The 107,443-nt window shown below is 43.2% G+C and overlaps 3 protein-coding genes across 6 annotated transcripts; 1 reads left to right on the plus strand and 2 right to left on the minus strand.

Annotated features, from left to right (window-relative positions):
* Positions 1-11,816: 11,816 nt before the first annotated feature.
* On the minus strand, positions 11,817-61,746 carry LOC103723184 (cell division cycle 20.2, cofactor of APC complex-like). 4 transcript variants are annotated; one of them, XM_039131069.1, is made up of 8 exons: positions 60,897-61,746; positions 59,874-60,155; positions 59,495-59,764; positions 49,688-50,278; positions 49,339-49,577; positions 49,206-49,239; positions 15,586-15,677; positions 12,194-12,293 (listed from the first exon to the last, which is right to left on the minus strand). In XM_039131069.1, exons 1-5 carry the CDS (start codon positions 61,035-61,037, stop codon positions 49,434-49,436), a joined length of 1,428 nt encoding a protein of 475 aa, XP_038986997.1. In that variant the 5' UTR covers positions 61,038-61,746; the 3' UTR covers positions 12,194-12,293; positions 15,586-15,677; positions 49,206-49,239; positions 49,339-49,433. The 4 variants fall into 4 exon arrangements, with proteins under 4 accessions (XP_038986996.1, XP_038986994.1, XP_038986997.1 ...); XM_039131068.1 differs by lacking the exon at positions 15,586-15,677 and having other exon boundaries at positions 11,817-12,429; XM_039131066.1 differs by lacking the exon at positions 15,586-15,677 and having other exon boundaries at positions 11,817-12,293; positions 60,897-61,745.
* Positions 61,747-71,364: 9,618 nt separating this feature from the next.
* Positions 71,365-72,449, minus strand: LOC103723183 (zinc finger A20 and AN1 domain-containing stress-associated protein 5-like). Its single transcript, XM_008814019.4, has 2 exons — positions 72,294-72,449; positions 71,365-72,124 (listed from the first exon to the last, which is right to left on the minus strand). Exon 2 carries the CDS (start codon positions 72,076-72,078, stop codon positions 71,605-71,607), a length of 474 nt encoding a protein of 157 aa, XP_008812241.2. The 5' UTR covers positions 72,079-72,124; positions 72,294-72,449; the 3' UTR covers positions 71,365-71,604.
* A 6,620-nt stretch (positions 72,450-79,069) lies between these two features.
* On the plus strand, positions 79,070-80,324 carry LOC120112097. Its single transcript, XM_039130665.1, has 2 exons — positions 79,070-79,705; positions 79,776-80,324. Exons 1-2 carry the CDS (start codon positions 79,070-79,072, stop codon positions 80,322-80,324), a joined length of 1,185 nt encoding a protein of 394 aa, XP_038986593.1.
* Positions 80,325-107,443: the final 27,119 nt, after the last annotated feature.

The following is a 107,443-nucleotide window of genomic DNA, read 5'->3' on the forward strand; positions in this document are numbered from 1 at the left end:
ACCCTTAAGTGAAGAGAGATTTAGTGTGCTTAGGAGGGGATTGGGAGTGATTGATCCATCCTAGTGGTATTTTCCACTAGTTCATTGATTTTGATGATTAGATTGTGGCTAATTTAGAGTTTCTTTACAATGATCATCAAATCAGATCATAACTTAGTGATTTTTCCTCATTTGGCACGAACATAGCATGATTTTTAGGTGCGTGCCAGAGTTCGAGACGACTCGAGCAAGTTTCAGAGTCGGCTCGTAACGGGGAGTCGACTCGCACATTTACGGGAGTCGACTCGAGTTCGATGGCAGTAGAGGGGGAGTCGACTCGCATTCAGTCGGGAGTCGACTCGAGGTCAATAGGCGCCTAAGGAGAGTCGACTCGCGCATACTTTGGAGTCGACTCGAGGTCGAGTCGACTCGCGACTCAGAGGAGTCAACTCGCAGTCGGGATCCGATTTTTTAACCCTAACTTCATCGTTTACTCAACACTTCTATTCACCGCCGCCACTGTTCACAAGCCCTAGAGCCGACTCCTAGAGCGTCTCCGGCCGACCTTAAGGTTTTTCTCGTCCATCTTCCTCGCTTCTTTAGGTTCCTTCCTCTTCCCTAGGTCAAAATGCCTCGTAAAGCCGTTGTCCGGAAGAGACCCCAACCCGCGACCGGTGCCGAGCGGCGTTCCAAGGCTCGGAACGATCCCGCGAGGCCACAACCTCCGGCTCGTTCCCCGCCGAGGGAGGTTCCCTCGAGGCCGTGCGCCGGGAAGGCGGTCTCCACCGGGAGATACGTCGATTTCGACTATCTCTCCCGGGAGGGCTTTACTATAGGAGAAAGACTGCGGGCCCAGGGCTTAGAGTATTTTTGTTCCCTAGATCTCCCCACATACCCTGGCCTAGTTAGGGAGTTCTACGGTACTGTACATAGGGGCGATGGGGGTATCGAGGGCATGGTAGCCGGTGTCCCATTGTTCATTTCGGAGGATATCATTGCTCAGGTCCTCCATCTTCCACAAGTAGGGGTGGCTCCCACACACCCCGAGGATAGGACTGAGGCTCTTACGGCCATTCTAGGACATCCACCTCAGTCCCCCTTAGATGAGGTGTCCGCTAGCTCACTTTCAGTTGAGATGCGGCTCCTCTTGAGTATCATCTCTAGGTCCCTCTTCCCGAAGACTGGCCGCTTCGATTTTGTATCTGAGAGAGACCTAGCTCTTATGTTCTACATCCTCCAGGACACCCCAATCAACTTTCCCAAGATGATGTATAGATACCTATGTGTGCCACTAGATAGACCTAGGCTCACCCTCCCCTATGGCATGATGTTCACTCTTCTGTTTAGGGAGGCCAAGATTCCCATTCCTGAGGGGGAACCCTCTCGCGCATTGCGATGGACAGATCGCATGCGTCCGGGAACCCTACACAGGATGGGGTTTCGGAAGGTCGAGGGAACCTGGGTTAGGAAATCATCCACCTCCACACATACCGCCAGACATTCCCCCAGTCCTGACCCAGACTCAGACTATCCTACCTTTCCCTCCACCTCTGCTCCCACCACCTCTGCCGGACCCTCCTCCTCAGCTCCACCTACTCAGCCCATGGAGGTCTGGATCGCTCCTGAGCAGCTCCGGGAGTTGCGGCAGGAGATAGTTAGAGATCTCCGGGACGACCTACTTAGGGAGCTCCGGGGTTCAGTGCCTGCTCCTTCTCCTGCACCTTCTTCAGCGTTGGTCCCTTCCCTGTCAGCCATGGCTGAGATGACGGCCCATGTGCGGGAAGAGATCGACAATGTAAGGTTCCTGATCCAAGCCCAGTTCCACAGCATGAGCGAAGTCACAAGCACCACTCGGAAGATGCGCGATGACATGCGACACGACATGGGCACCACTACCCAGGGGGCCGAACGCTTGGCGAATGTGCTCATCGCCAAGCTTGACACACTTCAGCAGTCGGTGACCGAGCTCGATACGACACATAGCAGGGCCACCTCGGCCATTATCCGACAGCTCGAGCACGTCACCAATGCAGTCACACTACTTGCAGAGCGCATGCCCCGGGGAGCCGCATCCTCCTCGAGGAAGCCTTAGATATCTTTTTGTATTTTGACATGTATTCTTTTTGCTTTGCTTATTGTATTCACAAATGTATTTACATACACATCAATACAATGAGTAGACATATTCTCTTCAATTTTGTGCAATTTGTTCTCTAAATGATTGCGTGTTATACTCACTTCCTTTTTGATACGATGACAAAAAGGGGGAGAAATATTTAATAGATATGTAAATGGAATCAACATAAAAGAAATCAAAAATTAAAACATAATTTGTTCTTAGTGGATTTGGTACCTCGAGGCTCATTATCTCTCTGTTGGGGCTCCTAATGGAGTAATCTCCAGAATCTATTCAAGGAATATTCGGAGATTAGTTGAATCCTACTCAAGAACAAATTGACAGATTTTCCCTCTAAAAACCAAAAATTTCAGTTCAAAAACTTCAATGCATTAAAAGGAAATTTCAGAGAATCAAAACAAAGTAGAATGCATATGTTGAGGGGGAGAATCTAAATTTTTAAGAAAGTCAAATCATTAAATATATATAAGCCAAACAATTGAGTGCATGACATGAAGGCTTATATAATTCCAAATGAAAGGGGGAGCTTTAACTCCAAAATTTATTGTTTCACACCTTTCAAGTTTGGATAAATTAAAAAAACCAGACACTTGAATTCATTTATAGATTTCATTTCCTTGTTTATTGAGCAATTCACTTTACATATACTCAATGTTTTGTCATCATCAAAAAGGGGGAGATTGTGGAGTGATTGATTAAAACCCTATTTGATTTTGATGAGCTCAAAGCATTTGAGTATATCTTTTGTTTACTAATGAATTCAATTGAGTGTTTCAGTGAAAATCTTGTCTAAGTGTTTCTAGACTTCGTTCAAGATATTTTGGATAAGTTAAGAAGTCAGTTTGAACCAAAGTCTGAGACTCGAGTCGACTCCGGGATATTACGAGTCGACTCCAAGCGTATCAGAATCACTGGCACGGGCTCGAGTCGACTCCGGATCATTACGAGTCAACTCCGACTGAGAACTGACAGACGAACAGAAAGACTCAGCTCAAAACCTGTCAGCGAGTCGACTCCTGAAGTGCGCGAGTCGACTCCGATGATTACCGAGTCGACTCCGGAGTAGTATGAGTCGACTCCAAGGAGTTACAGACAGAAAAGTCAGAGAGCGATTTTCGACCCTGAGATTCGAGTCGACTCCTGTGGAACGCGAGTCGACTCCGATGGTTGGCAGGTCGACTCTCAGTGGCACACAAGGCAAAAGTCAGAGAGCAGTTTTCGGACTCTGAGATCCGAGTCGACTCCCGCAATGCGCGAGTCGACTCCGAGACAGCGCGACCCCAAAAAGACAGAAGACCGAATTATTGTCTCTGAGAGCCAAGTCGACTCCCAGACAGCTCGAGTCGACTCCACGGCAGCGCTACATCAAAAAGGCAGAAGACTGTGTTTCGAAAACTGAGAGCCGAGTCGACTCCGGAACAGTTCGAGTCGACTCCAAGACTGGACGAGCCAAAAGACAGAAGATCGGAAGTTCGGGCTCTGAGCGCCGAGTCGACTCCTAGGATTGTCGAGTCGACTCGAGTGGGCCAAGTTGAAAAATTAGCTCCATGGACTCCATGGGATGAGCCGACTCCGAAAATGGCAAGTCAGCTCCAGAAGTTGGCGAGTCGACTCCGGGTTAAGTCGAGTCGACTCCCAGTCGCGGAGGTCACTTTAATTCAAATCCGGAACAGTTGCCGAGCCGACTCCAGAAAAGCATGAGTCGACTCCCGCTACAGCCGAGTCGACTCCAGATCGCGCGAGTCGACTCCGACCCCAACGGACATATTGTCAGGATGTGCAGAGTGTGCAGAACGGGCAGAAAAAGGTGTCTAACGGCTAGTTTCCGTGGGGGATGGCTTAAATAGCCATAGAGGACTGTAGCAAGGCAGAGAAGCACCATTCCACTCAAAAAAATCAAGCATCCTATCTCTGCCAACTGGTTTTCAACAGAAAAGAAGGAAGAGCGCCATTAACTCCATCCAGCTACCTCTTCCCAGCATTTAAAGAAGTCTCCTCCTGCCTTCAAGTCGACCAGACATTCAAGAGGAAACTCACAGTTCAAGAAGCCCTACTCTACTCCAACTCAAACGTGTTTGAGGGCTCTTAACTTCTCTCTAGTTTATATTGCTGTATATCTGCTTTTTTAGAAGCTCTGTTTTTCTGTTTGTCCTTGTTCTTTCCATCTTGTCTTTGCTTGATTCAATCAGGGGATTGAATCAAGAGTGTAGAGGTTGGTTGGTGAGCCGAGGGTAAAACCAACGTGTAAGGGTTCGATTGTGATTCCGGAAAAATAATCGGGGTGGTTCTAGTCGGTGAGCCTGGAAAAACCGACCGAGTTCGTTGTGAGCTTGTAAAACAACAAGTTGGGTTGTGAGCTTGTAAAACAACCGGCTGTAATCCAAGGGGTTATAGTGAATTCCCAAGTGAGACTTGGGGAATGGACGTAGGAGCAAGGGTTAGCTCCGAACCACTATAAACATTGTGTTTGTGATTGCTTGTGTCTCTCTCTCTCACTCTCATTTCACTCACAGCACATAGCAACTAATTAATCATCTTGCAAAAGTATTAATTAGTCATCCACAAACGTTTTAATTGTAAAATTATTTTAAAACCCAATTCACCCCCCCCCCCCCCTCTTGGGTTGTCTATCTGGGCAACAGTATCAAGTACTTATACACCAATAGCAAAAATATAATAACGTCTTCTTTGAAGTAGTTCAAATGAGAATCATTGATAACATTTCCCTTTTTCAGGGAATACATTCCCTGTCATTGAATGAGAAGAACATTACCACTGAATACATTTCTTGTCATTGAGAAAACACAACATTTGAGCTCATTACAACAAATTGATATTGTGAGATACGGGCTGAAGTCGGCAGCCCCAGCCGACTTCAACCGCGTCCTCTTTTGGGAAGAGCCGGAACAGAGGATCACTATTGCGATCCTCTCCGACTCCTTCGGATGCCACCGGGGCGAAGGCGCCGCGGGCATCCCGCGGCACCCCCCTCCAGCCAATCTGCGGCCAATCCGCGGCCACGAATTTCGCTCGGCCGCCGCGATTCACGCGGCGGAGAGCCGTTACAAGGGGGGTGATAAAAACCCCCTTCCTCTTCCTCCTAAAACCACCTTCAAGCCCTCCTCCCTCTCCTCCGTCTTCTCCTCTTCCTTCCTTCCTCCTCCTTTGCCTGGTGACTGGCGTGCTCTCCCGGCCGAGCGCCGTCTGAATCCCCTTCGCGGCCTTCCCCTGTTCCGTGACCCATCCCCTCAGTTCCGAGCGCCGCCGCTGTTGCTAGTTGCCGGACTGAGCCCTCCCCGGTCGAGATCTCCCTTCCGCCGCCTCCGCCACTGCCGGTAAGCCCTCTTCCCTTGTATCTCTTTGATCTAGTCGAATCAAGCATGCTTTCCTCCCTTTGCTTTGGCCTCATGAACCGAGACCGTTCTCGGTTGATTCTCGACCCCGGCCACCGCAACGGCTGCCGATCGCCACTGCGGTCGGCTGGCCATCGACCGGACGACGGCCTCCGCCACCTAGGCTGGCCGCCTAGACCCCCCCCGGTCCTTTCTTCCTCCTTGTCTTCTTCCCTTGTTCGTGGAGGGTTTGGGAAAGAAAAAGGGTCCTGTTCACGGGCCCTATTCACTGCGGGCCCAACTTGAGCCCGGTTCGAACCCAAAACCCGAAACAAAAAAAAAGAAGAAAATTCGAAATCCGAAACCTAGTTCAGACCCGAAACCCAAAATCCGAAACCCAATTCCGATCCGAAACCCGAACCCGTTTGGCCAATAAATGAAATTTTACAGTTAAGCCCTTGATAGTATATTATTGCACAAAAGAGCCTTCTGTAATTTATGTTTCATCCCTATAAGAAATATTTATTACGTAAAGATCCTCAAATATATTAATTAGTCCCTTCACTCAAGTTTTATTATAGAACAGTACCCCGTAATTAAGTATTAGTCCCTGCAATAAATTTTATTGCATGAATAATCCATCTAGAGGCCAACTTTGGGGGCCCTATTAGGCTGGGTCTATGCAGGCCCATTATGTCGTGTCCGATGTGGGCCCTATTTTGGCCATGCCCATCATGGGCCAACTCTGGACCCTGTTGGGCCGTGTCCAATAATATTGATTTTGGTTTTGCTTAGCTCTAAAATTAACAAAGAAATTAATTAAACAGGTGTATCTGATATGTTCGCCTGAAGTGGGATTTAAAGCAAAAAGAGGTAAGTAACTTAATACTTCAAGTGTGATTTTCAAATTATTTGATAAATTCGTTAAATTTTGACATATGTTTTGTATTCAGTAAAAAGGGTCAGGCATGTTAAATTTTATTTGAAAATTATGTTATATGCTCTGAATTTCGTAAAATATGGCTGGATAATTTATGAAATCTATTTTTTTATGTATATGCATTCTCAGCATGGCTATGATCTGTTCTGTTCTGTTCTGGCCCTGCCAATGGAGATCATACGTTGGACCTGTCGACTTGTAATCTGTGAGAAACTGGTTTCGACACCGCGCCACCGGTGATTAGAATAGTGGATTTGGACACCAGCTGCCATTGGTGGGTAAATATAGTGGGTCTGGCACTTTTGTACAACACCGGCTGCCATCGGTGGATAAAAATAGTGAATTTGGCACTTTGTGCAATCCATGCCACTAGGTTACGTGGCCGTAGCCTATTATGCTGAGATTATGATATTATAGTTTTTGTAAAAGTGATAAGTTTTGAAAAGAAAAAAATGATGTTACTTGTGATTTATTTCCAGTCATTATTTTGTATTTTGATCTGATATGCTTTGACCCCACTTTGGGATATTTTGTTGCTTACTGGGCTAGTGTAGCTCATTATTCTATTTTCTCTATTTTTCAGATCCAGAGGCTTGATCGCACGAGATTGGGGAGTGCGTTAGATTTTCCGACGATTCCTTCAGTTATCGGTCCTTTAGTTAGATTAGCTTGGACATTTGAATTATGCTGGCATATGCTATTTTGAAATTTTGTAAGACTGCTTTTGAACAACTTAAAAATTAATGTCATTTTTAAGCATCCATATTTGCTTTGATGTGATTTGCTGCCTTCACGCCTGTGCGGCCTGCTGTGCGAGCGTGCAGCGTCTGCCGCACCTCGGGCTTGGGGCGGGACAAATTTGGTAGTATCAGAGCTTAGGCTTCAGATTTTCAGGGATTGTGTTTGAAATAGTTGGATGGGGATTAAGTTTTAGGATCTTTAGGATTCGTTGGAAAGTTTGAGAGATGGGTAGACATTAGGCCATTAGACAAAGGTATTTTTTTGCTTTTGCTATTGATAAATTTATGTTATTTTATCTGAATTTTGAAATGCTAAAATTAGAATGCAACCTGTAACCAAAGTGTGATAAGCTATTCTGAGAGTTTTCTTGGTGGAACAATTTGTATTTCAAATTATGATTAATCAGATTTTGACTAAACTAAGTGAAGGAATATTAGTCATGAGATATTATCATGCAATGTAATTATTTAAAAAGTTTAACTTGATATCAGGCATTGTGGATATTGCCTCTAGTTCAAGATAATTATTTTGGTGGCAAATTAAGGTTCATTTATAAAAGGTTGTTTAAAGTTTGGACTAGAAAATATTTTGTAATATTCATTGAAATATTCTTCGAGGATTGAAATCTGTATGTGGATCATGATGAAACTCTTGTGTAGATAGAAAACATATTTGGGATGAAATTCTAGAATTTTCCTGTGGCTTTACCTAGAATTTGAAATTTTAGATCTTTTCAAATTACAATGCAGAGTGGTATTTTAATTGGAAGTGATTTAGTAAATTATGAGAATATTGGTTGTTTAAATTATTTTAAGCTGGTCAGCGATATTAACTTTGTGATTTGGAAATAGTTTTTGATGGTTTTTCTTATTAAGGAGAATTTCAATGTCAAAGAAAAGAATAGTGTTTTTGATTTTGACTGATATGGATATCATGGTGTCATTAGTGTAGGGACTTCTATCTACTATGCAAAAAAAAAAAATCATTGGAAAATATAGTATTTTTGATTTTGATCAATATGGATATCATTGTGTTATTAGTAAATTCTCTAAGTCCAGTAGATTTACAAGATCCTGAAATGTTTGCAGTATTGCAAATAAAAATATTTTACTTATTTGAGGAGTTGATCTCAATGTAAAATCATAGAGCTTATATCTTCGTAGAATTTCTTGTAAATCTTTCAACCAGATTATTAGATTCTTGTGAGTTAAATATTTATAAATCAATGCCATGAGTTGATTATGGATTTTGTAGCACCATATGAGAAATGCAAGTGGGATTTCATGAGAGGCCCAAATAAGTTCAGCCTAAAAGAAAGGATTCGGAATCATTGAGTAAGCTCCTAAGTAAGTTAATATAGAATCTTTTAATTATTGAAGCTTAGAATAAATATCAACTTGTATAATGGAATTGTCAAGGGAAACTAGAATTGGCTTAGTTCAAATTTGGATCTAGAATATGATTACTTGATTATATGATGGTACAAATATGACAACTATCTCAAGGTTTAATCATGACCTAGTGTACTTGGGAAGCAAGGAAAAAATTTTGCTTGGATATTATAAAAAAAAAATGTTGATGATCTGGGATCATTAAGAAATTTTAGAGAATATTGATCAAAGTTGTGCAGCGAAAGTATAGTGGACCAAGTCAATTTAAATTGGTCAAAAATATAGACTGTGATGGAAGACTAGATTTTTCAATAATGAAGACTTTTGTTAATAAGAGAAGATGAATACTGTTGATTCTCAGATTAATCATGATATAACTATGTTATCTCGCTGATGGTTTTTGCTATTTTTGCTATGCTAAGAAAATAACAATAATAATAATAATTTGAGTGTATCATGACTCGAGTTAGTTAATTGTTGACCAAATATGGTCTAATTTGTTAAGTATCTAAATAAACCATGCATTATTTGCTCAAATCTAATGATTTATAAGTTTAAGTTAAAAGCTTTGTGGCATATTGAATCATGGTATCAATACTTTATTTTCTCAGACTTGCTCTTGTGATTTGATGCAAATCATTTTTGAGATACACTGTTGCTATCTAATGATCATCAGTACATGTTCATTTTCGTGAATTACATTCCTAGCCATATAATGATTTGACTCTAAGGTTGTTCATTATCCTTTGAGCGATCAGCACACTATCATGATAAGTGTATAAGATCTATTTGAAAGATGATAATTTCAATCCTGTTGTGAATCGATCATGATCCGATCTAGAGTGAACTTACATCAAGATGACGACTTCAATCTTAGATTTTAGTTAGTTGCTTATCTATTGCTAATCTTGCTGGTTTTTGACAACTAATCCAAAGTCATCTATCGCACTGGTTTTGATCGAGAAGAATACGATCTTGAATTTATATTACTCAATGTGTTGAGGATCTTTAAATTTGAAAGGCCTAGATCTCTTAAATTCCGAGGACGAAATTTTTCTAAGGAGGAGAGAATGTGAGATACGGGCTGAAGTCGGCAGCCCCAGCCGACTTCAGCCGCGTCCTTTTTTAGGAAGAACCGGAACAGAGGATCGTGATTGCGATCCTCTCCGACTCCTTCGGGTGCCACCGGGGCGAAGGCGCCGCGGGCATCCCGCGGCACCCCCCTCCAGCCAATCCGCGGCCACGCGGCGGAGAGCCGTTACAAGGGGGTGATAAAAAACCCCTTCCTCTTCCTCCTAAAACCACCTTCAAGCCCTCCTCCCTCTCCTCTGTCTTCTCCTCTTCCTTCCTTCCTTCCTCCTCCTTTGCCTGGTGATCGGCGTGCTCTCCTGGCCAAGCGCCGTCCGAATCCCCTTCGTGGCCTTCCTCTGTTCTGTGACCCATCCCCTTAGTTTCGAGCGCCGCCGCCGTTGCTAGCTGCCGGACCGAGCCCTCCCTGGTCGAGATCTCCCTTCCGCCGCCTCTGCCACTGCCGATAAGCCCTCTTCCCTTGTTTCTCTTTGATCTAGTCGAATCAGGCATGCTTTCCTCCCTTTGTTTTGGCCCCATGAATCGAGACCGTTCTCGGTTGATTCTCGACCCCGGCCACCGCAACGGCCGCCAGCTGGCCGTCGACCAGACGACGGCCTCCGCCACCTAGGCTGGCCGCCTAGACCCCCCCCCCCGGTCCTTTCTTTCTCTTCTTCTTCCTCCCCTGTCCGTGGGGGGTTTGAGGAAGAAGAAGGGTCATGTTCATGGGCCCTATTAACTGCGGGCCCAACTTGGGCCCGATTCGAACCTGAAACCCGAAACAAAAAAAAAGAAGAAAACCCAAAATCCAGTTCAGACCCAAAATCCGAAACCCAGTTCAGATCCGATATCCGAACCCGTTTGGCCAATAAATGAAATTTTACAGTTAAGCCCTTGATAGTATATTATTGCACAAAAGAGCCTTCTGTAATTTATGTTTGATCCCTACAAGAAATATTTATTATGTAAAGGTCCTCAAATATATTAATTAGTCCCGTCACTCAAGTTTTATTATAGAACAGTACCCCGTAATTAAGTATTAGTCCCTGCAATGAATTTTCTTGCATGAATAATCCATCTAGAGGCCAACTTTGGGGGCCCTATTGGGCCGGGTCTATGCGGGCCCATTGGGTCGTATCCGATGTGGGCCCTATCCGGCCATGCCCATCATGGGCCAACTCTGGACCCTGTTGGGCCGTGTCCAATAATATTGATTTTGGTTATACTTAGCTCTGAAATTAACAAAGAAATTAATTAAACAGGTGTATCTGACATGTTTGCCTGAAGTGGGATTTAAAGCAAAAAGAGGTAAGTAACTTAATAATTCAAGTGTAATTTTCAAATTATTTGATAAATTCATTAAATTTTGACATATATTTTGTATTCAGTAAAAGGGTCAGGCATGTTAAATTTTATTTGAAAATTATGTTATATGCTCTGAATTCCGTAAAATATGGTTGGATAATTTATGAAATCTATTTTTTATGTATATGCATTCTCAGCATGGCTATGATCTGTTCTGTTCTGGCCCCGCCAATGGGGATCATACGTTGGACCTGTCGACTTGTAATCTGTGAGGAACCGGTTTCGACACCGCGCCAACGCTGATTAGAATAGTGGATTTGGACACCGGCTGCCATCGATGGGTAAATATAGTAGATTTGGTACTTTTGTGCAACACCGGCTGCCATAGGTGGATAAAAATAGTGGATTTGGCACTTTGTGTAACCCATGCCACTAGGTTACGTGGCTGTAGCCTATTATGTTGAAATTATGATATCAGAATTTTTGTAAAAGTGATAAGTTTTGAAAAAAGAAAAATGATGTTACTTGTGATTTATTGCCAGTCATTATTTTGTATTTTGATCTGATATGCTTTGACCCCACTCTGGGGTATTTTGTTGCTTACTGGGCTAGTGTAGCTCATTATTCTGTTTTCTCTATTTTTCAGATCCAAAGGCTTGATCGCACGGGATTGGGGAGTGCGTTAGATTTTCCGACGATTCCTTCAGTTATCGGTCTTTTAGTTAGATTAGTTTGGACATTTGAATTATGCTGGCATATGCTATTTTGAAATTTTGTAAGACTGCTTTTGAACAAGTTAAAATTTATGTCATTTTTAAGCATCCGTATTTGCCTTGATGTGATCTGCTGCCTTGCACGCCTGTGCGGCCTGCCGTGCAAGCGTGCGGCGTCTGCCGCGCCTCGGGCTCGGGGCGTGACAGATATCATTGTATTACAATATGCAATTACATTCCATACAACTAAGTTCAACATCACTTTCCAAAACCAAAACAAAATTGCATACAACATTACATTCTATACAAAATCATTTACAAGTTCCAAACATTGCATTGCAATCTATAATCACTATGTTTTCTTCCCTTTCCCACCAATTGGTACAAACTTTGGTGGTCTGCCTTCTCCACTGCCTGAAGTAGTGTGCTTAAGCCTCTTCCTGAACTTGTTCCTGAACATTCACTCCCTAAAGCACATCCTAAAGGACCCCCGGCAGAAGCTCTTATGCCTAAAAATAAGCATGCTCCTCTGCTTGAAGAACCTCTTCATGAAAGTCCTCTCCCTGATGCACCCTTGACTGGACCACCTGTGCTTGAACCAAAACCTCTACCAGAGCCTCTTCCTCTACCACTAGCATCACCTCCAACAACTGCAGCAGCTGTTCCTCTACCCACACTTGCAGCAGCCTGCATTGTAGTCATACAAGCTAAACATTAATACAACTTAAACACCAATACAAGTGAAATAGGATTTAAAATCCACTTGAGATCCTTGTGACATATGTGATCTAAGCCAAGCTGTTGTTCCATATATTCTTGGAGGCTGCAACATTAATCAGATTCTTGGTTAGGGCCTTTTCCTAGCTCAAGGCTTTATATCAATAGATTTTTTGTACTGCTGTTAGCTAACAATGATTAGACCTTGAAAGATGTCGTGGCTTTGCCTTTGTTATGGTAAGGGCCACTAATTTTGCTCTATTATAACTTGCAATTGGGATAGAATAAACAACTATTATAATCAGTCTTAATGTAAAATGGCAGTTCAGCAGGATGTAATCTGACTACTTTCTCCTTTTGAATCCTCATCCTCCTTTGCCAAATAGTTTCCCCAATCACTCTAGCTTTACACCCTCTTGAATTGTACTCTTCTTTATGCCATTTTCCATATCTTACAGTCTTATTCTTCTATTTCTCTTCTTAAATTTTTTGGTCTGCCAAGAGGCCTATGTACATGTGAAGGGATAGGAGCAGGCAAGCCAGTTTCAATCCACTTATTTTGGCTTGGCATTGGATGAATTATCTCCTGATATGTGGTTAAGTAAACCTCCTTGGTGTAACAAGAGTGGATATAGCTCTCTGGCTGTTGCAGATCCTTGATAATGGCTGCCACATCATGTTTGCAAGGGATCCTATTGAGATCCCAAATCCTACATGTGCAAGACCTTGTAGTCAAGTCAACTACATATTTTTCATATCCATTATCCACATCATAATTCAACCTTCCTACAAGTGTAGCATAATAATTCCTAGACTTCAATTTTAGGACCTCAAGTTTGTCCTGCATATTAGGACAGATTGGTCCAACGTACCTCTCCATACCAAGTCTTTTGATATTAAATCTTTTCATCAACCCAACTCTAATCCACTCCAACGTAGACAATATAGGCAGGCTTATTCAGGATATTAAATCATGGCATTGAATTACTCATTCAGGTTATTGAGGAAGCAGTCACTCTTGGCCCTACTGCTGAAGTAGGCCTTGGACCGTTGGGGTGGAGGGATCTTCTTAAGCCACTCTTGGCCCTACTGCTGAAGTAGGCCTTGGGTCATCAATAGTTCTGATGTATGCCATCCTCCTTTCAAACTCTCAGGTAAGGTTCGTCGTCTCAGTATCGGACTTCGTACCAGTGTCATACTAGCACAATATCGGTAGGTTATGGTACAAAGTTTTTTTGACATACGGAATATCGATACGCCATCTGTACCGGATACCGGTACCGGACCGATATGCTCTGTACCACCTGGTTGGATGGGTACCGCATACTATGCTCTAAGGTAATGGTTGCACAGGCTGCTTTCTACATTGCATCTTTCAACTCCTCTTTGAAAAATTCCCTGAAATTACTATACATGTGTCTTAGTAGTACTCCTACTTCACCCTAGGAAAAAGCTACTCAATTGCAGGGACTAGACACTGACATGTAATTAATATTGTATGCAGGTAAAACAGAACAAAACTAAGGAATAGCAAAAATATGATGCAACTAATAGAAACATATACTTTCTATCTATCTGATATGAATACTATCCCAATCTCATCAGGCCTGCCTATATCTTCATCGAAGATATGAAGAAACAACTCCAAGAGTCTTTGTTTTCTTGCTCCACAACAGCTGTTGCACCAGAAAAGACATTATCCTTTGATCCTTTCCATCTCTACAGATAGCTAAAAGTAGCCGTCATCCAAATCTTTCCTTAAAGGAAATATCCATCTAGACTTATGATAGGTCTTTATCCACCCAAGAATCCCACCTTCTGGCATGGTATCTGTTGTATATCCTCTTGAAAATAAGTTGTTGATCCTCATCAGAAACTTTATACTGTAAAATCACATGATTGCCAACATTTGTTTTTCTGATACTTTTAGTATAGTCTCTTAGTTTTCAATTCCGAATCTACTAGTTCCTACGATGCTTGATATGGTCTAGTTGGTCCTAGTACTTACTAGCTACACCCTCTGCGCATCATTAATAATCATACTAGATATACCAACTGAAAAAGTTTACATCGGTCAGTACAAAACAAAATATAATCTATCATAAAAAGAAGGAAACTATGTAAAATTTTAAAAGATACGTATAATTTGAAATATTTTTATGTCAATTCAAAATAGTAATTACCGGTGTGAAAATAAAATTTTCTTTCTTACAAGTTGTTATAATCAAAAAGCAATTGCGTAAAACCTAAAAAATAATCATTAATACTAACGCTTTCGTATTAATTCAATCTACATTTAAGAAACGAGAAAAAAATTCTTTTGAGCATTATATTAGTGGCGACAAATGAATCCGCCTCTAGTGTCCTTGGAATTAGTTATGATGATGCACATATATCGCCATAAATGCTAATGGTATTTGTGGTGGTAGAATTTTGCTATCACCAATAACTACAATATTAGTGACGATGCTATCATCGTCACCTTAAGTATGGTATTAGTGGTGATGTATCCATTGCCATCACTATTACGATAAATATTAGCGACACTGAATCAAGCTGCCACTAAAAATATTATTATTAGTGGCGATGTCTCATATTCGCCACTAAAAGTAATTTTGGTGTCAAAATCCTTTTACCCGCCAACAATAATGAGACATTAGTCGCGGCTTTTTTTTAGCTATTTATGCCGTCACCAGTAATATTATATATTTTGTGGCGAGAAGAATCACCGCTACCAAAAGGTTAACATTAGTGACAACTTTGAACACATGTTACAAAAAGCACAGTATTAGTGACAACTCTAGATAGTTGCCATAAAAAAGTTGCCACTAAAATGGTAAAGTCTTGTATTGACTTCTTAATCATTTAAGCTAGTCCAACTTCTACTAAACAGGATTGAACATTGTAATAAACAATTTCACATACACAGGAGCTACTGCATAATCATTTAGACTAATCCAACCACTACTAAATGGGAACGACCACTGTAATAAACAATTTCACATGCAAAGGTAACACTGTATAATCGTTTGAACTAATCCAACCACTGTTAAATGGGACCAACCACTGCAAAAAAAAATTTCAAGCCGTCACTCTCGGAAAGAAAAAAATCATAAACTCATAAAATAGTAATATCCATAGACTAATTTCTAATCCCAAGTTTGATATTTTGAAAACAAGCAACATAATCCCCAAACAACTCTTTTCTAAAAACAAAAAGATTCATCTCATTAAATCTAAAATCAAAAAAATTGCAACGTACCTCTTTGTTGATTTCATGCTCGTTTTTCCACTTCGATTAGGAGAATGGAGGCTTCAATTTGGTGGAAATTTTTTTGATTTGGAGAAACACACCTTCCATTTTGAGATTTGGAGAAGAACAAGGTTTCAAAATTGCGCAAAATCATATGAAAAAGAAACCCTCAATGCTATTTCACTTCAAAGGTGGGTAAGGAAGCACGAAAGAGTCTGACAGAATTGACTTTAGGTGGGTTAAACCATAGGTGGGCTTAGTGAAATCAGGCCTAACCTTAAGTGGCTGAACTGTAATTAGCTCTGAGGATGATAGTGTTATTTTGATGATTAACAAGCAATTCTCTAGAGTATGCTATAAGTTAAAATTGATACTTCATTTATAAGTTCATTGCTCTCAGTATATTTGTTTAATTGAAAATATATATATGGTCTTGTTCATTTGGATGGATCTAATCTTGAGAATGCAGCAAAGTGTGAATTGAGTCGACCCATAGGTTGATTGGGTCGACCCCGGGACTTAAAGGAATCATCTGGCACACTCCTGCAAAAACAGCACAAATGAACAGTGAGTTGGGTCGACCCAAGGTAGGCATGAGTCGACCCAACCTCCAAAGAACCTCAAAATGCAAAGGAAAAATGCTCTCTGGATTTACTGAGAGGGTCGACCCACACAGTGGTTGAGTCGACCCAAGCTTGAGTCGACCCAAACCCTGAGAAGGTCGACCCAAAGACAAGACAGAAAGACAGACAGAAAATGGTTCTCTGAAATTACTGAGAGGGTCGACCCAAGAAGAAGTTGAGTCGACCCAAGTGAACTTTGAGTCGACCCAAACCCTGAGAGGGTCGACCCAAATGGAAGACAGAAAGACAGACAGAAAATGGCTCTCTGGAATTACTGAGAGGGTCGACCCAAGAAGAAGTTGAGTCGACCCAAGTGAACTTTGAGTCGACCCAAAGAATGGTTGGGTCGACCCAAGTGAAGGAAGTTTGAAATTCATGTTTCTGTGTTCTCTGAGAGGGTCGACCCAAGAAATGTTTGAGTCGACCCAAGGCCAAGTTGGGTCGACCCAAGGACAGGTTGAGCCGACCCAAACACGGGCTGAACAGTAACGGCTAGTTCTGCAGATGTACTTTTTGTCCTTCCCAAGGCATGTAACGGCTAGTTTTTCAAATCTGACGAATGGGGCTTGTCCAAGGAAGGTTGAAAACTATTTAAAGGGGCACTATTCATCAGCATAAACAACTTTTGAGTGGGAAATCAAAGAATACACAAGAAAACCAAAGAGCCCTAATCTTCTTCATCAAGAGCTTCATTCAAAAATCAAAGAAAGGGATTGAGCAGATTCAAAGAGGCATCAAGAGCTCCTTCCCCCATTGAAGAGTGAAGCTTCCTTGACAAAGAAGAGCCAAGCGACTTCAAAGCGATAATTTCTTTCTAACTCTTCTTCATTGCTCATATTGTTCTATATGCTCATTTAGGAGTTTAAATCTTTTCTTTTCATTTGTTTGAATACTTTGTAAAGGTTCGTTGGTGAGCCCGCAAAACCAACAAAGGTTTTTGGTAAACCCGGAAAACCAAAGTTGTAAAGGTTCGTTGGTGAGCCCGCAAAACCAACAAAGGTTTTTGGTAAACCCGGAAAACCAAAGTTGTATAGGTTCGTTGGTGATCCCGTAAAACCAACAAGGTTTTTGGATTGTGAGCCCGGAAAACAATCCAACTGTAATCCGCGAGATTATAGTGAATTCCCAAGGGTACGCTTGGGGAGTGGACGTAGGTGCTAAGGAGAGCACCGAACCACTATATATTGTTGTGTTTGGATTGTGTTTGTGCTTTCATTCTCTCTTGCTTTACTTTCTATTCTTGCATTAGTTTAACTCACTCTAATAACCTAAGTAAGCATCCATCGCAGTTAACTAAGAAAGTTTTAAAAGCACTAAAGTAAAGAAGAAACCAATTCACCCCCCCCCTCTTGGCTTGTCACCTTGGGCAACAAGTGGTATCAGAGCAAGGTGCTCTAATAGTACTCATTGATCTAACAATCAAGAGTTAAAGATCATGACAACCCAAGTGGGATGTGCAATGAGTGAGGGACAATCCACAAATAGACCTTCTCTATTTAATGGCACAAACTACACATATTGGAAAGCCAGAATGAGGATATTCATTCAAGCTTCAGATTATGAACTATGGCAAATCATCACTAGAGGACCTCACACACCCACACTTAACATAGAGGGCACTATCATACCCAAACCAGAAATGGATTGGAATGAAAATGATAGAAGATTAGCACAGTTAAATGCAAAAGCTGTAAATATACTTTATTGCTCTTTAGATGTAAATGAATTTAATAGAATATCCACTTGCACCACCGCCAAAGAAATTTGGGATAGACTTGAGGTCACACATGAAGGGACCAATCAAGTTAAGGAGTCTAAGATAAACATATTAGTACACAAGTATGAACTGTTTAAAATGGAATCTACTGAGTCCATAACTGATATGTTTACTCGTTTTACTGATATTATAAATGGGCTTAAGAGTTTAGAAAAGTCTTATTCTAACTCTGATTTGGTGCGTAAAATTCTCAGGTCTCTACCAAGGAATTGGGAGGCCAAGGTAACCGCTATTCAAGAAGCAAAGGACCTCAACACACTGCAGTTAGAGGAGCTTCTAGGATCACTCATGATCTATGAGTTGACAATGAGGCAAAATTCAGAAGATGAGGTCAAGAGGAGAAAGCCTATTGCCCTAAAGACTACCACCCCTAGACAACAAACTGAATCGGAAGATTCAAATGATGATGAAGATATTGATGAAGAAGGGATGGCAGTGCTTGGGAGAAAATTCAGAAAATTCATGAGAGGTAAGAATAGATTCCATAAAAAGAAGCCCTTCATTAAAGGTAACTCAAGCAAAGAAAAGGGTAAGGACAAAGAAAAGGAGAAAAAAACTCCCATTTGCTATGAGTGTAACAAACCCGGGCATTATAAGATAGATTGCCCAGATTTGAAGTGGATGGCAAGAAAATTGAAAAAGAAGAATTTTATGGCCGATTGGAGTGAGAGTGAGGAATCAAGTTCGGAGGACGAAGATCATCAAGACACGGCCCAAATATGTCATATGGCCAATAACGATGAGCTAGATTCTGAACTTAACTGCGATTTTACTGTTGATGAATTACATGATGCATTTTTAGAACTCATGGAAGAACATAAAAAAGTAATTAATAAAAACAAAGCTCTAAAAGAAGAAAATCAATCTCTCATTAAAGATAAGATAAAACTGTCTCATAACTACGAAACATTAAGTAGGAAACTTGAAAATGAAACCAAGAACTTAATTGCTGAAAATATTAAGTTAAAAGAAGATGCTGAAAAATATAAAACTTTGGTAGATAAATTTACTCTTAGTTCTACCAAATTAAATTTGATTCTTGATAGCCAAAAAGCTGTATATGATAAGGCCGGTTTAGGATATAAAACAAATAGGAAACAAAAATTATTAAAGAATATTTTTGTAAAAGCTAAAAATGAAAATATTACTTGTTATTATTGCAATAAGTTAGGACATAGAGCATATGAATGTAACTTTAGAAAGTCTAGTCAAAACAAATCAAGTAATAATCAAAAGATAAAATTCAAAAAAGTTTGGGTTCCAAAAGGAACATGGAGTACTAACCCTAAAGGACCCAACTTAGTTTGGGTACCTAAAGTTTCTTCTTGATTTTGATTGCAGGTGTGTCTTGCAGCTGACAAAGTTGAAAAAAGTTGGTATCTAGATAGCGGGTGTTCAAGACACATGACTGGTGACGAAGATCAATTTGTCACCTTGGAACCAAAGAATGGTGGAGTAGTAACCTATGGAGACAATGGTAAAGGGTATATCATTGGAAAGGGTAAAATTTTCATTGCTCCATCTGTTTTTATAGAAAATATCTTATTAGTTAAAGGTTTGAAACATAATCTTCTTAGCATAAGTCAGTTTTGTGATAAAGGATTTAAAGTTACATTTGAAGCATCTGTATGTATAATCACAAATCCTAAAGATAATAGTATTGTACTTGTAGGACAAAGGCAAAGGAATATTTATTTAGTAGATCTTCAAGAATTAGGCAAGAAAAATGGTTTATGCTTAATTACTAATGAAGAAAAGAAAAATGAAACTAGTTGGCTTTGGCATCGAAGACTAGGACATGCTAGTATGGAATTAATATCAAAACTAGTTAAGAAGGAGTTAATAAAAGATGTGCCAAAATTGACTTTTGAAAAAGACAAAATATGTGGACCATGTTCATTGGGAAAACAAACTAAGTCATCCTTCAAATCGAAAAATGTAGTCTCAACAACTAGACCATTTGAACTCATACATATGGATTTATTTGGACCTACTAGAACTACAAGTCTAGGAGGGAAGAAGTATGGACTAGTTATTGTAGATGATTTTTCAAGGTACACATGGGTTTTATTTTTGGCACATAAGAATGAAGCATTTTCAGAATTTTTGAAACTATACAATAAAATCATAAATGAAAAGAAACTCACATTGGTAGCAATTCGAAGTGATCATGGCACGGAATTTGAAAATCAACACTTCGAGGAATTCTGCACTAAAAATGGAATATCACATCAATTTTCAGCACCTAGAACGCCTCAACAAAATGGGGTTGTTGAAAGGAAAAATAGGACATTGGCAGAAATGGCACGCACAATGTTGTGCGAGTCAAATCTTCCAAAGTACTTTTGGGCTGAAGCTATAAACACTTCTTGCCATATTCTAAATCGAGTCTTAATACGACCTATAACTAAGAAAACTCCTTATGAACTTTGGAACAATAGAAAACCAACTGCAAAATATTTTAAAGTATTTGGATGTAGATGTTTTATCTTAAATAATGGCAAGGAGGATTTAAGTAAATTTGATGCCAAGTCAGATGAAGGTATCTTCTTAGGATACTCCACATCTAGCAAGGCATACAGAGTATTCAACAAAAGAACCTTAGTAGTGGAAGAGTCGGTCAATATTATATTTGATGAGTCTGATAGTGAGTCTGCTAGGAAAGAAAGTATTGTTGATGATGATACAGGAATTATAGACTTTGAAAAGTTGAATATAGATGACGTGCCAAATCAAGATAAGGGAGAAGATTGCCTGCCACCACAACCCCAAGACGTGCCAAAAGAATGGAGGTATGCACATGGACATCCCAAAGACTTAATTATTGGTGATCCATCTCAAGGGGTAAGAACTCGATCTTCTCTTAGGAATTTAAATGATTATCTTGCTTTTGTTTCACAATTAGAACCTAAAACTTATGAAGAAGCTGAAAAAGATACTAACTGGATAAATGCCATGCAAGAGGAATTAAATCAATTTAAAAGAAGTAATGTATGGACATTAACTGAAAGACCAAAGCATAATTCAGTAATTAGAACAAAATGGGTATTTAGAAATAAATTAGATGAAAATGGAGTAGTTATAAGAAATAAGGCTAGACTTGTAGCTAAAGGATACAATCAGGAAGAAGGAATAGATTATGATGAGACGTTTGCTCCTGTAGCTAGATTAGAAGCTATAAGATTACTTCTAGCATTTGCATGCTTTATGGACTTTAAATTATATCAAATGGATGTGAAGAGTGCATTTTTAAATGGTATTATTGAAGGAGAAGTATATGTAGAACAACCTCCAGGATTTGAAAATCATGAATTACCAAATCATGTGTTTAAATTGCATAAGGCATTATATGGATTAAAGCAAGCACCTAGGGCTTGGTATGATAGACTAAGTAAGTTTCTCATTGATAATGACTTTTGTAGAGGAAATGTAGATAAAACTCTATTTCTCAAAAGAAAGGACAAAAATCTACTAGTGGTACAAATATATGTAGATGACATAATCTTTGGTGCCACTAACGATACTCTATGCAAAGAATTTGCTGATTTAATGCATGGAGAATTTGAGATGAGTTTGATGGGAGAATTAAGCTTCTTTTTAGGATTACAAATCAAACAAACCAAAGAAGGTATTTTCATTCATCAAACTAAGTATACAAGGGAAATACTGAAGAAGTTTGGTAATGAAAATCATAAGGGAATTGGCACTCCAATGAATCCCACTAATAAGCTAGACAAGGATGAAAAAGGGAAAAGTGTAGATATTAAGCTCTATAGAGGACTAATTGGATCCTTGCTCTATCTTACGGCTAGTAGACCCGACATTGTATTTAGTGTAGGGATATGTGCTAGATATCAATCGGATCCTAAGGAGTCACATTTAAGTGCAGTTAAGAGGATCCTTAGATATTTAAGAGGAACCACCACCATTGGATTATGGTACTCGAGAGACTCATGTCTAGATTTGCTCGCATACTCAGATGCAGATTTTGCCGGATGCAAATTAGATAGAAAGAGCACAAGTGGCACATGCCAATTCTTAGAAAACAATTTAGTATCATGGTTTAGTAAAAAGCAGAATTCAGTAGCACTATCCACAGCCGAAGCTGAATACATAGCTGCTGGTAGCTGTTGTGCTCAAGTATTATGGCTCAAGCAACAACTAGAGGACTATGGTGTTAAACTAGAAAATATTCCTATTAAGTGTGACAATACGAGTGCTATCAATCTCACTAAAAATCCAGTTCAGCACTCTAAGGCCAAACACATAGAAATAAGGTACCATTTCATTAGGGATCATGTGCAAAATGGAAATGTATGCATTGAGCATATATGCACGGAAAAACAATTGGCCGATATATTCACAAAACCACTGAGTGAAGATAGATTCTGTATGCTCAGAAGGGAATTAGGTATATGTGATCCTTTTATTGAATGAATATGAAAGGAAGTTAGTAGTCTCATGATACATTCTTCTAACTTCAAAAATCCCATGAAACATGAGTCAAATTTGTTGTCTATAAATTTCTTACTCATGTATCAATGTCCCATAAGGAGCTTATAAGGATTAAAAGCGAGGAAAACTTTTTAGAAGCAAAAAGGAAGAGAAAATCAAGTTCTGCACTTGGGTCGACCCAACCCAGAACAAGGGTCGACCCAACGTTGAGTCGACTCAAGAAAATTCTTGAGTCGACCCAACGTCGGGACCCCACTGTTAAAAGGGGGCCCGAGAGCTCATCTAGGGCACTGTTTGCCCTTTGTCTTCTTCCGAAAATCCTTGTCCCCACTCTCCAATCTCCACTAGACTCCTCCAAACAGTAGATTTCTTTAAGATCTTGGAGAAATGGGTCCCAAACGAGCCGTAGCCAAAAGATCCGGAAGAGTGAGCCGAGTCCAACAAGAGGAAAGGCGCCCTACCGAGCCTTCTCCCGTGTCTCCACCGCGTGAGGCACGTGCGGAGGTCCCTCCTCCTCCTTCCCCCTCAGTGCTCCTTGCAAGATTTGCGGGGAGGCCGGTTACTACCGGAAGAAGGATCCATTCGGAGTTTTTCAACCAAGAAGGATTTCGAATTTGGGAATGGATCCAAAGACAAGGATGGGAGTATCTTTGCTCCCTTGATGTGGTGATATACCCCGGGTTAGTCCAAGAATTCTACGCCTTCCTCAAGACTGGTATGGGAGGGCTTGTTTCAGATGTTAGAGGGGTTCGGATCCGTGTATCCGAGAAGAGCTTGAGTGAGCTTCTACACCTACCTTGCACGGGAGCTATTCCGGAAAGATCAGATAACAAAATGAGAGCTCTTCAGCTGATCATGGAAAATGAGAACTTCGATTTCTCTCAGAAGGTAATAGCTAGTTCTCTTTCGGCCGAGATGAGGTTGTTGCTTAATATGATAAATAGAATTTTATTTCCGAAGACCGGGAGATTCGATCTCATCTCAGAACGAGATCTTGCAGTTATGGAGTGCATCATTAGGGGGATTCCCCTAAATCTTCCGGCCATGATATTGAGGCAAATGAGAAAGGTAATAAGCAGCAACAGGGTATCATTGCCTTATGGCATGATACTTACATTGATCTTCCGTCAGCACGGGTTACCTCTCGAGGAGGAAGCATTCAAGAATCTGCAACCCACAGACACGTACACTGCACGGTCACTCATACGCATGGGTTATGAGAAAGTGAACGGGCAGTGGATACATACTGGCGCAGGCATTCAGGGTGAAGCACCAGAGGGAGAGGCACCAGAGGGTGAGGATGAGGAGCCTATGGATCATCCTACTGCACCCTCAGAGGCTGGACCATCGTCATCTGCTCCTCCGACAGATACGGATGACTTCTGGAGCAGGATGACAGAGCTCATGTCAGCTCAGGCGAGGACTATTACTGACGGGCTCACGAGCCGATTAGACGCCCGGTTGGATGTCATGTCTGCTGATATCAGTGATCTGAGGCAGCAGATTGGAGCACTCCGGAGAGAGAGGGAGACACATGGACCATCTGTGCCACAGGCTGCTGAGTCAGAGATATCGGCACAGAGTCATCCAGCTCGACGTGCTCCACGCCAGACTCAGTCTCACCAGGCTCGACCTCCCCTCGCCACGTATACTAGGAGGATGAGGACTAGATCCCAGCCATTAGATTCCCCCTAGGCTGATCTTAGTATCTATGTTTAAAGCCTAGGCTAGAAATCTAGTTCTCATATGTATCTTGCTTTTTCTCATATGTATCTTGCTTTTGCCTTATATCTTTAAATCTTGATTGAGGAACATTGTACTTATCTTTATTTTGGGCATTATTGTATGAAAATGTTCCTATTTTGATCAATGAAGTCTGAAGTTTGTTCTTTATTGCATCTTTTCCCATATATATGTTTTTTTGATGATAACAAAAAGGGGGAGAAGAGAAGGAAAGAGTATATAAAGGAAACGAGAAGAAAAGAGTATATAAAGGGGGAGAAGAAAAGATAGTGTTTTAAAAAAAAAAAAATATTAATTTTGTGAGAAAGAGTGAGTAAAGAAGTTATGAAAAGAAAAGAGAAATAAATGGGCAAACAAATTGAAAATCATATAAGAAAGCTTATATATCTAAGGGGGAGCAATTTGTAACAATGAAAACCATCAAATCAAAAATTTCTATCATAATTCAGAATTTGGCACATATAAATTCAAAATTTGGCACGCTCCTCTCTCACCCCGATACATAAGCTGAAACTCATATTTTATCTCAAATTTTTGAAGTTTCATTGCTAATGAATTATAAATGAAAGGGGGAGCCATTCAAAAAATCAAATTGGCAAATTTTGAATGATATAGGGGGAGATTTCACTTATATATATTAAAAGCTGAAATTCTGAAATTCAATCCCTTTTATAAACTGATTTTAAAGACAAGTATCAATAGGCTTATATTCTTTATTTTGTAATCATCAAAAAGGGGGAGATTGAGGATGATAGTGTTATTTTGATGATTAACAAGCAATTCTCTAGAGTATGCTATAAGTTAAAATTGATACTTCATTTATAAGTTCATTGCTCTCAGTATATTTGTTTAATTGAAAATATATATATGGTCTTGTTCATTTGGATGGATCTAATCTTGAGAATGCAGCAAAGTGTGAATTGAGTCGACCCATAGGTTGATTGGGTCGACCCCGGGACTTAAAGGAATCATCTGGCACACTCCTGCAAAAACAGCACAAATGAACAGTGAGTTGGGTCGACCCAAGGTAGGCATGAGTCGACCCAACCTCCAAAGAACCTCAAAATGCAAAGAAAAAATGCTCTCTGGATTTACTGAGAGGGTCGACCCACACAGTGGTTGAGTCGACCCAAGCTTGAGTCGACCCAAACCCTGAGAAGGTCGACCCAAAGACAAGACAGAAAGACAGACAGAAAATGGTTCTCTGAAATTACTGAGAGGGTCGACCCAAGAAGAAGTTGAGTCGACCCAAGTGAACTTTGAGTCGACCCAAACCCTGAGAGGGTCGACCCAAATGGAAGACAGAAAGACAGACAGAAAATGGCTCTCTGGAATTACTGAGAGGGTCGACCCAAGAAGAAGTTGAGTCGACCCAAGTGAACTTTGAGTCGACCCAAAGAATGGTTGGGTCGACCCAAGTGAAGGAAGTTTGAAATTCATGTTTCTGTGTTCTCTGAGAGGGTCGACCCAAGGAATGTTTGAGTCGACCCAAGGCCAAGTTGGGTCGACCCAAGGACAGGTTGGGTCGACCCAAGGACAGGTTGAGCCGACCCAAACACGGGCTGAACAGTAACGGCTAGTTCTGCAGATGTACTTTTTGTCCTTCCCAAGGCATGTAACGGCTAGTTTTTCAAATCTGACGAATGGGGCTTGTCCAAGGAAGGTTGAAAACTATTTAAAGGGGCACTATTCATCAGCATAAACAACTTTTGAGTGGGAAATCAAAGAATACACAAGAAAACCAAAGAGCCCTAATCTTCTTCATCAAGAGCTTCATTCAAAAATCAAAGAAAGGGATTGAGCAGATTCAAAGAGGCATCAAGAGCTCCTTCCCCCATTGAAGAGTGAAGCTTCCTTGACAAAGAAGAGCCAAGCGACTTCAAAGCGATAATTTCTTTCTAACTCTTCTTCATTGCTCATATTGTTCTATATGCTCATTTAGGAGTTTAAATCTTTTCTTTTCATTTGTTTGAATACTTTGTAAAGGTTCGTTGGTGAGCCCGCAAAACCAACAAAGGTTTTTGGTAAACCCGGAAAACCAAAGTTGTAAAGGTTCGTTGGTGAGCCCGCAAAACCAACAAAGGTTTTTGGTAAACCCGGAAAACCAAAGTTGTATAGATTCGTTGGTGATCCCGTAAAACCAACAAGGTTTTTGGATTGTGAGCCCGGAAAACAATCCAACTGTAATCCGCGAGATTATAGTGAATTCCCAAGGGTACGCTTGGGGAGTGGACGTAGGTGCTAAGGAGAGCACCGAACCACTATATATTGTTGTGTTTGGATTGTGTTTGTGCTTTCATTCTCTCTTGCTTTACTTTCTATTCTTGCATTAGTTTAACTCACTCTAATAACCTAAGTAAGCATCCGTCGCAGTTAACTAAGAAAGTTTTAAAAGCACTAAAGTAAAGAAGAAACCAATTCACCCCCCCCCCCCTCTTGGCTTGTCACCTTGGGCAACAAGCTCTTTATTTTTTTGTTCGTGCCATAAGTTGTTTACATACTCATGCTAACCAGTCAATCTACTTTCTGCTTCACCAAGAAGAAGGGGGGAAGATATTTCACAAGGAAGCTCAATGAATAAGTAGAATTAAATTGAAGAGCGATGCATGTGATTAGTTCAAAAGAACGAAGCACATAGTAGATGATCATCATATGTATCCAACTTTGGCTAATTGTGATGTTGCTTATAAAACTAAATTCAATGATTTCCTCTATTTTCTTTAGATGAAATACCAACAAAACAATATGGTGTTTCCTTTCCGTCATTAATTAATGAAAAAAATAGGATCCAAATCCAATGCTTTCATCTAGTATCATGGCCTCGACAATCGATCATGATCACTAGCCTCAATTTTTAAAATTTTGCAATATTTCTTAAGGTCAAAGATGGAAGGCATTACTATTTACATTCATTAGTTCAATGTTTTTATTCCTTTCCTTTAATTATTCTTTCTTATTTATTCAATAGGATAACTTATAGAAAGCCCAAAAAGATATTTGTTGAAGGTGAGAGCTTCATGATTTTATTTGGATTAAGTTCTAATAAAGTAAGGCATCAAAGTTTTTATAACACAACTTAATTTTTCATCCTAAAGGAAAAAAAATACCCTCCAAATAGAGAACCATCTCAATCTTTCTAAAAATGAATTTATGAAAAATAAAATGCATTTCATATTCAGTTGTACCATCAAGCTTTCTAATACAGGTAATTGCTTAACTCAATTTGTCAAGAAAAATGCTACTATCAACCTTTGCATGAAATTCCCTACATCACATATTATCTGCACATGATATTATCAATCAATATAAAAGTTTGATACAAAAATCAGAACTCTTCGTAGTTGCGCAGGATCCCACTGCTTATTAAGGCCGCTTAGTTGGTCTCCACGCTACCACTGACCAAGTGACCAACCACTCCTTCGCTGACTTCTGTGCACCTTGCTCTCTATTTGCTGCCAAAACTCTTTCCTTCCCACCTCTCAAATAGGCAAAAGTGCAATCCACTTGCTAACCGATTCAAGTGTAGCGGACATTTCCATCCTTATTTCTTTCTATCTTTCTAATCTAATAAGGAGTTTATTATGAAAATAAAAGATTTTATTATGATGACCCAAAGATTGATTTAAAGATTGATTTTGATGCTTACAAAATCTTGAAGTATAAATACTAATGTTTGTGTTGCAAGGAGAAAAATATTTATTTTGCAAAGAACATAGCAAGTTGGAAGAACACAAGAAGGCCTCCAAAGCTCTCAAGAAAAGTTGGAAGAAAGCTACAATTTATTGGCCCAAGTTTCAAGTTCAAAGGATTCAAGTTGGAGGAGCAAATTCAAAGGAAAATTCAAAAGAATAGTCCTCGAGTCGACTCCTGAAGAATTCGAGTCGACTCCGATGCTTGCCGAGTCGACTCCAAAGTAGAACGAGTCGACTCCAGGGAGTAACAGACAGAAAGACAGAGAAGCTATTTTGGACCCTGAGAGCCGAGTCGACTCATTAAGAACTCGAGTCGACTCCGATGGCTGGCAAGTCAACTCCTAAGGAAAACAAGGCAAAAGTCAGAGAGTAAATTTCGGACACTGAGAGGCGAGTCGACTCCAAGACTGCACGAGCCAAAAGACAGAAGATCGGGAGTTCGGCCTCTGAGCGCCGAGTCGACTCCCAGAATTCACGAGTCGACTCGAGTGAGCCAAGTTGAAGAATACATCTATGGATTCCTTGGGATGAGCCGACTCCAAAAGTGCAAGGTCAGCTCCAGATTTTGGCGAGTCGACTCCGGGTTAAGTCGAGTCGACTCCCAGTCGAGAAGACCACTTTAATTCAAATCTAGAACAGTTGCCGAGCCGACTCCAGAAAAGCATGAGTCGACTCCTGCTACAGCCGAGTCGACTCCAGATTGCGCGAGTCGACTCCGAGCCCAACGGATACATTGTCAGAATGTGCAGACGGGTCATAACGGCTCTATTTTTGTCTCTAACGGCTAGTTTTTGTTTCCACGCCATCAAAAGCTATAAAATCAAGAGGAGAGCTAGGGGAGAAGGTATGGAAGTGGGAGAGAACATTTAGGGAAGAGATTTAGAAGAAATTACAAGGGAAATCTCCCAAAAGCACAAAAGGGCCAGTCAAAGCAAAATAGAGAGAAGAAGAGCATCCAAGTGAATCCCAAAGCTTCCTCTTCAACTGTGTGCTGCCTTGTGTGATCCTCTACTTCAGAAGAGGGTCAAGTGAAGAAGAAGCCGAGTTCCTCCATCTACGAATCAGTTTGAGGGCTTCTTCTCTTTACTTTACTTATTTATAGTTGCTATATTTGCTTAAGTGAGAAGCTTGTATTTGATTTAAACTCTTGTTCTAAGATCTTGTAACTTGATTCAATCAAGGGATTGAATCAAAGGGTTAAGGTTTGTTGGTGAGCCAAAGGGAAAACCAACGTTGTAAGGTTGTGGTTGGTGATTCTTTGGAAAAACCAACTGGGTTGATTGTGAACCCGGAAAACAATCGTTGTAAGGTTTTGGTTGGTGAGCCTTTAGAAAAACCAACTGGGTTTGATTGTGAACCCGGGAAAACAATCGGTTGGTTCTAGTCGGTGAGCCTGTGAAAACCGACCGAGTTCGTTGTGATCTCGCAAAACAACAAGTTGGGTTGTGAGCTTGTAAAACAACCCGCTGTAATCTAAAGGATTATAGTGAAAATCCCAAGAGGTCTTGGGGAGTGGATGTAGGTGCTGGGGTGCACCGAACCACTATATGTTTGTTGTGTTTGTGATGCTTTTTGTCATTGTCTAACTTGCTCACTTACTTAGTTAAATTGCTTGCTTAACTCTTATCTACGCATCCCTTAGTTGAAAGCATACTCAATTTACTTAATCAAGTCTCATTCAATAAATCATACTGTTGCTAAGTTTAAATTCCATCTTGCATCTATACAACTTAGCATAATTAATTGAAAAGTCTTAGAAGTAGTATAAAAGTTTTAAAAGACCCAATTCACCCCCCCTCTTGGGTTGTATCTACTGGGCAACAAGTGGTATCAGAGCAGGTGCTCTTTTATTAATTATAGTCTTAACCGACTAGAGCTAAAGATTATGACAACCCCACATAACATATTATTTACCGAGGGACTTTCCATAAACAGACCTCCACTGTTTGATGGAACTTATTATATTCAATGGAAAGCTAGAATGAAAATTTTTGTTCAATCACAAAACTATAAAATATGGAATATCATTATAGATGGACCTCACACACTCTCTCAAAATATCAATGAAAAAGACTTAGCACAATTGAATGCTAACGCTATGAACTTTCTATATTGTGCTATCCATGAATCTATATTTCATAAGATTTCTGCATGCTTATCTGCTAAAGAAATCTGGGATACTTTAACAATTATTTATGATAAATCTCAGATTAGCTCACATGTGCTTCAATTGCGTACTAACAATGAGATTGCAGAATCCTCCACATTAGCCGAGTCGACTCCAACAAGGCCCGAGTCGACTCCGAGGCAGATCAGTTCAAAAGACAAAGAGTTCGGTGATGAAAACAAGGATCCATTCCCAAACACCGAAAGATTCAAAAGCTTCCTAAAGACAAAGAAGAAGAGGAAGCAAGAAGGAAGAAAGAAAGAGATAAAAAGAAAGAAAGTTTTGACCAAGGAAGAGTCAAGCAAGAAAATGAAAGTTAGGAGCAACAATGATGATATTAGCTCCAAAGAACTACAAGAGGTAACTAACTTTTGCTTTATGGCAAAAGAAGATAAGGTAAAATCTGAATCCACTTTTACATCAACTGATTTTCAAGAAGAATATTCTTATGATGAACTTTTAAATGCTTTTCATGATTTGTATGGTGAATGTAGAAAATTAGCTATGAAAAATAAAAATCTTAAAAAGCTAAATTTGAAAATTTCAAAAGAAAGAAATTCTATTGCTGAAATACATGACAAACTAAATTCTGAAAATGAAATTTTAAGGTTAAATTCAGAACAATTGATTCAGAAAAATCAGAATTTAATTAAAGAAAATCAAAACTTAAGTGAAGAAATTAACCAATTGAAGTCTTTTATTAACAAATTTACTGTAAGTTCAGCAAGATTAAAAATGATGTTTGAAAGCCAACATGCTGATTTTGATAAATTCAAATTTGGCTTAACTCCTTCACTTAGCAATGAATCCCTAAAGAAAAAGGTTATCAATTCGCCAAGCAAACCATTAAATAAGATAACTTATTTCAAACATGAAAAGAATGGGCATAACAACTTTACCTATCGTTCTAACATAGTTAAATCAAGTAGTAAAGAAATTATAATTAAACAAATTTGGGTTCCAAAAGGAACTATATGTCGTAACTCTCAAGGACCCAAGCAAGCTTGGGTACCCAAAATAAAAATATGAGGATGTAGATGTAAGTGTGCCAAGATACCCATGGAACAAATAGAACTTTCATACAAATGGGTCTTCTAGACACACGTCAAAAATGAAACTTAAAATATACTTATGAAAAGTAATTAAAAAATAATACTAATGAAATCAGTAACCCTTGCATCTCATCATTATTTTTGCTTTAGGATTTGATTAAAATATGAATTGCAAGTATTGATCAATTTTGTGATATAGAAAATACTTTTGGAAATATAATCAAATCACTTCATTTTATAGTATACTTTACTCACTATTAGATAAGTTGCTAAATGATTAATCAATTTATTAAGAATAACTCTATGAATTCTCTATATGCTTGATTGAGAGTTTTTATCCATGGCATTATTGTTTATCGATCATAGATATGAGAATGTGTACTTGGTATGCCTTTGAATATATGCACTATGAATACCAAGATTAAAGAAACTATCTTTGGCATATAAAATCAACTCATGCTAGTATGTACTTAATCTCAAAAGACCTTGCCATTGGCTTACGTAGAGTATCTTCTGAAAGGTCAAAGTTTACTATGCATGTTAACTAAGGAAACAAACAAAAATCAATTTCTAAATCTAAAGATGTTGTTTCCATCACTAAGTTTTCAAAAGCTTACTTTAGTTTTGTTCTTGGGACTCAAATTGAAATATTTTCTTCATTGGCACAAACTCACAAAAAGGGTTCAAATGAAAAAGGTTTGCAAACTATGAAAATAAAGAAGTATCATGGCATAGTTTTGAAAATCAATTTTGTATTAAGTTGTGCACAGAAAATAATATTGAATACAATTGTTTCTGCACCAAGAACACCATAAGTAAAATAGGATTAATAGAATCCTTGAAGAAATGAAAAAGGCAATGTTATATGATAGTCATCTACTTAATTCTTTTTTGTTAAAAGCTATCATCACTGCTTGTCATATATATGGTTTCTATTAGGTCTATTTTGATGAAAACTCCATTTGATCTTCTGAAAAATAGAAAATGATCTATTGCATATCTTTCATATTTTTCAGTAGTTTATATTATGCTTGATATGGTCTTTTGAAAATAATGCCAAATCTGATACAGATATTTTTATCTTTGGATATCATTCAACAAGCAATGCATATAGAGCATTCAAAGAAAAGATTCTAGTTGTAGAAATATCAATTCATTTTATTCTTTATAAGACTAATGATTTATTATCAAGATACTAAAATCAAATTATATATGTATATGGTTAATCTTTTACATATAACAATCTGAAAACTTGTTAATAATTAGAACCAAATTGAGTTTTTCAGAAATGCACTTAATGATGACTACTAAAAGACTAAATCAAGAAAAGATGAAATAGATCTTGATGAAATTCTTGCATGATTAAAAGTAAAGATCACCATTATCATTTGCTTGCTTCATGAGCTTTATATTCTGTCAAATGAATGTGTAGAAAACACTCATTACAAATATGATAAAGCAATATGTGATTTGGAACAAGCACCAAAAATATGATATAAAAGCTTGAGTAACTTTTTGATAGAAAGTAATAGTGATAAATCTATGCATCAAAAAGAAGAATTTGTGATATCTTATTTGCTCAAAGTATACATCGATGATATCACTTTTGGTTCTACAAACGAGGATTTATATGAAGATTTTACTAAGCTCATGCAAGGTAAGTTTGAAATATGTATGATGAATGAATTAACATCTTCTCTCAAACTCCAAATTAAGACAAACAAGAAAGGGGATCTTCATTGACCAAATTAGTCCACAAGAAAACTCTCATAGAAGATTGGCATGAAGAAGGTATGTCTATGACCCCATCTTGTAGAATTTGAAAAGGATGAGCAAAGTAGATCTATTGTTTTAAAGCTGTATTGAAGCATGATAGAATAATTATTTTATCATACAGCTAGTAGGCCAGATTGTATGCTCATTATGTGACCTTATGAAAGACTTCATTCTAACTTTAATGAATCGTATTTTATTGATAACAAATAAATCATAATCTGAATTTTGATAGAAACAACTGTTTAAGATAAGTTGATTAAAACTTAGCTAGCATGTCTTGTTGATAATTATCTTAAGCAAATAAAATCTAAACTAAATTGATTTAGAAAATAAGAAACTGATTTAACCTTGATAAATCTTCCTAGTACCTCACATGCTTGTCCTTGAACCATCTTGGTTAATGAAACTATCTCTTTAGTTCAAGTGATATGTGCTTGCTTATACTTAGGCAATCCCTTGAGTAAAGTGACTCAATATTCAACTATTGTCATATCTTATATTGAGTCATTTAGTTAAAAATATGTAGGATGAATGGTTTGTATCTTGAAGAAACTGATGACTTTTCTTCAAGAAAGAAAAGAATTTTGTTAATAATGCAGGATCCTTGAGCAAGAAAATGAGAGATTTCAACTTGAAGGATATCTCCATGTAAGATACAATAAACATTCACATGCAAACAAGAGAGAGGACCTTCTTCAGCCAAAAGTTCATACATAAGAAATCTAGTAGGTATTTGACTTGAAGAATGCAGAATGAATCGGTAATTTTAGATACCTCTCTCATAAATTAGCTAAGCAAAGTCAATAACTTAAATCTTATTGTGGCATGATTAAAATTTTTAAATATTAATTTCTAGATATCATGTCTATATATGCATTAATTGACTTATGCTTTTAGAAATTGTTTCATGGTTTGCTCAAACTAAAATATTTCTTTGCCTATATCATAACCATGAAATACACAAGTAAATGCTTAAAATTTTGATTTAAAATAACTTGTGAGAAGTTATGAATCCTTGAGCACAATGAAAATGTTGTTTGCATGATATACATCTATATGATACATAAGATTATTTCTTTATTCTGCTCTTTCATATAAATTACTTGAGAATAACAAAAAGAGAGAGAGATAAAGAAAAGAAAATGGATATTATTCAAGAGAAGTAAAATCTAAGTAAAGGCAAACACTTCAATCTTAAGGAAAAGCAAAACAAGTATAATATATTTGGCATATTTATGAGACTTGTGAAAGGGATAAAATCCGTAATTAATTACACTTAAACAGGGAGAGTTTGAAGTGAACATTTTAACCTTTCTATATTGCTCATCATAGGGATGGTGCCAATGGGGAGGCTAGTGGTAGTACCTGGCACTATTTGACCCAACTATTCGGTGTAGGGTATATCAGGGACGGCACAAGAGGGAGGCTAGTGGTAGTACCTCGTGCCCCTTCCAACTCCACCGGATAGGGAGCAAATAGAGTATAGAGCATAAGAAAGTAAAAATGAAAGACAAAGTAAATGAAAGTATATAAGAAGAATCAAGTCAAATTTTTTAATCACTTGAAAACACACTTTAAGGATGAAATCAATGCAAGATTATATTTAATAGGGGGAGTTTATTTGAAAAGAATTGATTTTGATCCTTGACATGCTTGTTCTTAATATTTCAATGCATGAGTTAACATATAATATATTTTGCATGTGGCATGATGTTTTGAATTATGGGTTCTCAATATGTTGTAATAATCCATGCTTGGATAATTTGATTGAATGTTTGAAATACTGCATAAAATTGTTTTTGGGTATTATTGAAAAGAAATTTCAGATTTGTCATTCACAATCATCTTTAAAAACTGAAAGTTGAATAAATTTGTAAAAAGGAGAAAAGAAAGATATCTCTATTTAGGCAAAATGAATTGATCTTGATCTATCTTTCTACTTGCCTAACTTTGATACATAATATCCTAATACTTGTTAAAATATCCTCCATTTTGTATCAAAACTCAATAATAAATACAAATATTCTAAATATGCTCTTATATGTTTGAAATATGTGTTTTCAATCGTAATGATTTAAGATGAGCTACAATGTGGAAGATACATATCTCAAATTATGACTTTGAAAGCCTCTATTGAAAATCTTTATGAAATTCAGAATATGATTTTGTATAAACGCTTAAACTCAATATGATTTCTAAATAAAATCTTAATTTAAGAAAAACAGAATTAATTTTGATGCCTTGGTTGATTGCTCCGATACGCATCCGAAACATATCATTTCTTATCTTCAAAGTGTACTAATATTGGTCCAAATGATGTGTCTTTCGATGATCTTGATTGCAAACAAAAATTTCTAAATATATGATTTTATTTTGATATTAAAAAGATTTATTGTGTTTCATGTATACATTGCTGAAAAACTATGGTTAAGAAATTGAGTTCTATAAATATATATACCCCAATGATCATCTATATGTTTTTCTCTCCTACATTCTTAAAGACTTCCATCAGAATATATATATAGAGTGAATGATCTTAAAGCTAGAAATATTTCAGCTCACTCAATTGATTATTAAAAGAAAGAAAATGTAAATGCTTTTGAAAGAAACTGAGCTTCAAATGAATCATTTTCTGATTAATAGTCCTATAAAGCATAACTTGTTCTTGAAGGATTAGAAAGAGTAATTGCTACAAATTTTGAATAATGCTAGATTACTCTACACTCTCGATATCATAGAATTTCAGTTTTATTCACGTTTATCATTAAAATCTGAAATTCAACAATAGAAAAGAATGATTAAAGAAGAATGTATCTTTTGAGGGGGAGCTTTAGATATTCAGTATCTTATCCTAAAAATTACTTTAATTTGATGCATACCTTGATTTTTTATGGATTGATTTTGGTGAACCTCCTAATATTGCAAGACTTGCTTTAATTATATAATAAGTTTATACCTTGAGATGAGTTCTATAAAGGTTGTCTTATCTCAAACATTGAGTCTTATGAAAATAAGCTGAAACTTATAGAAAATATATTTTTTTTGAGATTGACAATTTTATTGAACATTATCTTCAAATTCTAAACTCTTAAATGGAATGATCAATTAAGGAGGAGAAAGAAAATTTCAGAAGGAGAGATCTTATGGAACTTAATCGCATAAAACTATAACTAAAGGAGAAAGAAAGAATACTAAATGAAAAGTGATCCTAATACTCTCCAATATGTATCATCTGAAATCTAAATCTGAAAATCTTTATGATACACCTTGAGGCTTGTTATTTGGTTAATATATCTTATGCATAAATCATGAACCAAATTTCAATTCAACAGTTGATCTTAAGAGCCTCTAACTTAATGAAAAAAAGGAGAGATTAATGTGTTGAATGTTCTTGAGTATCTCTTAGAAAACCTATTTTTGGAATTTACTAATGAGTTCTTATTAGCTTGTTCTTTAGAACTTCAATTTTTATGCCAATTCATTATTATATGTACCAAATTGTGCTTATTTTCTAAAGGAATAAAAGAAAGTCTTTAAAAGAGCTCTAAGATGTATCAAAACTGCATGAATCCATATTTTGGTATTTGTGCCCCAATGCTCTTATTATCATAAAAGAACTTTGAAGTCATTAAGAATTAATGATCCAACATGATGATATGTTTTTCAAGTATATAAGTTTTGATCTTATACTCTGAAAATTAATTAAATTACTCTCATGTGGATAAAATACTTAATATATTGGACAAAAGATCTTAAATGAACAAGCTTTCATACTTATTATTAAAGAGAGGTTAGATTTCCATTCGTGCTTTCCTTGAATATCATTTGTGGTACTTCTTGAATTAACTTAAGAAAGATTCCATCTACACTTGAGTTGAAAACTATCCTTGGAATCACATTAGATGTGCTCTCATCATAATTTGCTCTGAAATTATCCAAAATGGCTCTGATCTATGCTCATTTATCTTTTTCTAACATTATTGCCTTGAGCATTCTTATCGTTGTGCTTAATATTTCACTATCTTTTTGATGTTGTCAAAAAGGGGGAGAAATATCTGAGTATATACTCAGAATGATAATGCTTTATGTGTTGACTATGTTAAGATTAAAACTAAAAGCATTATCATGAAGTATATTTTAAAAATATATATTTTCTACTTCAAACAACTTAGCTATGCATTACTTCTAGAACACAATATATTTTATATTGCATATACTCCAAGTTTTGTCATCATCAAAAAGGGGGAGACTGATGACCCAAAAATTGATTTAAAGATTGATTTTGATGATCACAAAACCTTGAAGTATAAATACTAATGTTTGTGTTGCAAGAAGAAAAATATTTATTTTGCAAGGAATATAGCAAGTTGGAAGAACACAAGAAGGCCTCCAAAGCTCTCAAGAAAAGTTGGAAGAAAGCTACAATTTATTGGCCCAAGTTTCAAGTTCAAAGGATTCAAGTTGGAGGAGCAAATTCAAAGGAAAATTCAAAAGAATAGTCCTCGAGTCGACTCCTGAAGAATTCGAGTCGACTCCGATGCTTGCCGAGTCGACTCCAGAGTAGAACGAGTCGACTCCAGGGAGTAACAGACAGAAAGACAGAGAAGCTATTTTGGACCCTGAGAGCCGAGTCGACTCATGAAGAACTCGAGTCGACTCCGATGGCTGGCAAGTCAACTCCTAAGGAAAACAAGGCAAAAGTCAGAGAGCAAATTTCGGACACTGAGAGGCGAGTCGACTCCCGCAAAGTTCGAGTCGACTCCAAGACTGCACGAGCCAAAAGACAGAAGATCGGGAGTTCGGCCTCTGAGCGCCGAGTCGACTCCCAGAATTTACGAGTCGACTCGAGTGAGCCAAGTTGAAGAATACATCTATGGATTCCTTGGGATGAGCCGACTCCAAAAGTGCAAGGTCAGCTCCAGATTTTGGCGAGTCGACTCCGGGTTAAGTCGAGTCGACTCCCAGTCGAGAAGACCACTTTAATTCAAATCTGGAACAGTTGCCGAGCCGACTCCAGAAAAGCATGAGTCGACTCCTGCTACAGCCGAGTCGACTCCAGATCGCGCGAGTCGACTCCGAGCCCAACGGATACATTGTCAGAATGTGCAGACGGGTCATAACAGCTCTATTTTTGTCTCTAACGGCTAGTTTTTGTTTCCACGCCATCAAAAGCTATAAAATCAAGAGGAGAGCTAGGGGAGAAGGTATGGAAGTGGGAGAGAACATTTAGGGAAGAGATTTAGAAGAAATTACAAGAGAAATCTCCTAAAAGCACAAAAGGGCCAGTCAAAGCAAAATAGAGAGAAGAAGAGCATCCAAGTGAATCCCAAAGCTTCCTCTTCAACTGTGTGCTGCCTTGTGTGATCCTCTACTTCAGAAGAGGGTCAAGTGAAGAAGAAGCCGAGTTCCTCCATCTACGAATCAGTTTGAGGGCTTCTTCTCTTTACTTTATTTATTTATAGTTGCTATATTTGCTTAAGTGAGAAGCTTGTATTTGATTTAAACTCTTGTTCTAAGATCTTGTAACTTGATTCAATCAAGGGATTGAATCAAGGGGTTAAGGTTTGTTGGTGAGCCAAAGGGAAAACCAACGTTGTAAGGTTGTGGTTGTGAGCCTTTGGGAAAACCAACTGGGTTGATTGTGAACCCGGAAAACAATCGTTGTAAGGTTTTGGTTGGTGAGCCTTTGGAAAAACCAACTGGGTTTGATTGTGAACCCGGGAAAACAATCGGTTGGTTCTAGTCGGTGAGCCTGTGAAAACCGACCGAGTTCGTTGTGATCTCGCAAAACAACAAGTTGGGTTGTGAGCTTGTAAAACAACCCGCTGTAATCTGAAGGATTATAGTGAAAATCCCAAGAGGTCTTGGGGAGTGGATGTAGGTGCTGGGGTGCACCGAACCACTATATGTTTGTTGTGTTTGTGATGCTTTTTGTCATTGTCTAACTTGCTCACTTACTTACTTAGTTAAATTGCTTGCTTAACTCTTATCTACGCATCCCTTAGTTGAAAGCATACTCAATTTACTTAATCAACTCTCATTCAATAAATCATACTGTTGCTAAGTTTAAATTCCACCTTGCATCTATACAACTTAGCATAATTAATTAAAAAGTCTTAGAAGTAGTATAAAAGTTTTAAAAGACCCAATTCACCCCCCCTCTTGGGTTGTATCTACTAGGCAACATATTAGGAGTTTGTGACTCTAACTAATTCGATCCATCCAACAAACGGGAATTCATAGTAAAAAAATGGGGGTTATCGATAGATATAGAAATAACTTCTATTCTCTATTTTATATTTATTTATCGCAATCAGGCAATTCGTTAAAAGAGATATCTGATCGATCTGTCTTTCAATACTTCCTATCTTCCTGCTTGGGAATCAGTATCTGTTGCAATCGCTCATTTGTTCTGTTCTGTCGCAACTCTCACTAGAATATTAAGTTTGTGGAAGTTGTTATGGTAATCACTTATTTAAGTGTATACTTCTTATTTGTTGAAGGGGAGAGGTTTAACCTTTATCAAGCCATGTGTAGGTGGAACTAGAACCTAGGATGTTAGTACATCTGTAGTGGCTTTAACAATCGACCTAGTTGACACCCACATTAGACACATATCCTCAGATATATTTATATCTAAAATAAAATGCATGTCTACTTGATTTCATCAAATTATTTTTATGTTTTAAAGCTTCCAGCATCAATGGTTGAAAAAGTTTTGCATGGATTGAGAGACATGAGGTGAAAAGGACCATATAACCCTAAAAAGGACTAGTCTTCAAGGATTCAAATGTGGCGCAATGAAGCACTATACTCGAATATTGTAAGTTACATATTCTAAAGTATGATAGATCCATTTTTCAAAGCAGTACTACAAAAGAAACTTTTTATAACTATCTATTAGTATTTAAAAAAAGGGTTGCATTTGATACAACCAAATAAATGGGTCATTTAATAGTTCGTTTTCACAATACTAACAAATAATAGTGATACTAATTTTCCCCAATATTTTCATTCTTGAATTATTTTTCAATATTATTGTGTAGCTCTTAAAAATTGTCAATATTGTAGAAAATTGTTAGAAATTTTATTGAATACAAAGTGCACTATTAGATCAGGTTGTTTGTAAACCATGTTCCTAATGGATTGGTCTATGTAACATATACAAATAATTTCTATCAACTTTTTATAACTAACTAAAATTAATTGCTAGGGTCATGATGATCATTTATCTTTTTTTCTTCTTCAAATAGAATGTCAATAGTTATAACCAAATCTTGTGCTTGGTTTATGGTTGCATAGTTTATAGTGTTAAACAACTTTGAGTAACTCGAAATTGAAAAGAAAATTGAAAATTTTAACAATCAATTGATCATTTAAATGTCTTGCCAATTGAATACGGTAGGTAAATGCTGACACTAATGAGAAACTCTTTCTTTCTTTTATCTATTAGTTGAAATAGCCCATTAAGGTCATTTATATCTACATTTCCATAGATTAATATGAGATATCATGGGCCAAATATATGACCCAACTATAGTGGGATAGCTTCCTTCCAAACATTTGCATAGCCTACATGGCTCTTGTTTGTCATTTTAATTAATAAGCATGCTTGTTTCCTTAAAAGAACATGGGGCCTAGATTTTCCACAATGACTATATAATTTGGAGGGGATCTGTAGTCACCAAAGGTGATCACCCCTCCATCCTTTGTCTGAAGAAAAATGAACTGTGATTCATCTCCCATCATGTGTTTTGAGCACCCGCTATCCAAATATCATCTTCTATTTGCCCCACGGGCTGCTAGACACACATGCATCATAAAAAATTAAGTTTTTAATTTAGGTACCCAAGATTTCTTGTATCCTTGATGGTTAGCAATTATGGTCCCTTTAGGAACCCATATCCTTTTAATTGTTACTTTTACTTATTTTTCTTGTATTTGACCCATGGGCTGATAGACACACCTACATCACAGAAAATCAAGTTTTTGATTTTCGTACCTGAGCTTTCTTGGGTCCTTGATGGTGAGCAATTATCGTCCCCTTAGGAACCCATATACTTTTAATTGCTATTTTACTTATTTTGCCACTTATCTTAGAATTGCAATTGAAGGATTTGTGCCTATTTTTCCACAATTGTACCATACTGTAGGACTTGAGTGATTACTTGATGATTTAACAACATTTTTTTTTAAAAGCTTCTGTTTTTGCAAAGGATTATAGTGAAGTCCTGCATAATATAAAAAGTACGTTGGCCATCTAAGATCATTTTTAGATTTTTAGAACTTAAGGTGAATTTGTCTACAATTGGTTTCAATCTATCTACTTCTTTTCTTAAGTTCTAATTTTCTCCTATTAATAATAGCTTCCCTTTTGAAATTTCATCTTTTTCATATTTGTCAAAAATTGATTTTTCATTTTTTGATCTTTATTCTTCAGTCCTATCTTCTTTAATTCATCTAGTAACTCATAGAAAGCTTCTTGAAGTTTACCAGAAGTAAAATCATTTTAGGTGCAGAATTTACCTCATTCTCATTAGTCATGAGGCAAAGATTTGTTGTTTCTTATTCTTCCTCCTTTGAACTTAGACTCGTCATTGTCGCTCCAAGTTGCAATCATTGCCTTCTTCTTTGGCTTCTTAGGGGCTTTCTTGAACAGTGGGCAATCTGCTATGAAATGGCCAGATTTCTTACACTCGTGGCATATTAGTGGCTGCTACTTTTCTCTCTCTTTGCTTAGCTCCCCATTAGCCATTGGCCTTTTTCTCATCCCTTGCCTTTTCTCCTCATGAATCATCTAAACTTTTTGGTGATTAAGGCTATCTCCTTATCACCCTCAGCATCCTCTGAGTCCTCACTTTCCTCTTCTTCCTGAATTACTGACTTCAAAGCAATCGTCCTCTTCTTCTTTAACTCTTCTTCACTATTGTGCCTCTTGGTAAGTTTATGAGTCATTAGAGAGCCCAGCAACTCTTTCGAGGGAAGTTGTTGAGATCCTTTGTTTCTTGGATCCGACTTTCCTCCTTGCCGACCAATCCAGCACTAATCTCAAAGAGCCATTAGATTGGGTCAGATCTTGGCGGCAACACACTTCATTGCTGACATCGCGACTGACTGATCCAAATTGCGGATCTCTAGCATCACCGCATGAAGCAGCTGACATAAACCCTAAGGGTCTCCTTCTCTTGTTGCTTGATGCATAGCAGCGTGTCTGAATCAGTGCGCCGTCTCCGGCTGGAGGCAAAGTGGGTCAAAAAGAGGCGGGCGAGCTGCTCGATAGTGTAGATGGAATTGGGCCGAAGCCCGGAGAACTAGAACCAAGCCGCCTCTGTGACACCGTCTCCGACTGGAGACAAAGTGGGTCGCGGGGAACGCCTTGCAAAGCACGACATCGGTGGTTCCATGCAGCATTATATGAGCCTTGTAACACTCCAAGTGATCGAGGGGATTGGTGGTCCCGTTATATAGTTCCACTTAGGGGGGCATCTTGAACTGAATTGGGATCGGTTCCTTCATGATATGCCTCTGTGAAAGGAGCTCTGAGGAGAAGTTGAGGTCATTATTCGCCTTCCGAGACTACTCTTTGAGGACCTGAATCTCGCAGCCCATTTCTTCGATTCTCCTATCAATGTCGGAATCTCACTGAGGCAGGTGCTCCATGGGGTGAACAGGTGAGAGGGTCTGGACGGAGTCCCTACCGGAATGGGGCCTTGGAGTGTGTCGTTTCCCATTCTTCGAGACTGCTCTTAAGAGTACGTCGGCTCTGGTGGGAAAGCCTTCTCGAACCTTTCCAACAACATTTTATTAGCGAACCGTCTGGTTCGCACCGAGTTCGAACAGAACCGGCCGATTTCAGGCAGATTTCGGGCTGGTTCTAGACCTTTTTCGGCCAGTTTGGTCAGTTCGAAACTGGTTTCGGGCAATTTGGGGCCGAAACCGACTCTGATGGCCAAACCGACCTGGTATCTCACCAGGTCAGCTCGGTACGAGCCGAACCGAATAGATCGGTCCGCTTTGGCCTTCCTTGTTTAACATAATTTATTTCAAATTAAGTTTGGATTGAATATTTTAGATAATTTTTTATGTTTTAATTTTAAGTAGTCATTTATTTTAGATAATTTTCTTTTTCATCTTCTTTTTATCAGCTTGAGTATTTGTCCCAGATTGTAAAAATTGATTGCCTTTGCAAGCAAAGATTTGTTTTGCAATGAAGATTTCCTGAATAAAATTCTAAAAATGTTTTAGATTTCATCTTTATTTTCAGATCTGAAATTTATTTCAGTTACCTACCTATTGTAAGGTTTGATCTTTTGGATCAGATCTATATCAAACATTAATAGGTGCCTTTTGAGTTGCCGAATTCAAGTGAGGATTGAATATGGGTCTCCCCAAAGAAATAACCTCCATGGTCTTCTTGATGGCTTTAATCAAGGTTCTCAAAAATAACCTAGGAGAATTTGCAAGATTGTGGTGTTTGTTCAGTGGAAACTGATGGCAAAACCTGTTTGAAGGGTATTAATGGTAAAATCCAACTGGTATTAGATTTGTGGATCTATGAAGAGTATTCAAGAATATCATGCTAACATGTGGAGGTAATTGAGCTTGTTTCCCTAGCACCATGTAACCTGAGGAGCATATTTTGGAACAGGAAGGGATAATTCTAGAGTTTTTTGAGTGTATACCCTCTTAAATGTGCAAAATTGCATAAATACGCTTGCAAAGTTGCTATTTGTTTGTATACTCTCATTAAATATTTATTTGCAGTAAGAAAAATACAAAGCAGCAATTATTTAGCTGCTATTTCATTTTAATGAACAAAACTTGATTATTGATTGCCCAGCAAAATAATATATACTTAGAGAAACAATTCAGAAAATATTTCTTTATTTTGCATACATCGCTATGAAACAAGTCAAATAACATTATTGTAGTCCTTTAATTTTTGTTACTGTAAAAGTCACCAGCAACTTTTACAATACCGCTAGTTTTTATTTAGATAATCAAAATTAAGGCTGGACAGGATGAATAAGAGTGATTATTTTCGCGTAAACTATATATAATTAATGGTTTCAGAGGGAACCTTGGTGTTGTTGAAGTCTTTGTAGTTGCCCTCCAAGTTGTTCCAAGATTGATCCTGGATCGTGGAGTACTCTTTAGAAACATGCTGGTATATGGGCTACATAACTCCATGAGTGAAACCATTCAGGAGCATGAATAATTTGACAAGGACCTCTATTCAAGTCTGCACATCATCATGACCTTTTTGATAATTTTACTGGTCATTTGACTCTAATTGGCCCACAAAACTAGAAAATTGCTCTAAAGCATGGAGCTAGACTTTGAATTTTACCTCCCATGCATTGGGTCACATTCCTTACAACTCCTGAGGACCCACAATTACTAATTATTCATGTGTACATGCAAATAAACACCCATACACTAACTTTTCCGGTAAGCAAAAGCACCAAGTACACCTTTCTTTGCCTTCATAAACATTTCATAATAACATTCAACTTAATCTTTCTCTACTTGACACCTCATTGCTGGGATTTAGTGCTTGTGTGTCTTCTTATACTTGGCCATATGGTTTTCTTCATACACTCTCTAATATAATAAGATAATTAGGATGTCTTAGCATCTATTAGCTAAGCATCTCCTATCCATCCAAATATGTACTTTTTCAAGCCAAAGCTTCAATAAGTTAACCCTCATTCTTCGGTAGAATTATGAAGAATAGGTAGAATGAGGAATTATTGGGGTTGACAGGTGCGTACGGTTGTTTGGAACACAAGAGCACACATGGAAGTAACCGTGAGAGGAAAAGGGGTTTGTGGTGTTAGTAAGTAGTGTTCGGTGTCTTGCGAATTAATATAGGGTTCTTTGATGTTTATGGGGCCTCTTGTTGGTCCTTGCAGTAGTCAATCTCAGTGTTCAATGGATTGGAGGAATTGTCCTTCCCCCATGGGACAAAAATCATAGAATTGTGTATATCTGTCTAAATATGCAAAATTGTTTGATTACCCTCACGAAGTTGCTATTTGCATGGATACCCTTATAAATTTTTCTTTTTGCACATTTACCTATTAAGGGTATTTCAGTCTTTCATTTTTTAACTATTCATTTTTTAACAATGTTAGATGGCATGGGTAGTTATGCAAAGAAACAAAAGAAAAAGAAGGTTATACTTGCAAAACAAGCATTTTATGAGATTATACGTGCAAATAATTTTTTTGTAAGAGTATTCATCAATTTCGTATATTTAGGAAGATATACACACAAAAAACTTGATTATTCTGCACTATGTATAATAACGAGAGCCCCGACCACTCATAGGACATGTTTTTATGCTTCATGAATTCTTGAGTAACTAATATGCCTACATACATAATACAGCAATGCAAACAACATCAGCAAACATCATGTATATGACTTCTGTTTATTTTAGCAGCTGCTACTATATTTGGACAATCAATTCATTTTATACATCGCACTTATTTAAGCATCTCCTCCATTGGGTTTGGGTTTGGGCTTTTCTAGATTGACCTGGATAATCAAACGTTGAGGTTGTGGTACAAAACTCAGCTTAAGTATTATAATATACTATATTATTGTTTATTAGTTTTTCTTTAGCTCATGCTATTATTGCACAATTCTGATACAATTGGATAATTGCTATCTGATTGTTTTTTTGTTTTTATCAGTGCCTCCTCATTTCCACCACCTTTATTAGGAAGCAGTTTCCGAGACCACTTTCTGCTCTTTCAAAAGAAAAGACAGGAGCTTGGGTAACCCTCATTTTTGTGGAAATTTGTATTCTTTACTGTCCAGGTAAAGCTCAGAACATAGTAATATACACTGCAATCATAATATCGGCCAATGTGGTAATTGTACTTATTTCCATACGTAATAAACTGGACATTAAATGCAATGACAAATAATATAAATTAAAATGCTAGCGAAGTAACCCGCTAGACTTGAAGTAGTAATGTTTTGGCAATTCCTCAACATTTGATGTTGTATTAAGGTGTTTCTATTTTCTAATTAAATCATAAAACAATGAAAAGGCACATTGTATATATAATTAAGAATTTTACAGCTTCACCTTTTCTCTGTTTCTTAGCTGATGTTGATCCCACATCCAAAGTTAATGAAATTCTTCAATATTCACTGCCAAGTTTCTGACTGAATTGCGCCTAGCAACATTTTGTATGTAAAGAATGACATGGAACTACTGAGAGCCATAGGCTACAGTATGCAGTTATGGCTTCGAGCATGCTTTTTTAGTGCATCCTTTGGAAATTTGTACTGTAATGGTATTAAATGATAGGATTTGAATTTATGTTTTGCAGACAGTCCTACATGTGTACCATAATTTGTAGTTATTATGAGTTAGAATACAGCTGTTGTCGTATTATGTTATCGATCTTTTGTATGTTACCCTTTGTTATGATTTGTGACAATCTTCTCTTCTTTAGTTCTTCTCTTTACTAATTTGTCATAGAATGTTTGTAAACTATTAGAAATTTGTTTCATACTGTTAAAATTGCTATTTTTTTCCTAACTGAACAAATTGGAAAAGTAAAATTTTATAAAAAAAATCGGTGGATTAACACTTCTATTTTACTCGATGAAAGGGAACATTTATAGGAAAAGATATCTATTGTAAAGCATGAATGCGAATTTATCAAAAGAAACGGAAAATTTTCTAGTGCATTCTTTTGACAGGTCCCTAGCTAGTTTTTTTATTGTGGATGACTAGCATTCGGAGGATGTGTCTGGATAGTCACCCTAGGCTTGATAGTGTAAGGACAATAAAAAGCAATTGAGACTTAATATTTCAGCCATCAAGACCTTGCATTAGAGTAGTAAAATTGCCTGGATATTATTCACTTTTGACCATGCTTTTATAATCTGAACCTCTCACAAGGAAGGCAACCAGCATTAGACTTGGCTGACTTAAGTGCAATGTTAGATATTGAATTTAAGACAGGAATTGTTTTACTCTTCATAATAAACCATTCTTGTGCTATCTTACTTGACTATGGATCATGTTTGACTTATTGTCCTTGCGAGAAAGAATAGATGCCATACCACATTGTGACTTTGTATTCACATGTTACACTTATGAACAAATAGATAAAAGAGAATAATGCTTTTAGGATTGACAGTCATTCAAATGTTTATCAAAAACAATTATTAAGTGCTTAGTTGGCCGCTCAAATGGCTACATGGTGCTAAACCACTTAAGCCTTTCCTACATAAATGTCATATGTCTTTTAGTTTGGTTGCTATTGAACTTTGCTCAAACACTTAAATAGCCATTTAATCTGCCTAGGTGCTTCAATGGTTATCTGGCATTTTTCTTTTTCCTTTCTTTTTAATTTGCATGTGCAACGCTTAATACATTCTACCTTAAATAATCAAAATGATACATCATTTATATTAGCTAACTTAATCTAAAAATTAAATTGTGTTTGTAGTTTGTAATGCTACATGTAGCTTCTTTTCAAGGCATTGTGCTTCCTAGAACATGTTCCATGAAGATGCACCAGGGTATGCAAAGATTACAGAAAAGTGAACCTTTTTCCACCATCCAATCTTCATGTTTGTTCTCACAATAAGCACTATTAGTGTAACCCTTCATCGCTGAAGGAAAATTTTCCTTTTGGCCTCATTCACTTGAATTCTCTTTGTGGCCTCATATGGAGCTTATCTCATTTATCATTTTATTTTCAATTATCATAGTTAAAACTTAAAACCCTTGCTACTCTTGGATTTAAGTGCTGATCCATACAGGATCGCTATGTATATGCCAGTGCCTTATGGGCATCTAGCACTGACATGATACTGGCTGTGTGTTTGCACTCGGCATGCTACTATGCCAGTGTCTACCAAGCAAGAGAATAGAAAGGCACAGCATAAAGCAAACCATGTGAGTGCCAGGCTGGTGTCATTATTATGCTGGTCTCTTTATGCCAAATGATATTTGGCTTCCATTGTTTCTATGCCTACAGTTGACAGCAAAGTTGCAACTAGTCACTAAATAAATTCAACTAGGTATCTCATTTCATTTTCATAGTTTAGTAATATATCTAGTACTTTTATATAAATGGTTTATTTTTTATTATTATTTTTTTACCATCTAGCTTCATAGTGGTCCTTTTAAACCGTCGGCGCAACCAACCCGAATCGGCCGGTTCCGCCAGCTTCAAACCGTACCGATGGCTCACCGATATAGTTCCGGCTCAAAAAATGGGATGCATTCTCGAAGCCGGAGAAGGAGAAGGCAGGGAGAGCGAGTGGGGAGATGGAGGGAGAGGGAGAGGGAGAGGATGTCAGTGGAGGGCCAGCGAAGCCCAGCAGAGGCCGCGAGGGGGCCGACGCCGGGGAAGAAGGGCCGCTTAAGCGGCCGACCTCTGAGAGAGGCAGAACGAGAGAGGAAAAGAGAGAGAGAGTGGAGGGAGGGAGGGATATGCTGCTTTAGCGTTCGATACAAGGGTCGGCCGCTTAAAAAATCTGTTGATTCGTAAGTGAAGTCGGCAATCGATATGCCGACTTCACTTATGAAGTTGTAAATGTTTTAAGCGCCCGACTTCTATTTCGAACGAAACAGGGGGTCGGCCGCTAAAGCGGCCTTCTTAGGAAATTTAATCGTGCCTAGTCCCCTCTTAGTCTTTCTTACCAAATTGAGTACACAAAAATGTGAAAAGGCAGTTAAACCCAAAAAAAGAGAAAAAAAAGGAAAAAAAATAAAGCAAAAGTGGGGTGGTTGGGCTCACATTGAACACTGCGGATCGCTTAGCATCGGGGTGATTTACTTCACTGACGAATATTTACAAAAAGTAGCACTAAAATTTTATTTTATTTTCTTTTCTTTTCTAAATTTTTTTATGGGTTGAGAAAAAGGGATTGCACCCAGAGGCCGCTCCCATGGGTTTAAACTTTAGCCACAAAACTTAACCACAATTATTGATCGTTTAAAAAAAAATCAAAATTCTGTGTAAATTTGATGATTACTATTTGTCTATCCTTTCTTAAATTACTATAATTAGATGATTTAGTGGCCAAAACCAAAGAACAAAAGAAAGGATGTTCTTTTTCTTCTTTGCTTTTTATAAAGGGGGTATAAAGTGTATTTTATATTCACTAACACTAAATTCAATCTAAGTTTTATCTAAATTCATGCAGCACTAACACTAAATTCATGCAGCACAAGATTTATACAAATTTGATATCACCAATTTGGAATAAATTTCAAGCCTTGATGAGATCAGGTTTATCTGTTGTATCTTAATTTAAAATCAAAATTGCTTGAGTAAATTATGAGGTTTTGAAATAATTCACCTTTCAAGAGAAGTTGGTCTGCCAGTAATATGATCTGCAACAAAATACATGAGAAAACCAAAGATTAATACATATAAACTACGGCAAAAATTTGATGACATTAAATTTCAAAATGTTTCAAAACTTCAACTACCTTGCAGCAGGCTACGTCTTCCATCCCAATTCTTTCCATCACGCCATGCTTTCAAGGATCAGATGGAGACCCATCCCCTTCCTCCACCTCCTTTTTCACCTAATGTGATTAAAACTGGAGAAGGGTCCTGTACTAGCTGTCTTGGCAGCAGGCTTTGGTGCTTCAAGAGTACCAAATACATTCCAAAATCTCAGCATTTCATCCCCCGCCAAAGATGCCACTATGCACCCATCTGGACTCTGCAAATTCCAATAGAAATAGACCCCATCAACAATCAAATTTATAACATATAAATAAAGTCATCAGAAATCTATGACCATGTTAAGTCTGAAGAAAATATCAAACATACCTGAGCCATGAAGAGAACCTGAGAAGTATGGCCTGTGAGCTCCGCAATCTTCACCATCGAAGGGTACTTCCAAAGAATCAGTTGGTTGTGAGTAGAGCCATGAGAGCTCAACAGTTCGCGCTCGTTCTTATTCCACAACAGGGAGCACACTTGAGAGCCAGTGTCCACTGAATTCAACCGGACCCCGGTACGGGTGTTCCAAAACTTGATGCACCCATCACCGCCGCCACCACCGGATGCGAGCAAGTTGCTCTGGAAGGGACACCAAGCAAGGGCCTTAACCGCAGCCATGTGGTCCTCCAACCTGTGGAGCCACTGATTTTGGCCTGGAGATGGATTTGAAGAGGCCATGGATAGGTCCCATATGTGAAGCAGGTTGTCGTTGCCTCCGCTTGCCAGCTGCTGTCCTGAGCCTGACCACTTCAACCCGCAGACCTCTTGCTGATGTCCTCGGTAGGTTTGCACAATGTGCGACCTTACTCTCACATCATTATTAACGATCTTTCCATCCATCCCCCCTGTTGTGAGTATGTTGTTGTTCCAAGCAAGAGATCCAACTCGAGATCCATGGACTCCTCTCAAAGTTCTCAACTGCAAATTTAGAAGAAACAAGTATTTAGAAACCACAAGAACCATCAGGTTGGATACAACAAGGAATCAAGAACTACTGCATAGTACACTATTTAGAACCACAAGTGCTTCAAGATTCACAATCTGCAAAAGAAAAAGAATCCGGAGAAGTTCTTTCAGCAAGTGAATAAAAGCTTCATATTTGATATTGTTACGGGGGAACTTAGCCACCATGCCCCACGTGACCGGCACGCGCGCCCAGGAAGACTACGGCTGCCCCTTGATCCAGCAATCCGATCTCGGGTCGGATATCTTCGGTTCCGCAGCCCGACCCCGAGTCGGCTGCCCCTTGATCCAGCAATCCGACCTCGGGTCGGATATCTTCGGCTCCGCAGCCCGACCTCGAGTCGGCTGCCCCTTGATCCAGCAATCCGACCTCGGGTCGGATATCTTCGGCTCTGCAGCCCGACCTCGAGTCGGCTGCCCCTTGATCCAGCGATCCGACCCCGAGTCGGCAACCTCTTGACAACAACAGACTGTTCCCCTGAGGCACGCCGCGGCCCCCTGCTCCACTACTCCCTGCAACGGCCGTACCCAGCGCTGCCCCACGACGCCCTGTAACGACCATGTCAGTAGCAACCCCATCGTGCCACACGATGACCAATCCCCAGAAAAACCCCCCAGCCTGATATATATGCGGCTGGGGGGGAAGGGGAGGATAAGCAAGATTTTCCAGAGTATTATCTTACCTGCTACCTCTTCTTCTCCTTCGATCTCCCCTAACTTGATCGTCGGAGGGCCCCCACTACCCCGGTGGTGGTGCGAGGCTTGCTTGCAGGTTTCCCGGCGGAAGGTGGAGCGCAACCGAAGTAATTCCAAGGGAACCCCGTTCATACCGCTGTGCCAATCGTTCTCGGTTTGGACCCCAGCAACAGTTGGCGCTAGAAGGAGGGCCCGGATCTCAGAGCGATCGTAATGGCACGGCGAGGTGGTCGTGGAGCTTCCAATGCTTCCGGTTGCGGAGCCTCTCGCGCCTCTGGCCGGAGGGCCGTTGCATCTCCAACACACTCTCAGCAACACTCCATCTCCCCACCGCCCGTTCAGACGGTCGAAGCCGCCCAGTTCGACCAGCTAACCCAGCAGGTTCGCACCCTCGCGGAGGCAGTGCAGAATCTGCAGGGTGCGATGTCCCGGGCGCCGCAGCGGATTCAGGAGCCGCCGCTGCCTGAGCATTTGCCTGTCCTCCTCAACCCGCGCTCCTTCCTCTCCCATGGGGAGGAGCGCCGGCGCGAGGAGGATTCTCGAGCACGCTCCATTCTGCCGGAACCTTCCCGCCGGAGCTGCGCGGGGTCCGAGAGGCGGGCCCGGGCGCGTTCCCAGACCCCCCAGTCCTCGAGGAACCCGCGCTCCAGTCGGTCCCCCTCTCGCCGCCCCTTGCCTCCCACCCACCGGTCGCGCTCCCTGAACCGGCGGGTGGACGATCTCCACCGACAACTCCAGGTCCTGAAGGGCCATTCCAAAGATCCCTTCGCCGACTTAGAGATCTCCTCCCAGCCGGCGCTTGCCTCGAGGATCCTGCGGACCCCGAATCCGCCGGGGTTCAAAATGCTGGCGATCGAGCCCTATGACGGGGCGGCGGACCCGCGGGATCACGTCGAGAGTTTCAGGACCCTTATGCTCCTCCACGGAGCATCAGATCCCCTTCTCTGCAAAGCTTTCCCGGCAACCCTCCGTGGCCCGGCGAGGGCGTGGTTCGCCGGGCTGGAGGCTGACTCAATCCGGTCCTTCGACCTGTTCACTCGCCTCTTCGTCACTCATTTCGCCGTCAGTAGCCGGCGGCGACTGGTCTCCGACTCCCTCTTCGATGTCCGGCAAAACGAGGGAGAAAGCCTGCGGGATTATCTTACCCGCTTCAACAGGGCTACGCTGGAGGTCCGGAACCTGAGTCAGGAAGTAGCTCTTTCAGCCCTGAAGCGTGGCTTCCGGAAGGGCAGACTCACCTTCTCCCTGGACAAACGCCTGCCGCGGAGCTTTCCAGAGCTGTTGTCCCGGGCGAACCAGTATGCGGACGCCGAGGAGGCGGCCGCCCACCGGAGCAAGGAGGCCGCCGAGATCCCTCCAAAGCTTGAGAAGAAAAGACGGAAAGAGGCACGCCAGAGGAGGAGCCCGACGCCCCAGCATCGGCGCAGAAGCCCGTCGCCGGTGAAGAACCACGGCGCCCCACGCCCTCGTTCTCCGCCCCGACGTTTCAACCGGTACACCCCTCTCCTGACTCCCCGGGCCCAGATCCTTATGGAGATCAAGGGGCGGGAGGACCTCCCGGCCCCGAGACAGATGCGGAAGATCCCTGGGAAGAGGCCCTCCCGGGCGTACTGTGAGTACCACCGAGACCACGGCCACGACACAGAAGACTGCTTCCAGCTTCGGGACGAGATCGAGGCTCTCATCCGCCGGGGGCGTCTCGGTCGATATGTGAGCGACCGACGTCCCCCCGCAGACCCGCGTCCGGCCGACCCGGCTCCTCCGGAGCCTCGGGAGCAGAATCGACCCGTTGCGGGCGTGATCCACACTATCACTGGGGGCTGCCCCCGGCCCGTGAGGAACGCAGGGGGCTCGACGGAGGCGTCAGGTGCGGCCGTCGCAAAGAGGCAGAGGGTCGGCAATGTAATCACCTTTTGTGATGAGGATGTAAAGGGGGTTCAGACCCCCCACGATGACGCCATGGTAATCTCCCTCACTATGGCAAACTATGATGTAAGGCGTGTTCTTGTGGATAGTGGAAGCTCAGCTGATATCTTGTTTTACGAGGCCTTCCAAAAGCTGGGCTTGTCCAGACAATCGTTGCGCAAAATATCCACCCCCCTCATAGGATTCACTGGCGACGCTGTCCCGGTGGAAGGTGTCGTTGAGCTGCCTGTGACTGCGGGCGTCGCACCCGCAGAAGCCACGGTGCGACTCGGGTTCTTGGTCGTCCGTGTTCCCTCGGCCTACAACGCTATCCTCGGACGACCCGGGCTGAACGCCCTTCGCGCGGTGGTCTCCACGTACCACTTGCTCATGCGGTTCTCCACGACGGTCGGGATCGGGGAGGTCCGAGATGACCAACCGACCGCACGGCAATGTTTCCTAGCGACCCTCAAAGGGAAGAAGCCCGCAGAAGCCCTAAGCGTCGAGTCCCTTGATGCCAGAGACGAGGTGGCCTTGCGGCAGGGGGAGCCGGCCGAGGGAGTGATCGAAGTTCCCCTCGAGGAAGGCCGCCGGGACCGGGCGGTCCGGGTCGGCGCCAATCTCGACCCGGGAGCTCGGGCCCGGTTGGTGGAATTCCTCCGAGCCAATGCCGATGTATTTGCCTGGTCGGCGGCCGATGTACCTGGGATCGACCCGGAGGTCATTTCTCACGCCCTCAACGTTGACCCGACCCACCGGCCAGTGAAGCAGAAGAAGAGACACTGTGCCCCGGATCGGATCCGGGTGGTCGACCAGGAGGCAGACCAGCACATCGTGGATCTGGAGGAGACTTTCACCACCTTGCGGAAGTTTCGCATGAAGCTGAACCCAGCGAAGTGCGCCTTTGGCGCTTCGGCCGGGAGGTTCCTCGGTTTCATTGTCAACCAGCGGGGTATCGAAGCCAATCCGGATAAAATCAAGGCCATCCAAGGTATGTCCCCTCCGACCAAAGTGAAGGAGGTTCAGGAGCTCGCTGGAAGGGTCGCCGCGCTCGGACGATTTGTGGCAAAATCGGCCGAACGCTGCCAACCATTCTTCAAAGTGTTAAAACGCCCGAAAGACTTCCTCTGGACGGCCGAATGTCAAGCAGCATTCGACCAGCTCAAGGAATACCTGGCGTCTCCTCCCCTGCTGTCCAAGCCGCAAGAAGGGGAGATGCTCTACCTCTATCTGGCGGTCTCCCCAACCGCGGTCAGTGCGGTGCTGGTTCGGGAAGAGGCAAAGCTCCAGAAGCCCGTGTACTACATCAGCCGGATCCTACGGGATGCCGAGACGCGGTATACGAAGGCTGAAAAGATCGCCTTCGCGCTGCTGACCGCGACCAGGAGGCTCCGCCCCTATTTCCAGGCCCATTCTGTCACCCTCTTAACTGATCGACCACTACGACAGATCCTCAGCAACCCCGAGAATGCGGGACGGCTGGTGAAGTGGGCAGTAGAACTCGGTGAGTTCGACATCCGCTACCAGCCTCGACCCGCCATCAAGGCCCAGGTGCTCGCGGACTTCCTCGCTGAGTGCACGGTGCAGGAGGCGGAGCCTAGACCGTCGGAAACGCCCAGCCTCGACCTCCCGACCTGGACGCTTCACATCGATGGGTCGTCGAACCCCGAGGGTGGAGGAGCCGGGCTGGTCCTTACCAGTCCTGATGGAGTGATAGTCGAGTATGCCTTGAGGTTTGGATTTCCAGTGACCAACAACGAGGCGGAGTACGAGACCCTAGTCGCGGGACTCAAACTCACCGGGGAGCTCGGCATCCGGCGTTTGAAGGTTTTCACCGACTCCCAGCTGGTGGTCGGGCAGGTCCGTGGGGAGTTCGAGGCCCGGAGCCCGACCATGCAGAACTACGTCCGGAAGGTGCAAGCACTCATTCCCGACCTCGGCAGCGTCGACCTCCAGCAGGTCCCCAGAAGCGAAAATGCCAGGGCCGACAGGTTGTCCCGCTTGGTGGGCGCAGAGGCGCACAACTTGTCGAGGGCAATCTACCTGGAGACCCTGGATGCCCCGAGCATCGGCGAGGCTGGAGCGGTGATGGCGATTGATCCGGAGCCGTCTTGGATGGACCCGCTCGTCGCCTACCTCGCCGAAGGGATCCTCCCTGAAGACGAAGATCAAGCTCGGCGACTTGTCAGGAAGTCCGCCCACTACGTATTCTATGAAGGGAGGCTGTATCGGACCTCGTTTACCGCCCCCCTCTTAAGGTGCCTCCGCCCCTCGGAGGCGGCCTACGTCCTCGGCGAAGTCCACGAGGGCGTCTGCGGATCGCACTCGGGGGCTAGGTCCTTGGCGCACAAGATCATGAGGCAAGGCTATTATTGGCCTACCTTGTTGGAGGACTCAAAGGGTCACGTACGGAAATGCGACGCCTGCCAGCGCCACGCCAACGTCCAGAGAGTCCCTTCTGTCCCCTTGGCACCAATCACCGCACCCTGGCCCTTCGCACAATGGGGAATGGATATCCTCGGACCATTCCCCGTCGCTTCCGCCCAGCGGAAATTCTTGATTGTTGCAATCGACTACTTCACCAAGTGGGTGGAGGCAGAGCCGCTGGCCACTATCACGGAGGCGCAAGTCCGGAAGTTCGTGAAGAAAAACATCATTGTCCGATTTGGGGTACCCCGGGTCCTCATCTCGGATAATGGTCGACAGTTCGACAATAAGCATTTCCGTGACTTCTGCGAGGAGTTCGGGATCGAGCATCGGTTCACATCTGTGTCGCATCCCCAAACCAACGGCGAGGCCGAGGTGACAAATCGGACAATCCTCCAAGGAATTAAGGCGCGAATCGGTCGGACGGGGCAAGCTTGGGTCGAAGAACTCGAGAACGTCCTTTGGGCGTATCGGACCACGCATCGAACCCCTACCGGGGAGACGCCTTTCAGCCTAACCTATGGCACGGAAGCGGTTGTCCCCGTGGAGCTCGGACTCCCCTCGCCCCTGGGTGGCCGCGCACCGACCCGAGGCCAATTCGGAGCAACTCCGAGGGAACCTGGACCTCTTGAAAGAAGCGAGGGAAATGGCGCAGGTCCGGATGGCGATGTATCAGCGGAGGGTGGCCCGATATTAAGGCTTATCCCCCCACGATCTCCTAAGCGTCGTTCTCCTTAATTGTATTCTTCGTGCAGGACACTCCGGGCGGCGTGTATCCCGCGGCCCCCGTATCTCCGCATGCGCCCATGCCGCATCCGCCTCGAAGAACGCGCGTATCGCGGCCGCTTAACTGGCACTCCTCGCAAGCAGCAACTGGCCGGTCCGATTTCCCAGGTAACGCCTTAATTAGCATTTAATGGCCTTCTGGTGTTCCCCAGGCGACGCTTCGAGAGGAGGAGAAACACGATCGCAGCTGGCCACGGAGAAACCCCGTCGAGCGGCAAGTGATAGGCGCGCGACCAACGAGCGAAATTCCCCGAGGCTCGGCCCTCGGATGCCAGGCTAACCCGATGATCATCCCGGGAGCAGACTAGCCTGAAGCCCCGACCGGTCGCCTCGGCTTGCGCCAGCCTTGGCCGACCAACGAGCGGAATTCCCCGAGGCTCGGCCCTCGGATGCCAGGCTAACCCGATGATCATCCCGGGAGCAAACTAGCCAGAAGCCCCGACCGGTCGCCTCGGCTTGCGCCAGCCTTGGCCGACCAACGAGCGGAATTCTCCGAGGCTCGGCCCTCGGATGCCAGGCTAACCCGATGATCATCCCGGGAGCAGACTAGCCTGAAGCCCCGACCGGTCGCCTCGGCTTGCGCCAGCCTTGGCCGACCAACGAGCGGAATTCCCCGAGGCTCGGCCCTCGGATGCCAGGCTAACCCGATGATCATCCCGGGAGCAGACTAGCCTGAAGCCCCGACCGGTCGCCTCGGCTTGCGCCAGCCTTGGCCGACCAACGAGCGGAATTCCCCGAGGCTCGACCCTCGGATGCCAGGCTAACCCGATGACCATCCCGGGAGCAGACTAGCCTGAAGCCCCGACCGGTCGCCTCGGCTTGCGCCAGCCTTGGCCGACCAACGAGCGGAATTCTCCGAGGCTCGGCCCTCGGATGCCAGGCTAACCCGATGATCATCCCGGGAGCAGACTAGCCTGAAGCCCCGACCGGTCGCCTCGGCTTGCGCCAGCCTTGGCCGACCAACGAGCGGAATTCCCCGAGGCTCGGCCCTCGGATGCCAGGCTAACCCGATGACCATCCCGGGAGCAGACTAGCCTGAAGCCCCGACCGGTCGCCTCGGCTTGCGCCAGCCTTGGCCGACCAACGAGCGGAATTCCCCGAGGCTCGGCCCTCGGATGCCAGGCTAACCCGATGATCATCCCGGGAGCAGACTAGCCTGAAGCCCCGACCGGTCGCCTCGGCTTGCGCCAGCCTTGGCCGACCAACGAGCGGAATTCCCCGAGGCTCGGCCCTCGGATGCCAGGCTAACCCGATGATCATCCCGGGAGCAGACTAGCCTGAAGCCCCGACCGGTCGCCTCGGCTTGCGCCAGCCTTGACCGACCAACGAGCGGAATTCCCCGAGGCTCGGCCCTCGGATGCCAGGCTAACCCGATGACCATCCCGGGAGCAGACTAGCCTGAAGCCCCGACCGGTCGCCTCGGCTTGCGCCAGCCTTGGCCGACCAACGAGCGGAATTCTCCGAGGCTCGGCCCTCGGATGCCAGGCTAACCCGATGATCATCCCGGAAGCAGACTAGCCTGAAGCCCCGACCGGTCGCCTCGACTTGCGCCAGCCTTGGCCGACCAACGAGCGGAATTCCCCGAGGCTCGGCCCTCGGATGCCAGGCTAACCCGATGATCATCCCGGGAGCAGACTAGCCTGAAGCCCCGACCGGTCGCCTCGGCTTGCACCAGCCTTGGCCGACCAGCGGAAGAATTTCCTGAGGCCTAACCCTCGGATGCCCGGCCTAGCGCCGGAAGAATTTCCTGAGGCCTAACCCTCGGATGCCTGGCCTAGCGCCGGAGGAACTTCAAGAGTCAGGAGTTAAAAAGAGGAAGGACGAAAGTGAAATGAGGAAACACTTTGTTTGCATTAACTTTCGTTGCATCAGGGCCGAGACCCATACAACATGGCAAAACGCCAACATACAAAGAAAAGAACAAAGAAAAGTACAGAGAGTCAGCTTGGAGGAACCCTTGGGTCTAGAACGGCGAGCACGTCCGCGAAGGGAAGGGAGAACGGCTCCGAGAGCGTCAAAGGAGGAGCGAACGAACAGTCCGACGGCAACGGCAGCAGCACAAGGGAGAAACTCGAGGATGCCTGTGAAGAGAAAGGCGGACGGGGGAGGGCCCCCGGTTAAATAGGCGGGAAGGCGGGTGACGCCTCGGTGACGCCAGAGGACGCCTGGCTGCCGAAGGATCGTTCGCGCCCCAAAGGCGAATCGACGCCATTAAGGAAGGATGTCCGCCGAAATCCGCAGACCGCCAGATCAGCGACAACCGCCATACGCCATAAAGAAGGTGGGGAGCTCGGAGCGCGCGCGCCTTTCCGAGGGATGGCGGCAATCTCGAAGCGTCACTCCCTTCACCCGTTCCCCTCCTGGTTCCAGGCTCGGAAGTGGGGGGCTACTGTTACGGGGGAACTTAGCCACCATGCCCCACGTGACCGGCACGCGCGCCCAGGAAGACTACGGCTGCCCCTTGATCCAGTAATCCGACCTCGGGTCGGATATCTTCGGTTCCGCAGCCCGACCCCGAGTCGGCTGCCCCTTGATCCAGCAATCCGACCTCGGGTCGGATATCTTCGGCTCCGCAGCCCGACCTCGAGTCGGCTGCCCCTTGATCCAGCAATCCGACCTCGGGTCGGATATCTTCGGCTCCGCAGCCCGACCTCGAGTCGGCTGCCCCTTGATCCAGCGATCCGACCCCGAGTCGGCAAACTCTTGACAACAACAGACTGTTCCCCTGAGGCACGCCGCGGCCCCCTGCTCCACTACTCCCTGCAACGGCCGTACCCAGCGCTGCCCCACGACGCCCTGTAACGACCATGTCAGTAGCAACCCCATCGTGCCACACGATGACCAATCCCCAGAAAAACCCCCCAGCCTGATATATATGCGGCTGGGGGGGAAGGGGAGGGTAAGCAAGATTTTCCAGAGTATTATCTTACCTGCTACCTCTTCTTCTCCTTCGATCTCCCCTAACTTGATCGTCGGAGGGCCCCCACTACCCCGGTGGTGGTGCGAGGCTTGCTTGCAGGTTTCCCGGCGGAAGGTGGAGCGCAACCGAAGTAATTCCAAGGGAACCCCGTTCATACCGCTGTGCCAATCGTTCTCGGTTTGGACCCCCAGCAACAGATATATAATAATTTTAGTAGTTTCTGAGCAACCGCACCATAGAACTTTTTCGATTGTATTCATCAGCCCAGGTCAACAAGAACAGATAAGAATATTTTCAGAAGTAATGCAAATGCTGGCCAAATAAAAATTATATCTTTGCCTGGATTCATCAATCAACCCAAATCCCACAAATTCAAATTTCACATGAACCCAAAGAATAGGCAAACAAAAATAAGGGGGCAGAGAAATGACACTAACCAGGTTGCTGGAGCTCGAGTCCCACAATTGGATGTCAGAGGAGTTCAAACCAACAGCAATATGCCGCCCATCAGGAGCCCAACTGACACTAGTGACTGGACCCACATCTTCGTCCACGGTGACAAGCTCGGATGTAGAACCATCTGAAGCATCCCAGAGATACACCGCATTCCCAAGGGCGATCGACAGAACATTGCTGCTTCCCCAATCCAGCAGATTCAGATAGTAGTCATCAACAAGGTCTGGTGCATCAAGAGTCCTCTCAGGAGACTGCCAATAATAAAAAAACCCAAGAAAGTTGAGAACAGAAACAACAGCATTTGGCCAAGAAGAACGAAATATAGACAACAAGACGTTGCTGAAGAAGAAGAAAACTCACCTGGGGAATGTATCTCCGTGGCTTTGCCAACCTGGCCAGATGGGAAGAGGCATTGGAGTGGGCTTCTTGGAGGATACCTTCCGCAGGTGCCTGGGGCTTACTCTTGAAAGCAAGAATTCGAGTTCTATTATTCAGAAGATTCTCGTAAAGAAGCCTTCTGTATGTCCCTTTGGATGGGGATGCAGCTGCAGCGTTCTCCTTCTCTGTCCTTCTCTCTGTTAGCAGGTAGTAGGCCAGGTCAAAATCCATGGCAGACCGGTCCGGAATGAATCTATCTCCTCCCTTCAATTGACCAAAAAGGAAAATTAAGCCCAAGAAAGCAGTATTTTCACACAGAAACCAGAAAATGGAACACCTAAAGAAGAGAGTATTAAGAATTCCATAAAGGAATAGAACTTTCAAGAGATTGCAAGAGAAGCACACATCCAAGAGAGGGACGGTGACCAGGAAAAAAGATTTGATCACAGACTGCAAAGAATGTTTAGATGATACGGAGAAGATGAAGCCAAACAAGGAAAGCAACCTTCGAAAGGACCCGTGAAATCAGCAAGCCAAGAAATCAAATGCAGAGCACAGAAACATCAATATAGCCCTAAAAACAAATGTTTTCTCCATGAAGTCAAATATGAACCAGTAATTTTCCACAGAGATCAGGAAAGAGAATGTCTTAGGGACAGAAAAGAGGCAAAAAGAATTCTTTCAAAAGGACTCGTAATATCAAGAAGCCAAGAAATTGAATCCAAAGCACGGAAACATCAGCATAGCCCTGAAATAAATCCAAGCCAAGATGATTACACGAACCAGCAATTTTCCACAAAAATCAGGAAAGAAAACGTCTGAGGAACAGAAAAAGGGGCAAAACAAAAAAATTCTCTTGAAATCACATCGAACTTTTAACAAACATCTGAGTGACAAAAAACATACGCATATAAATCATAGGACAACGAGACAAAACCCATATGTACGGAAAAGAACTAATTCCTGCCGATCACAAATATTCTTTAAGAGAAAGATGATGCTTACGCTCTGCCGGGAAGAAAAATCCTTCGATGAAGAAAGGAGAGAAGGCATGCAAGGCCTTGAACCGACTGCTCGAAGAGGGTGGCGAGATGCAGGCCGGGCCTTCTCGGAAGAGATGCAAGAAGAGAAACTTCCGGCATCCATTGTTAGCAGCAAACAAAAAATCCAAGAAAACAAAGACTAGAACACAAAATAAAAAAATAATTACGCAGATTAAAACTAAGATAAAGAGAAACCCTGCACCAAAGAAAACGTTAGCGAGCAGAACAATTAGAAAACAAAGAAGAAGAACGCAAAACGAGAGCTTTTCTTTCAGGGAGAACTGATTGAGATCGTTGCAGGGCGAGAAAAGAGCTCTTTCTCCTTCTCCTGAGAGTTTTTTCTTTTTGCTGAGACAGATAGGTTTGGGATGTGGTGATCCCTTTTTATTTGAGGGAGGACGGTGTTGGGGTTTCTGGCTTTTCAAACAACCCCCCCCCCCCCCAATCGCTTCGCGGGGAATATAGCCGTTGCTGATGAGCTGAAGCAAGCAATTTTCACAAACATCCTCGAGAACCCTATGTCTTTTGACATTTGAAGCACCTCTGGAGAGCTAGCTAGCCCATGCTTCACCTCTAATATTTTCTTAGCTGAAATAGCAGTCACTTTCATTAACATAATGGCAAATTTATTGCAATGAAATTTTAATAGTAAGAGCTCTCTTACAAACAGCTAAATTTATTAAGTTTACATAGTTAGGGGCCTCTTTGTAGGAGCATCAAGAAGATAAATGTGAATAAAACTTTTTAGAATAATATTTCATCACAGTATTACTATTACATAATTATTATAATAAATGTGAAAATGAATTATGAATCCTTATATAATTAACTACTTATAATTACATATATTATAATATAATCTTATTATATATGTAAAAGTATTGTCAATATATTATTATAATATATTGTAATAGTCTTTTCCATTATATAAAATCATTTGTTCATATACTATTTTTAATTTTATATTTTTATTTATTATATAAAGATATCAATATAATATAATAATCAATACTACAATTAATATATAATATAATATAGAAAATATAAGAAGTATACAAGAAATATATTAATATATGATATGATGATAAATAAAAATTATTATTTTGACTAAATTATATTAGATAAGATATTATATGTCTAATTTGTAGATGTAGATGCCATAATAATATTTTATTTTCTATTACTAAAATTACTAAATCTTATTATTATAATAATTATAATATTATAATGACATTTTTTATATTATAGTAGGATAATATGATTATATTTTATTATTATAGTACTAAAAGAATAACAACATCTTATTATAGCAACATTATATATTATATTATATCATAATTACAATATTGTTTGACATATTATAATATTCATATAATATAACTCATAATATAAAATTAAGATCAAGCATGTCATCTAAAGAGATGAATTGACATAAAGAGTGCATATTGAGCAAACATAAAATAGTCTATGCCCAAAAGAACGAGCATCATATATAACTTATTCTGCATCTTATAAATTTTGTAAATAGAGTTTGGCTGGCAAAATGCTCTATTTTGTTGTAATAGGAAAGCTTTGAAATCCAACATGCATATGCTCTGACATCAGGCTTTCCTATAAGGATTGCATCCAAAAACGAAAGAGTAAAAATACATACTTCTCTTTCTCAAATATTATGGATAAATTAATCTTAAGTCTTCGTGGCCTTCCCAATTGTTGGTATTATGCTCTTTTCCCCCACAAAGAATGAGGACCATATAAATAAGGCTCATTTTTTAAGCAAAAGCACGTTCATGTGGCAAATGCTAGTTTTCCTTATAATATCAAAGGGTTTGCAGCTAGTTGCAATAAACATGCACTATTCTATATTTCTTTGTAATGCGACCTTATGTTATATTATAATGAATAGTTTTGCTTTTATTTTGCAAAAGATTTTTCTATTAGTTTATTTGTGGCTTAATATATGTGTTTCTTTTTTTTTTCTTTCTTTTTTGTAAGAGTTTGATTCATGGAAGACATTAAATGTGAAAGAACGTGGTGGGATTTTTTTCCCCAATAATCACTTTCTTATTGCTTGTAAATAGGCTTCTTTGCATGATCAATCACAAAAACTCTAAAATTATCATACAAGTGACTCATTTTCAGAAAAAGACGTAGCCTAAACTTTCCTAGTTGAAGAATAAAAAGTTGAATTATAGTTGGGTAAGTGGAGTAAATTGGAGGAAGAAATTAAGTAAAAAAATTATTCTTCCTTTTCAAAATAGTAAATTATTCCTAATTCAAAGTCAAACAAATAGATTAGGACTAAAAATAAAACATTTATTTGCACTAAATTTTATAAAATAGTTTTTTATTATAAAAAATAACCAAAGAAAAATGCTTTTGGGCCTACTTTTAGGGTAGTTCTAAATACACCCCCCCGATTGCTCAGGACACCCCCCAAAAACCAAAAAAAAAATACCCAAACTAACCTTTAGTGTAATTACCATATTGCCCTTGAAATTTTCTCAGTACACCCCCCTTCCTCCTCCTCCATCTCCTCCTCCGTTTCGTTTTGAAAAGGAAAAAAAAAACCACCCCTCAAACCCCCCTTAAACCCCTCGATCCATTTACATCGTTTAGGCGATCTTTGAAGGAGATTTAAGCCCCATTCGAAGCATGGACAAGCAACTCGTGATTTGGGACGAAGAATCGGCCGCAAAGGTACGTGTTCCACCTTGTTTCGAAAGTTTTTTTTTTTCACGGTTCGTGCTCCGTTCGGCACTGGATCGCCGAACAAAAGGCTTCTGTTCGGCTGCATAGTGCCGAACAGAAGCCTTCTGTTCGGCAACGCTCTACCGAACAGAAGGCTTCTGTTCGGCTGCACAGTGCCGAACATAAGCTTCTGTCCGGCACACTGCAGCCGAACAGAAGGCTTCTGTTCGGCACTCTGCAGCCGAACAGAAGCCTTCTCGTGCCAAATCGCGTGCCGTGCTGAATTTTGTGCCGAACAGATCCTCTGATTCATTAATTCTTGATGATAAATTATTTTATATGTAGGGCTATGCTACAACCGAATCTAGTATAATTGGATCAGAATTTGTACTGGATTACACAAGCGAATTTACAACTTACGAGGTATTATAATATATTGTGCAATTTTGTATTAGTTTAGCGAGCTATTTTTACAACTGTGTACTTACATAAATTGTTTAATGTATAGATCTTCAAGAGTAGAGAGGACTTGTGTAATTGGTGTCGTGAAGCTGGGAGGCGAAATGGTTTTGTTGTTGTAATCAAATCATCCGATGCAGGTACCATTTCTAAGAAACCCAGAATTACGTTAGGTTGTGAGAGGGGTGGGACGTACCGAACCACAAAAGAAAAGCGAATAAAGACTGCCTGTGGGACAAAGAAGTGTGGATGCCCTTTTGCATTAAGAGGAAAGAAATTGGATACTGCGGATGATTGGATATTACTGGTCGTATGTGGAGTGCACAATCATCCCGCTGCAGAGAATCTGGAGGGGCACTCATATGCAGGGAGATTATCTGAGCAGGAGACGGAATTGTTAGTGGATATGTCGAAGAGTTTGGTTCGTCCAAAGGACATATTATCCACATTGAAGGAAAGAGATGCCCTCAATGTTACGACTATCAAGACTATCTACAATGTACGTCAACGGTTTAAGGTTGCAGAGAAAGCCGGGAGGTCTGAAATGCAACATCTATTAGGTAAATTATCAGAGGCTAAATATATTGAGTGGCATAGGAATTGTACTAATACGGATGTTGTGCATGACTTATTTTGGGCACACCCTGGCAGCATTGATTTGTTCCGTGCATTTCCCCGTGTGTTGATAATGGATTGCACGTACAAGACGAATAGGTATCGTCTTCCGCTCTTAGAGATTGTGGGGGTGACATCTACTGACATGACATTTTCAGTTGCTTTTGTATACTTAAATTCTGAGGGGGAAGAAAGCTATACTTGGGCATTAGAGAGATTGCGCAGTGTCATAGCTGATGATGTTTTGCCTGAGTTGATTGTTACAGATAGAGACTTGGCTTTGATGAATGCAATTCATAGAGTATTTCCTACTGCTAGACATTTATTATGTAGATGGCATATTAGTAGGAATGTTTTGGCCAAGTGCAAAAAAATTTTCGAATTGAAGGAGAAATGGGATAAATTTATTATGAGTTGGAATGTACTAGTGCTGTCCTCCACGGAAGACGAGTATAATGATCGCTGGAGTGCACTGCAGAGAGAGTTCGGTACCTATCCAGATGCACTACAGTATGTGTCAGATACTTGGCTGAGCAAATACAAGGAAAGATTTGTTGCGGCGTGGACGGATACATGCAGGCACTACGGAAATGTGACGACAAATAGGTATCACAAATAAAGACTCATTTAAATTTAATTTGCCTCAATTCTTATATCTAACTTTCATTTGTTTACTAGGGTCGAGAGTGCACATGCAAAGCTCAAAAAGCAGCTTGGATCAAGCCAAGGAAGTTTCGAGTCATCTTGGACTAGAATACATGGATTGATTGAGTTGCAGCACAGCTCCATAAAGCCTCATTGGAGAAGAGTTTATTGGTAGTGCAGCACAACTTCAAGCCAGCTGAATTCAAAGAGTTGCGAGGTTTCATATCTATAAGTGCGTTAAATCATGTCCTCGCCCAATCGAAACGAGCCAATTCAGTTGGGTTTGATGATTCAAATTGTGGGTGCGCTATTCGACGCACACATGGTATACCATGTGCTCACCAGATTGCGCGGTACAGGGTGGAAGGTCGGCCCATTCCTCTCGACTGCATAGATCCTCATTGGAGGAAACTTGATATTCTGCCTACCCCCCCGTGCAGCCAATTCAGTTGAGTTGTGATGCAGAGTTAGATTTGATTGCGCTACGATTCAAGAAGTTAGATGGGGCTTCTCAATTGCAGATGATCAAGAAGTTACGAGAGATTGCAAGTCCAGATAGTACACCTCTTTTAGAGCCTGCAAAATGGAAGACCGGTTCACGTGGGCGCGCTTCACTGAAGGTTGATACGTCTACTCGACGTGACCCGTCTGCGTTTGAGTTGGTTCTATCTGGACAGGATAGTTATTCACCTGGTGTTGAGAAAGTTACCATCCGCAATCCATCTACTCAGATTCAAAAGAGACGGCCCAAGCAAAAGGTAAGTACCAAATATTTATTTCCTTACAATAGGTATCACAACGTCTACGGGACGGTCCGTGCCGTGCCGGTATGTCATGTGCCGATACGGGACATGTCGGGACGTGCCGTGCCGAGATGTGCCGATACGGGACATGTCGGGACGTGCCGTGCCGAGATGTGCCGATACGGGATGTGCCGTGCCGAGATGTGCCGATACGGGATGTGCCGTGTCGAGATGTGCCGATACGGGACATGTTCTGCCATTGTTACATATTTTCTATCATTTGATATTATTTGCAGATTTTTCGTACTAGAGCCCAGTCACATACGCCCATTATCTATATTGATGCTATTCCTTCTGCCTTGAGACCATACATCCAGCATATCAAGGATGTAAAAGCTGATGGAAATTGCGGATTTAGGGCAATAGCTGACTTACTGGGATTTGGAGAAGATGACTGGGTGCGTGTTAGGAAGGATTTATTGCAAGAGTTGCAATGTCATTCGGACCACTATCGCACATTATATGGTGTGGAAGGGACGATTGCTGAGATCACTCATGCATTATCATATTATGATGATTGTCCACCATATGACAGATGGATGACTATGCCGGACATGGGTCATCTTATAGCATCCTGCTATAATGTTGTCCTATACCATCTCTCGTTGCAACAATGTCTGACCTTCCTACCTCTCCGTTCTGTGCCAGTACCTCTTCTATCCCGCAAAGATATCGCTATCGGATTCGTAAATGGAAATCATTTTGTTGAGGTACTACGTTCACAACACTTGCGAATATTTAATTTTGCTTATTTAATTTTGCTTATTTATAATTTTGTAGCTATTAATATTTTCTTATTTCTAATTTTGAAGGTGTTCTTGTTGCCGGGACATCCCGTTCCGCCAGTAGCGACCAACTGGCGAAAATATCATCTTCCTTGTGCTACCGGATGGGAAAATTCATATGAAGCACGGATTCAACAGTTCAAAGAGAGCATCTCACCTAATGTTATAATTAGCGAGACAGTAGAGTTAGATTGATTATTTATATATGTACAATTTTTGAAAGTTGTAAATTTTTTGGGGCTCTTAGAGTCATGTACTGTGAAACTCCATCATCAGCTGGGAATACATATGACGACTGTTGTTTCCGTTGAGATTTCAGATGTAAACAGAAACATACTTAAGAGCTGGTGGGAGCAAACAAATCAAACAGGGGAACTAATAGACCTTTCTGATGTACAAGAACTTAACGGTGACAAGCTTGAGCAGATGATTAACACATTTGTTGGAAAAGAGGGCTCTGTGATGTTCTTGGTTAAGAGGTTAATCGGCTGCCCTCTCCTTGCAAGGCCAGGTCTTGCCACTGGCACCCTCTTAGGCTTTGCTGCCTTTTTTGGAGGGGAACTTTGTCCAGGGTCAGCTTTGATTGGAACAACATTTGGAGGTACCTCAGGGGGAGGTGGAGGCAGAACATCAGTCGTATCAGATTCAGGGTCAAACCCCCCACGGGACTCCATCTCCTCAGGGGGAGGTGGAGGCAAGACAGTAGAGTTAGATTGATTGTTTATATATGTACAATTTTTGAAACTCCATCATCAATATAAATCAAAAAATATCTGTCTTCGCATTGTTAGATTGATTGTTATGTGCACTGTTATATTTATGTAAAATAGAACGGGCCAGGCTTTACAAAGATTACACGTAAATGTACCAAAAATATATATTTTTCATTAATATCAAAGGCTTTACAAAGATTACAAAGGCTCCATCATCAATCCCTATGACGCCATCGTCGACGCGTGTACTGCTGTACGTCCGAATGAGAGGGTCCTGGATCCAAATGAGGGGGTGCTGTACTCGGGCCAGGCTCATCACCCAGAAGTACCTGATGCATCTGAGAAATAGCATCATATAGGTGCCCGGCACCTAGTGACGTAGCCTCTGAGGGACCCATCCGTACAATGTCGGTACTGATACCGAGTGCAGCTGCATTACGCCGCCGGTGCATGTCAGCATCATCATGACCTCCCCTAGCTCCAGAATGAGTACTCGAGCGCAGATGAGGAGGCTGAACTGCAACGTGCGTGATACGGAGATACCACTCCATGTATCCCGGTACGCTGTCTGATGGCCGGGTAACTGGGTGGCTCTTGCTCGCCTGGCTCAGCACGTGGTCCTCCCACCGCTCCCAAAGCTGATCCATATAGGAGTAATGTATCCGGTACGAGCCTGCTGTGGAACCTCTGTTGGCTCGCGTAGGGGCTAGTGGCGCTCGAGGGATGGTCTGAATACGACCAAACTGTCTAAGAACCCTTTCTGGATGATAGGGTTCTACGATATCAAGGCACTTGATGGAGCCACTAAAAAATGCGACGGGTATATATGGGCGATCTCCCCGAAGCCGATGATGGGGATCCCAAATAACCTGTAAAACAAAAGGTCCATTTCAGTTTTATACTATATCGCATATTAAATGTACTGACAAACACAAGCAAATGGTAATATGATACGTACCTCATCGATGCTCAAAAGGTCCAATGACTCACGTAGAACCACTAAATGGTCCATCGTGGTACGGGATGGAGTACCGGGCATCCAGCGGTGCACGCGGGGACTGGCATCAGTATACTCGAGCGACGGGTGAGGACTGAGTGCTGGAAAATGCTCATAAATCCATGCCTGCAGAAGCGTCATATAACCACTGATCTGTCTCACTGATGACCTCGACGCAATCCCCAACTGCCGATACAAATATGCTAAGGCAGCTGTACCCCAGGCATATGTGCTCACCCTATCCAGATCCCGCAGTAAACACAGATACGCTATAGGCACCCTGGTCCCACTCTTATCAGCAAAGAGTGTGCAGCCTAACAAAAATAACAAATAGGCTCGTGCTGCACACTCTATCCTCTGCTGCCTGTCTCTATCAGATACAGAGTGAAACTGAGTCCTCAGCCACTCCATTCTCACAGACTGACCGCGCGATGACAGTACCTCCTGACGCGCGTCTCCAGCTGACACCCCCAACAACTCCACAAGTAGCTCCTCAGCATCCCGATCACTCATCCTCTCAGGAGAAACTGATACTGAGGAACCTGCGACAGGAATCCCTAAAATGGCGGATACATCATCCAATGTGATAGTGATCTCGCCAAATGGTATATGGAAGGTGTTCGTCTCGGGCTGCCATCTCTCTACGAAGCCCGAAATCAGAATCTTATCGATGAATCGATAAGAGCACTGTACTAACTCTACGAGGCCCGACTGCCTCAATAGTGCTCTGAACCTGGTATTTGGTTGGTTTGAAGACCACCACTTCCATTCACCAACCTTGGCAGTATGGTTCATGCACTTTAGTGGAGCTCGTTCCTGTAATATAAATGTATAATTACTACTACTTTATAAAACATCAATAAACAAAATATAATGCTATAACAAATAAACAATACCTGTTGCCTCCAGATGGAAGCTGCTATATGCGTCCTGAAACTGATCAGGACGGACTCATCCTCTGGACCTCCTGGACATGGTCCAACGGACTCATCGTCTTCGCCCCTAGCGGGCATATCATCATGCTCTGACTCAGGAGAGTCCGATGGCATATGAGCAGGCTCGGGAGAAGCAATCCTAGCCCGACGTCTCCTAGCTGACGCCGTAGGTCTAACTCTGGCGGGACGGGGATCCATGTCTGAAAATATAGAAATTCAATGTTAGGCTATATCAAAGAAAATAATTCAATTGCATACATAAATGTTCGGCACAAAATTCAGCACGGCACGCACCAGAACCCTTCTGTTCGGCTGCACAGTGCCGAACAGAAGGCTTCTGTTCGGCTTCACAGAGCCGAACAGAAGGCTTCTGTTCGGCTGCACAGAGCCGAACAGAAGGCTTCTGTTCGGCTGCTCAGAGCCGGACAGAACCATTCTGTTCGGCACCGTGCAGCCGAACAGAAGGCTTCTGTTCGGCACCGTGCAGCCGAACAGAAGGCTTCTGTTCGGTTGAGTGTTGCCGAACAGAGGGCTTCTGTTCGGCACTGTTCAGCCGAACAGAACCCTTCTGTTCGGCGATCCAGTGCCGAACGGAGCACTGGAGGCGGGGGGGCGGGGAGCTACCTCGACGTGGTCGTGGAGGCGCCGGCGAGGTGCTCGTTGCTCGGGAGATGGCCGGGGAGGTGGTTCCGGGAGAATGCCGGCGACGAGAGGGAGAAGGGGAGAATGCCGGCGACGAGAGGGAGAAGGGGGAACGGGGGGGTTTTGGGCGAGGGAGAAGGGGGAGACGGAGGGGGTTTGGCCGCCGGCGAGGTGCTTGAGGTTCTTGAGGCGAAGTTTTTTGGGGGGAAGGGAGAAGCCGGCTGGAGTGGAGTTTTGGAGGGGAAGAGCGGGGTTGGGGGGGGGGTTTGGGGGGTGTAGAGAGCAATTTAGGTGAGGGGGTGGGGAGGGTGAAGGGTAATTTAGGATTTTTTAATTTTTTAGGGGTGTCCTTAGCAAATGGGGGGGTGTAGAGAGTATTTAATTTTTTTTTAATTTTTGGGGGGTGTCCTGAGCAATCGGGGGGGTGTATTTAGAACTACCCCTACTTTTAGGTATGGCATAAAGAAATTAATATTTTTATACCACAATAAGTTTGCGCCAGCGGTAGGAATGGCATCAAATATCCCCTAATGCCAACTGTATGATGTGGAGGTGTAATTTCTTGTTCTTGTGTTTTTTAAATTAATTCCTTTATTTAAATAAGATATGCATCTCTTTCAAAATAGTCTTGACCATACATGGCCCTTTTAAAAATTTTGCTCCAAAACAATAGCCAATCCCCTATGAAATTGTCCAATTAAATCCCACCTTCTCGAGACTTATCTAGTTTCTAATATTATGACTCTGCAATCGTATAAATGCATATATATATTTTTAATTCTTGTCTAACTCTACATAAGGTTGAAATTGAATCGGATACTAATATATCTATAACTATATTTATTTGTTTGATGAATATAGATATGGAACCGATATTAGTGGGATGTAAAAATTTATATCTATATTTGTTCTTAACGAATACTGATACAAATTAGATACTGAAAATAGAGATATAAATACGGATATAAATTGAATAATTAAATTTTATGGCCATAGAATGAAAGGTATTACTAAGTAGATGATAAATCAAGTTAGTAGTATATTAATGTGGCCATTTATTTTTTAAAAAAATTTATGAGTGCTATATAAAATTAAATAGAACTACAAATGAAATCGGATATTTAGATACCGATCGAACAATTGCCTTTTTTTTTTTTTAAACTAATCGGGTGCTCAAATTTTTATTCATATTTAGATAGTTTCAGATACAAAAAGAGATCTAGACAATCCGATAAACTCTCATCCTGGCTTTATCTTGACAAAATATTTTTATAATAAAAATAAAAAATAAATTAACAAAAGAAAAAGAGAGAAACGAAACGAAGAAATAAAAAGCACCGACACCGCCAAAACAAGCGTAAAGTGATGGATTCGCGGCGCCGTCTTCAGATCCGGTGAAGCTTGTCGGCCTTGACGACGGGGTTGGCTCGGGCGATGGCCTCACGACCCACGGCCATGTAGTCGAAGCTGCACCCATGCAGCTCCGGATACCTGTGGGCGCCGCAGTAGGTCGCCCCGCACCGGCACCGGAACCCCGTAAGCCCCACCCTCTTCCGGCACGCCCCGCACCTGTTCGACCGTCGTTCCTGCTGCTGCTGAAGCGGTGGCGCCGCCTGCTCTGCTAGCGTTCCGACGACGGGCTCCGCGGCCACTAAGGCTACCGCAGGAGAAGGAGGGACCGCCACGGTGGCGGAGAGGGACTTCTCGACGGCGATCATGGCAGAGGCGGCCTGGTCCTCCTTGAGGCGGAAATCGCGGTAGCATTTGGAGCAGAGGTTGAGGGTGGCGGGGCTGCCGAAGAAGCCACAGTTGTTGGCGCATAGGCAGTGCCCCTCCTGCCATCTCTGCTCCTCCGCCATCCTTGTTTCCTCCTTAGCAAGAATCGAAAGCCCAGCCAGCCGCGGTCTTCATGATTATAGATCAAAAATTTCAGCAAAAATCCAAGAAAAATTGGAAAGAATACAAGAATTACCCTGGAATTTGCTTCGATTACGCAAAATGAGATCGATCCATTCTTCTCTTATGCACAATCCATTATAGATTAGTTAAAGAAAATATCGGGGAAAAAATATACCTCAAATTACGACAAGGATGTCAGATCGCCCCTCTCTTTCTCCCAATCTCTCTTCTTTCCGAACGAGAAAAAGGAAGAAGAGAGAAAAGGAGGAGGAGAGAAAGGTGTGTTTTTTTTAAGATAAAAGGAGGAGAGACCCCGATGGGGAGAAGAATTTATAGGAGGTGGAGAGTGGTCGTAGTTCGCTTCGCACCCTTTAAATTAATAAAAGACGTTGTTGTACTCAAATGCGAACGCTTTATGGTAATAATTGCCGCTTTTCACAAGACAAGCTTCTGTTAATTATTGTTAATACGAGGTTAAGGGTGGATGGGGATGGCCGGAGATGTTGTCATCGTGAGGCTGGGAAGGTATTGTGTTTGTTTTCTATTTGTCTAACAATTGTTCAATTAGATATTTTCAGCATGTAATCAAACAAGATGTTCCAAATTGGATATATTTTGGTCGGCCACATGCTTGCCGGGCTATATTATCAACATTCCCGGCTAGTTTTGCTGTTTTTAATTTGTTTGTTTTCTTATAGAATATACATATCAATATGAATGTATAATATTTTTTTTTCCACTTATAGTTACTATGTTAATAGAATTTAAACTTATATTTATACGGATAATGAGCTATAATTTCTAAGATGGGGGAGCGCAGTCCCCCCCCCCCCCGCGCAACCCATGAGAACTCTGCCGTCGAAGGACCGACAACGGCCGACCTCGGGCGGCCGAGCTCGGTGCCCGACCTCGGACGGCCAAGCTCGGCGCCCAACCTCGGAACACCCGACCCGGAGAGCTCCCGATCTCGGAAGTCTGCCCTCACCGCCCACTTACCACGGGTACACCCTTCTGAAGCCCGGTCAGGGGCCATACCCTGCCACCGCCCCCAGCATTTAATGCGCACGATCTCTGCAAACTCCCGACTCACTCAACAATTAATATATGTCTCCGGCTCACTCAACAATCAATGCGCATGACTCCTGTTATCTACGGATCCTCAATCCTCCACGGCAAGACGGCTCGGCAGTGTCCAGTCAGCCACGACAACTCTCTGATCCCGACCTCACCTCCGACGCTGAAGCATTAATTCACCTGATCACGCATCAACTTGAGCGACGTGCTGAGTCGTACGGCGACCTCACCCCATCACATCACAGGTAATCCGACTCCCCTATAAAGAGGAATTCCTCCTTTTCAAGGAGGGGGTTGGACTCAGAAAAAGGGCAGCAGAACGCTCTTCTGCTCTTCTCCCCTTCTTCTCTCCCAAATTTAAGCCCCCTCTAACTTAAGCATCGGAGGGCCGGCGCCGGAAACCCCGGCCACCGGCTTATTGCAGATCCCCACCCCACGGAGGACGCCGCTCGCCGTCAGGTCGCCGCCCGCCGGAATCCACCGAAGCTCCTCCTCCTCAGCCGACGGCCGCCCCTGGGTCCAATTTCCAGCAACAAGTTGTTTAAGGAGTTAGCTAATATGAGTCATAGTTTAGGTCTATGAAAGAGGAAACTTAGCTTCAACTTTATTAAAATATAGCAATACAAAAAAACATTTTGAATAATTAAAATATTTAAAATTTCAAAGTATTAATAAATAAGATGTAATTTTATAATAATGAAAACTTTATTACATATGTATGGTCAATATCGTAGGTTTGATAGTACCTACTTAGTGTTAAAAAGAATAAAAAATATATGCATTAATATTATTTACCGAATAAGCTATATAAGTAATTTAGAATGGCAATCACAATTAAGGAGATTTGAACTTGGAGGAACTTTTGTAGTAGATAAAAAGCAAATCTTAACTCTAAAATGTAGATTCATAATTTTTTTTTTTTAATTTCAGCACCTTTAAAGTTGTTGATTTGGAGTGGCTGAAACAGAGAGTCAACTTGAGCAAGTCAATGTTGACCAATCAAGGTCATTAGGCCATATGGGCTTGTATATTTACAAGCGTGGGACTGACGGATCCATTTCAGCCTGGTTGATTTGTTTATACCTTAAAACATTGATCCATATCAGCCTGGTTGATTTGTTTGTACCTTAAAACATTAATTTATCATTTTATATTATAAGAAAACATGTAAACTTTCACAATCTTGTAAAAGGTTATCAACTTCTTTTTTTTTATTATTGCATGCACCTATATCTTGCATTCTAGATTGTTTTTAGTGGAAAATTTCTTGGATAAAATCCTAAATAAAAGTGAATGAAGCAAATTCTAATGATAACACCCCCTTCATTTAATAACTATAGGTTTTAGGTTTAAGTCTTGGATGGTGCATTTCTAATTAACCAGACTTATATTATAATTATAGTGCAGATGGATTCCGTTTCTTTGTCTGTTAAAGAGATTGAATAAAAACCCTTAACTCGTAATAAAGACATCATGTGCTTTTTAATATGTAGAAAGTTTCTTTTAGTCCCATGTACCCAGACGCTAGGAAAGCTAGTTTGAAGTCTAGAAAAAAAAGCCGGATAAAGGTTAAGCCACCCATTAGGGCCTGTTTGGATACTGGGCTGGAAATTCTATTAAATTTCCAAATTAGGCCAGTACAATTATCAAAATCATAGGATGATAGGTTGTTGTAGGTTTATATTCATAAGTATCCAAAAATAGCTTTGGAGTGGGCTGGCCTAAATTCTATAGGAAGAAAAAAAAGACCTATGAATATAGGCCGATTCCAAGCTATTTCTGAATACTTATAAATATAATTTATAAACCTAGCTCAACCTTTTAATCCTATAATTTTGCTGGTTATTATAGCCCCCTTCACGAATGCAATAGAATTTTTAGTCCCATCCATATGAATCCTAGCCCCATGATCATGGTCAGCAATGGCTGCTAATGCTTTCCCTGTTTTAATCTCTACAAATGAATAATTTAAGAAAAATAAACAGAAGCCACCCAATCCGCTGTAAGTTTCCTCTAGATAAAGTGCAAAAATTATTAGTTGATGAAGACATTATTAGGCATTAGCTATTGCAAGTCTCCAGGGAAAAGGACAAACCAAGAGTATGACTGGGACAAACCAAGAGTCTCAAGGAACTATGACAAACTAATCGATCCTAGTGCCCGTTCTAAAGTCAGAAACTATGAGTTGAGAGAGAAAGTGGGGCCTAGTGCTTCCTCTTCCTTATCTTCAGAGGGAAAGGGGGATGAAATGGAGCTAGATCGGGGGGATTCAGAGAATGTTTCTTGTAAACGAATTTTCCCTCGATTTTGTTCAAAGGGAGCTTAAGCTCAGATGAAATTTGCACGGGCATTTCCGTGTGCCCCCCTTGTCAGAAGACTTGCTGCTCTTTTTTTTTTTTTGTTCAAAAATAGGAGGGGAGGGGGAAGGACAAGCCCACCCGTGTAGTAGCTCTCACTAGGCCCCTTCCAACAGAAAATATTCGATGCAGGCCGCAGGTTTGCGTGCCCTCTCCGACTCGTGGGCTCTCCCCATTGAGATCAACAACCACATATGAGTACGTCATCCCAGCGCCATCTCAGTACAGATGGAAGGAAAGCATATCCACACAGAGTCATCCAGGTGTGGGGCTTTCGGTCTTCTGATTTAATCGACATCCGCGCGTTTTGAATCCGGGCAACTTAGGTGGAGTTCAAGCCTCCTTACCACCAGGTTACCATCTTAGTGGCTACTGTTTTGAATATCTGAAGAGGATAAATAGCAAATCCCTCTTAGAGAGCCTCGGTCCTTAGCGGGCAACTACAAGATGACTGTAGTACCTCCTCTCAAACTCCCTCTTTCAGCAACTACAACATAAACTAGGCATCAAAGAAGCACTGAAGGGGCGTTCACACACTGTTGTGTCTAATTCGGTGGAGTCCTCATCTAGTGCCTGCACAAAGGAGCCTAACCTGGGCTCATCAAAGAGGCTGTTGGAGCTAGTAAGGGATTGGTAACTCCAACACCACTATTCTCATGAGAATACTTGCATGGAATTGTAGGGGTGCGGCTAACCTTCCCTTTGTGAATTATCACCAAATCTTTTGTTGTTTTTGGAGACCAGACTTGCTTGTGATGCTTTAGCTAGAATCCGAAGGTTTATGGGTCCGTTGTGGGATGTTCATATGATCTCGTCTATAGGGTTATCAGGGGGAATCGTTGTTGCTTAGGGTCATGTTCATTTCATTCATGTAAACAGACGGGTAGCTTTCCAGGTAATTGCACCACACAATGGGCCACCTTGGGTTTGAGCACAGAATCTTGTGGAAGGAAGTTGTATCTATTTTATCGTTGGGCTTACCTGTGCTCCTTATTGGTGAATTAAACTGTATTCTATAAAAAAGAAGGTAAATCTTTTCTTGTGGGTGGGGATATTAGGAAATTTTTAGATTTTCTTTGTCAAACAGACCTAATTGACTTGGGGTTCTAGGGTCCTCATTGCACCTGGTGTAAATATCGTTATAATTTTGCCAGGGTATGGGAGAGGTTGAATAGAGCATTTGTATAAGATGGATGAGTGGATTTATTACCTGAATCTAGTCACGCATCTCACTAGATTTGCATCCGATTATTGCTCTCTATTGTTGCATGCTTCGGATAGGAGAACAAGTGGATCAATCCCAATAAGATGTGGTGCAACAAGCCTGGACATGTCATGAGAACTGTTGCTCGAAATTGGATCCGGGGGCGACCGTCGGCTGAGAGGGGAGGAGCTCCGCTGCTGGAACGATAGGTGGCGGTGCGTCAGCTGGTAGCGTCCTTCTGGAGAACCTGCAAGAAGCCGGTGGCCGGGATCTCCGGCGCCGGCCCTCCGATGCTTAAGTCAGAGGGGGCTAGTATATGAGTGGAGTAAAAAAAGAGAATGTTTGTTCTTGTCCCCTTCCTCTTTTTCCCCAGGTTCCCTTTTATAGAAGGATATTATATTACCTGGGAGGTGACAGGGAAAATTGTCTTCTTCGTGATAATTGGGCACGATCATGCTCATTAATGGCGTTGTGGAGGATGAGACCGGATCAGACCGGAGTCAGCGAATTGTCATGGTTAACCGGACCTGGTGGAGTGGTTCAACCGCCGGCCGTGGTGGGCCTGGGGTTCGTAGATAGTAAGTGCATTAATTGCTGAGTGAACCGGTGATCAGGGAGAGCCATACGTTTTGATAGTCTAGTGATTCGGAGATTATCTTGAGCCGTGTTCATTAATGGCTGAGTGCACTGGAGGCCTGCAGAGACCACACGCATTAATGATCGGGTGTGCCGGATGCCTGCGAAGGTCACGTGCCTTAATGGCTTGACGACGGTAGCAGAGTACGATGGAGTTGGATATCTAGTTGTCAGATTCTCTCTAAGGAATCAGGCTGGGGTCGAATATTTGGACAAGGCATTTTAGGGCTCCGCACCTGGCCGGGTGCCGAGCCAAGCCAGTTGCTCAGTGGGGTGCCTCTAATTCGAGCGTCGCGAGGTCGGCGCGTTCTAATCGGCGCTTTCTGGTCGGGCGCTTTCTGGTCGGGCGCCTTTCTGGTCGGGCGCCTTTCTGGTCGGGCGCCTTCTAGTCGGCGCCTTCTGGTCGAGCGCCTCCGGACTGGCGCAACTTGGGTTTTCCCCCAACACTACCCCCCGACTTCCGAGCTCCAGCTGGCCACCAGCTCGAGCGCGGGAAGTAGTTTTGGTCGGGCTACCATGGGTTAGGAAAATTTCGAATTATCGCGCGCTTCGAGGCGCTTTTAATGGGCGGCGTCTCTTCTTTCCCGAAGCATTTCATTATTAGGGTGCCTTTCTCGAAGCGTCCTCGCGTCGTGGGCTCATGATAGGGCCACACGATCCGACGAGGCGCTTTTGTGTTCGAAGCGTCAGCCTGAATTAAATGCGGCGCTCCGACTCTCGAGCCAACACGCGTCATGATCTGAACGGGGAGCAGCATTTTTCCTTGCTGATCTGGGCCATTGGAGGGATCTATATAAACCCCCACCTGGCCTCCAGCTACCTTCTTATTGTCTTCTTCTACCTTCAGTTTCTTCTCAGTCTGAAGTTACCGATATCCAGCGAACTTCACTGGTCTCTTTTTTTATCCGCCCGGAACCCTTTCTTCTCTCTTTTTTTTTCTAATGGGTCCAGGTCCGAGTGACATCGAGTCCACCATGAGTGAGTTAGAGGTTGAGATGGTCGAGGAGTGGTTCTTTCCTCGACGAGGGTTCCGTTTGGAGCCCGCCAGACTGGGGGATCGAGTAACGAATCCCCTAGTAGGCCGGATCGGAGTGTACCTGGAGGCACTCTGGGCCGGCCTACGGTTTCCCTTCCATGGGTTCGTGAACGAGTTGCCTGCGGAGTACCAGTTAGTCCCGGCGCAACTTGCTCCGAACGCATGGAGGACGATCGTCGGGTTCTTGTCGCTGTGTTTGGCGTACGGGATTCCGACCTCTGTGAATGTTTTCCGGCGACTTTTTATATTAAAGTCGAACCTAAGAGACGGATGTGGCTCTATGTTGCCCTTCGGGCGGGTCGGCCACTCTTCCAGGGCGCTCCGTTGTCCATTCACGACTGGAAGAAGAAATTTTTCTTTCTGGGCTCCGAGCGGACGTGGGGGTTTGACCCCAGATGGAGGCCGAGCCGACTCAGGACTGTCAACAAAGTCCCTAGGCTTTCTACACGCGAGCAGGGGATCCTTGACGCCGTTCGCAGCCTCGGGGACGGTATTCTGCTGAGTGGCCTCATAAGCGAGGACGCTCTAGTGAATGTAGGCCTGAGCTCGGCGCGTCCTCAGGGTAAGGGTAATAATAGAAAGTCCTCTTTTTTCTGTTAGCATTCTGCATTCTAATCCTGCTCGTCCTTGCAGATATCGCGAAAATGGTGACCAAGAGCGAAGTCCTGTACTCCCGTTTCCAAAAAAGGGCGGCCGAGCTTGTAGGAGAACCACCCGAGCCAAAAAAGAAAGCGAAGGTCTCGGCTGCCGTGGTCACCGAGAAGGGCGCTCCTAGTACCGAGCACTCCGAGGCTGGTCGGGGGGAGGGCCCAGGTTCTAGGGGCGCGAGCTCTGGTGGAGCTACGGTGGCGCTCCCGTGCCCGGCGCCAATTTCACAAGTTCCTGGTCGGCAGGAAGCCCCGAGCACCGACCAAGGAGGGATAAGTTCTATGGCGGATTTGGCGCTTGCGTGCCCCGCTCCAATCTTGCGGCAATCAGATCGGCCGCCTGTCCGACCTCAGTTCCCCAGTCCCGAGCCGGGGAACAGCCAGGGAGCCACGGGGCCGCCTCCACTGAGGCCAGCAGAGCCTAGTCTACCGAGCTCGTCGGGTCGTCAGGGTCACCAAGAGAGGGTGCCCTATGCTCCTGGTTGGGCGGTCTTCGAGGGCGATTCGGCTCTCGATAATCCCCAGACGGCGCATGAGGTTCTTCGGGTCGCACTGCTCCTGGCCGACCAGGCCAAGATCCGGTCCATGAACTACGGCGCTTTCATGGACTCGGCCCTTTGCTCTGCCATCCGGGTAAGTTAACCTCTATATTTGTGCAAGTTTATTTTGAGTTAGATTCGTTTCTCACATCCCTCTCTTACAGCATCTGCACGAGACTGAGACCATGATGCACATAATTCAAGACTATCGGGAGCGAGCCCGAAGGCATCAGCGGGGGCACGAGGAGGCCGAGGCGAGGCGTCTGGTGTCCAAGGCCGAGCGACAGCAGCTCCAGACGAGAATGGGGGCGGCCGAGGACGAGATTCGGGCTCTGACCACCGAGCTCGAAGAGGAGAAGGGCGCACATGCCCTGGCCAGATCCGAAGTGCGCGCCGCAGAGGTGTGTCTGGCCGAGACCGAATCGACGCTCGCTATCCGCGAGCAGAAGGTGAGAGAGGCTCATCTCAAGGCCCAGGAGCTCGAGGCCCGTTTGCTCGACGCGCAGTCCTTGCTCGTCGCTCGGGAACGGGAAATGAAGAACCTAGAACGGAAGGCCGGATATCATGAAGCTCGAGAAAAGGAGGCTCGGGAGCAGGCCCAGAACGCCGTTAAGCTCTTCCGTGAATCGGAAGAGTTTCGTGACCTGCTGGAGGAGGAGGGCGTAAACGGGCTTATCCAGGGCTTTAAGGACTTCCGCAATCAATTACGGTGACTTCTTCCCGACTTCGACCTTAATCTGCTTCAACCAGGAGCGGGGGTCGAAGAATCAGAGGCGGAAGCACTGGCGGTCGACGAGGCCGCCGAGGAGGGCCCGGCTGGGGCGCCCGAGGCTGCTTCCGAGGTCACTGAAGACGTTCACGCGGAGACTTCAGCCGCGGAGGAACCAGCCGTCCCCGAAGTTGCCGAAGACAATAGGTCCGAGCCTTAGGATTTTTCATATTCTTTATCATTTTTGTAAATAGGGATGGCCTTCATATTGTTACAAGGCCGAGCCTAAACTTTGTACTTGGCCTTTGGGCCCCCTTAAATGAATATCGTTTTCTAACTTGTAGGATTGGTTTAAGTTTCGATTTTCAGTAACCCTAGATTTCTTCAAGCGAATCCGCTTTAGGTTCTAAGGACTTGGGCTCTGCAGCCCCAACTTCGTTCGCTACGTAGACCCATGTTTAGGTTCGGCATGCTTGCCGAGTCTGAGCTCAGGTCCTAGGTTTCCATTGCTCGGACTTTCGACCAGCGATGTTGCGGTGTTTAGGTCCAAAGAGATGCTTAGGCTCGGCAAGCCTTCTCGAGCTTGGTTCAGAATTCGGCCGAGCTTTAGGACCAAAGGTCACTAACCCAACTCGAATTTTATTCGGACTCCGCGAGCTCGGACCTTGGGTTGCCGAGGCGGATTGTCGGACCTTCCGACTTAAAACAGGTCCAATATCCCGAAGCTTAGGATGGGAATTCGTCGAGCTGCCGGTGTAAACCAGGCTAGAGTTCGCCGTCGAGCAGTGCATGCGGGACGGGCGAGGCCAGGCAACGATTGGCCCGGCCAAGTACCTCGATGCTGGTCGGGGTTTCATTCAGGCGCTTAATCAGGAACGAAGTAAATGAAATAATGTAAACATCGATTAAAAAAGGGTACCTTGTACCATTGGGGTCGAGCGTCTTACGCCGAGGTCGTCAGCTTTGCTTCTCGGCGAACTTTTGAGGACGCTGTTTTGCTCGGGGTCCGTTCTCTGGGGACGCCGGCATAATAGAAGAAACCAGTTGCCATCAGGGATGTTCATTGCCAATCACGAATGTTTTGCTGATCACGAACATTTATTTCGGAGAAGACCACGAGGGTGCTCCATCATCCCGAAGTATCGGCGCATCCCGACTGTAGTCGAGGTATTGGATGGAGATCGAGCCGAGCTCGATGGCCGATGGAGATCGAGCCGAGCTCGATAGAGGACCGCATCTCGAACTGTTGGATGACCACGAACATTTTTGGGGAGACCACGAGGGTGCTCCATCATCCCGAAGTATCGGAGCATCCCGACCGTAGTCGAGGTATTTGATGGAGATCGAGCCGAGCTCGATGGCCGGTGGAGATCGAGCCGAGCTCGATGGCCGATGGAGATCGAGCCGAGCTCGATAGAGGACCGCATCTCGAACTGTTGGATGACCACGAACATTTTCGGGGAGACCACGAGGGTGCTCCATCATCCCGAAGTATCGGGGCATCCCGACTGTAGTCGAGGTATTTGATGGAGATCGAGCCGAGCTCGATGGCCGGTGGAGATCGAGCCGAGCTCGACATCGGCGCTCCGAAGTTTCGTTAAGGCACCCAGCTTCGCTCAATGCTGATTGACGAGCTGGGCCAAGTCTGGGAGTTATGAGACAATCATTAGGAGAATTTTGGCACATTTGAATAATTGCACATAAGCTGTTGTAGAAAAGTGAGATTTATGATTAAAATGGGGAACCCCTCGGGGTTCTACTGGTAGTACACTCGGAGATTTTCGGAACTCCAACTTCGTGGAATGGGGGTCCCATCGAGAGACTCCAGCTTGTACGCTCCGGGCCGTTGGACATGTGCGACTCGGTAAGGTTCCTCCCAGTTCGGAGCCAGCTTCCCTTGCTCGGTCGGCCGGGAGGCCTCAGCTCTTCTAAGGACGAGGTCCCCTGCTTTGAAGGATCTGACTTTGACTCTAGCATTGTAGTACTGCGCTGTTTTTTGCTGGTACCTCGCCATACGAACTCGGACGGCCTCCCTTGTCTCCTCGATTAGGTCCAGGTTATTTCTGAGCTGTGAGGAGTTGGAGTTGGCGTCATAATGCTCTACCCTCGGAGAAGGGAGTCCGATCTCCAACGGAAAGATGGCTTCCGTTCCATGTGTTAGATTGAAAGGAGTTTCGCCGGTGGGAACACGGAACGTGGTCTGATAGGCCCACAGGACATTATATAGGTCTTCGACCCATTGTCCTTTGGACTTGTCGAGCCTGGCTTTGAGCCCCTGCAAGATAGTACGATTTGTTACCTCGGTTTCTCCGTTCGTCTGAGGGTGCGCGACCGAGGTGAAACAGTGGTCGATGCCAAACTCGGAGCAGAATTCTCTAAAGTGAAGGTTGTCGAACTGGCGGCCGTTGTCTGATATGAGGATGCGGGGGAGTCCGAATCTACAGATTATTGACTTCCAGACAAAATTCCGCATCTTCTGCTCGGTGATCCGGGCGACTGGCTCGGCTTCCACCCACTTAGTAAAATAGTCGATGGAGACGACTAGGAATTTTCTTTGCCCGGTCGCCAGAGGAAATGGTCCCAAGATGTCGATCCCCCACTGGGCAAAAGGCCAAGGAGAGCTGATGGAGGTTAACGAAGCCGAGGGTCGACGTTGGACATTGGCGTTTCTCTAGCATCGGTCGCACCTTCGGACAAAGTCCAAGGCATCCTTCTAGAGTGTCGGCCAGTAGTATCCTTGACGCAAAATCTTATGCGCCAGTGCTCGTCCCCCCAGATGATTTCCACAAATCCTTTCATGGACTTCACGCATTGCATAATCCGCTTCTGTCGGGCGGAGACATCTGAGGAGGGGAGAGGTAAAAGATCTTCGATAAAGCTTTTCCTCGTACAATATGTACCAGGCGGCGGAACGCTTCACTCGGCGAGCCTCACGTTCATCACCGGGGAGGACTTCGTCCCGCAGATAGCTGATGAGCTCGTCCATCCAGCTTGGCTCGAACTCAATGCAAAGGGCCTGCTCGAGCTCCTCCGTGCTGGATTTTTGGAGATACTCTAGCGTCGTCGCTTTGGAAAGCTCGCTCATGCGAGAGGACGCCAACTTTGACAGCTGGTCTGCTCTAAGGTTCTCTGACCTGGCAACATGTTGGATGTGGAAAGAATTCAAGGTCGAGGTGAGGTCCCGTACCTTTCGGAGATATTCCTGCATTGTGGGGTCTCTGGCTTCGAAGTCACCCAGGATTTGGTTTACGACGAGCTGGGAATCGCTGAAGGCCCTCAGGTCCCTCACTTCAAGGTCCTTGGCTAGCTTGAGCCCGGCGATGAGTGCTTCGTATTCCGCCACATTGTTGGAAGCGAAAAACTCGAGGTGTAGAGCTTGTTCGGCAACCACGCCATCCGGGCTGGTAAGGATGAGACCCGCTCTGCTACCCCCCGAGTTTGAAGAACCATCGACGTGCAGAGCCCATGCCGAGCTCGGGGCCTGCTCTATTGGCGCGGGCTCAAGTTCGGGCTCGGCCTCGTCTGGTACAGTACACTCGACTATAAAGTCAGCGAGTGCCTGCGCCTTGATCGCCGGTCTGGGTCGGTACTCGAGGTCGAACTCCCCGAGCTCGACGGCCCACTTAGTAATCCGGCCCGCACGGTCTGATCTTTGCAGGATCTGCTTTACTGGCTGGTCGGTCAGCACGGCCATCGTGTGGGCTTGAAAATAGGGCCGGAGCCCCCGAGCTGAGATGACCAAGGCATAAACAGTCTTCTCCAGCTTGGAGTATCGGGTCTCAGCATCCCTCAAGACCCGGCTGGTGTAATATACCGGTTTTTGGAGCTTGCTCTCCTCCCGAACCAGGACCGAGCTCACCGCTACGGGGGAAACAGCTAAGTAAAGGTAGAGGAGTTCACCCTGCTGAGGCTTTATGAGCAGAGGAGGAGAAGCAAGAAGGTGCTTGAGCTCTTCGAAAGATTGCTGGCACTCGGCCGACCATAGAAAGTCCTTTGGCTTCTTAAGAGCCGCAAAAAATGGAAGGCAGCGCTCGGCCGATCGGGAGACGAATCTCCCGAGGGCTGCGACTCGGCCCGTAAGCCGTTGTACCTCCTTGACTGTCCTCGGAGGCATCATCTCTTGGAGCGGTCGGATCTTTTCAGGATTGGCCTCAATTCCCCGCTGCGTAATTACGAAGCCAAGGAATTTGCCTGAGGTGACTCCGAATGCACATTTGGCCGGGTTGAGCTTCATTTGGTACCTTCGGAGTGTGGAGAATGCTTCACTGAGATCGGTCACATGATCTTGCGCCACTTTGCTTTTCACCAACATGTCATCAACATAGACCTCCATGTTTCGGCCTATTTGTTCTTTGAAGATCCGGCTGACCAGCCTCTGATAAGTTGCTCCAGCATTCTTTAAGCCGAATGGCATTACTTTGTAACAATAGGTACCCCCGTCGGTGATGAAGGCCGTCTTTTCTTCATCTTCTGACGCCATCCGGATCTGGTTGTATCCGGAGAAGGCGTCCATAAATGCCAACAGCTCATGTCCCGAGGTGGAGTCCTCGAGCTGGTCGATGCTGGGGAGTGAAAAGCTGTCCTTTGGGCAGGCCTTATTCAAGTCGGTGTAGTCCACGCACATGCGCCATTTTCCGCTAGCCTTTTTGACGAGGACCACATTGGCGAGCCACTCTAGATAGGATATCTTCCGAATGAAGCCGGCCTTGAGAAGTTTATCAACTTCCTCGGCTGCTGCTCGTTGTCGTTCGGGAGCGGCACCTCGCTTCTTTTGTCGCACAGGCTTGCAGATTGGTTTTACTTGAAGTCGGTGGACCATGACCTCCGGATCTATCCCCGACATATCCGCGGGCGACCAGGCGAAGACGTCCATGTTATTCCGTAAGAAGTTGACGAGGCGATCCCTTTCGCGATCATTGAGGCCGGAACTGACCTGCACGGTTAGCTCGGAAAAGTTTTCGTGCAAAGGAACTTGAATTAGTAGCTCACCGGGCTCTACCCGATCCTTCTGAGGGCCGACCCATGCCTCCAGGGTTTCAGCCGAAAGCTGGTCTGTTGTTGGGACCGGCACCTCGGCCGGTCGCTTCGCCTCATGGGTCGTCATGTAGCATCGTCTCGCTACCGCTTGGTCCCCGCGGACTTCGCCGACTCCTTGGCTGGTGGGGAATCGCATAAGCAGGTGGCGAGTTGAGACCACGGCTCGAAGAGCGTTGAGTCCTGGTCTTCCAAGAATGGCATTATAAGCCGAGGGCATGCGTATCACAAGGAAGCCCATCCTCACGGTACTTTCTCGGGGGGCGAGCCCGATCGTGACTAGGAGATCGACCTCGCCCTCTACTGGGACTGAGTCTCCAGTAAATCCGACCAACAGGGCATTCATCCTCCGTAGTTCCTGTCATCCCCATTCTAGAATAGGCGTCAAAATACAAAACATTCGCCGAGCTTCCATTATCAATTAAGATGCGTTTTATATCAAATCTGTTCATAACCATCGAGATGACCACAGCATCATCGTGGGGAGTTTCGACTCCCTCTAAGTCTTCATCTGAGAATGAGATGGTTTCCGAGGCGCGTAGGCGCTTCGAGGAGGTTCCTTCCTCTGGAGCTTCTCCGACTGAGGCCCCGCCTCGGATGGTGTTGATGGTGCCGACGATGGGCCTGTTGGCATTTGGATCTTCAGGCTGTGTGGCTCTCTCTGCTGGCCTTTTCTCTTCACGCCGGCCTCGTACAAACCGATCGAGCACCCCTCGGCGAATGAGTGCTTCGATCTCGTCTCGGAGCTGGAAGCAGTCCTCCGTATCATGGCCATGATCCTGGTGGAAACGGCAGTACTTCCGGGGATCGCACCGGGCTCCGGGATCTCGTCTCGGGGGCGGGGGCCGGAAATAGTCCCGGCCCTCAATCTCCATGAGAATTTCGGCCCGAGGAGCAGTAAGGAGAGTGTAGTTTTCGTACCTCCCGTCGGGTATGTGAGCCCGTAGTGGAAACCTCGGGCGGAGCGGTGACCTCTGCCGAGGTGGTCCCCATAATCGGGGTGGACTCTTCAGACGAGGCGGATTCTTGGCTCAGCGCGGGGACAGGCTTCTAGGATGGCCGCGCTCCTCGCGTCTTCTTTTCTGCTTCTTGGAAGTCTGCTCGGCCCCGCTCCGTCTAATGGCAACAGCTTTCTCGGCTTTCGCGTACTTCCGTGCCCGAACCAACATTTCAGTGAGGTCAGTAGGGAAGTTCTTCTCAATGGAGAAGAGAAATCTGTAAGACCGGGCTCCAGTCTTTAGTGCTGACATGGCGATTGACTTGTCAAGCTCCCAGACTTCCCATGTCGCGGCGGTAAATCGGTCCAAATATTCCCTAAGGGACTCTCCCTCCTTTTGTTTTATATCAAGGAGGGAGTCCGAGGTCCGCCGCTGGGGTTGGCTGGCAGCAAAGTTGCTGGCGAACTGTCTGCCGAGCTGCTCGAAGGAGGAAACGGTGCTTGGCTTCAGCCCGGTAAACCAAAGCCGGGCTGGTCCTCGGAGTGTTGCCGGGAAGGCTTTGCACAGCATAGCCTCCGAGGCTCCCTGCAGGGCCATTAGGTCCCGATAGCTTTCCAGGTGGTCAAGGGGGTCGGTCCTGCCATTGTAAGGCTCCACCTGGGGCATCTTGAATCTTGGCGGGACCGACTCATCTTCAATCTGTTGGGAGAAGGGGGACCTCGTGGTGAACTCGAAGTCACCATCGCGTCCCGGCCTCCTTCCACGGAGTGCCTCAATCTGGCGCTCCAGCTTCTCGACCTTCTTGTCGAGCTCATCATTCTGGGGGATCGCCGCGGCGGTCCGCTTCGGCGTAGGTTGCCCTGGGACTGACTCGGCTTCTGATGGTTGTGGCCAGCCACCAGGACCTCTCGCCGGGTGTTCTCTCCAGAGGGAGGCCTGAACTTGGGAGTCTTGGCCTCGGAGGGGGAATCCGCTTGCAGGAGGCACCGACTGAACTGGGGCTGGAGGGAGCGGTGCCGTTGGGATGCCTCTGGGTTGCAAGCTTTGGACAGCAGTGGCCAAGGCCTGTACCTGTTGTACCAGAGCATCAAACTGCTCCGGCCGGACTTGGGGAGTTGACTCGGCCGGAGGTGGCGAGTTCTGGACAGAATGTCCAGGACTGGGTGGAAGACGTCGAGAGGCATTAGAAGCTCCCTTGCTTCTCAGTTTCATGGCCGCGACTCGGTCCCTTCCTCTAGCGCCAACTGTTGCTGGAAATTGGACCCGGAGGCGACCGTCGGCTGAGAGGGGAGGAGCTCCGCTGCTAGAACGATAGGTGGCGGTGCGTCAGCTGATGGCGTCCTCCTGGAGAACCTGCAAGAAGCCGGTGGCCGGGATCTCCGGCGCCGACCCTCCGATGCTTAAGTCAGAGGGGGCTAGTATATGAGTGGAGTAAAAAAGGAGAATGTTTGATCTTGTCTCCTTCCTCTTTTTTCCCAGGTTTCCTTTTATAGAAGAATATTATATTACCTGGGAGGTGACAGGGGAAATTGTCTTCTTCGTGATAATTGGGCACGATCATGCTCATTAATGGCATTGTGGAGGATGAGACCGGATCAGACCGGAGTCAGCGAATTGTCATGGTTGACCGGACCTGGTGGAGTGGTTCAACCGCCGGCCGTGGTGGGCCTGGGGTTCGTAGATAGTAAGTGCATTAATTGCTGAGTGAACCGGTGAACAGGGAGAGCCATACGTTTTGATGGTCCAGTGATTCGGAGATCATCTTGAGCCGTGTTCATTAATGGCTGAGTGCACTGGAGGCCTGCAGAGACCACACGCATTAATGATCGGGTGTGCCGGATGCCTGCGAAGGTCACGTGCCTTAATGGCTTGACGACGGTAGCAGAGTACGATGGAGTTGGATATCTAGTTGTCAGATTCTCTCTAAGGAATCAGGCTGGGGTCGAATATTTGGACAAGGCATTTTAGGGCTCGGCACCTGGCCGGGTGCCGAGCCGAGCTAGTTGCTCAGTGGGGTGCCTCTAATTTGAGCGTCGCGAGGTCGGCGCGTTCTAGTCGGCGTTTCCTGGTCGGGCGCTTTCTGGTCGGGCGCCTTTCTGGTCGGCGCCTTCTGGTCGGCGCCTTCTGGTCGGCGCCTTCTGGTCGAGCGCCTCCGGGCTGGCGCGACTTGGGTTTTCCCCCAACAAAAACTATTCACCAAGAGTTAAACTATCAGTGTTATTGCACAATTCTAGGAAAGCCATTAAACAATGGAAGAGAAATATTGGTAACTTCTTGACCAAATTTATGAACTGCAATTGAAAGCAGCACAACCCAGGGGCCTAAGGGAACAACAACATAACCAGCTCTTGGCCTTCCTTCGAGAGTATCGAAAAAAACCTTTTCATATATGCAAAAGGTTTGCTAGAGGCAGAAGTCTCGAGTTGGTTGGCTGAAAGAAGGTGATGCAAATGCAAGATTTTTTCATCGATCCACCATGCTTAGAAGAAGGTGGAACAAAATTCACATACTTCATAATGTTTAGGGGATAAGGGTTGATGACATTATAGGTATTCATACCTTATTGGTGTCTAATTCCAACAGAGATGGGAAGCTCAGGAGTCCATGGAGGACATGGAGTTACTTTAGCTTTTATCTTCTATTACAATAGATCAAAATGAGTAATTGATTAAGGGAAGATGAAATTGAAGAAGTACTAAAAAGCATGTTTCCGGATGAAGCTCTTGGCCCAGATGGTTTTCCAAATTTCTTCTTTCAGTATTTCTAGCATATCATCAAAACGGGGGTAACTGTTGCAATCAAATACTTCGTTAGACATAATTTCTTGCCTAGCTCATGGAAAAGAACATATATTACTCTAACCTAGAAAATCTAATCCTGAATTAATGAATGATTATAGACCTATTAGTCTATGGTCTACAAATAGTGGCGAAACTTCTCGTCAACAAGATAAAACCTATTCTCCCTAAGCTGGCATCGGCTGAACAAGGGTTATTTGTTCAAGGAAGGAACACGGTAGACAATATTTTGCTACCTTAAGAAATTAATGCATACTCTTAGCAAGGTACCTCCTTTCAGAAGCTTGAAGCTTAAAATAGATGAGAAAGCGTATGATCGTGTCCATTGGCCCTTCTTGATTCATAATTTGAAGCAATTCGGGTTTCATGCCAAGTTCATAAGGTGGGTGGGGGCATGTGTTTGTACCTCAGTTTGCTTTGCTTGTTAATAGTACGTACGCCAACTCCTTGGTTTTTACCATTTAGAGGTCTAAGGCAAGAATACCCTCCCTCACCATATTTATTCATCCTATGCTCTTGGGTTCTTTCCAGATTTCTGAGCTTATCAACCTAGAGGAGGGCCTGCTGTATCACCTTTTTTTTTTTTTTTTTTGCTGATGACTGGTTATTAGTGACTAGAGCTACATCATCTATTCTTCACACTTATAGCTCTCTTTCTGGTCAAGCAATAAATTATTTTAAATCCTACATCACTTTTAGCCCATATATGGCACCTGCAGTCAAACAACAGGTTTGCAATCTTCTAAATATTTCATCAAAGAGGGGAGTTTGTAATTTGACCTTCTCATAAATAAGGTGACCATAAAGGTTGAGAGCTGGAAATGGAAGGCTCTATCATTAGCATCTAGCAACCTTGCTCGAATAAGTGTTGTCATCGATCCCACTTCATCATGGGGCCACCCTAGTGATCAAAAAGCACTTCATATGATCTCTTATGCGTATGTCCAAACAGCAAGTGGGTCTCGGGATCTCTACGTTATTGGTGCGTCGTCAAGCTTGCCGATGTAAGTTAGCTGCCCAAGTTATCTGCATCCTTCGTCCCTTTGGGCTCAGATGATCTGTTCAAAATACCATTTTACTGGTTCGTGAGAAATTGAGCATTGGTAAGAAACGACTGCGGACCAAACCCTAGGATTGCTCTCTTTCTCTTCCAATTTCAAAGCGAGGAAGGACGAGGTGGAAGGGTCGTTGCATCCCTTCGCTCTCTTTATTGAACCTTGGATGGGCTATGTTGGTATGGTGGCTCACCTATCCTAGCCACGTGTCGCCCGAGCGTTCATCCTCAGATGATCCACTGGATAGCCATCGGACTCCAAGTGTCTAATTAGCGTGCTGATATTTCCGTTATAATCATGACAATTTGGAAATAGCAAGGATAACCATGCCTCTCATAAATGCGATATCTGGGAAATCTCATAAATGTGATATCTGGGGAATCCCAGCATCGAACTGGAAGGACGGCGTGGGAAAGCAATTGCATCATTTTGGCTCGACTTTGTGGGCTACCTCGGTGGTCAGCACTACTGGTGAAACTACTTCCGCCACCCACGCTGATAGGCCTATCTCAGTTATAGAAATGAGGGGCAAGTGATGAGCCTTGGAGCCCATTACAACTCACTTAAAAGATTGGCTAACCAACACACTCCACAAAGCCTCTGAACTGTAACCAGGGTCTGCCACGTGGCAAGCCTGAGAAGTGTGTAGGTGACCTTTTGAATTTCAAAATCTTCTGCAGCTGGTAACCCCTCAGCGATGATCCCTGGTGGTCTCCAAAATTGCACCTATGAGATGTGCACGGCGTGGTGCACGTGCAAAATGTTCATGCATAATCCTCAGAACGTGCAGTGGCATGCCAATCATAGTCAACCCATGTGCCCAAATCCTTCAGTGATGGGTGTTAGAGGGTCTTCCACTGGATACTCTTAGGCAAGAGGACTTTTTTATCTTTGCTATTTTAGGTCAAAGCTTGACCTTAGACCAAAATCTTGGATGCAATCTAGTTCCTCAAGGTTTCTTCGAATGGGTTGTAGCTCTGCACGACTAAGCAGTTCACCGTCTATCCCTCCAGCCCCTTTTGCTCAGTGCCTAGGTAAAATTGGTCAACGGCAACACAAATAAAAGAAAACTCCATGCAATTCGAAACAAAAGTTAACAATGAAATAAGAAAAAGCAAACAAAAACCAACAACATATTGATGGCCAACCCGAAAGAATAAATAAATAAATAAAGAGATAAAGAAATATAGCTCTTCAAACAACAGGGAACAAGCCAAGAACTGAGGATGGGAGGGAATATATGAACACAACTCCAATTTTATCCATGGAGTCAAACTTGGAGGCTTCCATGGATTGAGAGCAGTGAATGATGAGAAATTTTGAGGAGGAGAGGGGTCAACAAAGAAGTTTATGAGGAAGACAGGAGACAAGCAGAGCCAAGAAGAGATATAGATCGGTCCTCAACCTCGATTGGACTTGGTTTATCTCCAAATTTTAATTCCTACCCGAAGAAAAATTTTCCAAGGTGCATGCAAGCTTAGACTGAAGTAAATGCCAGACCAAGCCAGAGTCTGGTATCGGCAGCATTTTAGCAGCCCATGCCCAGTCTGGCACAAAAATTAAAGACCTAGGCCTGACCCGTCCAATCTAGGCAAGTGAATAAGGCGGATGGGTGGCGGGAGGCATAGAGAAGAGAGAGGAGGGATTTCTTATTTTAATGTTCGAATGTTCATAAGTTTTTTTGTGGCAGTTTGTATGAGAACCCAAGCAATCGATGACTAGTTAAAATCATAGGATTTATTTTTTTCTTTTCTGGTTGCATGTATGGGAAAACTATTGCCAAATCATAAAGGCCATTGTATAAACTCGATCGAAGGCTTTTAGATGCTTATGTCTAGCAGAGTGATAGAAAATTGTATAATGATCCATGGCTTCAAAAATTACTCAATGATCCAAATGGTGGTTAATTTTTCTAGAAATGTTCCATCTAATAGGCTATGCACTCAATTGATAGACTGTAGCTTGTGTTATATCAATAATTGATCAAGGAGATGGGGATTAATCAAGTTTGCATATCTCATCATCCTCGTGGTGATCTGGTTGCCCTCAAAAACTCTCCAAAGTATTTTGCTCGGAACCTCCAAGCCCATTTGACTGCTGGGACGAGTAGACAAGAAGTAGCTGACCTCCGAACCCGAGGTCCCTCAACTCAGCTCAACAACCTTAGTTGAGCAAAACCTCTGCCCCAAGCACATGCAAGGTTTCAGAAATTCCATCATATGCTGGGCAGTTACGACATATCCCCAAGTTATTGCACCACATCAGCAGGTTATTACAATATGACCTAGAGTTTGTTGGAATATGCTTCGCCAAAGATGCAGGATCCCAGCTATAAAAAGGCCCATAAGACTATCCACGAAAGTAGGAGAGAAGAACACACCACCACTCTTTAGTATTAGCATTATTATCCATTTTTTTCTTCTTCCTTACATCCTACCAACAACAACCCTCTCTGACTTAAGCATCAGAAGGCCAACTGGAACCAATTCGGTGAGCTCTCTGACCCTTGCTTGTTATCTTGTAGATCCACAAAGGTGGTCTGCATCGATGTCCCGAGATCAGCAGCAACATATTGGTGCTGTCTATTGGAAGGGAGGAAGAAAAGCCATAAGCTCAAGAGGAGCAACCATCGAGCTTCTGTCCAGCCTACTTATAGCGGTTTCCCATGCAGCCCTTTGAGATCTTAGTCTTCCTAGCTAGCCGCAGGAGCTATCGATGCTGATTGACTTGACTTGCTTGCTCAGCAAGTGCAAGCCCTAATAATAGTGGTGTCGGCAGTAGCGGGCCAATAACCCCCTTGCTAGCCGATCGGACAACCGAGATGCCTTGGCACAAGGTTGTAGCCACCACCATCCCTGTAATAACCCCAAACTTTTTTTTTTATATATAAAGAAGGATAGAATAGTCCTTAAAATTGATATAAGGGGTAAAATTGGAAGGAATCAAAGATAATGGCATAATTGTAGATACGTTGAAGTGGCAAGGACAAAATGAGAATTTTGGTGTTTGATGTGACTTAATTAGGGGGTTTGGTTAGCTGAGGCAGTGGATTTGAAACAGAGAAGGGAGGGGTCTCAAGCGGAGGAAAGGAAAAGAAAGAAAAGAAGAAGAAGAGAAGGAAAAGAGAGAAGAAGAAGAAGAAGAAGAAGGAGAAAGAAGAAAAGGGAAGTGTCGGTCTCCTTTTTTTCGGCGCAAGGATCCAATCCTCCGAAGAGAAAGAGGTAAATACCCATCCCTACCTAATCTTCTAATGGATGTGGTTTAAAGAGGTTAGATAGGAGTGTTAGAAGTGGTTAAAAGAGAAAAAATCGGAATTCGACAAGGTTCTTCCGAGACTGCGGAAAACCTGTGTCGAAGTCCTGACTTCAGCGAATTGTTTCGGAGGTCAAACGGCCTCCGATAGCAATGCATGTTACTCTTTGGAATCCGCCATGAGTGTAGAATGTTAGGTAAAAATTTCATAAAATTTGGAGTTCGGTATGAGGTTCAAATCCGGGATGAAGTAACCAGAGGTCAGTCTGGGTTACTGTTCATCCGGATGAAGAAAGATGAAAAAAATGGTGTTGGGCAACTCAAAGTAAGCCGGAGTCGACTCAGGGCTGAGTGGGGTCGACCCAAGTCTGGTAGGATCGACTCTCTCAAAAAATTCCAGAGAATGGAGATTTTCGGCTCTGTGCTTGGGGTCGACTCAGGGTAAGCTGGGGTCGACCCAAGCAGGGGTCGACTCTCAAAGTTGGGGTCGACCCAAGGTTTAGTAAAATTTTGGATTAGAAGGGAAGAGGACAACATTTTTCATTCGTGGTCTAATCAAACAACATGTTGCTTCTAACATAGGGATTGCTAAAAGTCAAATTCGGGAAAAAGAACCGATTCCCAGGCTTGTCATGACTTTCTGAAGCAGCTCGTTCAGTCTCCGTCTCAGTCAAAGGAGAAGTCTAAGTCACCTTTCTTTGACGTTCTTTCTAGAACCCCAAAAAAAGACCTAGATTAATATTAGCCGCCTATCCCAGAATAGACTGGGATGGAATAGAAAGAACGCGAAGCGCTATAGGGTCGGTTTGTTTTTGGGGGGTGGGGAAGAGGACCTCCTCCAGTAAGGAGAACTTTTCCCACTAAGACTCAAGACCTGTTCCTTTCGCACACCTTGACCCTATAGCATTAGTCCAAGGTGTGTGTGGGATACTCTTGCATCATGATTCATGTAAATTGAGGATTAATTAATAAGAATAAGGAAAAAAGAAAAAAATGTTAATTAAGGGGGGGAGTTGAGTCAACTGAAACTTTTATGCTTACAATTGATACGTAGGTTATTAGGCCTTGATACAAGAATAAATATGTTATTAATGCATGTTTCAGTTGGGCAAAGAACTAAGGATCAAGAGGAAGAAGTCCCCTACTGCGTTCTATAGAGTTTTCGAGGCGTATCAGGGCTGTGCCAGATTGACAAGTGAGTGGAAGTCATGTACTTTGCACCATGAGCATTCTTAATTCATTTTCATGAATGTCGCCCAGTGTAAATTGATTCCACTTGTGCATATTGATTGATATTGTAGTAGATTCCTCTATAATCTTGTTTCTCCATGCTTGATTAATTTGTACATGCATGCATTTGAGAAAACATTGAGAGGAATTACAAGTAGGGCTGGAAGTGGCTCGGGCCGCCTGCGGGCTGGGCTATGGGCCCGGCTCACTGCCTTTCGGGCCGGGCTCGGGCTTAATCATTCAGCCCATTTCTATTTTGGGCTGGGCTCAGGTATTTCATTGGCCCGGCCCGGGCCCGTCCAAGCCCGAGCCCATTTCCAGCCCGACGCGGGCCAGTCTACCGAATCACGAATGCCTTAGCCCGAATCAGGAATGCCTTAATCCGATTGCCGAATCACGAATGCCTTAGCCCGAATCGCGGCCGAGTTGCCATTAAGGATTTTAGATTTGCAGCCCGAGGGATTTGCAGAGCAGGCCAGCAGAGGCAGCGCGGACGAGCGGTGGATCTCCTCCTTCATGAAGCGCAGCAGCGAGCCCTTGGCCCTGGACACCCCCCGCATGTTCCACGCGGTCTCCCCGACGTTGCCGGCCTCCTCCTCCTCCTCCAACCCCCGCCAGCGGCGGGCAGCCCCAAGGGGGGCAAAGCCGGAGCCGGGCATGTCGTTGGCGTACTCGACGGAAAAGGGCTTGTCGGCGCAGGCCTTCCAGAAGAGGGTCTCGATCTCGAGCGGGGAGAGGAAGCTAGCAGTAGTCTTCTTGGCCTTCTTGAGGTAGGCGCGCTCGAATTGCTTGGCCTTGGTCTCGAATTGCTGGAGCGTGTAGTGCTGGTCGTCGGGGGCAGAACCCGATCTGCTGCTGGCGGGTGGCGAAGGTGGGGGGCTTCTTGGGGTTGAGCTCGTGGGCAGCGAAGGAGCGGTTCAGGTTGGCCAGCCCCAACCAAAGAAGCCTGTTTGGATGGTAGGTGAACATGGAGCAGATTGTTGAGAGTCGGTGTCATCTGGCGTCACACTTCTGAAAAGCTTGGAATATTTTCTCATAAGATGCAATAAGTAAGCCACAATGGATTCCTTCCTCTTGTCTTCCTCAGCACAGGCTCTTTCAATCAGCTTCTTGAGAGCTCTTCTCTCAGTAAGAGCTGCTCTAGAGGATGTAATGCCCAGCTTTAAAGCAGCTTGGTGGAAAATTTCAAGTTCAATGCCATCGTTGGAATCACCATTAAATTGTTTTTCCTTCTGAAGTAATGTGATTACTTCCTCACCTACTTGCTTCTCTGATGGATCCAAAGTAAAAACAGTGCCCTCCAGCTGAGCAACAATCTCCATGATCTGACAAGAATATGCGAAAATATAATCTTAAGTAAACAAGAAACGTAAACTTTGTCAAAGATAGATACAATTAGATGGATATTCAAAGCCAAACGGGCTGGCCCAAACAGGCCCGGGCCGAGCTCGGGCCACTTTCCTGTAAAATTGTTCGGGCCTCGGCCCGGCCCGAAGCCCGGAAGATAATTTCGGGCCGGGCTTGGGTAGGGGTGTGGCCCGGCCCGGCCCGGCCCACTTCCAGCCCTAATTACAAGAGGTAGAAGAGTAGTCAAATTGGTTCCAAATTGTGAAATGACTTCTTTTGTAAATTGATTTCATTTCCTCTATTTCAAAGATTTGTAGAGCCTTTTCAGTGGTATATTGAGTTGCATTGCACTTCCTTGACCCCTCTCTCCCAATCCTGATGTTAGTTTATGATTGGGTCGTGGTCGAGTGAGTGGTAGTCTTGATTATACTCCTTTTTATTAGAGTATTGGGAGGGTGCATTATGGCATTTATGCATGGCTTGGCAGTATCTACAGGACACCTATAGTCGATGGGGTTAGACATCGGCCTGTGTGCACATAGTAGCCTTTTGGGTGGGCGGAGCCCAGTCCCTTCCTAGGAGGGGACACGGCCCTAGGCGTAGGATCGGCCAGTCCCGCGACTTATATATGGCTTGTCGCCGGGCAAAGTAAGACCCCGCAAGGTGCCGTTTAGCATATAGATGTGAGATGTTTCTATGGATTTCTGTTCTGGATACTGGCCAGCATTTACATTATCAGTATGGTGTCTTATCCTGCATATGCATGTGATAGTAGGGAGTTGTTGTGGTTCGCCTGGGGCGTAAGACCCACCTTCCGACAGCTGTCTAGTGATGACTTCGCATATTGACACCCCGATTTGCATATCTCAGTGTTATAATCTATTGAGCATATTCATGATGTATCATTCATGTTTATTTGATTATTCTATATATGCTCTCGATGAGTTAATTATGATTGTGGTGATAATTTACTCCATATTTCTTATGTTGAGTTGTGTGCATCCTGTTATTGATGATTGCTCATATGCTCTTCAGATTTCACCTTGAGCGATGATTATATCTTGTCTCATGTGCATAGTACTCTCTACTCCACTCACTAAGTATTCATATACTCACTTCCCAGTTTCGTATTTTTGATTGCAGAGCAGACGTTATATAGAGAGAAGCAGGGTTAGAGATTGCCTGCTAGCTGTGCCGCTCCATAGTATAATGTAGATAGAGGTTTATACCTTTTGGTGTATTATAAAACTTCTGTTGTATATAGTGTATAGTTACAGTCATAGATTCTGTTGTGGATATGGGTTGACCATGGATGGATTGGAAAGTAGGTATATATATATGTGCTGATCAGTTGTGTGCCTATGATGATATATTGCGACATCTTGTCCAGGTTTATATTGTAGTAGGTTATATGCGCTGTTCTGACAGGTAGAGTTGTTGTATGTATTGATATATCCTGACAGGTAAATATAGAAAAAATGTGATTATTTTGTGCATATATCATGCCAAAATTTCCAGGATTTATTGATGATTGATAGGTAGTAGGGTTCTACGTGGTGGCTGGTGGCTTTATGCCTACCCGCACCCTAGGACCGTCGCGACCGCCCGCTGGAAGCGGGGTGGGGGTCGTGACAATCCCGAACACTCTAAGTAGGGTTGGGGGCATGATTACTTTTTCTCTGGCATAAGTTCCAACCCTGATGAATCTTTCCTGCACCATCCGAGAGAAATCTACAAGTAGGAGGCAGACCTTCTCCATGATATTGAGGAGATATATTAACAAATGAAAGTCCTACAAGAGTAGAGGACCAAAGGTGAAGATGATCCATAGGTGATCAGCGATCTTCCCTTCACTAGGGAGATCCTAGAAGAGACTCTACTATAGAAATTCAAGATGATGATATTCGACCACTATGATGGCACTATAGATCTAGTGGACCATCTAGGAAAGTTCAAATATTTGATGTTGCTTCAAGGATCCAACAATGCTATAATGTTCTAGGCATTCCCATCACTCTTAAAAAGACTGCTTGGCTCCGAATTTCAACCCTTTGGTTAGGATCGATTAGTTCTTTTGATCAACTCAACCGTTGTTTCATCGGCTACTTTCTTAGTAGCAAAAATAGTAGAGGGTCTCCACTGTCCTGTTCACCATCAAGCTAAGGGAGGATGAGACCCTCTGAAGCTATATTACCCGATTCAATGCTGGAAGCCTCGCAGTGCATGAGCTAGACCGGTTCATCATGGTGGCCTTAGTGATGAATGGTCCGAAGATCTTGTGCTTTTGCTTTTCGCTGGATAAGAGACCTTCAAAGAAATTTTCCAAACTCCTCTCTCGAGTGGATAACACATCCAAGACAAGGAGACTATGACAGCTCAAAGAGCGGTAGAATGAGGAAGGAATGGCATAAAATGACCAAGCCACGAATAAATGGATGAGTCGAGAAGAAACAATGGGCGAGAAGAAGGGGTCACTATGCGACCTCGGAACCTCTGATGTTCAAGAGGTAGACTGCCCTCAATGCTCCAAGGGCTCAGATCATGGTAGGGGTACCTCGGTCAGTCTTGGAAGATAAAGGCCCTTGCTAACAAGAGGGACCCAAATAAATTTTGCTAGTTCCACAAAGACCATAGGTTCGATACTGAAGAATACTTTCAGCTGAGGGATGAGATGGAAGCCCTTGTTTGATGCATCTTTATGTCGACAACCAACGAGAGAGTGTAGAGCGGAATGAACAAATTGTAGAGAGGCAACACAGTAGTTGGCCACTTTTCAGGTTGATCACCTTCATCCATGAAGGGGTTCCAATAAGAAAAAGCTTGTGACTCCAAGACCTGAGTGACGAGACAAAATTTCAGAAAAGTCAAGATCACTAGGCAAGAAGAGCGTCGAACATCATAGCTTTGATATCCTCAAGGCTGACCACAATAAAAATTGTGAAATTAAATTTTGTACCCTTTGTTACTAATACATAATAGAGTTGTGTTTCAGCTTATCTCTAATATTGCTTTCTACCTCGCCATGACTGACCCATGGAGATACCCCAAGATTGGCTGGGATCTCCATTCCATGAGTCTAGGCAGATAGGGAGCTAAATCTAGAGAATTGGGACCTCTATTCTATGAGCCTACATAGATAGAAAGCTAAACTTGGAGAGCCAAGCTTCACGTACTCCTGTGGAGATACCCCAAGATTGACTGAGACCTCCAAGAAGTCCTAGTACAAACTAAGCCCGAATGGGAGGAGGCATGCTTGATTCAATCACTCAAGCATTGCCAACTAGAAGAACCCAACCAATCAGAAATCTTAGTACAAACTATGTTTGGATGGGAGGAGGCATGCTCAGTTCGATCATCCCGAGCATTGTCGACCAAAAGAACCCAATCGATCATAAATCCAAGTACAAATTAGGCTCGGATGGGAGGAGGCATGCTTGGTTCGATCATCCGAGTGTTGTCGATTAGAAGAACCCAACTGGCTATAAGTCCTAGTACAAACTAGGCTTGGATGGAAGGATGCACACCCAAATTGATTGTTTGAGTATCACCAATCAAAAGAATCCAATCGATCAAAAGTCCTAGTATAAACTAGGCTCCGACAGAAGGAGGCACGCTCAGTTCGATATTCTGAGCATTGCTGACTAGAAGAACTCAACTAATCAAAAGTCCTACTATGAATTGGGCTCGGATGCGAAAAACCATGCTCGACCTGAGCACTGACGGTCTAAAAGAATCTAATTGATCAAAGGCTTAAAGGCCCATGAAGGATTACGCTTTACTTCAACAAGATGATCTTCAAATACTTCTTATGCAGGTGATATTTTTGCCGACCTCGAGCACCTCATGAAATTTTGGTCTTATTAATATAGTTAGAGGACATTTTGGATTATCTTCATGGGCGCTATAGCCATTATGGAATTATGCTCGAAGCATTATCGTGATATCTCTAAAGCGCTTGGGGCTATCTCGGCTGGTCTCTACTCGAGCTCAACTCGTCTTACTATGATCTCATCTCATTATGATCTTGTAATCTCATCCTCATCTTGGCAAGGCCTCATCTTGAAGCATTCACTGATCTCAAATCCTTGGATTTGCTTGGTTGCGACCTTACCTTGGTCTTCTGTCTTTATTCAACCAATCTTGAAAAATTATGTCTCTGGCCTATCTAGGTCCACCATGGCACCCTTGAGATAACCTCAAGCGAACATCCAAAAACCATGAGAAAGAAAAGGTATGCTTGGAAATCGTTCTATTTCAATAATAATGTTTGATTACATAGTAGGTCAAAGACCAGACCAAACCACTATATTACAAGGAAAGGAGGTTCGGACTAGCCGAACTCCAGCCTCATGAGGTTGACAAATCCGACAGGTCGACAAATCCATCTCATGCCTTCACCTTGGAGGCTCAAGGAGAAGACCAATGTGGATTTCTACTCTCCCTACTCCGATGAAGGGTGCTTGCTCACCGAATCTTACCTCCTCTTAGCACAGCTCCTATTCGGTACAAGGTGGATTAGGTCAGGTTGAAGCTTCATTGTTCCTTTTTGGTGCTCCTAGAAGCCTTGCAAGAAGGACTCAGTGATCTCCTGCTAGAAGTCGATTGAGCATTTGTACTTCTAAACTATTTGGAAAGCCCTCCTTTCGACCTTTAAAATTGGCCGCCTGGTTGCCTGCAGTTCCCTTTAGATTCTAAAAGCTTGGAGTTCAGCCGCCTTCACCCTATCCTCAATAACCCTCGGCATGGCCTCCACATCAACCACCTTCCTACTAGCATCAGCCTCCATGGTAGCCATCTCGACCCTTACCCTGCTCCAAAGGGATCCCAACTCAGCCTCAACCTTGGCCACGTTCTCCATGGCCCTTTATAGAGCCGACTAGAGCATATTAATGTGGCGTTGAAGACCTTCCTCCTATGTAAAGTCCATGAAAGCTCTATCCTGCAATGAGGAGAAAAGAAGGAATCTCTCAAAATGATAGAAAAGATATTCAGGATCCTTCAAGAAGTAGCAGATTGGCAAGAGGCCATTCTCCTCTTTTTATAGAATTTTGGATGGCCTGGATCAATCCACCTAGTTGAATCAGCGAACATGTGTCGCATCCATACCACTTTGGATGGTCAACAATGCCTCAAGAGGCAGAGCGTCAGGACTCATCCTTCAGGGGGACACACAAGAGTTATTACCCTCTTTAAAGCGACATAGAGTCTGACAAAGTGGTTACTTCCTTTGCCTGAACCAACGAGACGTTTCGATCTCAAAAGTAGGGAGAGCCAATATTATGGTAATAAATGATCAAGAAGATGTGGCATGATTAGGCTCATCCAGCTTATTATCCTTGTGTCGACTCAGGTGCTCTTAGGAACTCCTCATGGCATTTTGGTTAGATCCTTCAAGCCGACCTAAAGCCGGGATAAGTAGACCAGAAGTAGCTGACCTCCAAAGACAAAATCCCTTAGCTCAGCTTGGCAACCTCGATCGAGCAAAACCTCCACCCCAAGTAGATGCAAAGTTCCAGCAATCACATGCTAAGCGGTTACAGCATGTCTCCAGATTGTTGCGCTACGTCAGCTAGTTGTTACGGCATAATATGGAGTTTGTTGGGATATGATTCACTGAAGATGAGGGATCCCATCTATGAAAAGGCTAGAAAGGCCATGCATGAAGGTAAGAGAAGGAGAACATACCACCACTCTTTAATATCGGAATTGTTATCCATTTTCTCCTTTTTCCTTACTTTGCACCAACAACAACATTTTCTGATTGAAGCATTGAAGGGCCTGGCCAAAACCAATCTGGTGAACTCTCTGAGTCTTGCCGGTTATCCTACAGATCCACACAGGCGGTCTATGTTGGTATCCCAGGATCGACAACAACAACTTGTTTTCAGCATATTTCATTACTTTTACCAAAATATTTTGGAGATCTCTGATATATATGTTCAAAGTACAAGGAACTCCGAGCTCCATCAGTTCATGGGCCATTTGGTGGGAAAGGAATTCTCTACTGCTCCATGAATTTAAATCCATGAATGTGCTAGCATGTGCATATTTTTTGTGCCAATTCTTGGGTAGGGGTGGCTCCAGCAAGGAAGAAAGCCAAGCTGCCCAAGTTCCATATGAGTTGATATGATGAGTGGATCAGATGCTGCGAATACAACTTAGGCCTAGAGATTTCCAATTGCAGTAGATAGGAAACAAAAGCAGGATTAATCTGCCGGAGTTTTGTTTCTCTTAGGTTGGATGATTTTTGACCTCGGTACAAGGACGATGGAACCTTGTGATGTTACCTTGAGAGGCAATGCAAGGGGCACCAGCCAGCAGGTTTTGGATTTATTGTTGGCTGTATTGTTTTTGGGTGGTTTGTTTAATCTTCACATGGCACTAAGGTGTTGGAAACTATTCAAAAAGATTATGCTAAAAATTGCTAAAAACTGCATAAGGTAAAAGTTTAAATACATCAAATGACTATAAAAAAATTTTATGTAATATAAGAAAATTCGAGAGGCATGATTAGAATGAGGTATATAAGACCACTATTCTAAGAATAGAAGCTTCCCAAATATCATTCATTCAAGTAGATATTACACCATCTCATGGAGATGGAGTATATCAATGTGCGAAAGCTTGGTTAGTCAACAATATGTATGTGTGCATTAGAGAAGCTGTGCTTTGTAGCTGGCATTGTTGTCGTTATTATTATCATTTTCATTGTCCTCATCGTCGTTAGTATTAGTCTTATTATTACTATTATTATTATACATTATATAAAATTTGACCTGATACATATTGTACAACATGACTTTAGTAGCAAGGTGAGGTTCTAGATGCACCCAAAGAATTACACACAACCTACTGCCTTGCAATGGCTTCCATCACAAACATATATATATGTATATCCTTTGAGATTCGGGAAGGATGAACTTTGTCAGTATCTCTCGTAAATTATTAAGGGGCACTATTTGATGATCATGCATGGTAAAGCAACAGCTAGATAACATTTAGAAATGGTAGCAAAATAATGTCTTGCTATGCTCATTTGGTTATGAATTTAGGTAAGATATCTAATACTAATAAATAATAATTAGCTGAAAAAAAAATGCTATGCTGCACCTCTATTCATTGCAAGAAGATTGATGCTACTCATTGGAGCATCGGATCAGTGATGGACAGTGCAAATTGCTCAAAAAATTCCTACAATCAGGATATAAGCTACATGACAATTTCATATAATTTGGACGATATATGGAGGATCCCCTGTTGGGTAGTGAACGTAGTGCTGCCATTTCTATTTTTATATTTGATTGTTATTTTACACTAAAACCCTGACCAACTTTTGTTTAATGTTTAACCCATGACGGTCGGTTGCCATTTTTCATACACAGCTATATATATTTAACATAATCATATTTTCTTTCTAAACAATTATACATGTGTTAGAAATTTAAAATAAAAATAAATATCAAAATCAATGACCAAAAGTAATATACTAAGTCAATAAGATCAAGATACTAATTTGAAAAATCTATAGACCACCACTGAACTTTAATTTGCATGATATTATCTTTGCTATTTACAACCCGTTTAGTTCGCCGGAAAAGTTTTCTTTCACCGGAATATTTTTTCTAGAAAGCAGATGCCTATAAATATGACGCTTAAAAAAGTGATTTTCAAATGTTTGGTTGATCATGAAAAAGTAGCATATTCTAGAGTGGTTTATGTTTAGTTGAGCACCTATTTTTTAGAAAAATTGTGTAAAATACCTATGACGCCCTTAAAAAATGACAAATATCTTATCTCATTCTATCTAAAAGCTTAAGGACACTTTTGTAAAAAAAAACCTAATTCCTAGCCCATGAGAAAGTAATTTTTTCATGTCCTATATAGGTTTCTCTTTTCCATGAAGGACTCTTGTGGTCCGTAGGAAAACTTTTTCATCGCTAGAATGTTTTTTAACAAAGTTGATGTTTGGGTATTAATACATGGAAAAGTGATTTTTGCATATTTGGTTGATCATGGAAAAGTCACATTTCAGAGCAGCTGATGTTTGGTTGAACATCTACTTTCTTGAGAAATTATGTAAAGTGCCTATTATGCCTTTAATAAAGGGAAAGATCTTATCCCATTTTATCTAAAAGCTTAAGGGTAGTTTTAGACAAAAATTATCCCAATTCCTAATTGGTGGGAAAGTGATTTTACACGAATTTTTCTTTGTATGAAATATAGAAATCTTATTCTAATGAAAAAGCTCCTTTCCATCTCTCTTCTTTGAAAAATTCAACCAAACATGAAGCATTCTATATTTTCTTGTAGACCACACTTTCTTCCTTCCTCTTCCTGCGAACCAAACGAGTCCAAAATGCGAGAATCTTATTTCCACGACAAAGTTACTTTTTTATTATCTTTCTCTTTTGAAAACTCTAACTAAATATGAAGCATTTCTCTATTTTTTTGTTGACTACACTTTTCCCCCTTTCTTTTCTTGCAAACCAAATGCGTTCTTAACACAAGGAACAAGGGTTGGCTTTTTCTTAAAAAAAATTAGTTTTCTTCCTAATTAAAACTCTATCAAAAGGCTGGAATTTTATGCTAATATTTACATATATTCTGGCAGCGAATGTCATAGAACTAAGGAGCTCCACTTTCCTTGAGTGGCAGCCATGCTTCCTTTGACTGCAGCTTTGGCCGCTACAATGAGTCCAAGAACACCAAGTCACCAACATACTGTTTTGGCCACTGGTCCCGTAGATCACGGTAGCAATCGTCGTGCATCGTTCTTCCTCAGCCTGCCACCATTTTCAACCCAATATGAGCACCAAGATTTGCCCTTCCTACTACGTTGTCCCCACCTGTATTGGCTTGGCTTTGTAGAGGTGCCCTATAACTGAGTTGTTGGAGGTTAGAAGTGACCGACTGCCAGTGGGAAAGAGGTAGACTATCTTTTCTCTCTCCGTGTCTTCGGTCAATAAAAGCTCAGTGGCGGTCTCATTCCCCCCCACAAACCCACCATTTTTCTACTGAAGCCTTCCCATTGATTCCTCTCAACTTCAAATTTCAAACATCTTTGAAGGTTTTCTCACACCTTTTCACCAGGTCAAGATGCACCACATTTCAACAATAGCAAGTCACCTCTCATTTTTCATCTCTTCCTCTCTCTCTCTCATTCACGAATATTTTACATTTTATTCTTAAGACGCTCTAATTTAGGGAACGAATTATTAGATGTGTATGAGAGTAGGCATGATGCGATCCACGCCCCTAGCCTCTTGAGCGTAGGACCGGGTTGTATCTTCCCCGTAGAAGAAGGATACCCACTCTATATATCTCATGGCGCTTGAGAGCCCATCGTTCGTCCATCGGCACAGATCTCAAAATAGGCCCCTAATGATCCAATGATTGTATATCGCATGAAGGGGGGTTAATCATTCTTTCGCACGAAAGATGGACCCCTATCCCCTAATAGGCCCCATGAATCATGATAGGGGTTGTATCTTTCACACGAAAGAAAGATTCATCTTTCTTCGTATGAGTCTACTATTAGATCAGCACAGCTCTCAAAGTGATACAAATTTCGTCATTCATTCGTCTGCATGGATATCAAAGTGACTAATAGGTGATCTAATGATAAATTCGTGTGGAAAAAAAAAAAGGTGAGAGATACAATCCCTATGCCATGAATCATCCCATACATAAGTCAAAATTTTATGATTCATAAGGGCCACTGGATTTGCTCTACAAGCAACGTGGCATGGATTCCAAGCACATATAATTACAGGTACCTACAAGTCCACAGGTAAGCCACATCAATTTCTTTGCCCACCCACTTAGCTCCTTTCTAGAGTATCTTCCTCACGCGTGAGGTTTAGATGTGATGTATTTGGCACATATTAATCTTCATGTATTATATTTACGAAGACTCTATCAACTTTCCTTCTTTTTCAAACACATCATCTCCGCTTTAAAATTTTTATTAAGATCTACGATATTATTTTATTTTATTAGAATGTGATCCTTTTATCCATCTCTATTAACTAGGTAAAGTATCGCAACATGGGACCATCACATGATAACTTTAAATGAATTTTAAGCCTAAAATATCATTGTCTTTTAGGGTTAAGGGTGGCTTAGGACTTTTACCCCATCCCATTCCCATCTTTCTCCCTCTCCCCCCACTACTCTAAATAATAAAACTGATCCAATTACCTATCAACATACTCCTTCCTCTGAGAAACAAAAGAATATAACTTCCCATCCGATTCAAGATCCGTAGTCTCCTCTTCTTCCATCGTAATCCATGCCTCCACTTCCTCCTCCATTCTTCTTTTTGTTAGAATAATAGAAATCCCAACAAAAGGCCTACCAATAACAAATCGCCAGATGCAAGAGCCTCAAGATTGCTGCAACTTCAATAAGCTTTTTGTGATCTCAGCAATGCCAAACTCAAGCGGCAGTGTCTCTGCTTTCTCTCCTTTGCTCATGATAGCTTCTCAGGTGACCTCCCGATATGGATCTTCTCGTTCCTGTCCCTTTGGTCGCTCGTTCTCTTTGTTAAAGATAATGTCGATATCGCGTTGCCAAGTCATTGCCATGTTCATGGTGGAGTCGAAGTCTAATTTGGACTTAATAATTGAATCCAAGTGCAATGCTAGTCTCTAGATAGTATAGAAAACGAATTTAATGTAGTTGCCTATCGTAGAAGATCGTATTGTTCTATTTGCTGAAAAAAAGTTTCCTCTATTAATGTGTCTTTAATAGTAGTATGAGAGTCGAAGTACAATTTTTGTATGTTCTTTTCCAAGCTAGTTTTTCTTGGTTCTATATAAATCCATGTACTATGACATATCAAGGTAAAGTGAATAATAGAAACTAGTTTCTTCTGCATTGTGTATCCACTATCAACTTGAGGCATCTCCTTCTCTCTTCTCTCTCTATTTAATATTATTTTCTCTCATCTTATGTGTGAGTCTTGTACACACTAACTGGTATATGGTGCCATGATAGTATTGATCTTGAGATATAACCATAACACTCTCTAGCAATTGTTTCGCCAGCTTCATCCCAAATGCACCCATGTCTTACCTCTCTTAAATGAATCCTGAAGACCATAGAGAAAAACCAAATAAGAAACTTATCAATAAAAAGCTCGATAAAAGTTCTATTTTTATGAATTAAAATACTTCAAAATAAAGTGCCTTGAATCACAAGAGATGTAATGGATTTGAGATTCAATGGTCATGATCATACCATGCTAGTGATAATATACATAATGATGGAAGTAGCAACACCTTGATAGTGTATGGGAGCCATGCTATGGTACCTCTCCTACCCCATTGTGTCTCAGATCTCAAAATTCACCATGGTGTCGGTCAGTGTTAGCATCTGTGAGAAGAACGCCAGTTCCTCCATGGAGTACCTTCTTCAGATTGACCCTCCGCAACATTGATCTCCCTTCGGCCATTCCTTACCAAGAAT

Source organism: Phoenix dactylifera, chromosome 10, assembly GCF_009389715.1.
Source record: "Phoenix dactylifera cultivar Barhee BC4 chromosome 10, palm_55x_up_171113_PBpolish2nd_filt_p, whole genome shotgun sequence".
NCBI lineage: Eukaryota > Viridiplantae > Streptophyta > Magnoliopsida > Arecales > Arecaceae > Phoenix > Phoenix dactylifera.

Excerpts from the sequence above, each read along its gene's own strand:
- LOC103723184 (XM_039131068.1), bottom strand. The coding sequence starts at position 61,037 with ATGGATGCCGGAAGTTTCTCTTCTTGCATCTCTTCCGAGAAGGCCCGG. Across the intron at positions 59,765-59,873 it reads CACGGAGATACATTCCCCAG|TCTCCTGAGAGGACTCTTGA; the intron begins GTGAGTTTTCTT and ends TATTATTGGCAG. Across the intron at positions 50,279-59,494 it reads ACTCGAGCTCCAGCAACCTG|TTGAGAACTTTGAGAGGAGT; the intron begins GTTAGTGTCATT and ends CTAAATTTGCAG.
- LOC103723183 (XM_008814019.4), bottom strand. The coding sequence starts at position 72,078 with ATGGCGGAGGAGCAGAGATGGCAGGAGGGGCACTGCCTATGCGCCAAC.
- LOC120112097 (XM_039130665.1), top strand. The coding sequence starts at position 79,070 with ATGGTGACCAAGAGCGAAGTCCTGTACTCCCGTTTCCAAAAAAGGGCG. Across the intron at positions 79,706-79,775 it reads CCCTTTGCTCTGCCATCCGG|CATCTGCACGAGACTGAGAC; the intron begins GTAAGTTAACCT and ends CCTCTCTTACAG.